Source organism: Tinamus guttatus, unplaced genomic scaffold, assembly GCF_059628265.1.
Source record: "Tinamus guttatus ecotype Peru unplaced genomic scaffold, ASM5962826v1 Tinamus_guttatus_pri_ptg000012l, whole genome shotgun sequence".
Taxonomy (NCBI): Eukaryota; Metazoa; Chordata; class Aves; order Tinamiformes; family Tinamidae; genus Tinamus; species Tinamus guttatus.
In genome coordinates this window covers 1803511-1947689 of record NW_028288546.1, presented here as the reverse complement: position 1 = coordinate 1947689, position 144179 = coordinate 1803511, and the positions used below count along the sequence as shown (strand labels likewise).

At 39.6% G+C, this 144179-nt stretch overlaps 4 protein-coding genes across 6 annotated transcripts; 2 read left to right on the top strand and 2 right to left on the bottom strand.

Moving 5' to 3' along the window:
• Positions 1 to 15774: 15774 nt before the first annotated feature.
• Positions 15775 to 47835, bottom strand: NUDCD1 (NudC domain containing 1). The gene is made up of 10 exons (XM_088523084.1): positions 47712 to 47835; positions 41477 to 41631; positions 34418 to 34603; positions 32539 to 32722; positions 30769 to 30954; positions 29556 to 29763; positions 24297 to 24441; positions 21101 to 21226; positions 16933 to 17092; positions 15775 to 16313 (listed from the first exon to the last, which is right to left on the bottom strand). Exons 1-10 carry the CDS (start codon positions 47830 to 47832, stop codon positions 16021 to 16023), a joined length of 1764 nt encoding a protein of 587 aa, XP_088379210.1. The 5' UTR covers positions 47833 to 47835; the 3' UTR covers positions 15775 to 16020.
• Positions 47836 to 48385: 550 nt separating this feature from the next.
• On the top strand, positions 48386 to 51973 carry ENY2 (ENY2 transcription and export complex 2 subunit). Its single transcript, XM_010225884.2, has 4 exons — positions 48386 to 48517; positions 49174 to 49244; positions 50887 to 50961; positions 51861 to 51973. Exons 1-4 carry the CDS (start codon positions 48450 to 48452, stop codon positions 51935 to 51937), a joined length of 291 nt encoding a protein of 96 aa, XP_010224186.1. The 5' UTR covers positions 48386 to 48449; the 3' UTR covers positions 51938 to 51973.
• A 9640-nt stretch (positions 51974 to 61613) lies between these two features.
• Positions 61614 to 79627, top strand: EBAG9 (estrogen receptor binding site associated antigen 9). 3 transcript variants are annotated; one of them, XM_088523004.1, is made up of 7 exons: positions 61614 to 61661; positions 67487 to 67584; positions 70523 to 70601; positions 70727 to 70885; positions 72821 to 72928; positions 73867 to 73958; positions 79089 to 79627. In XM_088523004.1, the coding sequence occupies exons 2-7, from the start codon at positions 67502 to 67504 to the stop codon at positions 79207 to 79209; spliced, it is 642 nt and encodes a 213-aa protein (XP_088379130.1). In that variant the 5' UTR covers positions 61614 to 61661; positions 67487 to 67501; the 3' UTR covers positions 79210 to 79627. The 3 variants fall into 3 exon arrangements, with proteins under 3 accessions (XP_088379130.1, XP_088379138.1, XP_010224185.1); XM_010225883.2 differs by lacking the exon at positions 61614 to 61661 and adding an exon at positions 66429 to 66601; XM_088523012.1 differs by lacking the exons at positions 61614 to 61661; positions 72821 to 72928 and adding an exon at positions 66426 to 66601.
• A 4955-nt stretch (positions 79628 to 84582) lies between these two features.
• SYBU (syntabulin) lies at positions 84583 to 120760 on the bottom strand. The gene is made up of 7 exons (XM_088523189.1): positions 120619 to 120760; positions 120235 to 120424; positions 107148 to 107345; positions 89820 to 89922; positions 87252 to 87455; positions 86067 to 86216; positions 84583 to 85868 (listed from the first exon to the last, which is right to left on the bottom strand). Exons 1-7 carry the CDS (start codon positions 120643 to 120645, stop codon positions 84749 to 84751), a joined length of 1992 nt encoding a protein of 663 aa, XP_088379315.1. The 5' UTR covers positions 120646 to 120760; the 3' UTR covers positions 84583 to 84748.
• Positions 120761 to 144179: the final 23419 nt, after the last annotated feature.

Below are 144179 nucleotides of genomic sequence, written 5' to 3'. Positions count from 1 at the left end.
GATATCCTTGTTAAACAGAGAGAGTAAGACACTTACACAGGTGGCAGAATTCCTGCAGATGTTATTGGGATTTTTTCCCTTGGTAACGCTGCTTGTATTTGACTGGAGTCAAAGCAACAGACTTGAGGAGTTTATGAATAGATATGAAAGTAGTAGAATTTATAACCATGAATGAAATTTTAATCAAAAATGCAGTTACAAGGATCCTTCCATAGAAAACTTCTGATTTCTGATTAAGAGCCTCTACAGGGAGATGGTGCTTTATGAAGAAGGAAAAACAGACAAATGTCTATCTTTACTAAAGGGTAAAAGAAAGTGCTAGAAGAGGGAGATCAAGTAGGATAAGCTAAGATCTGCAGACTAAACAAGATCAAAATGTATTTTGTTGAAAATCAATCATGAAAAACAGAAAAGGTTACATCTATATCTAAAAATAAGACAAAATTAACGGCTTTTGACATTGCCTGGAATGCTGTTGTCATCAGTCAGCCAAAGAATTATGTTCCAGAAGCAATCGCTACAATATAATGCACAATTCATTGGAAAACATCCTCCTTAGTTAGTAATTTTCAGTGTCATGGTGACATTAGGAATGCTTCAGCTAAAACAGTGTATCTAATTTTGGACACTGGCTTCAAGAAAGACGGAGGCAAACTAGGAACCTGAAGTCAATAATCAGCAATGATAGAACCTTATAAAACAGGAACCTGCAATGGAATGTTGAAGGACTTGGATTTTGTTTAGAGAAAAAGAAAAAAAAAAAAGAAGATTGAGAGATGACAAGATAATTGCCTTTCAGTCTCAAAGTGTTCAGAACACGAAGGAATCAGCTCCATTTGCATCAGAGATGCTCTTAGTGAGATACTGTGATTCTAAACTGACAAAACACTGGAACCAACCAGCAAAAAGGGAGTTAAATCTCCCTTGGAAAAGATTAACTGTTGCCTCTAAGGTAGATAGGCCTTAAGAAGGCCTTAAGAAAGGTAACAAGTGGTGCACATCAGTGACTTTTCTACCTATGGAAATATCAGTACTGTGTTGCTGGCTGCAGCAGGACTTTGGGACCATCCAGCTTTACTGTCTCACATTCTGATCAATGGAGCTTGGTCCTGAGGTCTACCAACATCCTTTTTCAGAGTGAAACTGATGTCCACAACAAGTACCCAAAAGCTGTGGCTCGAGTTTTGGGTAAGTTCTCCATGTCAGCTGAGGAGGCTGAGCCCCACCATGGGCTCAGGCTGGGCTCTCTGCTTATTCTGAAAGAGGAGTTGCAAGTGTCAAGGCCTCTGATGGCAAAATTTGTCCTTGAGATTTGCCCTTGCTGTGGCTTAGGGATATCCTGTATGCATGGCAGCCCCTTCTGCCTCGAAGGTTCCCTTACAAGGGACCCTTGCTCATATCCAGCAGATTTCCCACACAAGTAGCCAAAAGCCACACCAGCGGCCCATGAGCAGAGACATGGTCTCTGCCTGAAGCAGGGGTGGCTGTGGCCACCAAATGTAGTCATGCCCATGGTGAGAATGAGGATCACTGCTATTATAGGTATTATTCCTGCTGATGTATCCACTACTTGAGTAACCTTTGCTTCAAAGCCATCTTGTTTCTACTGATAACAATCCAAGCCTTCAAGGAGAGCAAAACAGTATTTTCCTGTTAAAAGCCACTCTATTCTACTACGGATGTGTAAGAAGTACTTTAGCTAAGTGTATTCTCATTAAAAAAAAGTAAAGAATTGTATCACTAACAGCACTAACATTGAATTGAATAGCACTCTGATGATGTTGCTGCTAGATTTCCTCACAGCTCAGAGTAAAAGCACAACAGTGAAATGAGGTTAGCGTTTCAAGCCCTTGTACAAGTCTAGTCTGTCACACTGGGGAGATATTGCTGGAAAATCTCCTGTCCTCTCCAGGCGTGTTAAAGCAGCTTTGTGATTTACAATTGGCCTGTGATTCTTATGCACTTCAGACTAAAGAAATAGACTCACACTCACCAGCCAGGAAGCAGAAGCATGGAAAAGGGAATCACTAGGAAAGATGAGATATAAAGCGGTTAGGCACAAATCTAACATCAAAGTCCTTAGGGGAAAGAAGACAAAACTCAGAACTCAAGTGACAGAAAACAGTCATGAGCAGTAGGGAAGAAAAATGAAGAGAAACAGGCAATTGGGTCAGGACTAGAAAAGCAGGAGGTCTAATTAATTTCAGACCTAGATAAGTAGCTAGATTTTTAGCCATGGTTATTTAGAGAGTAGTTGGTGAGGTCTACTTGTCATCACTGTTGGAAGTGAGCCTCAACAAAACTGCTGCTTCATCAATGAATCAAGGAGAGCTCTCTCAATGAACGGAGAGTGTCTGGGCACTTCAGTGTGCTTTTCATTTCCAGGTTATTAATCCAAGCAATGGCACTCTAATTCTTAGCTCTTATATAGTCTGTAAAATACTGTGGCATTCAAATGTCCCAGTATATATAAAGTGATAGAATACCCCTTAATCCAGTAGTGCTGCATGTGTATAACAGTGCTTCTGCTAATGTGAACTATTCCTCGTTTTGTGCTTACAGAGCTATAAAATATTTATATATCTTTCCATGTCTGCATTCACTCCGGGAATGATGCCAAAATAAGGGTCTAAGTGGTGTCCTTTCAACAGGGTTAGTTCCCATACCACTTCCTAGCTTAAACTGTGCCTCAGGTCATCTTGTGAAATGTTCGAATTCCAGAATTTTCACATTACATGACACTATTCAGAACCAGTTATAGCTGATCTACATCATCACCCTTCTTCAAGTTCTTCTCCGTACAAATCCATGTTGTTCAACAGCCTGTTGTCCGTTATATCTGCTGTCTCTGTGATTCAGTCACACTGATGCACACACTGCACCCCTTTTAAGGATTCAGTCAATGATGCACACTCTTGCCACAGATTGCTCCACAGGTATTATGGATAATGAAATCTTGTTTCCTAGAAATTTCCTTTGGGAACTTATTGATACCAGTGTCAAGGAAAAGTAGCTCTGACTGATGCCTTTCCCTCAGCTGTGGCATTTCAGCTTCCCAGATGTCTATTTTAATGACAATTATAGAAAGCTTATTTTTTTGGAGACCTCTATGTCTCCATTGAACAGGGTTAGAAATTAATCAACAAAGAAAGCTGGGCCAAAAGTAAACCTGATTTTCATTCAGTTGGAATATATCTTTTTAAATTTAGCTGAGAGCACAATCAAGCATTGAGTGTTGTCTACTTTTTTTAAAAAGAATTTGTCCCATAGAATTCAATAAGCAGCAATTGCGAATGGTGCTCAAAAGCCATGTTAGATCAGGAGATCAAAGATTTTTGCCAGGCCAAACAAATGGTCACTGTGCATAACTCTAGGTATAGCCTTTGTGTCACCGAGGACACTATTAAAAAACGTCTTTTTTATTTTTTTTGAGAAAGAAAAGAAAAAAGAGGAGTGGGAATAAACAGGCTGCTGAGATCCCTCTTCTCTGTTGTAACAAGAGAAAAGCAGTCAACATGAGTCTTTTCAAGAGCCAGAGGAAGAAGGCTAATGGGTTTTCTTCCTACCAATGTGATATTTTTTGGACATAAAAGATCTTATCTCACTAAACTCTTTATTTTGTAGTTCTTTTCAGGTCTAGATTGATCTTTCTTTCCTTCTCCCCTTGGTCTTTCTAGTACCCTGCATAGGTGCAAATCTCTCTAGGCAGATAAAACTATTCAAATCAATAGTGAGGAGAAAACAAGCTCTTGGAAGCTGGTTCACTGCCAGTAAACCTACATGAAAAAAAACAGAAGTTATGTTTCAGTTTTTACTTTTGTTAATATTTTGTCATGCTTTGACAGCAGAAAAGGACAATTCTCTTCTATCTGAGAATTTTTCCTCTAAACAAACTCACCGCTGCCAGTCTCTGGTGATGATGACAAGGGGAAGGATGGTGGGGACAAGGCTTCTCCGGCTCCACAGCAGACATCAGCAATCTGGTTGAATCTGTGCTCAAAGCCCAGAGCTTTCCACTGGGAAAGTGTTTCCAGCTTTAAAATTAAATGCAAATAAATAAAATAAAATAAAATAAAATAAAATAAAATAAAATAAAATAAAATAGCACTATTGAGCTGAAACAACTCACACAAATGCTAGATGAGAAGTTTCAGGGATTTCTACCACACCAACACCCTTTCTTTCCAACTCCTTAGCCAGAAGAGCAATCTCGAAGAAACACCTCACTCTAAACCCTGGGAAAAGACCAGATGATATGGAGGGTCTACAGGCCACATTCATGGCCTAAATCTAGTCCATCTGCTGTCACAATAGAGTTAGAAATTCTCCATAAGAACAAGTGCATCACTAACAAATGCCTAATATTGCAAATCCAATGCTTTTTTCAATGTAATTGAGAAAGCAGCTCCCTGATTTACTTTTCATGGCATTTGCCAAACTGCACTCCTGCTCCTTTCATCTGTGGGTGCTGCGATGAACTCCAGAGCTCTCAGGACATTGGGTAATGATGCTGGCCCATAGCCAGGTCCTCAGTTCTGCTTCTGTCTCCTGTTTATCCTAGAAGGACCAAATCCAAGTGCAAAGGAGTGATTGAATTCTTTCCAGGAAGGAGAATTCTTAGCAGCTGCAAAGTACCATAATCTGGTACAAAGCATGTGCTCGGGTGTCCCTTCCAGCACAGACAGGGAGCAGCAAATCAGACCTCTGTTTAACTGCTGCCTCACTAGCACTTAAGCACTGCTCATCCAGGTCAATGCTGGAGCAGGTTCATAGAGCAAACTGGCCTTCTCCCATCGGATTCCCCCTGGTTGGGCTAATCCTGCATCAGTGGTGTTTGAGCTCAAGAGAAGATGCAGCCCTTTATGCTTTAGCCTGAGGGATGCAGCTGAACAGCTCCTTTCCTACCTTCTCTCTACCTGTGCCATCAGTGAAAATGTGTCATTTTCACCTCCACATATCTGTTTTTAAAGCCAAGGAAAACCCACAAAAGAAAAACATCTGTTAAGTAAGATATTTATTTCTTCTTTGACCACCAAGAGTGATATATAAATGGCTCTACATAAATGAAAGCAAATAAATCCAAAAATTACATCCAAACAAATAAAAAGTTTAAACCGATAACTGGTGAAACTAGAATGCAATGTAAAGCATCCTATATGCTAACCCTCGGTGCGTGCTAGCTCAGTGATTTCTGTTTTCATGCAGAGCTGTGAGTACACGGAGCACTTCACCGAGGGCAGTCAGTGTCTCAATGCATGGGTCCCAATCACCCGATGACTTGAGGGGCTGATCTTGCCAATATTTATTCATGGGCATGCAAGTGAAAAACAAAAGCCCTAATGGCAAAGAGAGACACAACCAGCATAGAGACCCCGAACGGTGTCTAGGCCCAGGGTGTTGATGCTCCTTGTCACACCATTGCCGGGAATGGCTCCCTCCCACCGTGTCTCTGACAATCTTTACAGCTCGCCTTGGAGATCACTGAGTTGTTGAGATCCTGGGTTTTAGGGGCAGCAAGGCAGTTCACAAAATGAAGCTGGATAGTTTCAGCTGGCCACCTGCACTTCCATGGCCAGAAATCTTAAAGTTCAGGTCTTCACAATAACCACAACTGTATCCTTGCTCCCATATATATTTTTACTAACTAACCAGATATCCTTTGATTTTGGGGGCACCACATCTTGATTGTACTCTTTTTCCTGATTTATTACACTCAGGGGTTTTCTGGGGAAAACTAAATTTCAATATATAGTAAAACCCGGACACAATTATGCATGCAATGTCAGACACTGTAAAACTGATGGAACAAAAATGAGTAAGCCTTAGAAAAGCCTCAAGGATTTCTGCGTCAAAGAATAATGTTTCAGCAACAGTACTGAAAAGAAAACAAATAGCTAATATATGATTGGACTCGATGATCTTGAAGCTCTTTTCCAACCATAATGATTCTGTGATTCTAACTATGACGAGACTCACGGAGAAAGAAAAGGAAAGAAAATGGGAGCTACGAAAGAGAAGATAATTCTTAAATGGACCGATTTGTGAAGGATCCCTGTGGGAAGAGCCCAGGCAGGATGCAGTGACTCCAGCACCACCTCGACAGGGCGCTGCCGACCGCGGTCGCTGAGCAGACGTCACCAGACACCCCGTGCATCCACCCTGCAGAGGTGCCCGGGTGCCAAGGGACACTCAGGACTGCTGGGGCCATATGTGACAGCTGAACAGCTCTAACAGCCAGCAGCTCCTAAAGCACGCCAGGCAAAGCCATAGGCACCTGCTGCTGACATGGGAATGTCCATGGATGGGGGATATCACACGCACAGCCACAGTGTTGTCATTGCGTTTGTTTTCACCAAAGAGTCAGACTTCATTCCTATTTCAAAGCTTTATTTTGTTCCTGACGCTGCAAGGAATGCTAGTCCCAAATGGCCTGCAGTTTGACCCACATCTGCAGCCTTTTACACCTCCACTCTGCACGTTAGGAGAACAGTCACGTCAGCAGCTAGCACTGGCTCTGCTCAGTTTCTTCCCTATGGGCAAAAGTTTAGCCACAGTTCTTAGAGTGAAAACAGTTGGTCCCGGAAAGTAAAAGGATGAGTCAGAAAAAAAAAAAAATCTCTAGTGAAAGTAAGGTAAAGATTCTCAAAATTTTGATATTCTGGTGCATGACTGGAAAACAAACATGGACCAGCCTTTGAAGCAGCAGCGAAGGGTGAAGAACATCCCCAGGCCTCAAGCGCAGAGCTTCCGGGCTCCCATGATTTTGCAGAGAACGGAGGTCAAAAAATAGACAGTTGAGGAACATGTGAACATAGCGTTTATTTCTTTCTTCATATCTTTTTGTAACTATAATCTAAATCAACTATAAACTCTGAACTATGCAATTAATGCAGTTAAAAATCTTTTACCAGCATATAGAGTTTTCTCTACAGAGGAGTGAAGCAAATATGTGACCATGGTTCTCGCTTTCCAGGGGGGCATACGCTATTCCCTGTTGGAAAAGAAACCCCTGGATGTAAAGACCGGACATGCTGCCCTAACTGGATTACTCCCCTTTACGTTCCTGATTGAGAGGAGGTTTGCAGAGGGGACAGCAGCTTTTAACTCGCCCTGCTTCGCTCTGCTTTTGGGGTAGGTTCGATCCCACACCGGCTGCCGTCCTGCACCCACAGGCAGCCGCAGCCTCCATACGTTCAGCCATACATTCGGCCATACGTTCAGCCATACATTCTGCCATACGATCAGCTGCACCAGCCCAGGGCCCCCACTTTACACGTGAACAGGATTTTACTGCTTGGGCTACTACACACACTGCATGCTGCCAGCTCTTTTCTAATTTTCCCTAACTAAAATCTGATTTTATTTCCTTATATCTTTGGCCCTATCACTCACATGTGACTAGAATGTATTTTTAATTTTCCATATTAATTCTAAATCAGTAATGTGACACAATGATAGTGCTTTCCATTTGCGCTTCTTTTCTCTCTAGGGAAGCGCAGCATTAAAGAGGTCGGTACAGGCAGGTCAGGTTTGGCCAAGGTTTGGGCACCCAGACAAGCAGCGCGCTGCCATGCAGCTGGTCGCTCCCGTTTCATTACTGAGATAACTCAAAACATCCCCTTACAGTTCCCATGCTGCTGCTGTACCATAACATCAGCTTTTCTTCCCAGGAAAACGCAAGCCCCAACAGCAAAGAAACCTCCTCCCTCCTGGGACCTTTGGAAAGGCAACCGCCCACTGGGTTTCAAGGGAAAAAAGCCACCACACAGTGCTCCAGATAGGAGGAGAATTGAGTTTTCTACCCAGTTTCTCTGGCTTGCCAAGAAAAACAAACAGTTTTTAAGGAAAAGGCCCAGTCCCAGCTAAAGGAAAGAGAAGATCCTGTGCTGCTCTGGGCAGGTGTCCCCAAGAGAGCTCCAGACACCTCTGCTCAGCACTCGCTACTGCACGCAGCTTCACTGCATTTCTGTTTTCATAAGAGAACCTTATTTCCTCCAGAAAGGAAAGAGAAGGAAAGAATGAAACACATATAAAAATGTTTCCCTCTTTTAGGAAAGCAGGAAACATATATCCTGTATTTCATGAGTCTGAGGGATGGCTCTTAAAGGAATCCTTGAATGGCCCTGTTTAAGTAATTAGTTAATGCTGAGGAAGAATTAGAAAAAAAGATGTTAATAAAATATTTTAGAGTCTCAGAAAAAGAACTGCAAACATCAGAAAACAGATACTGCATCTAACAGGCAGCAGACATATATTAATAAAGCTCCCTTTAATCTTCTTTGGTTCTGAATTTTAGGAGAAGTCAACACAGACTTTTTTTTTTGTAGAATCCTTTTTAAGGGCTTATTCTTTGTTTTGTTTTGTTTTTTATGCAGTATGCTGGCTTGATTTCTGTCTTTCAAATGTTTATTGACTCAGCTAGTTTCCTGAAACACCAGCATATGGACATCTGAGCTCCAGCAGGCTCATATACATCAATCCTTACAGTTATTAATTTCCATAAGCAGCACAGCCATTTGTAACCACTGCCATATGGCTTGTTTTTCTCCTTCTCTTTTACACACATTCCCATACATATAAACACAAATGATAATTAACTTATTTTAAATAATCTGCAGAGAGAGCATTAAGGTGCACCAGTTTCATACATATGCAGATATTTTATTTTTAGTGCACAAAACTAAGATAGCTGAAAACAGAGAGAAAAAGTACTGTAAAAAAAAAGAAGGTGAAACCACAATTAAACAGCTTTTGAGTTTTTAGGCAGTTTGGCTTAATGTGAAAAGGCAGAAGATTTTTCTTGGCCTTTTTTAAAATTTTTTTTTCTTTTCCTTTTTTTAATCCCCACCGTCACGCTGGACCCAGAGGACCGTGGCACTGCTGAGAACAGCCAATACTTTCTAAAGCAGCTTCTTATCTATGATAGCTGTGGCTTTTTTAGACAGCAGGGAGCTGCTGGAGCTGTGACAGGGAACAAACAGCACAAAGGGAATAACGGGGATCAGCCCGGCAGCTGCACTGATGACTCCCTTTCACTTGCCGGATAGGCACTTTAATGTCATTTTGCTTTTGCTGTAAAACGAAGCTTTCTGCTGCCAGGTGCTCTGTTATCAAGCAATAGCTCCGTAAGTACAGGAACTACTTTTCTAGACAACTGGACATTGACATAATGCTAACGACTTTATTTTTAGAGGAAATACAATCCCTGCCTGCCCATGCAGTATGGATTGGTACCTACACGTCTACATTGTCTCTGTGTCCTGCTGCAAACTGCAGTCACGCACACTAACGGCCCACCTGGTGGGGTTGTATCCAAAGCCTCATCACCCCACATGAGTAAAATCAAGAATCAAGGAGTAGAAAAGGTACGAAGTGATTCATTAAATGTGTCTGTGGTGAAGAACACTTCTCAGCGAGGACTGCAACCATTCCAGCCATTAATACAGCGTTGCTGCTGCTGGTAACAGGCCGTAAACTTTGCACCGAGTTTGCAAGGCCTCAGGACTTGCGTGGCTTCCTCTATATGAACATCTCTTGACCTGTCTGCAGCTTTCTAGCTGGCTTAGCTGTGACAGCAGGTTAATTGACTTGCTGTCTACAGCTACTTTCTCTGACTTTTATTGTGTAGCACAACCATAGTTTATATTGTATAGAGTGCAGTAACAGGCAGTTATTCTATGCAGGAGGTTTTTTATAACTAACATGACAATGACCCATAGAAAAACCAAGGCCTCAGGTCATCCAGGCTACGAAAAGCAGAGACAGAGGGTTCAAAGTAGAGGAGCAAAAACCTGGGATGGCAAAAGATGGAGCTTGGCCCTGGAGACCCCATGGCTATAAACGACTCACGTATGGCCAGCTCAGGAAAAGCAGACCTGGACTTGGACAGAGAGAACAGAGAGATACTACCCAACATATAGTCCAGGTACAACGGGAAGTTGAATGCAATGTGGAGTTATGGGCCAGTGAAGAAAGGAGTAAAAGGTTGTTAGCAAAAATATAAAAATGATGCCGAGTGGATCCTAAGCAAGGAAGAAGTCATGAGCGTGACCATCATACTCCTCCTGGTGAAGAACTCAGATGTTCTCGACTTGCCGTGACGCCACCTGCCACCCACACCAAAATGAAACCATCAACCTCAAGACCCAGGGAAGCAGGGGAAGGGTGAACAAAACTCCAGGAAAAGGGGTAGGAACTAAGGGTGTCTATAACAGATCTACACTAATACAGAAATCTTGACAGTCTAATTCAAAAACAATTATACTAACAGTGAATTCTTAGCTTTATGTTGTATATAAGATGTGCTTCCTCTTTGCCCATAAACAAGATTAGGAGCAAAACAAGAGCTCAGATAGGACACGGGTATTCCTACAACGCTGGGAATTTATCTCCAGGAGGCAGCAGAAATCCCAGGGCATCCCCCGCAGCTGCAGCAAGCCCAAACCATGGCCAGCAAAGACCCTGTTTGCGCTGGTGCCCTCGTGCTTTCCATCCAGCTCGCAACCACCAACACCCAGACCTGAAAGCAGCCGTCTGATCTGCAATTTATAGCCCCTGTACACTTTATTTCACCTAAGCAAGTCCTTACTCTTGCTAAAATTGGACATTGCAAGAAAATGCCTTCAGAACATCAGTTTTTATCTCTGTTTAGGTGGTCATCAGCTTTTGATCAGATCAAGAGCTCTTCATGACAAGATAAGAGCTCCCAGCTCTTTATGACTAGATCCATCCATCTTGCACCTCATGCCCATGTTATAGATAGACCACATGCAAGTTTAATTCAATTATTTAGAAAATTCCAATAAGCAGTTCAACCCCAAATTACCATAAGGTACTCTATATTTATTAGGAAGGACACATAGGACAGAGGAAGAGAATGAACAGAAAAATCATCAAAGACCAATCAGCAGCAATTTCAGTGATAAAGTGACCGTATCTGTAATTTAATGGTTCTTTTGCTTTTCCTATTCAAACCCACTTGTTTTGATAAAAACTAATGCTTATTGCTCCTGCATCATCTCTTTCAACTGAAGGCATCTGTGCAATATTTGGCCTCTGAGCTGTTTAATTTTTGGTGCATACAGTAATAAGAAACCACATATTTAATCCTCAGCAGAAGAAAAACTCCACAGGCCTCACAACTGATGTGCTCAGACTGGCAGTTTATCATGACTGATGCTGCAATGCATTTATGCCAGTCGCTTGCAGATATTTACATTTCAATGTATTACAACAACAAAAATAAGGGGAAAACAGCCGACAACAGGAAAACATGATAGAAAACCGGGAAAGTAATAATAATAATACACATTCCAAGGGGCCTTCTAGCTAATAATTAGGATCTCTTCACATTAATTGTGAAAATGTAAGTTATTTTATCAAGTCCAGCTCCACATTTAACATACGGAACATTTAACATACATACTTTAGGTCAAATAGCCAGTTTCCCTACATATATATCAATTCATAAACAGGCTACAAATTTTTGTAAAAACTTTCAGTTAACAAATACGCTTTGCCAACAGTAATATTAAAAGAAGATTCTTTCTGGAATTCACTGCATCTTTCCACAGTATATCAAGGCAACATATGTATGCATGTATATAGATTAAAAAAAAACAAAACATAACACACACACACACACAAAGCTCACCTAACCAGAATTCAAGCAGGGCACTAAGAAAAACTAGCAGATACTTGTATATTCATCATAGCACAAAAAGAACAAAAGAAACGGATTATACAGAATATTATGCTAAGAGCAATAAATTTGCAAAAATCATTGTATTTGCAGGTCTAAATCTGAAGCTGTAAATAACAGCTATCATCCTATTCTGAATGCCCCCCAGCTATGGCAACATGGTAAAAGTCTGTTAAAATAAACCAAGATTTCAGAAGCAGCTTAATCCTTTATATTTAAAAGGAAAGACTTCAGCAGATAGTTCTCAAAGTAAGTAGCACTAAACTTTGCATATGAAATTACTGAAGAAGAGTTGGTTAATATTTGATTCTTTCATGTCAAAGACCCCATCTGTATAAGCCCTCTCTTGACCCTGTTGATCTTTATCCATCGCATATATTCAGATACATTACATAGAGGGAAAACAAAAACACCAAATCTCACCAGATTTCCAGAAAGCTGTTACAAGTGATGTGTAAACTAAACTAAACTATAGAAGCCTTTCATAAAAGCCCAAGTGTGGTTGCTATCATTTGAAGAAGCTCATACTTTGGTACTGGTTTTATCATTTCATGGACTGCCAGGGTAAGACTACACTCCTTTTGACAGGAGGGGAACCAACCTACAAATCTCTCTTATTTCAATTTAGGGATGCATGTCTGCCCACCAAGACCAGTACTGCTACCATAACAAAAATGGGGGAAGAGGGAAGGCTGCGGATAGAAAAGCACATGAAAAACCTGCATCACAGATTCAGTTACCACAGAACTGATCACGCACATTTTCTACTCCCACCAAATGAGAAGAATTTTGAATTAAGAATCAGAATTTAAGATTACTGCCACCATGATTACAACAACTTGATTCATATACAAGTTGTGATATGCAATTTTGGGATAGTAATCAGCAGTAATTCAAGTAAAGGATTGTTATTATAGAGCAGTGCGTGATTGGCTGTAGTTTTGAAATCTAATACTGTATTTGCATAACGAGAATGTAAAATAAAAACTGACAGAAGGCAAAGAATTGGTGAAGTTAGCACAGCAGTGTTCATTACTAAAATAAAGCAGAGCAAACTGATAGTGAGCAAGCTGCACCCATTAGCACTGCTGGCACCTCCAGTGTCTGCTGCTTCACTAGCGAGGAGCTACTTTTTGACACAGAACAGAGACCAGCACTGACTATTTCTCCTTCTACCTCTCCACAAAGAGGTTGATGGAAGGGGGGCAAAAGGAAATATGTTTTTCTCTGCTTCTTCCATCAAAAAGTGTCTGCAAAGATCATTTGGGCTTTACATGCAACAAGGATGGGATCAGAGGATGCACTGTGCACACCAAGACAAGGATACACCTGATCACACATCAACCTCCTCCAGTAATTACACTTCAAACTTGTGTGTTGGCAGATATGGAACATGAGAGAAAAATGAGTGTTATTAAGGAACAAGGAGTGCAATAGTGCAACCCTTGCTGTTAGACACCACACTGCAGTGCAGGCACCTATGAGAACTTCATCCTAACACCAAGAACTCCATAAAATATCAAGTCATATTTTCAGGCACTCCTTGTTTCTACTTTTACTTCAATAGCACAAGAAAGATGGAATCTTGAAATGAACAGAAATCCTTTAAAGTATTTATAAAAATCTTTATTAATGAAATTTAACATTTTTTTCCATTCCTTTGGAACTTGTAGAAGAATACATGATACATTCCAAATAGGCAGTCAGCCAGGGAAAACATTGAAAAAGAATGATTGAAATAAATAATGTAAATGTATAATAGTCAAATAGTTCCTTGGAAAATCTGTAAATGAATCTCAGTTGATTGGTGCCTCTCAGGAAGTACTGTGGCTTAACATGTAAGATTTCAAAAAGCAGCATCCTAGAAAAGTCAGCCTATCATTTTCAGAAAACCACTCCTTTTAAATACTCACATAATAATCCATACTCTTTGTATGAATCTGCATTAAAATGCTAGAAAAATAAGCCTTAAAATTCCGTGAACACAGAAATGGAAATGCTGATGACAGTAAGTGCCTCGCAGTGGCTTGCAGCACAATGGCATGCACGGACCTCAGGGCAACAAGTCTTAAATACAGCACTCAATTCACAGAGAAAGGAAAAATAAAACAGATCCTGACCTAACCTTGGTGGATGCCAGCACCATTGCCCATTGATGAGCAACTTCTTCTGCATGTTGGGTTGCACCTGTGAGCAAACAGGGACTCCTCCAAACTCAGGCATTTTTTTCTTCACTGTGGACTGTAACACAGGTGCCAAAGAGCTGACCATTTTATGTGACTTTGTTTCATCTGTTCCACAAGATTAAGCTGTTTCCAGGTATCTATTACACAGCAAGCAGGATTTGACAAATAACAGCTGAAATTCCCATCTATCCTGAAGCCTCTGACAGATACAAGGTGACAAAAGCGTGTTTCCCTGTGAATCTCTCATTCCCTCTTCCTTCCTCCATTTCCCAAAACCTATTACTTGTTCTTCACTCTGCGTTCCCAATGGATTAATTTCAGGTAATGAAATAATATTCATATGAAACTCAATGCACTTCATGCTGCAAAGTAATTAACTGCATAAAATCTTTCTAATGATCTGCTGCATGAATTCTACAACCTCGTTTGACCTTTTTTTTTCCAATAATGAATATTTAGAAGCAATGCACTCACGGAACAGTAACACTTTGCTTGAGTCTTTTCAAAAAGCTCAACTTCAAGACAGTCTTTTTAAAAAGATAAAATAAGGAGGAAGGTTTAGGGCTCAAGTCAGTTTTAACTTATATGGGTGAGAATAAGGAAAATATCAGTACTATGCTGAATGCTATCAGTACTATGCTACTATGCTGTACCATTAGAATGTCAGGAAGAGGAAAAATCAAACTACTTGAAGAGCTTTTTTTTGTTTTTGCTGACAAGCTGCCTCCCTTGCAAATCTCAGTATCCTGTTCAGTCATTGCACTGATACAGGTCTGCAGAACTTACAGAAGAGCCAAAGCAGTCACAACTATAAAGCTGACAGTTCACAAAAATGAACCTATCTTCTCCTCTCCACAGATTTTCACCGAGGTCTGAAGTCTTGAAAAAAGATGCTACTGCTAAGTCACTCATTGCATTTGTGTCTGTTTCAGTGCCCTGGTACTACAAATCACAGCAGCATTCCAGTAGCCTGCAATATATTGGTTAAGAGTTTCTTTGCTATGGAGTTGTAAAAAAATAAACTTAAAAAAAAACATGCTGCAACTGTCACAACTGACCCTTTTTGGTTTAATTGTATCGCTATTGTCACTTTAAAACAGGAAATAATCTCCAAATACAACTTTTAAAGCAGTTAAGTACGCCTGTTTGTTAGCAAAAGCTTCAGAGCATCCTCATGGTCAGCACACTCTTCCTTTGCAAGAGAGCAAGTTTGAACTTTTGATTTGAAATTGCAAGAGCAATTTGAACTCTCTTCCTAAGCACTAACACATGTGTGGGGGTATCTAAGGCAGAGGCAGCACTTGAGGAGTTCAGATCTCAGGTTTAGATACAGGTGTGTTTTCCATTAGCCATTTTCAAGTTGCAAATTAGTCATGTACAACCTATGATGAAAGTGAAAACTGAGATTATAACTAGACCTTGCCCTGTACTGCACAATGTATAACCACCAGTTATACATTGATTCTTACTTCTGCTTTAAGAAAGAGTTAGGAAAAGCTATAACAGTGTCTCTTAAAATAAAAAGAGATTTCACTGCAAGTATGAGTAAGTCATAGAACAATAAAAAAAATCAAAAATCTGAATATAAAATGTAATTATTCCACTTGAATCCAATACCTGCACAAAAAATATATTATTCCATTCAATATCTTTGAATACTGAAACAGTCCATCATCTCTGACCAACTGTATTTGAATTTGGAAATTTTTCTTTATGATGCACTTTGCACATTATATGCTTCTAATTCAATTTATTTCCTTATCTGAATACTTCCTTCAGAGGAAAGCAGTGGCAATTGGAGAAATGAATTCTCAAAATTCAGAAGTGTGACAAGTACAATTATTTGGAAAAGAACAATGCAAAAAAGAGCATAAACTTATTTGCCTATGCAGGATCAGCCTCTAAAAATAGTTTTAGGAAAGCTGATAGCAAAGAGAATTTTTCTGGTCTCTGAAGAACTCCAAAGGCTTAATTCAGTGCTAACAAAGTTGAAGAGCTTTCTAGAGAAAAAAAATGATTCCCCTGTAAAACGTTCCACTTCCTTTTAAGTTTCATCATGAACTTCTCAGATAATTTACCTACTTAGTTCTTCTCCCCCTGTGAACACAAACTACAACAGAACATACTAAATAATTAATTTTCAGTGTTTACCTTTATTAAAAACAGGGTTTTTGTTGTGAGAACAAACAATCTCTCATTTGTAGCCTGAAAGCCTAGGATAGGATCGCTGGCTTCCAGGGTGGCCACCAGCTGCTTGGCGACCTGCCCCACTTGCCTCCCCTCCTTCCTGTTGTAGAGGACCGTGGGCAGCGGCGCCGGCTGCCGGTAGATGAAGACCCGACGCAGACACTCGCACAGGGCGGCGTAGGAATGATTCGGGGCACAAGCCATGAACTTCTTGTCTTGCTTTGATGCTTGGACGTAGCCTGCAGAGCACAAGAAGATACACAGGAAAAGAGAGAAACAATATAGCGTTTTAAGTACCTTGTCTAACCGCTATGTCAAAATGAAGCTTAGGTTCAAAATAACAATTTGTTAAAAAAAAGAAATATATGTTAAAGAAATATGAATGTGAAAGGATGGGGTCTTGAAGACCTTAATTTAATCTCAACATGAGGACCAGTGGACACCTAGACCTGTCATCAGTGAACTGCAAGTGTTTTATTGATTATTTCTGTGCAAATATTTAGCTATTAGTTGTGCTCTTAAAAAAAAAAAAAAAAAAAAAAAAAAAAAAACTTCAAGTAGCTTAATCTCAGAAATTTTCCTTTTTCTTTTTTAAGAAAATAATAATAAAATACTTTCCAGGACTGGGCCTGCATCCTGTATGTTTTCTCAGAAGGCTTATCTTCCTCTCCAGGCATAAGCATTCTCTATCTCTCAAGTTGTAATATTTGTAAAAATTAAGCTAGCACTTTCTTATCAAAATTATAGTACCCTTCAACCCAAAATTAATTAAATTGAGTATCAACAGAAGCCATGCTGAAAGTACGTGAGCAGTACAGTCTCAGGCAGAGAACTGTGATGCAGAAATTCATTTCGTACCTAAAGCATTAAAAGTTGCAATGTGCTCCCACATGTTCTCTGGCTGGTCAGAGCGGGGCTGCCAGAGAAGAGCATCAACGTCGTGTCTCAGGCAGAAGCAGGGCATTTCTTTGGGATCCACAACAACTGAGAAAAGATATTGGTTGCTTCCAAGATTAATCTAAAAACAAAACACAGAAATGGAAAATACTGATTCAAAGCACATAGATTCTATCATGTCATCAGAACTGGATGTTCTTGGTCCAGTTGCTTAATATTTGTTAGCTGATAAAAATATCAGAATACATTAGGCCATATCACATTGATCAACAGCTAAGTACAACTTCTCCACGTGGACTTCGAACATGGACTTTTATAGACTAATAAGTCTCAAATAATTGTCACAGCTCTCTTTTATATGCTGTCACTGTACAACTGTAAAAGGATGGGCTTTGCTCTTGAAGACCTTAATTTAATCTCAACATGAGGTCTAGCAGACAAAGTTACTGAGGCCCAGGGATTTATTTACTTGAGCTTATGCAGTCTGTGGCAGAGCAAAGAAAATTATTTCAGATGATCAAGTCTAATGCCTCAACTCCAAACAGCCTCATTACTAGTGTTTCCTGTGCTGCTGTTCAAGAGGCAGAGACGCTCTTCACTCGCAGCAGTGGCTATGAAAGCTGAGATGCAATCCTCCCATTAGGCCAGCTGCAATCAAGAAATGAGCAGTAGGAATTTTCAAGCAAATAAGAAGTAAAGACACCCTAGCAAAGGTGCTGTGAAGGGCTCCATGAATAAGGTGCCTTACAGAAGATAAGCCAGGAAGCAGGACGAAGCCACTGTACTGTCACAGTGTTCAGAGCAAAACACAGAGTACCAGTGGAAAGTCCCAGTCTCAAACTCCACAACACTTGCCAAGGGTGGAAAATCGCCAAGAGAGGGGACACTGATGGAGGCAAATGGGGCAGGCATCTCCGAGGAGCACGTGCAGAGGCACAGGGAGGGTGAAGCAACGTCAGGAAGGGAATAAGTTTGTACTTCTCTTACATGACATCCTGCCTTACTGTGATTTTCACAATAGGACTAGATGCTGGAAATGAGTCCTAAGAAAAGGATCAAAAGTCAGAATGACCTACTGAGTCCGGAGGCAGCAAAAAAGAAAATGTGAAAAAAAGCCAGAGGATGGAGACTGCACAGCCTTGCTAAGCAACCCACTCCACGCTACAATCACGGTATGAAAATCTTCTTATATTCAGCGTGAACCTCTCGTTTCAACTTATTCCCACCTCCTCTTGTCCTTTCACTATGTGTGAACAGGAAGGCTGAATCTTTTTAACGATCTCTTTGCAGGTACTGTAAAGTTTTTAGGTTATAGGATACATTTTATCTTTTGATAAATCTTAGCTATCAAATGGTATCCGCAAGGCAGAAGACTTTCTTGATGAAGCTTGTCCCCTGACAAGGGCCAATACTGCACCCGGTACTCTTCAACTTGTTCATCAATGACTTGGATGAAGGCACAGAGTGCACCCTCAGCAATTTTGCAGATGACACCAAACTGGGAGGAGTGGCCGACACTCCTGAGGGCTGTGCTGCCATTCAGAGAGACCTGGACAGGATGGAGAGGGAGGAACCTCATGAGGTTCAGCAGAGACAAGTGCAGAGTCCTTTACCTGGGGAGGAATAACTCCAGGCACCAGTACAGATTAGGGGTGGACCTGCTGGAAAGTAGCTCGGCGGAGAGGGACTTGGGAGTCCTGGTTGACAAGAGGTTAACCATGAGCCAGCAACGTGACCTCGTGGCCAAGAAAGCCAATGGGAGCCTGGCTGCATGAGGAGGAGCATTGCCAATAGATCAAGGGAGCTGACCCTGCCCCTCTACTCAGCTCTGGTGAGGCTGCACCTGGAGTAATGGGGAGCCCAGCACTGGAGTACTGGTGAAGTACTGGGGAGCCCAGAACAAGAGGGACGCGGAGCTTCTAGAGAGGGTCCAGCGTAGAGCAACAAATATGATTAAGGGACTGGAGCATTTGTCATACGAGAAAAGACTAGGCGAGTTGGGCATGTTTAGTCTGGAAAAAAAGAAGGCTGAGAGGAGATTTGATTGACATGTTCGAGGACCTGAGGGGTGACTGTAGGGAGAATGGGGCCAGGCTCTTCTCTGTGGTGGCCAATGACAGGATGAGGGGTAACAGGTACAAGTTGAAGCACAGGCAGTTCCACCTCCACATGAGGAAGAACTTCTTTCCTGTGAGGGTGACAGAGCCCTGGAACAGGCTGCTCAGAGAGGTTGTGGAGTCTCCTTCTCTGGAGATCTTCCAAACCCACCTGGATGCCACCCTGTGCCACGTGCTCTGGGTGTCCCTGCTGGAGCAGGCGGGTTGGACTAGATGATCTCTAGAGGTCCCTTCCAACCTCAACCATTCTGTGATTCTTACTAGCTTTTAAAATTATTCTCTATTCTTTAGCAGTATGTGCATATTCCTATCTTTTTCAATCAAAGTCAATTTATTCCTTTCTTTTCCTAAGTTAGAGATGGCTCTTTGTTGAATTAAAACAAAAACTGTTCTACTTCCATGATGATATGGCCATAGAACATCTCCAAAGTTAGTAACAAAAGACCTTGTCTCATAAATAACAAAGATGCTCCTGCAAGACACTTCACTGAAGCAACATAAAATGTCTGTTTCTGAAACTTGTATTCTGTATCTGTTTGAACATTGATAGACAGAGTAGGTACAAACAGCTATGTGCTAAATATGCAGCCAGTTCATTCTGATCTTGTGTGAGCTCAGACTTGATGGTAAACAACCACTCTGGGATGACAAAGAATTAGGAATGAATGATCCCTAACATTCTTCTAAGTGCATCTTAAGTCCACTGAAAAATGAAGATATCCACTTCTGAACTGCTACACTGAAAATTATAACAGGTATTTTTCCTTCTAGTTATATTTGGTCTTTTTACATTTAAAAGACGGGCTCCAACAAATAACTCATAAAAACTGAGATAAAAAGCAGTTACATTTGACTAGGACTGATTAAATGCTAAAGGCCAACAATTTTATGTCTTCCAAACTCATGCACATTTTCAATGACTAGAAATAAGATTACTTTTACAATAAACAGAAAATGAAATCAAAATAGAAATTCCTCCAGTGAAGAAAAATGCATTGAAGATGACACTACAAATTATTTCATTCTAACGAAATAACCCTTAGAATCTATCCAAGTTAAGACTACGGTCTAGAATTTTCCAGTAAAACTCTTAATAAGATATGTATAACGTGAGATAAAAAAGGATTCTTTTGAAAAAATATTTAAAGTCTAAAATAGTCAAAATATTTTGAGATGAGAAGTTTTCCCACTTTACCAAATGAGTTTAAAATCATCAACTGAATCTCTTCAATTGTGGAAATAAATTTTGAGATTTCACTTCATCTTAGTTTAGCACTTCTGGTGAATCCTTTCTCACTCTGCTCTAGTTCAGAATCATGTTCAGTTCAACTTCTCTTTCAGATAAAGCGTTTCTTTTGTCATAACAGACCCTTCTGCTCTGCAGAGCAGAGCAAAGGGGAAGGATCACCCTCCTTGAGCAACTCGCAGTGCTCTGCCTGGTGCAGCCCAGGATCACTGTGGGCTCACGCTGGCCTTCCTGTCCACCAGGACACGCAGGTCTTTCTGTGCCAAGATGCTCTGCAGCCCACCAGCCCCCTCCACGTATTGGTGCAAGGGGCAACTCCCCTCCGAGGGCCGCATTTGCAGTTCCCTTTGCGGAACTTCAGGACATCCCTCTTTGCATGTTTCTCCAGTCTGTCAAAATCCCTCCCAACAACAGCACAACCACCTGCTGTCTTCGGCACTTCTCCCAGTTTCGGGTCATCTGCAGGTGGACTCCATCTGCTCCAAACAGTTGCCAGTCCTTCAAGAGGGCTGCACAGTCATAGAAACCAAAAGCCTGTTGTCAACACCAGCTGTGAAGCCAATTGCTGACAACAGGATCCATTCAGTCTTTCCTGGACTCCTATGATCTTGACCACAATTTATGCCGTTATGGCACTTTTTATATTATATGAAAAATATACATGATTTCAAAAATTCGGACATATTTTTGTTCTGATAAAATAATTCCACTTTCATAACTGAAAAAAATATTTTAGCATACTTTTGTAATGTGTTGTAGAACTTACTACATGAGTAATTTTCAAGGTATCACCATCAAATCTGCACAAACTTGCGCTGTCTTCAAGAAAAGCATCACATTCCTCTAATTCTTGTGCATTACAAGGTGGCTTTTCTTTGTCTGGATTTGAATTCTGAAAGAAAAAGACAATGAAATACACTGAAAATCCAAACTATTCAAAATATACATATCAATCCTTTTTTGTAACAGAAAAAAAATTAACAGAACAAGAATGACAGTGTAGTCAACAGCACATTCTTCTATATATACAGATAAAAATTACTATGCACTTATCTCAAATGAATACAACCATTTCTTTTGTGAAGGACAGCATGGGTGCTAAGTACAATAAAACCCATTTCAGTTAATGCAAGGAACAGGAGCCAGTAGAATGTGAGCAACAGATTCCCTTTTATGAGTAGAAAGCGCAGATAATCCTCAAAGCCTACAGAGGTCAAGTAAATTTATATAAAAATAAGTTTCTTTATAGATTGCCGTGGGAAATACCAGGAAAAAAAAAATGGAGTCATTCACTGTATAGGTAGCTCTAAACATATTCCTCCTTTTATCTTTAAAAGGGATCTGGAGATCTTCAAGGCCTGCTTGGACGCAGTCCTGTGCCACGTGCTCTAGGTGACCCTGCATGTGCAGGGGGGTTTGACTAGATGACCTTTAGGGGTCCCTTCCAACCTTAAAGATTTTATGGTTCTATGATTTTACTGACAATCACTTAAAATTAATAATGTTTGCATAGTTCCCAATGCTCTCAAAACAAGGAAAAAAGTTTTGTTTCTGTCCACAAACTAAAGGAAACACAAGACAAAACTTTAACACACTAGGACAATTTAAGTTCAAAAAAAGAATTAAATCGTTAAAATGCCTATATATGACAATGAAAAAACAGCAAAAATTAAGTGATGTGCTCAAGGCTAATGCACAGAACTTGAAACAAGCTGCTTCTCTTTTGGGAGGCTAGATTTTGGGGTTCCTCTCTTCCCTATAAAGCATTCTTGATGGCCTCTGGTTTACTGGGAGGAGAACCACCACTGCCACCACACATGCACAGAGTTCCATATTAACCATCACACAAATAAAATCAAACTTTTCTGAGAGATTTTGCTAAAAATAAAAATATGCAGACTCCATAAGTCAAATTACTGCATGAAATCCAACATACTCATATTTGGGTTAAAATGAGTTAATACATATTAGAAAAGAATTTTGGTTACAGCACTTTAATTTGTTTCTATTATACTTCAAGATGAGCTATTTTATGTATCATAAAAATCCCTACATTTACAAAATATTTTTGTAATTACGTGAAAATTATTTCCAAGACAGTGACATTGATCTAGTTGGAAACACTAAAACTACAGCTAGCTTATGTTTTTTTTTTTTTCATTTCTCTCATTTCAAAAAAAAAAAAAAGCTTCTCAAACGCTGAATCACTTGTTTGTAAATATACGGATTAAAAAATACTCTCATTTAAAATTTTTAGGTTTATTTATACTGTTGATGGGGATATCCCAATACTGACCTATAAACAAACATAAACCTTCCACCATCCACGGTTCTATTATACACATGTAGATAACTATTTTACTACTTTGGAATTTTAACACTTACTTAAACGAACAGTTGCCAAGATGTTGGTTAATTTAGATGCTTATTATTGCACCCAAACTTATGGAAGGGGAGAAGAGGAGAAATCAGTACTCGAGTCGCAAAAGTAACTCAGAAAGGCAATTTGAAGTTATTAATGAAACTGTTCTGCAATACCTGGCCTACGGATTGGGGCTGAGAAGAAATCAATTTAATCAGTAGGCAGAATTTATTTCAACGGCACTTCTTTCACTCTCATTCAAAAGTGTAATAATCCAAAGCTAATAAATCAGGATCCATGGGGAATCACACTTCACAAGGTTTTAGATGAGATACACTTTCTAATTAAACTAAGAGGGGAAGTATCAAACAAGCAGCAGTTAAAATGGAATATTGTTTGTTTTAAACAAAACCCCTCAGGAAAATCAAAATGTCAAAGTTCACGAATCATGATTATGGTTTCTTAAACTTTCTCTAGGAAAAAAACAAACAAAAAAACCACAACAGCAACAAAATGTTGGATCAAGGCTAACAGCCACGGTTCATCCTGTGCAAAAATATTTCAGTTTGTAAGTATTAAAATAGACTGAAAAAATAGTAAGCACTCATAGGGACTTGTAACTCTTACTTCCTGTTACTGCTGAACCTGTGGTAGGTGCAATTACTGCTACAATATCATATATAGGATTTATGTCCACAGTTTATTAAAATTCAAGATTCAGGAGAAAGCCAAGAGAATCATAGGATTGGAAACTGTATTAAATAATGAGAGACTGAGGAATTCAGTCTATGTTTCGTAACAAAAAGAAGATCAAGAGTGAATCCTAGTGGTTGCTTCTGTATTTGTAAGTAGGGAGCAAAAATATAAATAACATCATAGAAAAACAAACACACAAAAAGATTTTTTACTTGGAGACAAGAGAGGTAAGAAACAGAATCAACAAATCACTTCATGGAGTAGCCAATTGCAGACTTTTGAAGAAATGCTGCGGACTACTCCCAGTAACATATTTATTTTAGAAGATCATTTATTTTTGTTTTAAAAGAAAACATCCAGTCAACACCATTAGGACTTATAGACCTTCAATAGATGACATTTTCACAAGAGCCTGTTTTGACCTAGGAGGCTATTTACCAGATTTCAGAACTGAATCTGTACCTTTGTTAGCAATTTGACAGTCAAGTATTTAGGTTGATGGGATTTAGGTAATTCTTTTGTTCGCTTTTTTTATTCTTTCTGGTGCACTTTCTTGCCAAAAGATAATCACAAAAAAAAAAAATGCTTCAAAATTATTTAAATCAACTCTTTGAAAACTGCCACATGTTAAGTGATGGGAATGAGCTTTGATTTCAACATTTAATGAGGCTTTCACTGAGACACATTATCATCTAAGCTCAATTCAGTTGCTCAGGAAGATTTATTACAGTTCAAAGTTTATTCACAACTCTCTAGTGATATTGTTGTCATTAATTTCAGGTAAAAGGAATGTAGTGTTAGTATTCCAAATAGCACACAAACCTAAGAGCTATGTCATGTCAAAGAAGGGGGTGTTGAAATGTGATCGTTGTCTTTTCTTTATGTTCTAATTTTGACTTCTTACCATTACTTCAGAGGTAAGATGCATCAGGCTTTCAGCGATTGCAGAGCGTTGGGCAGGATCCATAATCAATTCTCCTCTTGTGTCACCAACTATTAGTTCAGGCCACCGGGGTCCCTCACTTTTCTTAATTAGAGAAATTTCCAAGCTAAAATGCAAACAAGAAAAGTAAATTAAAATCTTGCATCATCTTTCCAAAGGACAGTCAAAAGCTCTAGAGGTAGATTTGAACACTTCTCTCCAACCTGAATTAATTATGAAAACCACATAACAGAAGCTACTATGATTTTATTTACAAAATAAACTGTTGTAAAGGAAAATATTTCAAATAACATCAGATCAAGTACAAGTGATTTCTAAAAGTCTACATAACAAAAATGTATTTACATAAGAGTACTCATTGTTTTCAACTTAAATCACCTTTCATCTGAAGTAGTTAATAAGATACGTTAATTACTGTAAAAGATCAGCAATTAAGAAATGTATACAAAGACACATTCAGTTTCACTAATAGTTTATTTGAAAACTATTAAGTACTTAACGATATGGCTACTTAAATGAATATTTCTGTAAAATATGAATATTTTTGTCCTAGATATTGTAAACATCTCAAAAATACTACAATACAATTTGGTTAGCTACATTGTGCACCGAAAGCCGTATTTCAAAAGAAGTTTAATTTCTGTAACCTGTAAAAAAAAAAAAAAAAAAAAAAAAAAAAACGAATTTAAAAAATAAAACACGTATAAAAAAACGTGGGGGGAAAGAGAATTGTAGCCTGATGCACCAATACATTAATCCCTGGTAGTAACTGCATTAGAACTACATATGTGTAGAATATACGTAATGAGAGGTAAATCAAATGCACTTTTAGCAAGGTCTGTAGTGTCAATCTTCTAGCTGACAGAATAGAAAAACCTTCTAATTTACTAAATACTGTGTCAAAGCAAAAACTATTTAATGAATTCTCAGTTTTATCTATAAACTAGTTAAATTGGCATTAGAAGTGGCATTATTTTTTAAAATATATTTGCAGTATGTTTTAGATTTTTGCTCAACAGAATTTAAGTCATACTGCAGTACTAACATTAAGAATTGCAACTTTTATTTACCTAATTATACATTTAAGTGTGTAACTAGATGTGTAATTAAATGCACCTATTATATAAGGATCATACCTTTTTCATTAAAAAAGAAACTTGAGATTCATGCTAAATTATCCACTTGGTAATTAGCCTCAAACCACCAAGTTACTTGTCAGAGGGGTAGTTAACACTCAACAACTGAAAAGTAGTATTTTAATGTACTAGTATAAGCTGCATTTACAGTTATTCCGCAGAAGAATACTTCTATTTCCATAGAAACTACTCCTTAGTTGCGTGATATGTTGAAACCATACATGGGAAATTAATCTTTAAGCAACCAATTAACCAAACCTGCCTGTTTCGATAAATAGTGGCCCATTAATTCACACTAGGAGAGATCAAAAGCAGTAAGTGTGCAGATATGGATAATACATTGGCACACTTAATTGCTTTTCTTAGAGAAGACTCAAGACAAATTCAGTTACGAATCACATTTGAGCAATGAAACTTTCAGCAGTTTTACATTTTGTCTAATTTCTTTGTAATTCCCCCACCAGCTTCTATCTTTCCCCCACCATGTTCTGTCTGAATTATTTTTGGTTCAAGACCCAGCTGATAGTTCTGCATCTACAGAAAGCGCAACACGATGTGCTTCCAGTCCCTAAATAAGGTTTCATGCCACAGAACTACACGTAACAGCAGATCACTCCAGGCACGTCTTATGTTGGTTGAAAATAGGTGTGTGGGGAAGAAAATATCAAGGCTTAGTTACATGGCACTGTCATGTTGTCTGCTTCATCAGAAAATGACAGCTCATAAAAATTAACAATGAGTGAAAACTGCATGTACCTGCCTCACAGCAGCATCTGGCTTCTTCATGAGTTACTGTTAGATAGCATTAAAAAGAGAGAGAAAAAAAAATGTGCTTTTCCTTAAATTCACCTAAGACATAAGCAACATTTTTTTCCTCCCTTCTTTCATCCTCTAGAATAGAATTACCCCTAAAAGGAAATTATTTGGCTTTTGTTTTACACCCTTCTGCCAGAATTCTACCCATTCCCCTTGGGCAGTTTACATCCTATTTTCTCATCATGATTGCCAATAATAACCCAACTTCTCCTAGTTTTAGCCACAAAAAGTAGAATAACATTCTGGAAAACTTAAAATGAAACAAGTAGAAAGTCATAGTTTCCGTGAATTTCTAGAAAGCCCCCAGCTTTTCAAGGTTGACTTTTCAATTTGTAGCCCAAATATGGCCTCTATTAAAAAACAAACAAACAAACAAACACCCCAGAAAATTAATACTGTAACAAACAACAAAAAACAACTAGGTTCACTCTTATTAAACTATGAACAATCTGCATTATGGTCTACCTACCACTCCGAACCCCTCTTGTGATTACATATTAATTATAAAAGGTGGGATATTATCTAAAGCTACAATATATATCACCTTTATAGATGGCTATTATATATATGGTTATTATATATAATAAATTATTTTCAATTTTTTTACTGGTTATTATATAAATAACTTTCAAAAAAATAAATATTTGGGTGGCTGGATTCATATATTTTACAGGAAAACACTTGAAGACTGCGGAAAATTCTATCTCACAGTAATATTAAATACCTATCAATATTTGATCGCTGTGGACCAGTGCACAAATCCCAACTTAAAATTTTAAAAACTCTGTACGAGACTTACACATTCCAGGGCTAAATAAACGAGGCACAAACTTGCATGTTAGTGTTGTATAAAAATATATGAACCTTCCAAAGTTTGTGAGGTTTGCTGAGGCACAAACACAAAGCTCCTGAACATGAAACATGTAGTTTCTGTTTTCTGGACTTTCAACACCCATTGCTGCCTCCACAACAAAATAAAACAAAACCACTAGTCTAACTGACTAGGGAAGCTGCAAAAATTCTAAAGTATTCTTACAAAATAATACAGGTATGGGGTGGGGGGGAGGGAAAGAAAGGTGAATAAGATTCAGTGTGGAATAACTACTTGTTCTTCATCGCATGCACAGGGTCTTTTATTCTCCAGGACTCAGGCCCTCCCTTGAGCCACTTAAGATGCTGCTTCAGCTCTGACCAAGCAGCAAAAAGGCAAGTGCAGCTGAGAGAGAGGAGAAACTTCCAAACCATCTTTTAAACAGCAGAATCACAAGCAATGTGCTAAGCAGCATTACATGCAAGCAACTAGTTCTCTCAGTTTAGTCCTGTAAGACAGGGCTAAATGGGGCATATACCTGCAGGTGCCACCACTCCTTTTAACTGCACCAAAGAAACAAGTTACTGTAAGAGCTCTGGGCTTCCAGTCTCAGACAAATCTCAGAAAGGTACATTTCTAAATATTGAGGGTTTTCACGTTGCCTTCTAGCATGTACAGAAGCAAATGGGGACATAAAATAGTTATGTCACCTTCCACATATGTAACCTTTTTACTGGTGCAAGTGTATGTTTTATAAACAAATTGCCCATTTAAATGCCTAAGACAATGATTGCATTTAAGGTGTCTCAGTTTGGTGCTCTGAAGAACCCTCTAGATCCTCTGAGAATAATACAGAGAACCTACATAGAAATCCGCATTAAGATATCTAAAAGTAATTGATAAAACTCTGTAAGAAAATTAAGATTGTAGAATTAACCATTTTTTGAATAAAAAGTAAATCTGACTAAGGATTTAGGGAACTCTGAATTTATTTTTTTATTCTGAATTTATTTAACTCTAAACTTATTTATATTTTTACTATTATTGGGTGCATTAAGAAGAGCGTCTCCAGCGGGTCGAGGGAGGTGATCCTGCCCCTCTACTCAGTCCTGGTGAGGCCACATCTGGAGTATTGTGTCCAGTTCTGGGCTCCACAGTACAAGATGGATGTGGAGCTGCTGGAGAGAGTCCAGCGCAGGGCCACAAGGATGATCAGGGGCCTGGAACATCTGCCCTATGAGGAGAGACTGAGGGAGCTGAGCCTGTTCAGCCTGGAGAAGAGAAGGCTGAGGGGGGACCTGATCAGTGTCTATAAGTACCTCAAGGGAGGGAGTGAGGAGGATGGGGCCGGCCTCTTTTCACTGGTGGCCACTGACAGAACTAGAGGAAATGGCCACAAACTGAAGCACCAAAAGTTCCACAAGAACTTAAGGAAAAATTTCTTAACAGTGAGGGTGACAGAGCACTGGAACAGGCTGCCCAGAGAGGTTGTGGAGTCTCCTTACCTGGAGATCTTCCAAACCCGCTTGGATGCCACCCTGTGCCACGTGCTCTAGGTGACCCTGCGTGTGCAGGGGGGTTGGACTAGATGATCTCTAGAGGTCCCTTCCAGCCATAAGCATTCTATGATTCTATGGTATTTTCATTTTTGAAAGCAAAAAGAGTACAAAAAAAAACAGCAAAATTTCTCAAAAATGGTAGTAGTTGAGGTCTACAGCATGTTAAATTCAAACAGAATTATTTTCTATCATATACATGGATTAGAAAAACAAGAAATTTATGAATCAAACCAGACTAAAGAACTTCTCTGTTACAATAGTAGAAAACCAAAAGCTTCCATCTATGAAAAAAGCAAGTAAAAGAGAAAACATTTATTTAACACATAACATTTATTATATTTTGATATCTGGGTTTTTTCTGTCATTATTTGGAAAAAAAATATTCTTAAATGCTTCCAAATAGTTAATGTTTTCATTTTTATAACCTGGACTGAATTGATCACCAAAGTTTCATCAATATTTCATAAACTGTCTTCTATGAAAAGCATTTAGCAGCTTATCTATTCACTTTTGTACCATGACTGCCTAGAAGTGAACAGACAAGATTCTGCTTACAGAGGAGTAGGTGGTGAGAATGTGTGCGCAGAGGCTGATCTCCAGTAGCTCATACCACCAAGTATTATTTAGAAAGGCAATGGAAAACTTTAAAATTCCACATTAACTCTGGCTGCCAATAAATGTAGGCAACACACATACACATGAAATCAGTAATGAGAAGATTAACATTAAAAACTGCAATATTAGGACATATTAATAAGAACTGTTTCAGAGCTCAGCAACAGAGGTCTAGCACTCAATGAGTCCATTCCCAGAGCAGCCTACAGCCAAGCAATCCAGTCATCTTCTACTTTCATCCTCAATTCTTATTGGTACTCAGAGTGAAAACCACATACAACACCTTTTGTTCTCTCCAATTATCCACGTGCAGCTTTCATGGTCCACAGATGAATAGAGTTTTCCTTCCATCAAAGCAGGCTGGTCTTTCAGTGTAACACATATATTATCAGGGGAAAAATGTACTTTTATGTCATCCTTAACGATATCTTCAGGAATGGGAACCGTTATTGTCAAGTCATCTTCAGTCTGTTGCCAGTAATAGAGAGGGTCTACAGTTGGAAACATACAGAAATCAGAAAAAGTAGATTACACATCCTATCCTGGGAGATATGGGCAAGTCGGTGAAGAATGGAAATTAACTCTGAACAATTAGCATAAAAGTTATCCAGACTGTGCAATGGAGAAACAACTTTTTTGCAAATAAATTAATTGTCCATACAAGGGACACTAATTTTCACACACAAGCATGCAGAGTTACACAATATACATTAAATAGCACTTTAAAACTGTGACATTATGAAATTGGTAACAAACATACTTAAACATACTGAAGTGTTAATGATTCTTGAGAGCTCTTGGAGAATTACAAAGATTTGGCATGTTCCAAACTGCCAATCTGAAAATTTGGAAATACTTTACAGTATCTGTTGCTTACAACATACGCTACATGTGCATTCCACAGGCACAGATGGACTCCACACCTTCCTGTACAGTCTTTCCTGCCAGGATTATGGCTATATCCTGTTTACCCTCTCACATTTCATAACGGAGGACAGTAAGAACAAAATGACCACAATGGCATTTTACTTCCTCTATTAAATACTCAGAGGAGGAGGACTGCACACTTAAACAACCCAGAGGAGAAGAAAAAATGGAAAAAAAAACACTCGGTAATAACCAGATGTTTTAAGTCCTACTTTTAGCTTCTGCATGGTATGCTAAAATTAGAATTAAACTAGACTAACCAGAAAAAGAAAATTGGCAGTAGGATAGACAATGCTATTTGATTCCTATGCAGATTTTACTGTTAACTTTTCCTGCTGCAATACCACATAAAAAGACTCCTGTATATACATTTAATCACACTTATAAAAGATACCTAAAAAACTTGACAGCCAAATGTCATAAGATGACTTCAAATTCAAGTTTTAGGAAGATGAAGAACTTAAGCTAGATGTCAAAGTTTAGGTAGCAGGGCTATCCTGCTAAACTGATGAGCTACTTATTTTGTTGAAACAGAGTAGTCTGTCATAATCTACCAGATAAAGCTTTACCTTTCTTTTCATTTGTTACTTTTTCATCAGCATTTTCTTCTATTTTTTCTTCCTCATCTTGCATAAATTTGAACGGTTTGTAGGAGAGAATCATTAAACCATCTCCACTTGGTTCAATCGCTGCATAATGAGGGAGTGATTTTCCTTGTAAAACTCTCCTTTTGAAGATCTCGTATCTACGATCACCTATAAAATGAAGAGACCAAAAACATCTCTCAAAAACAGTATTTTTCTAGTGGAGAAAAGTGATTATACAAACTCATTACGCTTAAAAACACTTAAAAAAATGCTATCCGTTAAATCACAGTAATGTGGGTCAAAATTTTTTTTTTGTTTTGTTTGTTTGTTTTTTTGCTACAGTGTCTTAAACACACAAATCCTAAAATTCATCTAAGGTAACTCTATCCTTTTTCTTACAATGCCTTTTTCATGCACAGCTAGTCCAGCAAGTCATCAAGTTGTTTACAGTCTCTACAAAAAATGCTTCCAAACACTTTCTAAATGTCAGTAAAAACCTGAGAAGCCCTGAAATGACTTGGCCTGACACCACAATGGAAAATGCTCACCACCTTCAGCTGTTCTGAACCACTGCCCTCAAGGTCCCTGCCATTCCCCACTGTGCTCCTAAATACACAGACATTACTTATGTTTTAAGTCATTAGGGTGACTGATTCTTCTCTTTTCATACAGGCTAACTGTACTCAAAGTTCTCAGCAATCAACCAACTTGTGAATGATAACAGATTATACAAAAAAATTTTTTTTTTTAGTAAATAGCTATAAATTTGTTAAAATTCTCACAGATAAGAGAAATTAACTCCAGGAATTATTTATGGTCTTTTACCCATATGTTTAATCTATTCAGTTAAGGAAATTGCTGTCTTTGTAATTACAGTCTTACTTGGGAAAAAAATGTATTAGCAGAGACATTAGATGAAACCAGATTATGGTGGTGGGAAAAAAAAATCATTCTATTTGCAAAGTACAATATGCAAGGTTGTGTCAGTATTCTCTCTAAGCTCTGGTCCTAAAATCTAGATGTCAGTATAGCCAATTTACTTTTTCTTATAATATAACCCTTATATAACCAGATATAACCATTAATATTCAGAAGTTTCTCCAGCTTAAGGCCATCCATATGTGGATTTCTCACTCTTTTACAAGTTCTTCCATTACCCCAGGTTTCTAAAGCAGATTGAGAAGATACTCCTCAATCTCCCATCTAGATGGAATATATAGGAGGTCAACGAACATTTTGATAATAACGTTCAACATGCAACCAGCTACTTTAATAAGCAGTTACAGATCTTGTTTCTATCAGTAAACAAAGCAGACTTTCTAGAATATAATGAGACTACATGACAAGTCTTCCCTAAAATGGTAAACTAATTTGACAAGTCCTTAAATCTTGCTCCAAAACAGGCTCTTACACTCCTTACAATAGCTCCAATATTTAAAGTAAATGTGAGCGGTCATACTGAACAGCTATAAGCTGCCCTTTGACAGACCTTACTGGGATAATATATTAACTACCATTTGTAACGGTAAATTAAAATTGACGTAAAATAATGGAGTGCCTTCATAATATTTTTACTTTAGGGAAATCAAGAACATCTATTACTTTCTATACTATAGTTGTTTTATTTCTTGCCTATGTAAATAACTGAGTTATGATTTTGGGGGTCAGAAACTGAGAAATGAACAACTCTTAAGACCAAGAAGGAAAACATGATAGAAGTTTATTCAAATTACCCACCAATAAAACACTTACCCTCTTTGCTTGACTCTGTAATTGTAACCCATTCCAAGACAATATGATATCCACTTCCTTTTGTGTCCATTTCATCTTTTTCTACTCTAAGCAACAGTACAGCGACTGAATGTTTATCTGATTTTACAAATGAAACACTGTGTACTATAGTAAATGGATTGCCTAGTTCTTCATTATACACAATCTGAAAGACAGAAAAAAAATGGTCAAAATGAGAAGATTTTGCTATTTTTCTATTCCTCAGAAAGCAACAAGAGACTTGACTGAACATCAAAGCATTATAAGTTTGCTTTTTAAAAAACGCCCCTGCCAATAGGCATCAATGAACATCATCCACTTCCAATTCCTCCTTCTTTGGCTGTCAAGACATTGTTCTGAAATGATTTTATTACTCTTTTTATTACAAAATCATCAGAAGGGCCCACTACACAAAGAATAAGGATGCACAAAAATATCAGCATTATGACAATTTAGCTCCTCAGCACGTAGAGGTGCAACTGATGAGCAGACCAGGATCTGTAAAGACAGCACATTAACTGAGGAAAGGGGTTTGGCATTCAAGATAAAAACATAAGAAGGGCCTGTGTGCAATTCCTAGGTATCCCACCAGCTTGAAAGTCTCTGTAGATCTTGACACATTAACTGATTCAGTCAATACCTTTAAAAGTGATTCGTTTTTTCTTTTCTAAAAAGTCTGATGAAAAAGAATACAAACAAAACTCAATTATTAACTGAAAGAGTATGATATTTGTGTTTAGCAGGTGCTATATGAGGTTTTGAATTTTTTTAAATGTATAGTGACTTGACTGACAATTCGGATGTCATTTATTTGACTTCTTACGGAAGAGTATTCTCACGCAGAACAGAACAAAAACCAGCTGCTATTTACAACTAAGCACCGAATCCAACTAAAGAACAGGACTGGTTCCTTAAAAACTGAACTTTCAAAAGAGGCAATGGAAGAGCTACTCCATCTTGCTGAGGTCGTCCCTATCAGGACAGAAATTTGAGATCCTGCCACTACTGAAAGCTTAGGATCACTCACGAAACTTGGTAAAAATTGCACACCAAATATGGGGACATACCCCAGCTTCCTTCTTCACAACACAGAGGCATAAGCACAGAATAAAAGATTCATAATACCATAGGCAAACAAGCATAACCTAAGTACATTTACTGCATCCAAGTAGGACAACCAATATCGTTGTCGGCATTAATAAAACTGCTTTGGTATGCAAGCAAAAAGGACAAAAATTGCTCTTTGTGCAGACTCTTTATAGGAATTATGGAAAATATTTCATCATGACAGTCATAAAAAAACTCACTTTATTTACAACCAGCAGTTTGAAGATATTAAGCATTAGCAACTTTCCAAAACTAAGTGCATAGTACGAACGCTTACCACAGTTAAGCCCTGGAAACACTATTGTTTACATTATACTTGTTTAGTATAGGTCTACATACATAACCCATAGGATTATTAGCTTATACTGGAAAGCTGAATTGATAAACAATAAGCAGTGGCGAGGGGGAAAATCCTAAAGAGACCCAGAAGAACAGGTAAAGGTTATTAAAAAAAAAAAAAGTTCTTCTGCTGAACACTTAGCCACCTATTTAGAAATATGCTCACTTTTGTTAAGACAGATTCTTTTTCAATCAAAAGGCTTTTCCTTTTCAAACATGTGAATTTTGCATATTTTGCACATAAAGAGATTATTACTCCACTGGATGATTCATGTTTGGATACAATCCCAAATCCATGGTGCTGCGTTATGAATTAAAGCTTAACTTTTCACAGTATTATATATCTGCATCTTCCAAAAAAAATGCAAGAGTAAAAATTGAGATGTATAGTTAAAAATGTTATCGTGAGACTTACCTCCCACTTTTCAGATGCACTGTTCCCACGTTTGCCTGATTTAATTAAATACAGTCGTCCTGTTCCATCAGAAAGTGCAACCCAAGTGGAAGAGGAGAAATATATTGAAGCACAAAGGCGATTATCACAAGCTGCCAAGTCTGTTGGTAGTCTGAAAACTTCTCTTGGTTTTTGTAGAGCAGTATCCTGCAAGTAAGGAGTCACCTATTAAGCTCTTACTAAGTATCACCAATATTAATTTTCTGCAAGTATTAGAAATTGAAGAGTAACAGATCTCAGCAGCAGTTCACGGGTTTCTTTGGCCAGCTGAGGATATCTGCACTATGGGATGACACTGTACATGCAAGCTCTATGGGCACTCCCAGAGCAACACCGAACCACCCAATTTCCCCAACTTCAAGCAATTCCAAACAAACAAGGGTAATACTAAAAAAGACTTCTTGTGTTATTAAGATGTAGTCAGTTCTGCATCCAAAAGATAAAAGCAGTTCTTTTGTTTTTGCCACAGGATACTAAATCATGTATGAGACCCTGCTAAACTCTACATCCCCCAAAACAGTTTCCTCTCCTGGTCTCTTTATGTTACTATTGTTCTCAGAAAACTTTTAACAGAAATAATAGCATGCATATGCTAAAACCAAAAGGCAACCTCAGACAGAAATATATTAGCACTACATATTTCTTCACAATGGAGCTGAGGGTCCCATTAAAAACTAATGTTTTACTTCTCTAAGCACATTTCCAGGAGGTTGATCTAGACTTATCTTAGCATCTTCGCAAATTAAAAAGCTGCTTAGCAAAATGGAAAATTTTCATTACTAAAATTCACTCCCCCCCAAAAAAACAGATTTAAATAGACATAAATCTTTAAAAATGGAAAAAGGGAATTTGAAAGAAAAGCCATTAGAAGGGCAGACATTCTGAAGACATTTTCAATGATGTAAAAAACAGAGGAACAAACAGTAGCATATTTTTGTACTGAAAATCTGTGAAGGAAAACAAGTATTTACCTACACAACATATAAAATATACCCTTCTATTACAGCAAGGATGAACAAGAGACTAAGAAATAGTAGTGCAAAAAGTATCATATGACATCTGTGTCTCACCACAGGCCCTGAAAGTCAGCTACCAACTATCACAATATGTTCAAGACACCTGATGATCCTCATCTTCGCTCAAACATTATGAGAGCATACAGCGGAAGAAAAAAAAAAATAGAGATAGATACATAGATACCTACTTCTAGTCCAAATAGAAACACACTTATTTTCATCTGCAAAAACTCACTGGAAAATATAAAGCATCATCCTTAAAATAGTTCTTGACGTGTGCAGTGTGTGTTTATAAAAGCAAAATAATGTACATGCACATGCAAGCATTTGTTGAGAACACTGTTTGAAGGGACTTCATACTTTCCAGATGTTATTAATATCAGATGTGCATTCAGAATGTGCTCAAAGGTAAGCAAGATAGACTGAATTTGGGTAAGTACCATTTTAATAACCAACAACAAAAAAAGACCAGATGATAACCAGCCTGCTTGCCTTTTGGGACTACTCGAATTCGCAGTACAGATGACTGTGTACTATGCAAGGCACAGGGACAATTACAAAACCTGCAAAGGAAGAGATGCAAAATAGACTTTTAATTTTCCAAAGCATTCAGGGCTACTCTGCACTTTCTGTTATAGCATTATGTTCCTTGAACTAATCCGCTAAAGTAACACTTTCAGAAAAGGAAAATGGAAGAATTAAAACAAAACAAACAAAAACAAAATAGCAACAATAACAAATATCACATCACACTCAGATGCAAAGTATTTTGGTTTCCTAATCTTTTATTTTAGTTTTAGGTTATTCTGAAATGCACCAGTATTACACTGAAATGCAGGCACTTCGATAAGAATGCTCGGCTGTAACTAGCAGGTTGCATGACTACTTTGGGGGGGAAAAAAAAAGTCTGTTCTAAAGTCAATCTATCCTAACATGAAAAGAAGAAATACCAGCTACGCAACAGCAATTCACAGGGCTTTGCAACATTATAGAAGAAAGCCAACAGAAAGGAGGTCAAGTGAATCTTAAGGGTAAGCTTCAAGTAGCTTTGGATGCAGGTTTTTTTTATTGCGAACTATTGGCCATTTAATCTTGCAAAGCCCACATCCGCTTCATCAATACCAAACAGAAGTGCCAGGACCCAGGATGTCTTCTGACGAAAATGAAAAATAACCTTCACAACAAAAAGCCTCTCTCTAAAAGGGAGAGAATAAAATGCTTCTATTCACAAACCTTTACTGTTCACAAATTTAACTTTAAGCATATTAGAATAGTCTTTTACTCTCTTGAAACCCAAGAATAGAATGGATGGACTGACTTGAAGTTAGAACAAAACTTTTGTTAAAACGTTTCTATGTCATATGTGATTTTTTTACTTAATGACCTGAAATTACTGTTTCTCTATATACCATTTAAGTAACAGGGGATAACAGTAATTCCCTATCTCAGAAGACTGAGGGGATGTTGAGATATTGGGATGATATATTGCGGCTAGTAAGAAAAGGCTACACTAGCTATAGTAAGTAACAGAAACCAGGTTTATTCACAGGAATTAGATTTTAATGATTGCAAAATAGTTAAAAACAAACACAAGCAACAAAACTACACCAATCTGTTCCTTGTCATACCACTTATTCAACTCCTTTTAATTCACTCTAAGATTTGCTCCACTGCTCTTCATCCCCAGTCTGCCCGTTCCCTCCATCCCTGGCCTTTAATGCCAGCCCTGCCCTTCTCAGCGCTCTTTGAACCTTTATTTTGCCCCCTCCCAACCTCTGTGGTTCTGCCTGTGCCCTTTAGACTTACTGCGGGTGCCTTCACTATTGTAACAATCCTCATTTCAGCAGTGAGTTGCTTTACTTGCTTAAAACACTAACCCCAAATTCTAGCCTGTTAGCAGCCGGCATTCAAAATGTGTCCAGAAATTTTGGACCAAATGGTTGGGGATAAGAGTAGTTGTGTAGGAACAAGAGAGGAAATACAGAATACAAACTTAATTTCCCTCTGCTCTTCCTGCCAACCCTCTCCAGGCCTATCAAAAGTAAGACTATCTGACCTTAAATAGCTAAATTTAAGCTTAGATTATTTGGTATGTCTACACGATTTAAAATTTTTTAATCCCATTTAGAAATTATATTGTTCTGCAGTGATAGCTTGTCATATTGTACAAATGAGTCATGTTTGATAACAAAATAAGAATTAATTTTCCAGGGAAAGGATAGACTGAGCAAAAAAGATAATGTAACAAAAAAGGGTAAGAAAATAAGAGCCAGGAATTATATTGTTATTAGAATTATTTCCACAAAATAACCATAGCAAATAATTTTAATAAAATATCTAGACAGTAGATGTATCTAACTGAACAAAAACAATCCATATCCAACGTTCTGAATAATAGAGTAAAGTATTTGCAAGTCTGTCTGAAACACAAGTCTTGAAGGTGGGTTTTTTCCTCCATTTGAACTGCGTCCTTTTACTGACTCATTCTGAACAGAACTCCCAATTTGTTTCTTCTATAGCTAATATCTATTTTGAAATAAAATTAACTAGAAATTATGGAAACAGAGTTCCAGAGCATCTTACTTGAATTTAGAACAATGAGAATGGAGATGTCATTAAGGATTTTAATTAAGCGCAACGACAGTCACAGTTGCCACAATTTCCCAGTTCCATTGCTTGAATGTAAAAAGACACACTCTTGGTACAAGTTGTTAGTGGTACAGAAATAAACTCCAAAAATAACTGCTGGAGGAGAGAACATCTTAATTTTTTTCTTCAGCTAAAGTCATGAGTTAGACTCATGAGTTAGTATTATTCTTTGCTATTTATTTACTTGTCTATCTCTACACTGCCTGCCAGCTCTTTAAAATAAAGTACCAACACTAGCTTATTGAATGAAAGAGATTTGATAGCTGTAGCAGAAGAGTGAAGTTTTCACATATGGCATTTTTAGCTGAATCAGGGTAACAATTTTCCCAACTTAGAATAAGCACCATTTGAATCCATCAACTTAGAAAAACTGCTCATGATAATCACTTCTTGTCTTTCTTTCTTTATGTTTGATTTTGAGCAAGTGGAAAGGTCTTATCTATAGTCTTTGCATTCACAGACTGCATCTTTTCTAGCACCTAAGTCATAGCATAAATTTGCTATTTAGAGATAGCCATAACAAACATCAGAATTCACAAAAACAACTTTTATAATATGCATTTGACTAATACACAGCCAAGCACATTTGTAATGAGAGATCTTGTTGATGTTTCTGAATACACATTCCTCCTTATACATACGTAAATGCTCCCTTTACAGAACAGCACTGATTTGTATATTAGGACACAAGATGGAGACAATTTATTTGTCTGATAGAATAAAAAACTGTGATGGGATGTTAACAAAGTGCCACCTTCTTAAAAATGTCCAAGAGGCCAGCTGTAACATGCAACAGCTACATGCAAGAATAATATATGCATACATGAAAATGCAAAATTATGCCTTTTGCAAAAGCCTTCCTATTTTATGCTGCAAGGACAAAACTTCCAGGCTTCAGTGCAGACTTTAGTTCTTCCTAATAAAGGAAAAATCACAAGACCACAGAATAGCCGGAGTTCAAAGACACCTACGGAGAACATCTATTCCACCCTACCGTTCAATGAGGGTCACCTACAGCCAGTTGCCCAGGACCACATCCAGCTGTGCTTTGAGTAGCTCTAACGCTAGAAACAGATGGACACTCCACGGTCTCTCTGGGCAACCTGATCAAAGTGCTCAGTCACCACCACAGGGCTCTCTCGTGTCCAGATCGATTTTCCTGGGTTACAGTTTGTGTCCCCTGCCTCTCATGCTCGCTAGACACCACGGAGAAGACTTTGGCTCTGTTCTCTCAACACTCTCCCGTCAGGTTCACACACATTGATATGTTCCTCCTCCAGGCCTTCTCCTCCCCAGGGTCCACAGTCCCACTTTTCTCAGCCCTCTCCTCATATGAGAGATGATCCAACCCCTTAATCCTGCTCAGGGCCCTTTGCCAAATTCCCTCCAGGCTCACTTGTATTGGGGAGAGCAGCATGGGATGCAGCATGAGAGGTGGTCTCAGCAGAGCCAGTCTTCTCAGGGAAGACTCAAATGCAGCCATTCAGGGCCCCTGCCCTTTTTGAGCCCTCTGTCACCAGTCCCATGCCCCATACAGCAGCAGGCTCACATTCCCCTAGCTTTCCTCTTGCTGCTTACATACTTGTAGGAGCCTTTCTTGCTGCCCTTCACATACCCTTGCGACTTTTAACTCCAGGTGGACTTTAGTCTTCCTAACCCCAAACCTGCATGATCTGTCAGCATGTCTATATTCTTCTTGGGCCATGGTCCCTCCTTCCACCTCTGATACACTTCCTTTTTATGTTTGACTTCACTCAGGAGCTTCTTGCTCATCCATGCAGGCCTCTTGCTGCCTTTGCTTATCTCCTGCTTAACGGGATGGACTCCTAGAATAACGTAATTGTGGCAAGCTACAGTCCAGAGGGCTTTTCCTGACAAGTTCCTTCCCTTAAAATGTTCCTGATGAGAATTCAAGCATTGCTGGAGACATGGGAAGAAGCCCTAGGAAGACTTTTCTAGCTCAGCAAGTGAATGTCAGTGGCCTAAACTGTACGTATTATGAAAAGACAAGACACTGTCCTGTGGCTCCAGTTCTTAGCTTTTCATACTCTGGAAACCTAGATCTCCAGATACCCTAGAACTACCATTTCAGGATTTCTCTTAGATTAGTCCTGACCTGCTCATATTCTGTCCAGAATCTTACCCAGAGCGAGCCACATACTCTCAAAAGTCACACATTTCTCAGTGTTTTCCTTTGTTCCACAGGATTGCAGTCAAATTCCTTGGTAGCATGACAATATATACTTATATTTCTAATCCCAAAAATTCAACTGACTTGTCATACAAAATTGTTTTATGTAAAACAGCAGGCCTAAATCATTTGCTGACAGAGTAAACCTTATTATGAGAAAGGAGTATCTACATTTTATTACCTTTCTCACCACAAAACATCAATCAAATAACTGTTATGAATGAAGAATCACTATTTAGAGTGGCTAACAACTGGATATAATTTTTTTTTTTGTATTTTCCTTACCTTCTAGAAAGATTAACATTTTAAAAAGCTACGCTTAATGACTCAAAAGAATTGACTCAATCAAAGTCACCATGAAAACAGAGAAATCCTAGCGTTTAGTGAGGAAGTATAATTAATATCCAACAGGACACAAACTGCAAGTGTCAGAGATACAATCTTACTCCAAATTATACAATCAAAGTTACAAAGACATGATAGCTGCAAAAGCACAAGTAACACAGCCCACTATCGTTTAATGACCAAGCCTTGCAACTGGATGCATCAGAGGAATAGTATCCAGACAGTTGTATCCTTTTTCATACAGAATAGGTTTGTAGTGGAAATTAGTGCATCGACTAATGAAAACACCCCAAAAGAAATGGAAAATATGATTATTTAAAAACATCGTATTTGGTCTAGTTTAGTTCCACTCTATTTCAACTGGTCCAAGGCCAGTAGCATCTTTTTGGCTCCATTGAGTGATGTGCAAATTCAGTTACTAGTCTATACAAGCATTCGGCAATAATTGTAATATCAACAGCTGATTTCTCCCCTTATATCTACAGTGACTAGATTTTCAAATTAACACACAGACATCAAATAATATAGAGGAGAAATACGTGGCAACCAGAAGCGTCTATTACTTCCTTCAGCTTGCCACCATATGTCCACCATCCTCAGAATGGAGTAAGACTTGATACCACACTATTAATGAAAAAAATGCCCAACACCCTCCACTTAAAATCTCTTCATCCTTCATGATGAACCACATCTTACTGGTTTTCCTATCTTTCTAGTAACACCTTTCTCAGTTTCTGCATCTGGATCCTTTCTGTCATTTTTTCTACCTTATCTATCTTTTTAATTTCAGTAATTTTTTAAAAGGCATCTTACTCTTACCAGAGTCACCGACACATTCATAACCCTTCCATATTGGTCAATGTAGTAGACATTATCCTGGTACCAGGAATCCAGGTGAAGATAATTAAACATGCCAAAGGCACGCATGTGGTCAAGGGTATATTGATCATCACGAAGTGCGACTTCTGCAACAGCTATGGGGTGAAAAAAGAAAGAGAGAGATGTTATTTTAACAGCTAGGAAATATATTTAAAATTAATTCTTCCATCCTTAGGCCACGAGCCTGATTTGTTTGAAGAAAATATTATATATGAAGTTTAAAATGTCAGTATAAACTTGGGAATAGCTCACATACATTCAAGGCACTGCAATCACTCAGTATGATCATGTAGAAACCATTACCACTTACAACAGCCTACACTATCTCTTTCCAACAGGCACTGAAGTTTCTCTAATTTGTCGACGACCGGCACAAGGCAAAAAAAAAAAAAAAAAAAAAACACAAACCCAAAATAACCACACCACCACCACATACAAGTAGCTATCATGCAAAATTCACCTAATCTATTTGTGAAGAGAAAAAAATCCCAGTAGGTACATGGCATTGTAGGGGGAAAAAAAAAAAATCTGCTCTCTGATAACTTGTATAAACAGTCTAAAGAAATATCCCCCCTAACTATAAGCATTTCAGTCTTCAATTCTGAACTAAGCAATCATCATTAAGCCTGGCCAAAAAAAAAACCAAACAAACAAACAAAAAAAAAACAGTGCAAAGCAGAATTAGTACTGGGCAAACTCTTCTCGGTGGTGGACAGTGACAGAACAAGGGGTAACAGGTAAAAGTTGAAACACAAGAAGTTTCATCTCCACATGAGGAAGAACTTCTTTCCTGTGAGGGTGACAGAGCCCTGGAACAGGCTGCCCAGAGAGGAGTCTCCTTCTCTGGAGATCTTCCAAACCTGCCTGGATGCCACCCTGTGCCACGTGCTCTGGATGCCCCTGCTGGAGCAGGGGGGTTGGACTAGATGATCTCTAGAGGTCCCTTCCAACCTCAACCATTCTGTGATTCTGTGGTTACTGAAGAAATATGTCCCCAGCACCCTCACTAAGGTTGAAGAAATCTTGAGAAATGTCGAAGATGCCCTCAAAAATTTTGGCCTATGCTTTCTCTAACTATAACAAGGCTATAAAGAAGAGCTGTTCACTTAATATTGGTACCTTCTTCAGTAATGGATGAGTACTAGTTAAAATCATCCCTTGAGCTTTTCCCAACTAGAAAACTTCCCTTCAGTTGGCCATAATCACAGCTAACGTTATCTCTGTATGATTGTTTTCCTTTAAAAGGTGGTTTTGAAAGGTAACTTCCCTGAAAGGAACTACCAGCTAAACCTGTCTCCTCCCTCCTCATCCTCATCCATATGGTGATCTAGCAGCTATAGCCTCAGCATCTCAACAAATTTCTTTCTATTCTTTTTTTGCTCCGAAACACAGCAAAACTATTTCCAGCATTTCCCTCTGCTCCATCTACTCCCATGATATCAATAATTCACAACTCAAGCAGTTCTCATCTCAGATTTTAAGGAGATTATGAAGAAAAGTGTAAGAAATCTGTTTAAAAAAGGGTATTTCATTCTACTCTCAGTAGAACACTGATGACTACAAAATATAATTCATTTTCCAGTGCAAATATAATAATACAAAATATAATTAATTTTCCAGGCGGATGGTGACTGTGTGATTGCTGATGTTATGATACCCAGCCGGCTCAAAATCGACCCCATTAGAGGTAGCACCTATTAACTTAAGAGTGGCTACAGGAAGCTAAGCAAGATAATACTGCCTCGTTAATAAAAAATCCAGCCATATTATACTGCTGTTTTACACAGGCCTTGTAGAAGCAATTAGTCTCCCAATCATTGTTGACATTTGCAAACCAACAGCATTCCTTCCACTCAGCTCAAATCATTATTCATATTCACCACATAAGAGTTTTCAGCTTCTCTGCAATTAATAAATCACTGTTCCTCAAGCCATGGCACTTCAAAAAAGTTAGAATATGGAAGAACAAGGTCTAAGAATAAAACATACCTATCATAACCAGAAAGATGGTACCCATTCAATTTTTTAACTTAATTAGAATATTTCACAGTGAGTTACACATATGAAGCACATAAAGCACTTTCAGCATAAAAAGGCTAAAATTGTCTTATTTCACAGTTTCTTCTCCCACCCTCCTCAGCCATTTTGCCACTGGCAGATATTTAACTAATATATATAAAAATATCAAAAATAGTCTAAACTAGAGGCTTCCTAAAGCAGAATACATAACTTTTCAAGAAAATTTTGGGAATAATATACTATTGATGAGCTGATTATAGGGTGATAAACTTCACAAAAGCTGAAAAAAATACATTTTGTCTTGTCTTTTTCAGCTTGTAGCCCTGACAAGCCCCAAATAATAACAACTCGGCCACCACAAAAAAATCAAAACCCTGAAAATACCTTCCACAGTTCTTCACAAAGAGAAGTCAAGAAACTATACAATTTGTAGGTGATTTTAATCAGAAATCAAGCAAATGTCTACTGTACCCTCATGTAATGTTTGCAAATGTAATCAATCAATTGCAGGCATCTTATACCATAATGCACCCTGTGGGTCAGGCTAAAACTAGCCACTGGAGAAAATGTTCCATCCTTGATTAACTGAAACTAATTCTATGATTAAGTGAAATATGTACGTAAATGCAGTCTATCATATATGATGTGCTCAGTTTATAGGAAATTCTATATTAAGAGAGTATAGAATGAGTTGAGACACTCAACTAAGAATTTAAAAAAGCATAAATAGAAAAGAATATACAAAAAGAAAGGAAAAGAGAAATATTAAAGAGAAATATTTAAACCATATTATCACCATGACCGTATATACCTACATATGTATATAAAAATATGTGTGCATGAATTATATATACATATACACACATATACATTTTTTTTTAAAAAAAGTGATTGGATAAAGGACAGAGGCTAATTTACTACCTCCAATTCATTGGGTTCAAATAGCTATTCAGAAGAATGAAATTCTTTCCCTTTAAAGTTTCTGATAAAAAAAAAAAAAAACTGAATAAGCCAAACTCAAGAACATTAGCCTGCCACATCAACAAAGACAACAAATACAATAATGTATAATTTAAAATACTATTAAATTGTTAAAGGTAAACAAAAAAAATCCACTCCAACTTTACTTAAAACCAAAAAATCATTAAAAAATAAATACATGACAATAGACAGAAGCAGTAAGATATCCCTAACCTAATCGTATTTTTTTCTATTTATTACTCCGTAGTGCAAGAAAACCCACCCTCTTATGAATAGACAATAGGAGCATGGGAGTTAATCTCTCATCTGTCATCAAATACTATAAAACTTAAAAATAAAGACTTAAAAATACTAGAAAATATGCAATTATATCAATGTGTTTTTTTGGGGCATTTAATGCCTGTATGTTATACTTTGTCTTGCAGTGCCACCCAGTGGAAGGGATTTAGTATTTCATATACACTTATCTACTGCCAGAAGAGTTGACATTAATTCATTTTACAGTGTCAGTTGTCAACATGCAGAGACTCCTTCAATCTGGCATAAGTTATTCTTCTTACAATATTAAGGGCCTTATTGTTGGTGATGACTTAAAAAATAAGAAGCTTATTTATGCTAATTCGGTAAAGATGTTAATACTTTAATTTTACTCTTTGGTTTTCACCTGACATAGTTTACTGAAAACAAGCATCAGCTAGTAGATACCACAGAATGAAGCAGGCTTGCTGGATCAAGTTACCTACACAGATGTGAAATGTAAACAGGATCTACCACACACACTAGATTAAAGACAAACTGAGCAACATCCAAAAAGTAGCTTGTGAAACACAGTACCAGTACAGTAAAAACACAACTTATAATCTTTTACCACCTGCAAGAACCATTTTAACTGACAACAGCTACAAGAAAAGTTACCCCTTCTTTTTTTTTTTTCTCCTCTTTATCAATAAATTAAAATGTGAGATCATGTGCCAGAGATCTAAATACAGATTTACAATCTATGGCTGTAAACATCCAACATAATGATTTCCCTAGCGTTTCACAAGCATTATTTTAAGAAATTTTCCTGTATGCCTTCTTCGGTTTTATAGGCTATTGCAAAAAGAATTTTTTATTAAAGTTTGAAACAGATCAGTGTTTTGGAATCCAAAAGACATTTTTCTTTATTTTCTAGGGCATTACTAATTGGCAACACTTTCATTGAATTTCTAGAGGAATCTTATGCATCTTATGTTCTAAGCAGAACTGATTGAAACTAGGACTATCATTAATATTAACATTTTTTCCCCAAAGAACGTAAACAAAAATATATAATATGATCAAAGGAACCTCTCACTACATGCCTGTTGCAAAGGATTTTTGAGTGAACATCTGGTTCACTTCTCGGATGTTATTAGTTCTAAAAGCTATAGGTGCATCGTGGCATTTCGACAAGGGTTCTGTCAAACAAACAACATGAAGAGGGAAGGAGTCCAGAACTAAATGTATAATAGTGCAGACTCTTCACTGCCTAAATAAATAAATAAATACTAACATAAAAGATGAGAAAAGACAGAAGACACAGTTTAGATGGTCCAGGGCAGAATGGGTAATGAGAAAGAAAGAAATTAAGGAAGGACATGCTAATCACAGGAGCTGAAACAGATCATATAATACAAGGATTCATCATTCTTCATCACTGCCACACATCTAAGAAATCCACTAGAAATGTCCAGCTCCTACTGCAGGTCCAAAGAGAAATTAAATACAATTTTAAAAAGAGATTTCAGTTTCTTTCTATGTCTAACCACATCAAATTCATGGAAACCACAGTTTAAACAGCTAAAGGCAGAGATGAACACTAAGTTTTATACAACGGTAAGAATCCAGTTTACCGGGGTCGCAAGAATATGACAATACAAGTTGTCCTGCAACATCAAATACTACTGTCCATCTACTCAAATACCAGAAGTTTTATTCCACAACAATTGGAATTGGCAGAACTCCAGATATCAGGTTATTTCAGACAAATGCACTCAAAGCAGATTCCTTGGGGGAAGGGGGGGGGAATCAAAAAAAAAAATCAACAATTATTTAGCATTAATCTTCCATCTTATTAACATTTTTTTTGAGAATGTGTGAGCAAAATCACAGATTATTTGCTCTGATACCTTATCCTTCGACCTTCTCTTCAGCTATTACATATTATTCACTACTACTTTAAGGAAGCAAAATCAAGACCTACACCCAAAGCAAAATCTTAATTTAATAAGCCCCAAGTAGTGAATCCTTGGGCACATTTCTGAAGCTTTAAATCTGATCATAAATGTGCTGAAAACTTGTCCTTCTCTATAGTATTCTTTTTTCCAATGCCATAATTTGAAAAAGCCTAAGCCTACCAGCCACAGTTTCTAGGGTTCAATACATTTTCCCAGCCAAAATATAAGCAAAGATATAGAATGGCAGCTTAAATCTAACTTTAATGTAAACCACAGTTCACATCCAAGTCCCACCTTACTGCCCGCAACTCACCAGAGCAAACAAACTTTTCTGTCCTTCTATTAAGATAACATACTCAACGCTAACATTAAAAATGCCTAAAAGATTATTCAAAAGAATAGTTTGTAACTCTGTAAATATTTACGGCAGGCAAAGGCCAGCCCACAGAAGCTGTCCCACAGGAGAGTTACAGCTTTAAAAGTGAGCTTTACAGTTCACTTTACAGCACACAAAAATTTAACGAGTCAGCAGAACGAGGATGCTGAGAAATTTCAGCTGTGTAAATACCACTTTGTATTAATGCTCCTCTTGAAGAGCCGAGAAGCTTGACCTGGAAGGCTGGTAGCCAGCAAGAAAAGCAGAGCATGGAATGAGCAGCAGTCAGAAGCATTACCTCTGAACCAAAATCATAACAAAAAAAGAAAAAATGGCAAATTTGCTAGAGTTTATAGGACAGATTAGCTTCACGTGTGTTTTGCTAATTCGCCCTGCTCACTTCAAGCCTCTTCCAAAGACCCTCTCCCCCAGGGGACTCAGCTGGCCCCCGGGCTCTCCCTCTCGCGCACGAGCCAACACGGGATCCCTCACGCCGGTCTCCTCCCCCACCCGGAAACTGATCCCGTTTCGGCGGGACAGGCCCCGGGCAACCGCGATGTTTCTCCCGCGGCCCCATCCCCGGCCCTGGGCCGCCGCTCACCCGCGTCGAGCGCCAGCTGGTAGCAGGCGAGCGGCTCCAGGGATAGCTTGTAGCCCTCGAACCTGGCGTCCAGGAGGAGGCGCTTCGCCCTCAGCGAGCAGTGCGCGGCGCCGCCCGCCATCGCGGCAGCCCCGGGGCCCTGGCGGGACACGGCGGCTCCCTCAGCGCCGCGCGTGGGCAGCGGCCGCAGGGCACCATGGGAGCGCCGCGGGGCGTGCCGGGAGCTGTAGTTCAGGCACGGGCAGACACTAGCGGGGCCCAGGCGCGCGGCATGCCGGGAGCTGTAGTGCAGGCGCAGTAGCTGCCCAGTCCCTGCGGGGCATGCTGGGAGTTGTAGTTGCGGCGCTGCATCCACTTGCAGCGCCGCGGCGGAGGGGGAGGCGCTGATGGGGCGGGGGTGGCGGCGGAGGGGGAGGCGCTGATGGGGCGGGGGTGGCGGCGGAGGGGGAGGCGCTGATGGGGCGGGGGTGGCGGCGGAGGGGGAGGCGCTGATGGGGCGGGGGTGGCGGCGGCTTCCGCTGGCGGCGAGAGGGCGGCGGCGGCGTGAGTGCGGCGGCCCGAGCTGCAGCCATCGCCGCCGGCCCCGCTCGTCGCGCGGCCGAGGGCCTCAGGGAGCCGGGCCTTCGGGGGGGGGGGGGGGGACGGGCCATTATCTCTTTTCAGTTCCGAGTGTTGCCGACGTTGTTGTTGAAACTTGCTCCTGCTTCCTATAGATCCGTGGAAACCTAGGCTTGCAAAATGAATAAAGATGCCCAGATGAGAGCGACCATTAACCAGAAGCTGATAGAAACTGGAGAGCGAGAGCGGTGAGTGGGTGCCCCGCGCGCTGCCGCGCGGAGCGGCGCCGGGGAGGCAGGCCCAGCCCCGCGCGCGTGCCCGCCCCGCCGGGTTGTGTGTCTGCCCCGACACGCTGCTCGCTGCTGCTCTGGAATGTGTGCTCTCCTGTTTGCCGTCTGAAGGGACATAAAATGTAACGAGGCAGGCGGATCTACAGCTAAAGATGTGTGCAGCACCGAGCCCTTCTTCGGTGGGGGCAGCTTTATTTTGAAGACCTAATTTCAACTGAGATATTCTAGCCGTGGAAGCTGGTACACCCATGTGTTTGACACCAGGCATGACCTGGGGAGTTGAAGTGGTTATATCCTTCCATCTCACCCTTTTTTTTTTTTTTCCCCTTCTGTGGCTGTAACACAAAAACTGCTTGAAAAAGTACTGTGGGTCAGCACCAGAGCTAAGACGTCCTTCTGGTCCAGCATGGTAAAATTAACCAAAATGTTTAGGGTCCGTTTGGGATAGGACTCACCTGCTGTTCAGCCATTTCAGCTGCTGTTCTTGTCAGTCATCCGCGAGCTGTAGTTGTAGGCTTAATTCTGTACTGGTGCATATTTTAGTTAAGAATGTTTGTGTCTGCAGACAAGAACCACCCCTTCCCCCCCACATTTTTTTCTTTTTCTTTCAACAGCCTTAAAGAGTTGCTGAGAGCCAAGTTAATTGAATGTGGCTGGAAGGATCAGTTGAAGGCACATTGCAAAGGTAATGGTAGCCCACTAACGTCCTTTGTAATCAACTAAGTTTCTAGCCAAATGTCACAGATGAAAGCCTCAGCTTAAGGGTCAATGTTAACAAGACTTAGGCAAGAAATTGAGAGAAAACGCTGTGGTAAGCAACTTACAAACATAGAACTGCATCATTTGCACTTGGGAGTGAGAAAGAAAAATGCCTTTGTATTCCTCCTTTTGAATAGATTTCATGAAAATAAGATAATTTTCTAGATGGGAAAAAACAACCTGTGGTCTTTTATGTTGAACTAACTGTTTGCCATTACTGCAATGGATAGATCTGTAAATGGCATGAAACTGTTATTTTATTGACAGCACCTTCCTTAAAGCAAACAACAAATCTTTCAGTTTTTGTCTTTATTTTGATCAGATCTGTGGTGCCTGATATCTTAACATTCAAATAATATTTTATAGTTAATTGGTAAAGTTTTAATTAATAAAGTATTTCATTTTGTAGACCTAAGAGTGTTAAGTCATTATCACAGAAGGATATGCAAAGAAGGTGAATTGATTAATTCTTGCGGTTGTCTGCTTGATGGGATTTTGGATAGTCAAACATGTAGGGATTATGCGTTGTATGGATAGCGAAATAAATGTCTGGCTTTACTACAGTTTTGAATCAGTTATGCTAAAACTATTTGAAATTGCACCATCTAAACTGGTATGTTGAATTGCAACTGCTGAGAAAGTAAATATCAAATTAGTTGTTCCTGTTCAGGGTGTGATAACCTGCAACAGAAGGGACAGTTATTTCCTTTGGTACTTCCACTTAGGTTATCCTGTAATTGTGGATTAGAACCAGGAAAAGCCAGTGTTCAAACACCACATGTGATGGCAGTTGGTAAAACAGATTCTGGTGTCTTAGGGGCTAGGATTCTTCGGATCTTTTGCCTATTGATATATGCATAGTGTAGTTAAAACATTCTCACTTAGAGAACGTGTTTTAGAACTATGGTGTTGAATTCAAGATTCTTTTCAATGTTGACATCTACATTATCAGTAGTCTTCAAGTTTTATAAGTAGAGAATTTCTTTAAAGAAACCAAATGTATTATCACATAATCACCCAGTGTTTGTCATAACTTTTATGCTTTGTGATAGGATTTTTAACTGTCTGAATTTTTTCTTTTTTTCTTTGCTGAAATATGGATAGAGATTAACTAATTTAAACCAATTAGGAAGATAGGACACTGCAAAGAGTTGTAAATACTTTTCTGTATTTTAAATTGAAATCTTTTATACACAACATTAGGAAAAACAAATGCAATTGGATCAATTTATTTGGAGATGTGAGCAGACCAACTTGCAAACTAATACAGCACTTTTAGTAATACATGAGTAATATTCAGATAAACTTTATAACATTAGATTTTTAAAATCTGAGCTAGTTGAGATGCATCAGTATGGAAAGGATCACATTCTTAGACGTGTAGTATGAATTACAGACTAAATCTGTTGTAATATAAAGTAGATACTGGGTTAACGAGGTAACTTTAGATTACAGACTAGTCTCCCCTGACCTGTCCCTGCAGGCTTCGTATCTTAATCATTGGCACTGGTTTTGTCTTATACTGAATGTATTAAAAGTCATCAAATGTCTGTCTTGGTATTCTTTAGATGTGATTAAAGAAAAAGGATTAGAGCATGTTACTGTGGATGATTTGGTGGCAGAAATCACCCCCAAAGGCAGAGGTAAGGAAACACAATGGAAAAGTGACTGTGTGCATTAGCAAGTAAGCACAACCTACCTATGTTTCAAGGCTTGTTTCAAAGCAGCACTGTGAAATAGCTTATGTTTATGTGAAACATAAAGTGTTAGTAGCTTGGCATTAACCGGAAACAAAATATTTATATTTGCATGGTGTAACAGCTGTTCTGTTTGTACTGACCTTGTGTCACATGAGCCCATCTTATTTATAAATAACTTCATAGAGCCAGGAAATTCTCTGCCACTGAAGTGGCGTTGCTCTATGTATGTAGTGGAGAGTGTGTGTCGTGGTTTGGGTTTTTTGTTTGTTTTTGTTTTTTTCCAACTGTTTCTTAGGCAAAATCCTGAACTACATAATAGGTAGTAGGAAAAGCAAAGAACAGAACATGCACACACACGGAATTCTTTATATACACGGTTCTACTTAGACTGTTAAAGAAGTTTTGCTCCTGGTGGGAGAAACATTGTTAACTCTTAAAAAGAGACCTTGGAAATAACTCGCTGAAGATTCTTACTCTGAGGTCATGGCCGGGAAGTTTTTGCTTTTAAATTTGTAAAGAAAAAGATACCCATGATAATCAAACTATTTTCTAATGATTTGTTTCCTGCTAAATAAGCATGTTTCCTAAGTGCTTAAGTTTCTTGTTTATAGCCAAATAAAAGCTTGCCTTTATTCAGAACTTCTTATTTAAGAGGTTAACTTTAAATTAATTTGATTCTATTGCTATGTGCTTATATTAAAAAAAAAATCAAGTAGCTTTGGTTACCTCGGGTATTAGCAGAATTGCAAGAACAATTTTAAATTTAAGTAGCTGTTGCAAAAAGTTGATTTTGACTGTCTTTGCTATTTCATTTTTACTTTCTTTCTTTTTTGTTTTTTCAGCCTTGGTACCAGACAGCGTAAAGAAAGAACTCTTACAAAGAATAAGAACCTTCCTTGCCCAGCATGCCAGTCTTTAACTTCGACATTGTCTTGGATACATTTTTGGTTTTTTTTCTGTATTGCGTCAGTCATGGCAGAATTGCAGGATTGGAATGCACTTCCCATACTGAATGGTTGAAGGTTTCTTTTTGGTGTTTGCTTGTTTGTTTTATGATGAATTGAAATTCCATTGCACTGCATCAGACTCCTCTTCCCTGTTGCTTCATGAGCGCGGTGTAATATAACACCTGTGGGTTTTTTTTTTTCAGTTTTCAATAAACCATGATTTTTGTATAATTTTTCTTAACCCGTCTGATGTGTGCTTATTTAGGTTTTCCAAAGACTTCAATAAATCTATGTGTTAAATAGAAATGCAGGGGAGGGTGGAAGACTGGAAGATGGGATGGGATGTGCCACTGGGCATATCCCATTTAATCTCGCAAACGGCAAGACAACAGCATGGGGAATTTAAAGACTACGTCTGGTATTTCTGTCAGTATTTTATTGCTGGAAAGTAAGTAGTTTAATTTCTCAGATTTGCCTTTTAAAAAAAATTATTTAGTAAGTCATAGGAGAGTGGTTTCATTAAACAAATAAATGCAGTCCATCCTTCATTAGTAATACTCTCTCCTCCTTGTCCTCTTGAGTTAAAGGGAATCACTGTTTTGATCCGTAACAGCTATTTTTTGGCTTTTCCCATATTACCAAAACTTTATAGGACACATGGGCCCTTTTTAAAATAAATGCTATTCCATAACATGGCAGCATCGGTTTTAGATTCATAAATTTGAAATTCTCATGGCTGAAGATGTAAAATCAGCTGAGTCTATAAATAGCTGCAAGAATAAGTTTGAGTCAATTCATTTTTCACAGTAGCTGAATCACACAATAGTATCTAATGACTCCTTCAGCTTCTGCATCTCTTTCGCTTAGTAATGTGAGACTCTTAAAACTTAACAAAAACATCCTTCCTCCAACCTCCTTTGTTTTTATCCCTTATTCATCAAGTGTATAATGGTCTTCATTAGAAAAAAATGCTAAAAATGGCACTTTTAGATAAAGTAGAGCAATTTATTCTTCACTAGCTGCTTAGAAGCACAGGTCTATTCAATGGCCTTTTTTTCTCCTGTTATTTCATGCCCACTCTCACACAAGAAATGCACTAGATGGCAACGCTCTCCTTAATGTAAGGAAGCACAGTGCAGCTGTCACCTTCCTAGAGTCTCAGGCTGGAATTCGTGATGCTGTGTCATCTGCCTCTTCCCAATTCAGTCAGTCTTCTAAAAAATTAATAAGCCTTATGCAGAGCTAAGATAGTTTAGATGCTGAGTGTTTACTGCAAAGTCTGACAGCTGGGGCAGCAGCGGAGCAAAGCAAAGTCTCTACTGGCAATTTTAAGGGCTGAGAGCTCTGCCATTAAATAATGGTGAATGTTGGAAAGAAGAAAAGCGTTTTTGCCATGTAAAGGTCCAGGTAGTTGTTTAAAAAATAAAGTTCCATTTGCAACCAGTATGCTAACTCTGTATGTGAATTGCATGAACGTGTATAAATGTGTATTTTTGTTATATATATCACGAGTGGAAGACAACTGGAGACTGATGTAAATTACATGAGCTGTAGGTGTATGATTTCTTTAGATTGTAGACATATAGATAGTTTAGTAGCTAGTTCAGTTTGCTTGTTCTGTAGACATGCCTATAGCAAATAGATTGTGTTTGTATATTGACATTGAAATAATGGGTCACATAGGAGCTGGAGTAAATTGCTCTGTCTCTGTATGCTCACTAGCCCAAATTCTACGTGACAGTAAATTGAATAGTTCTACTGACGTCACCGAAAGGCCAACAGGGAAAAGTTAGCTTGTCCTCTCCTCTAGTCTGGCCCTCAGGGCTCTGAAGCACAGTCTGGAAAACAGAAGCACATAATTAATTGAAAATATTTAGATTTTAATTTGGTTGGTAATTATTTCCATGTGAATACTTCTCCATGTTGACATGGTCCAATTAAAAGAGGATACAAAGCAGTAACATCACCAAGGGATTGTACTCACATTTCAAACTTACACTAGTCTGCCTTCTGTAGAACCCTAAGTATTTCAATTGATTCTACATTTGTCCTGCATTTCTGTATTATTTTCCTTCATCTTCATTCATGTTTTACTGACATATTTTTTTAGCCTAAAATTTTATCATTTTGAGAACAGGTACAGGCATGTCTGAAATCTGTTTGAATTTAGTTAAGAATGCATCAGTGCTATTAAAAATTTCTTGTTGATTCTCAGTTCTTTCTAAAGGATCTTTCGGGGTGACAGCTCTGTGCCACATACCTTATTTCCTTACCTGGTTTGTAAGGATTGTGGCACCTGGATAGGTTTGTTCTATTTTATTTTTTCACTGAATTTTCACTGAGTCAAAGGAGAATATCCAATGTAAAAGCAACGAAAAACTGCATGTTCTCTTTAATTTAATAAATACTTGCAATTCAAATCAGAAGTGTGTTCTACTTGGCCTATTTTTTCAGCTCTTTTTCAACATTTCAGTTTCTATGGTCAAAGAGACAAAATGTTTTGACTGGAGCCCAAAAGGGGAGGGAAAGTAACTTCCTTTCCTCACAACTTTTACTTCACTGCTTCAATGTAATTAATAGGTTCATCTTGCTTCAGCCTATTTCACATTTACCTTTGCGCTTTCTATTTGACAAATATTATTCTTAAACTATTCTTTACATTTACCTTGTAACAACTTGTAATTCACTAGTTTATCATTAAAAAAGAAAGAAAGAAAGAAAAAAAGGCCCTCTATAAAATCCTTGTTGATTCGTGTTGGCGTTACTAGGAAAGAGCCTATCCATTATTTCAGCTATTGATCTGGAGGTAAATACCAGGTTGTTTTTGATAAAATCTGAGGTTGGCACACTCCCTGGTGAATACAGGCAAGGGCAGAGCAACCTGTCCTCTTCCGTCACCTGGCTCCATATTCACTAATTCAGCTCAGTGCACAGTGAAAGCAACACTAATTTCCAGGAAGACAGTGACACTGAAAATCACAGCGAAACGCTCATCATCTGCTTCTTTATGACCTTTGTATATACTTGAGCAGTCATGAGTGTTAACACTTACCTTATCTTTCTTTACTCTATTGATAAGACTGACCCTCATGATGTGCAATTTGTGTTTTTTGAAAGGAAGTAGAAAAAATGGAGTGGTTACAGAAAGGAGAAACAAAATATTCAGAGCTAGCATTGCTCATTAGGCTCTTTACATTTCCTGGCACTAGACTACTGGGGGGAAAAAAAAAAAGAAAGAAAACTGAGAGAAAATATAGTTGATGTACCGCAAAGTCCACAAAGAGAAAATATTAAACAAACAGCACTATAACAGAAAATATATAAAGCAGTAGAAGAAAAAAAAATGACCTGTTTCTATTTTTAAAAATAGAGTAAAAGCACAGCTGCATAGTAACTAGAACAAACTACGAAGAAACATGGGGCTCCCTCATTTTCCAATGCTTTCGTGAATACTGGTGCCTTTATGGAAGAGCTGCTTTAGCCCAGAGTTACTCAAACTTTCTGGAATTTCAATATTTGCCTTTCTGGGTCCCTGTAGCTGGCAGAAGGAGCACAGCTTCTTTCAACTGAGAAATCCAAACCAGTTTAATTCCTAAAAAATTAAGGTACAAAGCAATTCACTGGCTTCAATTTTTATCAAACTGGCTTCAGTTTTTATTACTCCCTTGATTTAACAAAGATTGGCAGCATCTAAGATGTTGTTTTCTAACACTTTCCAGCATCAATCCTTCAATGAATCCCAGGGACTGCACTCCCTATGAAGGGAAAAACTGCTTTCACTAACCATAAGCAGGATTTATTAATCTCAGTGCAGGCGTGATTGGGTGGGATATAATGCCGCAGGAGGCTACGAAGGAAATATCAGTAGTAGTTCAGCTTTACAAAATCTTTTAGTTGTTTGGATTTAGAAACGCTCCCATCTAACTCACCTGTTGATTAACTTTTTCATGAGCATTTTATTCTGAGATAAGTTTCTGCCCAAATCCTGTATCAGATTGCTAATATTTGAGTAGTTCAGATTACATTTTGAAATACCTGTTGACTTTTTTTTTTTTTTTTTTTTGCAAGAGGGTGTCTCATTAGATAGAGAATGGGTGGAAGAAGACTGTTCTCTTTCCCTCTGTTGAATAAAGATCAGGAAGAAAATAACCTATGCCTAGTTTTTATCTACTAAATGGGAGGGTCATGATTTTTTTTCTGCTAAATTCTCTTCCTGACTTCTTGAAAGGAGGTGATCAGATATGACAAAAGGAATGTTTTTTTTTCCCAGTATTTTCATGAAGAAAAGTCCCTATTACCATAAACTGCAACTGTTTTGCATTATAGTAAATCTATTTCAGTGCAAAGTATAAAATCACCTCTTCCTTACTATTGTAGTAAAATATATTTGGTTTCATGTTTTAAAAAAGGAAAAGAAACTGAAAAATTTCAGGTAAAGTCAAAATCAGGATTTTAATTTTTGCACATCCTAGGGAAGGAGGTGATGGCATTAATGATTACCAGTGATTCTACCCAGTGAAAGATTTAGATTTTAGGAGGGTTGGACTAGATCGTCTCTAGAGGTCCCTTCCAACCTTAAGGATTCTGTGATTCTGTGATCTCACCAGTAGGTGGACATTTTTTTCTAACAAATGGTGAGGTATAAAGAAACAAAGAACAGCTTCGTGATTCTCACCCCACTTCCCTAAAATAGAGGGAGAATTTTTTCCTTTCCTTCCCAAATGCTTTCCCCAAAAAGATTTCTTTACCTTATATTTTCATTATATGCAATTGTCTCTTCTATTTATCTTAATGCAAATCACTCAATTATACAGACATGTATGCATGCACATACGCAAACAAAACTGGGCTGCTACCTATTTCTTTAAAGCAACGTTCTAAAAATACAAATATTTAGAGAACTTTAACTCAAATGCAAACATCATGGCTAGGATCCATCTTTATTAATTTAGTAAGAGTGCACGAAAGTCTCACTTCCTAACAAGAAACATATGGAAGGCTGCATATGTAAGTCACAGAAAATTATTTATGACTAAATACTACATGAGGGAAAGAAGTGAGGTAGTAAGGAAGTGATAAATCGGCTGTACAAAGAATAGGTTCCATTAACTTTTCCTTAATTTGTAGCTACAGAATAGGTAGGGGAATGGTGAAGGAGACAAAGCCTGAGTGAGAGCGCCAAGAGCACCCATGTGGATGCCAGCAATCTGGCAATCTGTATGGGTCCAAGCATGCTGAGCCCCAACAAGGGCAGCATGGTCCTGGTGGACGTATAGAAGGCCAGGAATGACAAGGTATGATGAAGTCTGCACCTCACTCCCCCTTGAGCTGAGACTAAGGCTGCCTTGTTTTAACCATGAGTCAGCAATGTGCCCTCGTGGCCAAGAAGGCCAGTGGGATCCTGGCTGCATCAGGAGGAGCGTTGCCAGACGGTCACGGGAGGGTATCCTGCCCCTCTGCTCAGCTCTGGTGAGGCCGCACCTGGAGTATTGGGGGCAGTTCTGGGCTGCCCAGTGCAAGAGGGATGTGGAGCTTCTAGAGAGGGTCCAGCATAGAGCAACAAAGATGATTAAGGGACTGCAGCACCTATCTTATGAGGAAAGACTAAGCGAGCTGGGCCTGTTTAGCCTGGAGAAGACTGAGAGGAGATTTGATCAACATGTATAAATACCTGAGGGAAGAATGTAGGGAGGATGGGGCCAAACTCTTCTCAGTGGTGGCCAGTGACAGAACGAGGCGTAATGGGTACAAATTGAAACACAGGAAGTTCCATCTCCACATGAGGAAGAACTTCTTTCCTTTGAGGGTGACAGAGCCCTGGAACAGGCTGCCCAGAGAGGTTGTGGAGTCTCCTTCTCTGGAGACCTTCCAAACTCACCTGGATGCCACCCTGTGCCATGTGCTCTGCTGGAGCAGGGAGGTTGAACTAGATGATCTGTAGAGGTCCCTTCCAACCTCGACCATTCTGTGATTCCATAATTCTATGATCTCAGCTCTGAGCTAAAGAGCTGCATCTGTGGGTACAGAAACATCCATCCATGAGGAGCACTCAAGGCTGCTCAGGACATTTGCAGCCCCTCACGCTGAACTCAAAGGCTTTGTGTGTGCAGGCCATGCTTCTGGTGGAGCTCATCATCCAGCATGGCATAGCTGTGTTTGGGGAGGACTTAATCTTGCTTTTTTTTTCCATTGGCTGAGACGTTCCTGGAGCATACCGATGGCTCCACAGGTCTGAGGATGCCTGGAGGACTGTGCTGGGCTGCGGCTGCTTGTTCACTTTGTTTAACTGGAGAGTGGAAGGCAACTGAGGAAATGCAGAAAGGTGCAGAGGGTTCAGTACAGCAGGGCAGTGTTTTTCTCCTGGAACTCCTTCCAGCAGCTCAGGACAACCCTCACAAAAAAACCCTCCTTCCCGAGGGTCAACGCCTGTGGAAGAGCACTCTTGTGGGATGTGCATGCTGGCTGGGACTTGCGTTTCCATAAGCTCTGCTCAAGTATATAGCTGTGTTGCTACATGTGTAGCTTCTGCTGCTGCTTATGCAGGGAAGAGGGATGAGATGATCTCCAATGGCCTCTTCCAAACTTATTCTTTGCGTGATTCTGTGACCCAGAGGTTGGACCTTGGTAGCTTCCTGGTCCCACAGAGAAATTCCCCTTGTATCTTCCCAAGGCCCCTCAAAGCTACCTGATGGGCTCTGTCTCCCACAGACCAGGCAGGTGCTGCTCAACAGGTTTCTGCTGGCAAAAGCCTCGAGCCTGCAGCTGAAGGCAGCACCCAAACCTTTGAGATGGAGCAGCCCAACAGGGCAAGTGCTCCTGTGAGCAACACATACCCATCCTGCGTCTCTGCCCCTGCACTTACTCACATGGAGAATCACCTCCATACGCTGGGCAGGAGCTTCTTGGAGCCTAGCCTGTCCTCCCAGAACAACTTGGATGGCCAAAGATGGCACCCAGAGGTCACCACAAAGAAGGACCATTTTTCCACCCCAGAGAAACAACTAAGGTCGGACAAGAAGGCAGTGGAGAAAACGGCTTCCCAACTTGTCTTCAAGATGGTCAGATCACACTTGCCACCTAAATTAGTCTCCTGCTGTTCACTGGAGAGCTCCTTGGGAGGTCTGAGGTCTGCTCCCCTTCTCCCCAGCCTGCTCCTCATGCCTTGCACTGTCTCTGCCTTGTTTCGTATTTCCAGATGTCACTGAGGAGGGAGGGAGGAAAGTGCTGGAGGAAAAAACAGTGCTGGAGGAACAAACAGGCCCAGCTCTCTCAGGCTTTTGAATTGATAGATTTTTGCTAAGTTTTTTCTGTGGCTGACCCTGTAAAACTCTGATCTGACCAGAATCAAATAATCAAGGTTAAAAGGTTTTCCACAAATGTGAAGTATGAGTCATGCCACATTGCAACAATAGCATAAATGAGAAAATGTACACTTGATAAAAAGTTAGCTATTTGTAGCTTTAATGAGTGACTGAACAGTGAGAGCACTCATTACGTAAATGAAGTATATGAGAAGAAAAATTAGTATGGAAAGAGGGATTGCATTCTTTTTTATAAAAGGAATTAAGTTATTAAATGTCTTACATGACAGAATGTGAGTTATCAGGGATAGCATCCATCCAGAGTTTGTGGAAATATCATCTATTAAGTGATGGAAATCACTTAAGATGCATAAAGTGACACTAGCAATCTTGCAAAGTATTAGGTAATGTGACAGGTATTTTTAATCTCTTATATCTCTCTGATAAAAGTATAAATTTAAATAAAAGTATTCCATAAGAATCTTTGTAGTTTACTACAGATATATTATATTCAGTGTGACAAAAATACGATTTAAAAAGATCTTTTTGGGGGGAAAACAACCTGATCCAAAGGAATTCTTTTCATTAAAGAGCTAAAGGTTAATGACATTTTCAAACAGAGAAATACTCATCCTTGAAAAGATATCTTCTAGCACTGAAGTTATGTTGATACTATTCCTGAATTTGAAGTTGCATAGTTATGTTTTTATGCAGATAGCTATTCTTTATTATCCGTCTGTCAGTTTCCTGTTTTTCTTTTCTCATTAACGCAACAATCTCATACAAGTCTGTTGTGCATTCAGGAGCAGAGCGCGGGTGGGCCAATCTGGTAGTTTTTACATTAAGCGGAGGTGTTTATACACAATTTTAAAATGTTTCATTCTCATGAGGCTGATTCTCTATTGAGAATATAGACTGTAACCCTCAAAACCTCAATGTGTTCTCTAAGGAAACGCCACTGTCCTCCTGCCCCAAGCCACTCCTGGGTGAGCACCCCTCTCATCACCGCCGGTGACTCTCCTAGCAAACCTTCCTCCCTCCACACACACGGGCTGGAAGAGCAGACACTGCATGTTTGGGAGGACCTCCCTTACCATGGAGCTACCCAGCATACAGCTGGGGAGCACTACAGGGGAGCACTAGAGCTGGCTAAGTTGGGCAGAAAGCCCATATAATTTAAAGTGATGTGGAATCAGAGAGGACTGAGATGGTGTTGGCTAGCGATAGAACAAGGGGTACTGGGTATTAATTTAAACCCTGGAAGTTCCATCTCCATATGAGGAAGAACTTCTTTCCTGTGAGGGTGACAGAGCCCTGGAACAGGCTGCCCAGAGAGGCTGTGGAGTCTCCTTCCCTGGAGATCTTCAAACCCGCCTGGATGCCACCCTGTGCCACGTGCTCTGGGTGTCCCTGCTGGAGCAGGGAGGTTGGAGCAGGGAGACATGATCTCTAGAGGTCCCTTCCAACCTCAACCGTTCTGTGATCCTGTGAGAAAGGTTTTTGCTATGTTAGCTGCCAGAAGTGAAATGCAGGTCTCTTTCCCTGGCAGGACAGGAGTCCCTAGTGAGAGCTACTTGCAGCGAGTACAGGCAGCTGGGAGGTTGAGTCTGGATCTGCAAGGGACTTCGTGCATTTTAGAAGCGAGGCAGGAGTCCTGGTGAGACGTAGGCAGTTTCCACTTACCAGGTCCTCTGAGCTTATCTAACAGTGTAATGCAGTTGGGAAGCATTCGTGGAGCTCAGAGAAATCCTGTGCTAGGCTACTTGGCACCTTCCTGTGCCAGAACCAGGGAATGAACACGTTACACAGGGCAGAGGCGCCTACGCGCACATAAGCGGCTTTTGGAGAACCCACTTGAGCTAGCGGAGACACTGGCCAGGCCTCCTGCCAGCTGAGGAAATACCCTCTCACAGAACACCGCAGCAATTTGCTTTTCAGTAACTTCTACATTTATAGCATATGAGTACGCCTACAACCACAGATTACATAGGGCTTATTTATCCCAGCTCCCTGTACGGATGACCCGGCTCGCATTCCTCTGGCCACCGAGGCCGCCTTTGGACACGGCGCGCCCTTGAAGGCGCAGATTTCGGTCCGGGAAGACGGAGCCAGAGGCGGGAGCCAGGACAGAGCCACTGGGGGACAGGGACGGGACCGTCCGCCCGGCAGCCGTTGCCCAACGGCCCGTCCTGCCCCGCGGCGGTTGGCGGCGCGGCGGGAAGCAGCGTGGCCGGAAGGGGCGGCCCCGTCTCCCAGGTGACAGGAGCCGAGATGGCGGCGCGGGAGGCCGCGGCGCGCGCCGAGCTTTGAATGAGGGGCGCCCGGCGCGGACGGCGGCGGCGGCAGCGGCCGCCTCGGGCCCCGCGCGCCGCGGGGGGCGCTCCCCGCGCGGCAGGTGAGCGCCGGGGCCCGGCGGCCGCTCCCGCCTCCGTGCGCGCGCGGGGCGGAGCGGGGGCCTCCCCGGCAGAGCGCGTGGGGCCCGGGAGGCCGCCCGGTGCGTGGGGGCCGCGGGGACTCGTGTTTTGTGGGGCGTGGGGCCGCGCGGCTGCCCGCGCTGGCAGCTTTCCGCGCCCGTTCGGGGCGGGCGGCGGAACCGCCGCGGAGCTCGCGCGCGGGCCCTGAAGGGCTCCAGAATCGCTGCCAGCTCGTGCGAAACTTCAGCGCTCGCGCCTGGTTTCTGTTCTGTGTCCGTGATGACGCCTGGGCCGTGCTTGGAGTGCGGGATGATGAAGCACTCTCGTGTGGCCGGGAATTCACGGTGCAAGTGCTTCAGTTACATGTCTGGTGAAAAATACCCTGGCGGGCTGCTGGGTGCTGCTGTCCTTCCGAGTACGTGAGAAATCGCGAAGTGTCCCGGGCAGGTTTCCATAGGCCATGTCTCACAGTGTGTCCTGGCTGGAAGCACTGAGTGGTTGGTGCTTGCAAAGGCAGCTGATATTACAGGATGACTTTATGGTAGTAACAACGAGAGTGGGTTAATTTATTGTCCTTGGATTTCCATGTAGATACTGATAACTTAATTCCAGGGTGACTAATAAAGAGTGGAGCAGAACTGGGGTCTCCTGAGCTCAAGCTCTGTGGCCTGAGAAGTTCCCCAGGGTTATGAAGCAGGTTATGTGAATGGGTGCGTTATGTTAAAGACTTCATGACAGTGTGGACTAAGTTATAGTTATAACTCTACACTAAGTTATAGCGTAGAGTGGTAGGACTGCGTGATTCCATTGCTTCCTTCTCTGCTGACTTTTCAGAAGGCAGTAGCACATACAGGCAGTGGATTATCAGAGTTACTGTGCCCAGCCCATGGGTATAAATATTCTGGTTTAATTAATGGTTCCTTGAAGAGCAGAGCTTATTCTGATTCAGAGCAGAAAGGAATTCCAGTCATTGAGGTGGGAGATGTTTAGTTTATTGGTGAGGAAAAGACGAGATGAGATGGTATTACCATAGTGGTCTTATGGCTCGAGGAGGAGAGCATTTAAACAAACAAACAAACAAACAAAAACTCCGTAGATAGTAAACTGAGTATTGAGTATCTAGGAATAATTTAGGAATGGAGAGACAAAGGCACATTTCCCTGGATTTTGCTCTTTTCTGCAGCCCCTAATAATCTCAAAATCCATTCTTAGATTTATTTGTTCTGGATGCCTTAAATCATTTCCATAAAACCGAAGAACAATTGTGTCTCCCACCTATCCCATCACTTCTCATTAAGGATGCCTGCACCAAAAGCTGGAACACTAGTGTTGAAAGTATGGTGGGTTTTGCTAACATCATGCAAACCACCTATCTGTGGATAGATGGAGGAAGCACCTCCTGTTCTTCCTTTCATTATCCACTCTTCTTTCTAGCCATATAGTGCTGCGGCTGCGAGATTGCCACACTGTTGTTTAAGCTTCCCATTTATCAAACTCAATGATAAACACATTGAGATGGTATTTTTTAACTCTCCAGTGCTGCCAATATTAAGCTTATATAGTGAGTTAATAATAATAATAAATTAACTTGAAGAGGAGAAAGGACTATTCTGGACTTTTTCTGAAATGCAGGAGTTGCAGATTGTGTCTTTCAATACTTGACTGAATGCTGCTCCTGCATCATATTTCTCCCCCTCTTCTTTTTTAGTATAAAAAAGTCTTTGTACATCTTGATGTACACATGACTTGACTTGCAGGAGTGTCTGTGTACCTGAAAATAAATAGTTTTCATGTCCATCCATTGATCTTGGTAAGTTTGTGTCTTCTTGCAAACCTATTCGGTTATCTTCAGACTGATTAACAATTTTGGTACTACAAAGTAACTTCCTATTTGATTTTTTATTCTGTCTAAATATTGTTTTATTGGTATTTGTTGTGTGCAATTAGATTTTAAAAAACGAACGAGGAAGTGGTTCTCTGAGCAGCAATGTCCTGATTGTGCGGGGTCCTGCTGGTGGCCCCCTCGCCACTTCCCTTGCATGTGCAGCACAAACCCCTTGTCCACTAGTGTGGATCAAGTCCCTGCTGCCAGGAGCTCCAAAGCTGCCAGTGCTTCAAGCTGTCAAAATGTCTAAATGTTTCAGTACATCTCATAACTCTCCCTCCCTTTACTGTGTTTCCTCTATTGATCTCTAAAATGTTTTCAGGACTAAGTTGCCTTTTCTTCTGTCTTATTTGTAATGCATTTAACATCTCGCTGCTATTGTGCTTTCATCCTGCCTGTGTTCATCTTCAGTGTAAACAGCTGCTGTGACTTTCTACCAGTTGAAGGCAGTATGAACCATGTCATCCTGACTAAGTTGAAGTCCTGTTAAATTTGAGTATCCTATGTCAACTAGTACAATATAGGAAATGAATTAGGACATGAATTCCAACTAAAAATAAATAAATAAAATTTGTTGTACTGAAGCTTAAAAATTCTAGTTGATAGTGAGTTGGGTAAATGTTATACATTAGAAGAACTACTTTGGTCTAAATAATGGGAGAAGCAAAGCTCTGTCTAGCCTCACTCCTGTAGTTCTAGCTTCTTATGAAATGGAGTATCAGGGAAGGACTTATGGGAGGAAAATAACCTTGTGGTCCTCACGTTTAGTATTACTCTGTTCAGTTTTACCTAATCATGAGATAGGCTACATGACTGTGTCCTTCCTTTCTAGCTGATGGAGAAAGGCTGACAGCTTGAGAAGAACAATAATGGTTTCACTTAACAAGTCTGGTGTCATGGTGTGAGGTGAATCAAGTTTGCCCTAAGATCAGAAATTAGATTCCTTTAACATTTGCACCTATGCATAATTTCGGAAGAGTTAAAACAGTAATGCCAGCATTTCCTGTGCCTGTTCAGACAGAGACATGAATTCTTCATTTGTCCTAATCTCAATCCAAGGAGTTGTTTCAAAATTCTTCTTACATAGTTTCTAGCATATTGCTAAAATTAGTGCTTTACTGCTTCATATCTTGATTGGCAGTGTAAAAGCTAGATATGCTGCTGCAAGTACTTTTAAAAGTGGAGTGATATTGCTGATATTACCATGGCTGGGTGATGGCTTCTTGTTTCCAAAGCTCTGGTTGTGTATCCTACAATTCCTCGTTACAAGGCTTAATGTAATAGGGAAGACTAAAATCAAACAAACTCAAAGGGGAAGGCAAAACAGTATCTGCTGCCATGAAGGTCTTGGCTTTGCTATACCTCAAGTGAAAGTGACTCATGCAAATGTGCTGTGGAATTGTGTCTGTCTCAGCACAGCTCTGAAATAGCCATATCAGACATGGGAAGTGCAGGGCAGGAAGGAATCCTCCGCATGTTGTGGGGAAGGGAATGAAGGCAGTTATTGACCCTTGGTAAGGGAATGACACGTAGGACAATATAACTACATATGGGGAAAAAAACATTGACTTCTGGTGGCCGACCTCTGTCAGCAGTGAACAGACTGAACAGGGTCAGTAGGCTGGACTTTTCGTATGGATTCTTCTTTTTCTTGTTTAATTTTATATTGAAAATTCAATACAGCAGGCACTCAACATCAAGAAAAAATATATTAGCTAGAGGTGAATTGAAGAAGTGTCTTTTGTATATAAATGACACACTTTACTGTTGTTTAGTTTTAGTTCTGCACCAGGCTAATAGACTTCCCAGTCCTGCAGGTTTGGGCTTAATTTTGAAGATACTTTAGCAGTGTTTGCTCCCTAAACCAATCTTTCAATCAATAGTTCTTCCTGAGCCCTCCCTTTATAAATGATCAGCCTGGACTGTCAGGTTGGCAGCTGGCTTGGCTAAACTGGAAATATTGCTTCACTCTTTAAGCTGTTGAGCACATTTCCCCCATCTCTCCATCCCTTTCTCCAGCAACAAAAGGGTGGTAGCAGAAGGTTTTGTTAAACAGGATGAGGCAAGACTCTGAACAGCTTTCCTTTCAGAAAAGATAGACCTTTATTCTGATTTCCATGGGTCACCTGTTCTTCATACCAGGAATGCCATCTGGATGGCTTCTAGCTATGCCTTTTTTTTTTTTTTTTTTTTTTAAAGTAACGATTTCTTTGTCACTTTGATGTTACTTTGAGATAAACCCTATCTTCAGAAAAGATAACTTTCACTCTAATTGTTCTTTGCTATTTTTCCTCGGTGTCTAAATCCTTCAGATTTTTGACTGATGTGTTCTTCTGTTGCCCAGATAGCACTGAAATTGCATATTTCAGAGGATAAAGAAAGTTAACTACTGAATGTACTTGGTGGTGTCTGCTGCTCTTAATTCCTTGGGGGAAATTTGGCTGCTTCCTGTTTCATTTAGATGCAAAACCGATTTGATGTCAACTCCTGTATGAAAGTCTGTTTTGTGGTTTCTTGAGAAATGAGATTAAGGCAAAGGCAGTATTTGAAGCTGGGGTGGAAGGTGGCCTATGAGGCCTTTCTCCTCAGCTGCAGCTCGGTAGTGTGGTCTGTGTCCTGGTGGCTACTTACTGACTTAAGCCTTTTATTTTGCTGTGGAAAGGCCTGTTTGCTTGATGGTGTCCCCATTGAATTTTCCATGGCAGAAATTTCTTATCTGTAATATAGTAATACAGTGCCATGTTACTACAACATGTAATACTAGTTATGTTGTCAGACAAATGAGCATCAATGACTAAAAAGAAACAAAGCTCTCTGAAGCTCACAAATCCCCTTGTGTACCTTTTAATAAAATCCTCAGGGCAGTGTTGGAGCAGCCTACCTGTTGATCCACCTTCCTGACTCTTCCTAACCTAAAGCCTGGAGTATAAAAAGTGGCTTAAATACCACAGCATATTTGAAATCAAGCTGTCCTTCCGTGGAATACTCATGGCCTGAGGAAAATGCCACAGGGCTGTCTTCTCTTCTCACCAGGAGGTATGTTAAACTCGCAGCAGAAAACGTTGTTACAAGTCTAGATGTGTATGTAAGCTGCTAGTTTAGCCTAACTTCTTCCTTTTCCCTCTCAAATACTCACCTGTAGAAGAGATGAAAGGCTCTCAGAACTGCAGCATCTTATTTTGACTTAGTGTATGCATATTTGAGGGGATCTGTTGGAGTAATGTGATGTGCTGAACGTAAGTTCTCTAGATGATCAAATTGATGCTGAAAAAGAGCAGCCAGCATAAGTGACTTCACCCAAAGATCAAGTTTTGCTTGGCTCCGTTTGCTGCCTCTATCCGGTGTGGCACAGCAATACTGACATAGGGGATTAACTTGTGCTGCGGCATGCACAGGATCAACAGAATCTTTCTTTCTTGATGATTTTTTTCAGTGATGCCAATCTCTAAAATAAGCAAGATGTGTTCTCATCACACATTTCCTATTAAGGTCATTGGAAACTTTAAACAGCCAATTCTAGGTTTTGACTTGATAGTGGTGTCCTAAAAATGTACAATTGGTATATGCAAGGCTTGCAAATGTGAGCTTCTCACTGGTTGTAAGCCTACTCTCCTTGCAGTTGTTCACGTCTAAAAAGGATCAGCTGTACAGAGAACTGATTGCCAACAGTTCCCCTTTAAAAGTGTCTTTAACCATGGCTTTATCTTTGGTTTTGTGCTGTTTCTTTAACATACACTAGGTGCTTTGATAACTTACATCAGTGAAATGCCCTGATAAATAATCAGGGCGACTCTCCGTTCCAGGTACCTCTCCTCCTTTCTTGCACGGAGTGCTCCTTGCTCATGGGCAAGTAAGGAAACTGGCCTTGGTAGCAATGTAAAGATGTAGCGTGCTCAACATTTAACTTCTTTTCTTTTGCAGGAAGGGATTCTCACCATGGCCATAACACAGTTTCGGCTCTTTAAAATCTGTACTTGCCTGGCAGCGGTGCTTTCTTTCATTAAAAAGCTAATATGCAGGTAAACATGTTTTATATGATTAGGTAACCTTTTTTTTTTTTTTTTCTAACTGCAGGTCTTTTGTTGTTCTTTCCTTCTTACTACATGTGCCCACCTGTTTTCATAGTTGTGTTTTCAGCTAGTTACCAAGCATTCGAGGCAAATAAAACTAAATCAAATTCATTCTTGAGTCTGCATATTCTCTTGAATCTCAAAAGACTGTTATAAGTATCAGTGTATTTTGTGGAATGTCAGTTTTCGTGAGGAATGCTTTATAAATAGCTATGACAGGGTTTAAATTCACCCTTTCAAACTGTCCTGTGACAAACATGAAGACAAGCTTTTCTCTAAATTTTTAAAAGTATTTGACAAATAAATAAACAAATATATTATTCTGCTCTGTCATCAATGATTAACCTTTAACTCTTAAGTATAACTGACTCTCATCCTACTTTCTCAAAAAACAGTTGCCTACAACATGGTTCTTATTTTTTGATTTGTGAACTTATGAAAATGACAGTGTAGTTTGTAATAGCTTTCAAAAAAAGCCCTCAAGAATCATGCCTACAAACATAGTAGTAGTAGTGTTCAGCAGTAACTGAGCTAGACCTCAGTACTGTGCTGACATCTGGACTCCTGTTTACTTCTCGTTAGCCAAAAGAGATGTTGTTTTACATAATCAACGGTTGGGAAAAAGGCATTCTGTGTATGAAGACTGCTGGTTTCCCACTGAGGTTAAGGGATATCCAAAACATGACACAAAATAGCATCTGAACCATTTATCTTCTCTTCATCTTGACTTCTTCCAAGAATAAGAAGCTTTCAGCTGACTAATAAATTCAATGTGGATCTATTTAACTTTTAAAAGGCTACATTTTAATGACGCATACGGCTGTATAGATGTAAGCCTTAGTTTTGTGAGTCAAATTCCAAATTAAATTAAGCATACTTGCTGCTTAACTTCTAAAAGAAGTCAAAACACTGATTATAATTTCTAAAACTTGTGGTCCTCTAATCTCTCAAAGTGTTAAGACAGCTTTTTAAGTAGGTAATTGTTTAGTAGGTGCACAGACACTATTTTCTTACTAAACTTTGGAAAGAACTAAATTATTGAAATAGTTGAGGAATTGATTGGGAGTAAAAAAGTAGGAGAACTGTTCTTTGAACAATGATTAGTGAGAGATTTCAAATTTTCATCCATCCTTCAACAAGCTAATCAGTGGATCAGACTCTCAGTCCATTAACCACAGGTATTTCTCCTGTTTTGTGTCAGCTTCAAAGCATAGTTTAGCAAATTTTGATTTCTTGTAACATAACACTGCATTTCCGTATGTCTGATAAAGCAGCAAATGTGATTAGTATTCAATGGAAATGAGCAAATGCTTATTCAGATTATATTGTTTAAATTCACAACTAATTTAAACTAGTATCTGTAAAGATTTGGCTGCTCATTAGTAAAGGTAAAGAAAACCAGGAGGTCTTGAGGGATTTGGCCTTTAGAGCAAGAATCAATATGTCATGTTAAATAAAATTCACATAAGCTATTTAGCGTAGACCATTTTTTTCCTTCAAGATTAGAAAGCTAATGTAAACTGTTCATATATATGTATGTGCACATATATGAAAATATATATAAAGTACTGAAATAGTGGTTTAGAGCAGTATTAGAAAAAAGTGTGTATATAAACTTACATATATATATATATATATATAAGTTTAAAGGACAAGGTTTTTAAGCTTGGAATTTTTTTTAGGGAATCAACTAAAATCTAGTCAGATTAAGTTAATTTTTTTTCTTTATCCCTAAACTGAGCTTTTTTTTTTCTTTTTTAATGGAATATTTTATCAATTGAAGTTAATGACATAAAACTTGAAAATAAAACCTGACCTCAGACACCTGATCTCTAAGGAAGACATCTGTTGCTGTTCAAGTAGGAAAAAGTGCTATCTAATTACTCACCTGTGTGCAGCAGAGGTACCATTACAAACAATTGAATGGTTCTGAATAGACAGTAGAATGTTATATACTAGTAAAATAATGAATACACACTCTAAGCTGTTTCCTTGATGTGTTTTTGTCAGTAGTAATAAGTAAATCTTGCTTTTCCAAACTGAATAAGGCCACTTTTCTGCCTGCCATGCTATAGGACGCTCTGCTTCCTGGAGAAAACATGGGAGTGTTAGGGTGAATTTCATTCCCTTGTGTCATAGGGATTTAAAATACAGCAAATGTCAACTAAATATATTTTCATTATCATTGTAATATATCACAGTATATTTCACATATATGTATATATCGCAGCAATATCACAGTGTCTTAATTATAATGTATGAGTGTTTGTCTTCAGTTAAAACTGTTTGATACAATTGCTGAAATACCTTCATTAAAACAGTATTCTTTAAGTAAGTAGAAGCATGTATTGAATAGAAGCTGCATGTTTGTATAGCTTTTTTTTTTTGTATAATCTCTATTTAGACTTCTAAGAATAAAGGACTTTAGAGAAACTTCAAATCAAGAAGCTCAGAATATGACTTGTGAAACACAACTTAACACCTAAGACCAGTAGAAGTGTTTCCCAAAAAGCTTCCAGGGGAACTGCTTATCCTTGAACAAATATAGATCTGTAGTGCTTGTTTCTTAAGCACGGTGATCAAAAATTGAACCTGACTATAAACAAACAGTCTGCATTCAACTGTCAAACAAAGTAAGGCTCCGTAGGAAATATGAAAAGTAAATCACACTTCAAAATTCTTATGAACGTTTCCTTAAACTCTTACTGCTGATGAAATTCCTTTGTTTAGCAAGGCTCTTATAAGCAGTAGCTAATGCTAAGGTAGTTTAAACACTTAATGATTTAGTCATGACTGCTTTCAGTAGTTCTGTGCTCAGACTGCCTCTCTTTTTTAATGTAGTGCTCATGTTTTCAGAGCTTGGAGGAATCCTACGTTTTTCTTTCAGGTCTGGCAGAGGGCGAAAGTTAAGTGGAGACCAAATAACCTTGCCAACCACAGTGGATTATTCATCTGTTCCCAAACAGGTAATTGCTTAAGCTGTAGGATAACTATTAGAGTGATTATACCAATCCTGTTGTCTCAGAAATATATAATAATACAAGATTTTATTTGCAAATACTAATAACTTGTATTGTTCACTTATATTTAGCCAGAAGTAGAAGACTGGTCTTCATGGGATGAAGATGCACCTACGAGTGTGAAAATTGAGGGTGGGAATGGTAATGTGGCTGCTCAACAAAATGCTTTGGAACAAATGGAACCTGATTATTTCAAAGACATGACACCAACTATAAGAAAAACTCAAAAAGTAGGTATTGAGCTTACAACCAATGTTTTCTTTGCTTTAAAATAAGTTGTAAGTAAATCATAAAATAGATTCTTTGGGCAAATTCAACTGCCCTCCTGAAATGAGATTAGATATTGATGTCCAAGTGAATAGTCCAGTTGCAAATCCTGACTCTTGGAAATCTTTCTTGGAAATCTTGGAGATCTTGGAAATGTGTGCTGCTAGTTCACACGTAAGTCTTTGCTCTTAATGTTCCTGGAAACTTAAAAGGCACTTCATAGTCTGAATCTTCTGGAAATATAGCACAGAACTTGAAGGACCCTCCTGGGTTTCTGTTTTTTGGAATTTTTCAATTCCCAGAACAGAACCTCTGAAAGAAGATACTTGTGCACGTGCCTTTCCGCTGTTTGAAGGATCCATTCCAGCTCCTGCGCTTACCTGTGTTTGAGGTAGCTGTGCTGCTGTTTAAGAAAGGAGAATTTTGATGTTTCACCAAGTTACATTGGGAGGGTGGCATTAGGGAGTTGGTGTTTCAAAATAGCTAGGTCTTCAAGGATCAAAAAAAAAGCGCACAATCTCCACGATAGTGTTAATACTACAAAAATATTATTTAAACATGTGTTAGTTACAAGTTTATCTTCTGTGTGGTTTTCAATCATTTGGAAAACATTTTTCACCATGAAGGCAGCCAGGCACTGGAACAGGTTGGCTAGAGAGGTCACAGTCTCCATCTTTGGAAGTTTTCAGGACCCACCTGCATAAAGCCTGGAGTAACCTGGTCTCACCTCAAAGCTGACCCCACTTTGAGTGGCTGCTTGGACTAGAGAGATTCTGTGGTCCTATGAAGTGGAGATTATGCTGGAGTCAGTGTTTTGTAGATTCAGGATGTGCAGGATTCTGTGAACTGAATTACAAAATCTGGAATGGAGGAGTGGGGAAGAGGTAGACTTCTCTTTTGTATTTTATGACATGACACGAAACAGTTTGAGCCTCAGATACAGAACCAAAACCCAAGAAGGGTCCATTCTTAAATTCTGTGGTTTTGATTAAGTTTAAGCACACAAATCACAGGATTGCCTGCAGACATATTAAAGATCATACCTTACAGCTCCATCCCGTTACCACTTTTAAATTGGAATTTGTGGTTGTAGTTTCGCAGTGGGTGTTCTCAAGGTCTGAGGTGAAATCTGCTTGTGCTATTGCTTATGTTTGTAATGTCCAGATGAATGTCCAGTGAGAACTGTGGATCTACCTCTTTTGGAAGCAGCCAGGAAGGAGACTAATCAAAGCAAATGAGTACACTCATATTTCGAGCTTAAGACAGAAAAGGGATGCATGATCTTAGCAACCATGTTAAACTTGCTAAATATCCTTTCAGGAGAGGCATTAGTGCTTATTTTTCAGCTCAACCAGTACAGAAGCCATTGATGCACTAGTGAGTTACCTTTTGTCTATTGAAACTGAGGTTGTCTGCAGAGCAGCCCTGCTGTGTACCCGAGATAGCTCTTGTTCCAGAGCAGTTTAGCTGCTTGAGCAATGCTATCCCCACGAGGAGTAACTTACCCTTAAATATCATGGAGATCAGACTTCTGCTGGAGAATGTGTCACTGGAAAATTAAACCAGTGCTGGGAGCAGTGGCTGTTGGATCTTTAATTCTTTCTGCCCTTGCTCTGCCTTGATGCAATCACAGACCTCCGTGTCACCTGAGGCAAAGCTGGCTTGGGGGCAGGGGGATGAAGGCAAAGGGTGTCTTTGGTATTTTGCATTCAGCTACTTCAGCTACTTATGAATTGATTTAGCTGTGTAGCTTTGGGCTCCTGAGCAGATTCGAGACATAGTGCAGAGTTTGCATAGAACCCTTCATAGGTATCTGATCACCAAGGAGTGTGTGCAGTGCTCTAACACAGTTTTCCTCTTTTTTTTTTTTTCTTTTTTTCTTTTTTGAATATTTTCAGATAGTTATTAAAAAACGAGAGCCTTTAAATTTTGGGATCCCAGAGGGAAACACAGGATTCTCTAGCAGATTAGCAGCTACACAAGATATTCCTTTTATTCACCAGTCTGTAAGTATGCTCTAAATACTGACTTTTCATTTGACAGGTAAATTACTGCTCCTTAGGAGAAAGAAGGTGGTCTAAGGAGAGTAGGCGAATAGCTGAAATATTGTAAATGTTTTTAAAATTGAGTATTTTGTTCAAACCAAAAATGTAGCTGCTCCTAACTAATTTATTCTACTGATAAATTTATCAGATTAGGGGATAGAATGGTAGGAAGCCTGAACACCTGTGTATTTGCACATCTCCTAAAATGATGGACTGTAAGCTTTTGGGACTTTGCATAGTAAGTTCTCAATATGAGTAGAAGCTTGTGGGTTTTTTTGTTTGTTTATTTTTAATACGGCCTTCAACCTACCTTTCCATCTTCATTGTATGCTCTTTCCTTAAAAATATATCCAAGGTTTTGAACTTACTGCCTCTGAACAAAGTGCCATAAAATATTTTTTAACATTGTGACACATTAATGCGATGCACAGAAGGGTCTGAGCACAAAACAGTGCAGGATAAAACAGCCTTAGGATAAGAGCTAGAATTATTTTCATAGTGAAAATGATTTTGAAAAGGACTTCTGAATAAAGACAGCACTCAAACAGTTTCGGTAGGGCAAACCAGTGAATGTACATGTTGGTTTGTCCATTAAGCTTCTAGAAATCTCTTAAGATGAGCAAATAATTTATCTGCTCAATTTACTGCCCCTTTCCTAAAAATGTATTTCAGTATTTTCATCCATCCTTCTCTAGCAGTGAAGAATCCAAAAAGGTATACCAACAACAAGCTGAAAAAAGTCATTACTGGAACATGAGAAAACTGTCATTGTGCTATCACCTAGCACTGTCATGTGTCAAAGGTTTCTGGAAATCTTAAGCCCCAGATTTAAAAACAAAAGTGCTTTTATCTCAGATATCCTGCCTGTGATTATAGAGCTTTTATTTGTCTTGTTTCAGCCTGAATTAGGAGACCTGGATACCTGGCAAGAAAATACTAATGCTTGGGAAGAAGAGGAAGATGCTGCCTGGCAGGCAGAAGAAGTTCTTAGGTAAATGAAAATAGGGTAACACAGTATTGCTTTGCTCCAGGCTAAACAATTCTTAAGATAAATTACTTTTATGTATCTTGTCTCTATATAGACAAAGCAGTATAACTGCTGCAGTTGCAGAATACATTTTTTATCTAATCCAGTTGATTAAGTATCACAAATAGTGGAGAAAATCTGAGAATTACTAGAACTGGGAATGTTAAATTTAAAAATTTCACTATGTAAAAATATATTTCAACTCCATTAAGCAAAATACTTCTGAATGTCCTTAAAGATCATAACCTGATGTTATCAACTAAAAAATGTTTGAGATTAGAAGAAGGGATAAGAAAATATATTTTTGGAGTCCTTTGGAAATGCTGTGCTTCTTAGCTCGCCTAAAATGCTTGTATACAAAATGAATGATTTGTAGAAAATCAGTATGATACCTCATTTGTTCTTGTATCCCGTTCTTCTCAGTTAAGTTTCATTTCAAGGTTATCAAATCAGAATTGCTTGCTACATGATCAGAGAATCTGTATCAGATGGCTCCAACGTCATTAATCTGCTTCCACTTCAGCCTTAAAATCATTAATCTGTGGTCTGTGTGACAATTGTGAAATAATTACAGAATTTTCTTTTTTTTTTTTTTTTTTGAAGAAAAAGTATTTTGCAGAAAGGATTCTGATCTATTTATTGTAGCATTTTATGTGAAATTTACTTTCTTAAAAAGAGTAAGAGGAAAGGGATGTTGCAGGTGAGCTTCCGTTGAATTAATATTGATAAACTCTACTAATTCTGCTGCTGCCAAGCTTGCCTGGCAGCAACTTGTGAAAATGGAGCTGCAGATAAGTACTTCTGTGAACTGAATCTGATACTTTCAGCTGCACAGTCTAGTCAGCATCTTGTTTTTTCTCTCCCACTAATGAAACTGTTTCAGGTTCTGTCTTGCACTAATGTATCACAGAGGTACAAATCATGTGGTATGTCTGAATGACATCCCTTTGGGGTCATCTTGTTCTGAGGATGGTGTTTTTTTCTGTGAGCAATATCGACAGGCGCAGGTGAGATTATTTTTGAAGCTCAGTACACTGAGCTTTCACTTTTCCTTCTGGTGCATCAGTAACACCTCCCTCCCCTCTTTTTGAATTGAAAAATGAACTACAACTACTTTGCTGACTATGGATTCCACACTAATTTGCTAAAACAGTACTATATTACATTAGAAGGGCTTAATTGTTTTAAGAATGAAAATAACAAGAACTTAACCTTTCCCAGGCATGGACTTGTCATATAAAAAGTAGCTACTAAAAGCTGGTATGGACATGTGCCAACTTATATATGGAGTATAAAGTTTAATAATGTGGATTTTTGAGTTGGTGAAGGGTGTGTTGGTTTGCAAGTGTTAGGCTCATGCTCTGCAATACTGAGAGATGTTCAGATTTAGGCTTCCGGAGATCTCTCATGCAGTAGAAGCAATGAAGTTTCATCCAGACTTTGTTTTCAGAAATATCAGTTTATTAGGCTAAACTTTTTTTTTTTTTTTTTTAAACTATTGTATCTGCACCTCAAGTGGTTAATTCTGAGAGTTACTGGTGGAGAGGGACAATTCTCTACTTGTTGCAGTAGGAATATGTGCATATACATATGTGTATATATCTATACACACACACACACACACACACATACACATATATATATATATATGCAGATATATGCGCCCCTACAGGTATGTACTTGTTTATGCATATACTCATATTACAAGTAAACAGAGCAAGAGCAGGATCAGGACCGTAGCCACGTGTATGACAGACCTCTTGGGCCAGCTATGAATGGCTGCTTTGGTACAACTGGCCACTGTGGGTTGTATCCCAGCTGTGAAATCAAAGCGTTGTTTAATTTATGACATGTCACTCGGATTACTACATTTTTCTGTAACTGAAAATGCAGTCAGGCTTTTAGCAAGAGCAATAGGAAGCATCTTCTGGGTTTAGGAGCTCTCTTGGAGTAGAGACCTTGATGTATTTGATTTCTGATGCTTAACATGTAAGAGTTCATGTTACTTGGTAGGCCTGGCTCCATCTTCAACAGATTGTATTCATTAGGGAATCTCAAGTCTGTTCCTAACGCTAAAAGACAAACTTCTTGGCCTATGAAATGCTCTGAAGCTCTTAGACTCATAGTTGTTGCACACAGTTTGCCTAGACCTCCAGAGAAGGCTAATAGGAAGATTATTCCAGCAGTGCTCATCAAAAATGGAGTGAGTGTTTTTAACATAAAAATAAGGATCTCCATTAGTTAGGTATGTCTAGATACCTATTGGTGCCCAGCTAATATTCAAAATTGTCTTAGATTTGAATCCTCTGTAGAGGACTGGAGTGGTGATCATGCTACTATGGGCTGTGACTTCTTAAATAGCAGAAGGTCTATGTATATATTACTTGAAGCATGTATAGCAGGCCCTGGCCTTCCTGGAAACCCAAGCGCAGGTAAATGCTGGAAAAGACCAGAATGGAGGAGGCTGCTGCTGCCCGAGAGGTCTGTGCTGTCTGCTTTGCTTTGGAGCACTGGAATTCCTTCTAGTTGGTGGGAGATCAGTGTGGGGCAGTAATTTGACTTTTCGTTTTCTCTAGAATTAATTCAAGTTAGATTCTCTAATACTAGTGAAGAGTTTTTCAGCAGGAACAATAGTTAAGCTAATTGCTGCTTGGTTTAGTAAGCAGCTATGTGTAAAATAAGTTGTGTGTGTAAATTTTTAAGTTTTTTGGTTTTGTTTTGCTTTTTTGCCATTTTCCTGTTTAAGAGAAATAGCAAATTACAGGAAATCATACATCAGTTGTTCAGAATTATACGGTAATTCAAAACACATGGGATTAAGAATATCTTTCTGCTGACTTTGGGTTATAATTTTATACAGTTTGTACTTTAGTATTCTGCCTCTACTAACCAGTGGGAAATTTATTTTTTTTGGAGTGTAGCTCACGTTCTGAATGCAAAGCAAGATTAATATCAGTGGGTGAATGTCTTTTTCGGCCACAAGCAACTTACATCATTCAACTCTTTTTGAGAGTCAATTCTCCTTGCTCTGGAACCCCCAGGAGTGAGCCACATATGGACATAGTTCATTATAGAAAGTTTACTGAGAAACAAAAACTTTCTGAGCCTGAAAGATAGTGATTTTATGTTGAGAACAGGAAGCCAGTGGAAATCAGTGTCTTGGTTAATGATCAGCTAAGCAAGAAGCGAAGTAAACTATTAGGAAAAAGGTATTTATTTATGTAAACTCCTTAAAAGCATTTTTACCTGTTACACTAAATGAATATTTACACTAAATATTTACCAGTATCTGAGATGTGATAGAGGGAGGGCCCCCTTCTGATCTGCAGGTTCCTGGAGTCCAACAGTGTTGCTGAGCCAGCAGAGGGCATGAAAACCCCTTGCAGGAATCTCCACCGTGCAGACGATGCCCTGTGGTATGCAGCTTGTGCAAGAAAGCTTGTGGCTTCTCTCCCTCCACAAAAACAAATGAAGAGTTGGTTTTTTGGGGTTGGTTTGTTTGATTAATGGAACTTCACTGTCTCTACATGCCTGATTGCGTGTTGCCTTGTCACCTCTTCTACTGTGGCAATTTGGATGTGGACAGGGTGTAAGAAAACCTGCTGTGAAGTGGCAGGTCTCTGGCTGTGCCCGCTGCACTGCCAGCCGTGCCGTGTGCCGTGGGGATGGCTGGTTTTGTGGCGTGCAGAATAGCAGGTCATGTCTTGGGAAGTGTCTATAAACTGCAGTGGGAATAGGAATTAGGTGCTCGCATACCTGCAGATTTAGCTCTTGGTGCAAATGAACCTCCATAAAAGCAGAGCAACAATATAGTATAAGAAAAATTATAGTGCTACAAGTGAACTAGTGGAAGCCATAAAGCTATTAAATAAGCATAATCTCTTCTCCCTCCACTGCTTTCTTATTGTGTAGTTTTTATACCTCTAATATTTCTGGGTTTCTTAGGCCCAGATTGGCAGTGTTTGGGAGTCTACAAAGAGGGTTGTCTTAAGGGATGATGACTTCTAATTCTGTGTGTGTATCACACATTTGAGTGGAAATACACTCCTAATTTAGATTGGTATGTTAACTGCCTTGTGCATTACTTTAGCTTTTTATTCTTCTTCAATCTGTGTTAAATGTCACCTTTTCAAATTACTCAAGCTTCAGTTTTATATTTGAGCCATCTCGCATGTGCAGCCTTGCAGGTTCTTCATCTATCTAATGAATCCAGATCAAGACTGGCCTCTTTGCACTATTTTCCTGATGCTTAGGAAACAGAGGAGAGAGCTGCAGTCGGTCACTTGATGCAGTTACTGCCCCTGTGCTGTGCAGTGATGAGCTCTACCTGCAGAGGGGGAAATAAAGTGAGCTCATTCCAGCTCTCTACGTCTCTGTTGCAACTGAAAGCTATTTCTGCAGCCAGATCCCTTGAGCTGGCAGGTAGTGATGTCTGTGGTTTGATAGCAGTGATAAGAAATAATGCATAAAGCATACACAGCTGAAGATTTTTCTTTAGCTTTTATTTCCTAAAGGGTATTTTTGTATATCTGTCCTGAGCGGTAGAGTACATTATTACAGATCCTGGACAAGGGAAAGGGAATATTAGAAGTTAGTACAGCATCTGATAATGAGGAAGGTGTAGCACTTGAATTACAAAGAGGATAGTCATTTATCCCTCCTCTTGAGGCAAAAGCGAGAGAAAATTCAGTGTTCTAAGTAAGTTGATTTGTGTTGGTATAAATTTGAAGAGATAAGTGTGATTTTGTGTTTGTTTTGCTTGTTTTGGTTTTGTTTTGCTTTTACAGCTAAATGGATTTTTCTGAATAGCTCTAAGCCTTATAACTGTCCTTCACTCGTAATGACTCATTTATTCTGAATTATCCAGAATGGAGTGGCTTTTAGATGGTGAAATATTTGAAGAAATATTACTTAGATTAATCTGAGCAAAGGACAAATATTCTATCACAATAACAACTATTCTGAGTGTAACTGCAGAAGACTTTGAGGCTCTGTTTGTGATAGCAATAATAGCCTTTGGTAGAAATTTAAGATATAACTATACCCACAGCTGGACTCCTGTTTTTAGCAATTCATTTTGTCCTCTAATTGCAGGCAGCAGAAGATGGCAGAAAGGGAAAAGAGAGCAGCAGAACAACAACGAAAGAAAATGGAGAAAGAGGCACAAAGGCTAATGAAAAAAGAACAAAACAAAATTGGTGTTAAGCTTTCCTAACAGAAATCAGGCATCAATGGCAGTGCCAGTGAAAAAGAATTCCAGCTCTACACAAATGCATTATTGGTATTGATTTAAGTATTTCTAGGACTTGGACGCACTGCTTGGTTTTAATGCATTCTTCAGGTCATCTTGGAAGCCAGAATTCTCCTAAAATACCTTGAACTAGTGGACAGATCTTTAATGGGGCGGGGGGGGACCACATGCAAAATCATGCCTTGATGGAATGGTGTTTCCTGCAATAGCTCTATTCCGGCATCCTTCTCTGCAAGGAAAGTGATTGAACAAGAATGTTGATTGAGAGACGCTCTTAATGAACAGCTCAAGCTTAGGAAAAGGAGTGTAAATATTCAGTGGCGGGGAATCTACTGTATTGTCTGTGCTTACCCGAAATATGTAATTAAAGAGTTTTAAAGAACCTTTGCTTCGTGCTTGATATAAGAATGTTTGGTTTTGCCTTTCTTACTTAAGTATTTTTAAATACTCCGGTGTTCTCTGTGGACAATTGTACTGGCCTGTGCAGAAGAAAATTGCTTCTTGTGGATGACCTGCAACTCTGCAAATCTGCTGGTCCTCGAGCATCCCGCAGTAGCGGACACTGAGCAAGTTTCTTGTGAAGGAAAATGTGCACGGGGTGAGGGGAGCCTGGGAGCCCTTATGTCCAGCCCAGAGCTTCAGGGAGCAACGTGTACAGCTGCTACCACACAGCTGTGATTTTTCTGTCAAGATGTGACTAGGGGTTTACTGGGTGAAACACAGATGGAGCAGCAAATTCTGTCTCTGAGACGTCTTTCCTGGACATAAGAGTGAACAGTAAAGTTATAAAATAAATCAAATTCTAAAATCAAAAAAGGGGGATCATATCAATATGTACAAACACCTGAGGGGAGAATGTAAAGAGGATGGGGCCAAACACTTTTTGGTGGTGGCCAGTGACAGGACAAGAGGTAATGGGGTGCAAGTTGAAACACAGGAAGTTCCATCTCATGTGAGGAGGAACTTCTTTCCTGTGAGGGTGACAGAGCCCTGGAACAGGCTGCCCAGAGAGGCTGTGGAGTCTCCTTCCCTGGAGATCTTCAAACCCCTCCTGGATGCCACCCTGTGCCACGTGCTCTGGGTGTCCCTGCTGGAGCAGTGGTTGGACTAGATCATCTCTAGAGGTCCCTTCCAACCTCAACCATTCTGTGATGCTGTATAAAGAAGGGAAGGACTAAATGTGCTCTCTCAGACTTGCCAGCTGTTCTTGGAGCACGTTGGAGGCTGGGTCACTAGCTCATGTGTCCCTAGAAAACTAGAAATTTGAACCAAGCCCTAAGAAAGTTGTGATGCAGGTTTTATTTAGAAGTTTGAGAAAGCAAGGCTTTACTGGCCCCAGTGATGGAAATTCACAAAATGCTAAGTCTGCTTGTCCTGTTGCTGCAGAGCTGAGGTGACGCTCCTGTGGCATTGAATGAAGCCCTTTTAGCCCTGGGAAAAACTTAGGTGTGTGTCAGCTTTCCTGAGCACATGTTTTAGAAAGCAATGAAGGAAAAACTAGCTTCAGAAAAAAATGCCTACAAAGGTGCGTGTTTTCTGCACAGATTTGTTCCAGTTGTACGAGTGGGTGGATAGCTAGCAGCTGTGAATAGCTGTATGGCAAACCTGCTCCTAGCAAACACCTTCGAAGGATTTTAATGGTCTAAAGAGAGATAGGTAGAAAGTCAGAGCGAGATTTTTTAAATGCCTGTTTCTTTTTAGCCATACTGATGAGGTGTGGAGGTACAAGTTCCAGTTGTTTCAATATTGTCTTGCTTGAATAGAGCAAGAAAACATGCAGAAATCTATATGGCCTATTTATGATAAAATTTATTGGGAGGTATAGCTCATTTTTAAAAAATAGTGGTGCTTATTCATGCTGGGAGAGTACAAAGTAGGTACTAATAAATAGTCTCTATCTATTGAGAAATAACCAGTCCCTGGCTAGCAAGTGAAACGTTTGAAGCCCGGGCCCCGAGCGCGTCTCTCCTCCTCGCCGCCTCGCGGTGGCTGCCGTTGGCGGCTCCGTGTCCGCCCTGCGTTGCCATGGCTGGCCCGGCCCGGCCCAGCAGGCCGCCCTGCCGCGCGCAGGCCCCGCTCTGCCCTTCCCGCCAAACACCCCCGTTCTCCAGCTCCAGCCTCGCGGCCGAGCACGGCTGCCTTGGAGGCTGCTCCCGTCTCGCCTGCCCTGCTCCTGTATGTCCTCCCTAACAACGATTAAAATGATCTGCTGTTCTTGCAAACCTAGGTGTTTGTATCTGCTTTCTCTTATTTGTAGCTGCCCCTTCTAGCTGTTTTTTACTCTCAGCAGGTGTCGAAGCGTTTTTGCTAAACCTTTACATAGCTGCCCCTCTGACAATATCATTTTTCCTCACTTTGCGTTCAGTGAGGAGTCTTGCCCAGTGTTTGGTGCTGCTATTTTCATTCTTCCCTGTTGCCGTAGCCTCCTCCTTTCCTCTCCCTGCACCTCGCCTACTTGCCGTTTCTTTTTTTTCTTTACTGGAATCTGGTCTTGATTCCTTTCAGTGTTATTGTTTGATGGTGCAGGACTGACCTGCTGCGATGACTGGAATTCTTCCCTCCACCATGCTGCCAATGTTTGTATTTGGATTGTCCTGCGCTCGGTTTATCCCTCTGAAGGGTTCTGAAGCGAGACGTGTATTTGTTCTGCTCACACAGGGTGCTGCATAAAGAAATCATGGCCTTCATTCTAGTGTATTTCCAGAGCTTGGGGCCTGGGAGATGTAAGGATTAGGTCATTTTGGGGAAAGGGGGGGAAGATGAGAAGATTTTTGTGAATGTGGGCATAGGTAAGAGTACAGGTGAATCTTCTGCAGTGAATGAAGGGGGCAGTCCCTATGTTAACAAGCTGGGTGCTTCAGGTTAGGTACTTCAGGCCCCTTCTTACGAAGGAAGTCCTGGGCCATCCACATCCTTGCAATATGAAGGAGGAAAGGGGAAGGCTTGGAAATGATCTGAATTTTGAGATCAGAGCAAGGATTTTTTATTGGTCTTGTGACAGGGACGCTGTAACATCATTAGAATCGATATCATCTGAGCATAGTTAAGTACTTTTTGAGAGATGAGTGAACAGACAGTTTTTAGGGGCAAGAAGAAACATTGATGTTATTCTAGTACTAATGTGATGCTCGAGGCATGAGGCACTCACACTGCTAAATGGAGCCTGCTGGAATCATGGTTTGAAGTGACTTCGACCCACTGAACTTTTAAAATGTCAGTGTAAGGAGCTTTGTGAGGCTTTGTTCTCTGCTCACTACAAAAGAAATCCATACAGTTGCAACTGACTGTCTCTCTTAAAACTGAAGATTTTTTTTCTGTTTTACCAACACTCAAAATGTCGATCACTTAAACAGTGGAGGTAAAAGATACTTTCAAAATTGTAGTAAAGATGGTAGCAGGCTAAGAAATTGTTCTCTTAGCCTTGAACGGATGTATTTTGAAGCAGGAATAAGACTTTTTCCACGTTTTTCAGTCCTGAAGGAGGAGATCACCAGAGTTATGTTATTGCAAAGTAAATGTAAAATAAAAAATAAGAAAAAAAAATCTTGAAAGCAATGGTGACCTTTGGATATCTGCACATTGCAATCGTGGAATAAGGCAAACTAGCCAGCAGGGACCAAGTAAGGTGGTAAGGCGGAGGGGGAAGAATGTTCTCCTGGATGTCTTCATGGAACACAAAATACATCAGAGTTTGATTTCCTTACTATGGTCCTTCAGGAACACTCTTAGATCTTTGTTGCAAGCACAAGTACTTCAGAACATGGGAGTGTAAAAGATCACTGACACTCTCCTCTCGTGTGTATCTCACCCTCTTGAGCACTGTAAATCGTCCCACCGTGCTGGCCGCTCATTCCTGCCCCCTTGTTTTACTACTGGCTCCCTCCTTGTCCCCACTGCAGAGCCGTGTGTGAACATGGAGAGGGATGTGGTGCTTGTTGGGTTGCAGGGGCAGACCAAGCTCACCTCCCGGTGAGGTTCAAATGCCTAGAGGTGTTGGTGAAAGCCTGTGTGGGGCCAGGCTAGCTGGGTTATTACCTGTGTCATGTTGCCCTCCTCTGATCTATGCACAGATCTTGGGTAGTGGATGGGGAGAACTTGTGCTTTAAGGCCAAGGTACATCTCAGAGCGCATCCCGAGCCTGTGTGACTCAGCTTGGCTGAGAAGACTTTGTGGATTTTTCTCAAAGTCCGGGAAGACTGATCTCCTGGGAGTGCTGAAATACAAACTGACAGGTCCTCGGAAGGTTGTGCTGTCTTAAGCATTAGGGTGCTTGAACCTGCTCCCGTATGACGTGGGTATCACAGAAGGCCTGCAGCTCTGCAGACAGCACAGAGCCTTCCTCTCTCGCGCAGGGCTTCCCCTTGGAAGCCATAATTAGGTTTTCTCCACCCAATTCTGTTCTCAGGGTACTGCCAGATCCTTACGTGCCCATACAGATCCTCCTCCCACTCTGTGTGTGCCCATGTGGTATCCCCACCATGACACTGCGTGTTCTTACTATTGCTTTGGCTGAAAAAAGAAACAACACTCGCACATTTTTAACATGCTTATTGTATTTTTAATAATAAAGATATTTTAGAATAAAGCAATTAAATAACCAATAAGTTAATAGACAATACATTTATAAAGAGTATTTCACAGGGCTCAAATGACTATCAGGTTCCAATACATTTAAGACCTTAAAACAACACTAATATTCAAAGTGTATCCACGTCCACATTTATCATTGTAACAAGATTCAAGACTCCCAACAACTTACAATTTTGGTTACAGTCCGCTTAAATGCACAAGACCAGTGGAATGCTCGAGCAAATGTGTAATTTAAAAGAGCACTACACAAGACGGGCATAAACTATGTGTTGGAAGCTGCCTTGGAAATATGGATTTTCTAAATCGAATTGACAATTCAGACTACAAATGGAAAGCGCTAGCATGCTTTCAAGAGTACACATGTGGTACACTTAGTGGAAACAAGTCTCCATGTCCCTTAACGCTGTAGTTTCACAAATGTTTTTGGTTACTGCTGCCTAAGGAAAATTCCCACCCTCTCTGGCATTTGTCCCTGTTTGCGTCCCTGAGCCAGCAGCAAGTCTTTGTGCACTTGCTCAGTGAAACAGCCAGGGAAACAGACTGACCTTTAAAACTAACTGAGCAAACACGCACGGGGGAGTGCTTGGCGTGATCCTCCTTCCTTTTCCTGGTTGTTTCTCACTGTGCAGATGTGGTGGAACACGGAAGACACCGGCACAGGGGAGGGCCAGGCAGGACTGTTTCTGTAGGCAGCAGTAGCGGCTGGTGCCAGTGAAAACATCTTGTGGAACTACAGCGTTGAACCTCTCTGTTGTGAAACAAGGAACATGTTTTGAACCAAGTTATAGTGCAAATCAAATAGTCACGAGCAAAATGATGGACTCTTACATAAAATACTATATCTTTTTATCATCTATCTAAACCCCTCTTTCCCTCTTCCCCAGCCAATTGACGCCCAGTAACAGAGTGGAATTTAGGTTTTCTTTTTGAAGGGCACACGACGCAAAGAGTGCAAGGCCACCAAGCAGCAGCCACGAAGCAACGCTCCGATATTATAAATGGGATCTATTCCTCCTCTCTGAGTATTGAATGCCCACATGATAGTTGGTACAACAGGGGTTGCTATAGCCAGAAGATCTACAAGGAGACTGCTACTCCAGTATCTCTTCGCAATTGCTGTCTGAGAGAAAGTATTGACATGCCCAAAAGCCTGCCCATGAGGCTCTATAAAATCAAGTTCTTTCATGACGCGGTTTTCGTTAACTTCGTAATCCACTTCGCTGCATGGAGGCTCCATAGGAGACAAAAGAATGGCAGAGTTTGGATCACTTGGAGTTAGGTCTATTACTACACCAGAATCGCTGAGGCTTTCAGAAGGGAATTCATCCAATTCCTTCAGCAGGAAAGGTGGATTTACAGGAGTGACCTCTTGGAACCTGAGGATGTTTCGAATGAGCTGCTTCACATCTAGGTTATATGGCACCACATCTGTCTGGATGGCCTGTTCCACCACCATCATGTCGTTGCTGCTTTCTTCCCTTCCCAGGGAGGAAAGAGATTTTTCATCAGGAACACTTTCAAGCACTTCTTGACTCCCAGCAGAACTGAAGAGAACTTGATCACCCAAGTCAGAAGTTGTGGTAGTCGAACCCTCTTCATATGAATCAGTCTCGTTAGTCTTGTCTTCGCTCAGAAGCAGCCCACTATCTTCCACCCCCTGCAGTGCTTCCTGCTCTTCTGCAATGGGGCTCTCTGCCATTTTGGAATCCAACTCTACGGACTTCTCCGGTGAGTCGCACATGTAGTCCAGGCCCTGCTCATCCCGCAGAGAGCCGCTCTGCGCCATCTCCATGCTATGAAGCAAGGATTCCAGCTTCTTGTTTTGAATGTTTATGTCTACGAAATATTTCTGGATGCCTTTGTCTTTCTCAGCCAAGCTGTCTTTCATGGTTTCAATAACCTGCTTGAGTTGTTTAATTTCCTTTTTTGCTTCCTTTAAGGCCAGCTGTGCCTCCACACGATGACACTCTTCTTCAATCCAGTCTTCTCTCATGCGTCCCAGCTGAGCCTTGAGCTCTTGTATTTCTGTTTCCCTGTAGCAAAATAAAAAATTTGTAACTCTTCTGATGGTGGGTCAATTAAAGAGCCAGAGACTGACCATTTTTAAAATTCTTTAATTAAAACCTTTGTGAGGTCAAAAAATGAGGAATGTATTCTGGACTCCCCCCTCAAATCCTTCTGAATAAATCTAACCTCATCTTTATAACTCCGATGTCTGAAATGAAATGTACCTTTCTTTAAGTTTGCTCTCAGATTCTTTCAGCTTTGTTTTCAGATGTCGCACCGTAACTTCCTTCTGCTGCAGAGGAGTCAAATACTGCTCTGGACTTGGTGCCTTAACGCCATGGTTCTCACCACAAGACATGTATCTCCCTGATCGCCTGCGAAGAAATAAAGCAAACAAATAAAAACACCACATAACATCACTCATACCGTTCTTCAGTCTCGGCAGAAAAAAGATATCATATCAACTGATACGAAGCTGATTCTACACTTGACTCATTCTGAGCTTCTTTCAGCATCAGCAAAAGTCACTCAGTCTGGCAAATCGAAGTACTTGAGGAAACTGCTGATTTGTGGCTCAAGTTAAAAAAAATCAGTTTCTTGTACTTGGTTTCAGTGCAAATACATCAAATGAGATATTTGACTTTAAAATACCTAAATATCCCTGCATCTAAAATGTTCCTCAGCAGACAGCAAGGGCTCTTGCAAGGGCACTTGGCTGTACATGTTGCTGATTAAGTTATTTTAAGAATTCAGTTTAGCTCCACCTGTGAACTATGAAGTCAGGCACAGGGAAAGCAGTTTCACCCTGTCTATCTTCAGGTGTATATCTGGCATGCCTGACAGCAAGCTGCCTGAGGGACAAAGCAAAGGACAGAAACAGCAGCAGGATGGAAGCCATGCTCAATTCGGTGGCAATTCAGTACCTGTAATATGCAAGACATCCTATGGCATGTATCTGTTTTATTTTCTGTACATGAAATTGCATTCTTTAGGTAGGTGTGTAAATCTAAGTTGCATTTTTGCATGAGTATATAACATGTTCTGTACCACTACACTCAAAACACCCAAATGGAGCCTTTTATATGAAAGAGCCAGTACAGCCACATGAGAACCGATGGTATGAAACCACATAAAAGACCTTGGAGGCCTTGGAGTGAAAACCAGCTCCAGGAGTCCTTTGATTAAGAGGAGCGCTGAGTTTTACAGCGCTGAAACAATCAAGCTCTCACATTGGGAGAAAAATGTGGGATTCGGCAATTTGCTGACTGCCCAACCACCAGTATGCAGAGTCACGGCTGTGCTGAGGAGCAACACGACTTGCTCACCAAGCCAGACAGCTGATTCCACGTTTGAGGGTGGAGAAGGGAAATCAGTGCACTGGATACTGGGAGGGTGACATTAACACTTGCCTCATGACTGGACTGTTGCCATTTCCTTTGTAGGAGCCCGAGTTACTGCTACTAGTTGAAGAAAACCCATAATCCTGGGAGTCGTTACCAGGATTCAGCTGACTTCTGTAGAGCGCTAACAAAAGCTCCTTTTCACGGGAGATAGGAGGTGTGCTTCCAGACTTGCTGGATGAAGATCCGTTGTTCCGACCGTAAGAGCCACGACTGGAGAGGGAAACAAAACAGCTCAAACATATTAGAATAATCCTTGTCACACAACCCGTTCTGTGATTTATTTTAGACACAGCTTTGTCTATGGCTGTCTCAAACAGATAAATAGCAGTGAGTGGCTGGGAAGAAAGAAGGTCTTGATGTCATCAGCCATTGCACAGCCTTTCACTGACTGTGAGGGTCCTAGTTTGAATTATGTGATCGAGGGAAACCTCTGGCACTTTCACATTTCCCTGTTTACAGCACAGTTCACAGTGATTCCATCAGCTCCTCCGTGTTCTCTGATCCGACTCCTTTAAGTAATTAGAGGACTGCAATCTTGACTCGTTCCCAAAGAATCACATTTCAGCACTTCCCTGCCAGGCCTGCCAAGAGATGCCTGTCCTTGGAGCGTGGTGGGGCCTTGCTGGAAGGGCTCTCACAGCCTCAGCAAGCAGCCCGAGGGATCACAGTGTGCACTGGAAACAGATTTTGTTTGAGCCACTGTTCTTTTGTGCCTTTGGCATCCTGGGTGCTTCAGCTGTCATTGTTAGCTATTCATTCGCTTAGATGTACTGTGAACCCTACTGAGAGAAGGCTGAAATGCTATTAAAAGAGACAAAGAAAAGTACAGTTCTTTTTTTTCTTCCACTTTCTCCCATACATATCTACCTTTCTTTTCCCAGTACTTATTAAATAATCTGACTGTTGATTGTGTGTGTTTGAAAGCAATTCATATCTGAACTATTCAACGACTGCCCAAGAACTGGGGCACTCTGAAAACAGCTTTTAGAGGTGCCTTTTTGTTTTGTTCAGTTGATTTGCTTTCCTACTGTGCTGACTGTAGAGACTTTCAATCTCTCTCACAGAATTTGTTGTTCTAAACTGTAATGAAGGAAAAAGGGCAGGTTTCAAAAATATGGAAAAAGGCAAACCCAGCCAATGAAGGAGAAGGATGGAACATAAAAAAAATAAATACCACAGAATTATGAAGCGAAATTGCATCTTAAAATTGTTGAACTGCTTTCCTCCCTTCTCTGGAAATGGAACAATTTATAAGGAACAGATGCTTGAGTGGCTGTGCTGCAGACCTTCATCCCAGTGCTGTGGCTTGGGGGATTTTACAATTATTTTACAATTGAGTGCAGGACTGTGGTTTGTGACAGCACTGAAATGTTTCATAGCAAGTTAAATCAAACAGTTAAAATGAATCTATTAGGAAGGAGACATCTCTTTTCATTCTGTACAGTACAGCATCATTTTTTGTGTAAGGAAGAATCTGCACATAAGGTATTAACAGCAATGCATTTGGAGAAGCATTATTACAGAGGACATCTAGCCAATTAAGTAGGGCAGTATGGTCTAATTTAAAGCTATATTTAAACACACAGCAACACACGCAATTACATACTCTCTTACTGAAAAAGTAAAGGTCATTTTAGGACTTCCTATTAAATTTGGTGCTGCTTTTCCTCAACCAATACTCTACTAGCAAGATTTACTCTAGGGAGAGCTTGACTGCTGTTTATTTTTCCTGACACAGACAGGAAACTCTTCGTTCCGCATCATTCTCCCGTCCCCGCACACGCGGCGCTCGTGGAGACGCCTGCGTGCCCAGAGCACCCGGCCATCCCGCCGTCCCCCCCGGCCAGCCCCGCTCTCACGCCTGCACAAAGGGCAGGACACAAATCCTGCAGCCCGAGCCCCTTCCACCCACTCAAAACCTGCAGTCAGCAGGGCCTGCGTGGGCAGAGCGCAGTGCGCGCTGCTCCAGCCAAACGCCCCAGGCTCAGAAGCAGTTCACATGTGATACGGAGAAAACCCACAGAAATCTATATGCAATGTTCATTTAGATGACTAGTATTTTCTTCTTTTAATTTGTGTGTAGTCTACCAGCCTTTACTTATATAAATCTTGGACAATTGCTACAGAAATGAGCATAAAAGGCAAAATTGTCAGCTTATTCCTATGAAAAATAAGGTCATGACCTACATGCCAAGGTGCTTCTGAGCTGACAATTTATCACAGAAAAATACAAAATAGTATGAAGCACTGCTGTTAACATATATCCAGCTGTTTCCCCTCTATTTCCACCAGTGCCTTTTTTAATATACTTGGTTGAATCGCTCATTATGAGTAAATAAAAAGGTGCCAGTGAGCTGATCTTATGGCACACTGCCAATTTTTGTTCTCCAAATACCACATTTTTGTTCTCATATCGCAATTCTGACTGATCTAAGTACTTCCAGAGCGCACACCGTCATTGAAATTGTTTTAAAACTCCCAGTAGCGATACTACATATATTAGCTGCATGGCATTAAGTAGTAGTCTCTCTCTGTAGTACTTGAGAAATACAGAGCAAAAATTTCTTTGCTTACTTGCGAGAAAAAGAAGATCTCTTGCTTCCAGCAGCAGACATATGGATTTCAGGAGCTGAAATACTGCCTGTGCTGCTTGAAGAGCTAAAATCAGCTTCACTCCCTAGAAAGGAAAAGGAAAGAGTAAAACACGATGGAAATTATAACTCAAAGACTGTTTCCAAAATAAGAGTGAATCACAAGCATCCTTCCTTTGTCTGTTTTGTGTGAATTTTAAAAGTTGCATGAATTTTCAAGTGTCCCTGGGGACAAGCACTGGAAACATTCCAGGTCTTCAACAATTCCTCAAAATTGGGAATTTACCAAGAGTAGCCAAAAAAAAAAAAGACACAAAACTTGTTCTACAGAAACCATTTTAAAAGTAGGCTAAAAACATTTGTCATGACAACGTGTTTACTTTCTCACAATTATCAATATATGAATGAGGTTGCAGGGTTGCAGATGGGGATCCTGCCAAGTGCCCAGTGATTAAGCACATACAGTTGTAACTGTATCTCTCTCTCTTCCTTTAAAGCACCAGGAAAGCCTGTGCTATTTAGATTTTCATGTGGCACAGAAGCATAACAAGACAGTTCTAATAGATTTTAAATAATCCAATAATAATGTGCGGCTCTCAAGTGCTTCTTGGTTGTTAAACCACACTATCTGATTACTGACTTTCTATGGATTACCATTTTATTTTCCAAGCTCTGTTATATACGTTAAAAATATATTTCCTTTGTTGAAGCCAGGAGGTAAATTTTCTAAGAGAATCCTATCATCTGGAAAAAAAATAGTTGTTAGCTTTTCTTATTCTCATTTTGTCACACAAATGGCAAATGTTATGTGTATCCACATCTAATGCCCGAGAGTCACAGTGACAGATTGTAATTTTATTTTAGGAATGGAAATAACTTTCTGACTGCTTTAATAACAGCTGGTCAGCAGGAAGAAATATCATCGTTTACCCAGCATCTTTCAGACATTTCAATGCACCTTGCAGCCATGGACTACCCTAGCATCATCCAAATCACATCCAGAAGTTGGGGAAGGGATTTGCCCACTGACATGCGTGGCACCCAACCCTGTGAGCTCCCTGCTCCCTGCAGAGAGCTCTTTTCTTTTTTTCCTTTTTTCCCTATTTTTGTCTATTTATTCTTTATCTATTTTCCTTCCCTTTTTCTTTTTTTTTTCTTTTTTTCCTGTAAGCCACTTTTCCACGAGGGGGAGATGCAGCTACAGCTACTGCAATTTCCACCGTGACAAATAAAACCTCTAAGTTCAGAAACAGTTAAACCGTTAGCACAGCTGACTGGCCCATCTTAGGCTCCTCAATGCTCTGGACTGCAAAAAAAGGCACTGTTAGAGGATGCTTTCACAGACACAACCTTAAACTGGAGGAATCATTTAGCAAAATATGTTAGTCCCTTATGGTCACAGTACTCTCAGAACACACATGTTCTCATTTAGCCCAGCAGAGTTTCCTAATTTCACAAAGTCCAAGTGCCAAAATATGCACTACTCATTACTCCAGCCTGTACATTCAATCTCAAATACCAACTGACAAGAATTATTCTGTCTTTTTTCCTTGACAAGGAAAGCACTGCCCTTCCTGTTATTTCTTCTTGTTTGTTTGAATGCTGTAGGATCAAGCTGGTTTTGTGTGTGATTTCTTTTTCCAGTTCCAAGTCTATGAGACATAAATCAGATCACTTTTGTTTACTCATCACAGGCACAGAAGGAAAGAAGTTTAAGAAACTCAGGAACAAACCCAGACTCAGCCTATTCTCAATTATTAACTGGGCTCCCTTGTGATGACAGGACAGAATATTAGCAAACCTAACCTCAAAATGTACTGCCTAGTTCTTGAAAATGGTATCTTCTGGATCCAGGCTTATTCTTTCCAATCGCTTCCATACCTGGTATAATATCCCTCAACTCTCAGCTCTGTGGTGACCTGTGTTGCTACAGCCCTAACCAAATAGGAACCACATGCAATGATAGAGGGGGAGAGGGCAGGGGGGAGCAACAAACCCACTTGGTTTCACAGAATATTTGTATCATGCCTGCAAACGCAGATGGCAGCGATCCTCTCCTTGGGGAAACAAAATGACCGCGGGCCATGATGTCCAAAGCCGCAACAGAGTTTTCCTGAAGAACAAAACACTCTCATCTAGGCATTAAATCCATGCAGAATGCTGCTCAGCATCATGGTAATCCCAAATCCAGTTTAACACATAGATTTCATACCTCCAGTGTTCGCGCCTCGAACACATTCCCTCCCTTGCAAGATGCCAACAGCTTCTCAAAGCCAAACGCTGGCTCCGACACAGGGAACACGAGCCCGAGCTGAGGCTCCTCTATGATTACTTAATCAGAGTAGACCACGCCATAATCAGATAGTGTTATTGAAAGCATTTCAAGAAAGCAAGGCTTAATAATAGCCTCTCCCTGACCTGTTTGCCTTGGAACATAGTGCTGGGAAGGGCTGCCAAGCTAGGTACTGCAGATAAGATTTAGCAGAGCCTGCAAATGCAACCACCTCCACTTCTGAGGTTTCTGAAAGCCTCAAATACATTTGGAACAGGAGCTGCTTCTTTGAGGCAAGAATTAACCTCTCTGGCCCCAATTCCGGTAACAGTTATGCACATCCTTTATTCGTGCCTAAAATTAGGCACTGTGTATTTATAGGATCTTCCAGATTTTTTTTGTAAATGAAAGAGGTCACAGTTAGTAGTATTCCCAAGTGTGATAGCTAATGTTCAAGCCAGCTCACACATAAAAACACTTGACAGTAATGTTACTAGGAAATTTTAAAAACACTTTCTCCCCTTTGGTAAGCATCTCTATGTAAAATAATGCATTCACCCCTGTATTGTATAAACTGTAATGCATACTCATGCATGTGAAAAAGTTCCAAATGATTAGACTAAAATGCATAAAAAAGAGGAAAAATAAGTTCAAGCAATATTTGTAGCAGGAACATTTGACAGCTGATCTGCTGATCTCTGGTACTATTTTTTCTAAGCAGCACCTCCTGGAAATACTGAAGCTTTTGACTTAATGTTGTTCCTGACAGAATATTTCTGTACACAACACGCAATCTGAACCATTCTTCACAGGCACTCATACACGTAAGGAAAAGGAGCTGAAAAGAAGTGTTGAGCTTGCTTTAGCATTTCAGGCTTTTTCTTCAAAAAACACCCTTAAAAATGACCTGTTCCAAGAGCAATGCCTTCTGCCGGGAAAAGTACTTGCTTATCAGTGTGATGAGAGGTCTTAGACATTACTTATTTGACTTATTATTACTCTACTTAAGACTTACCTTAGACTTACTGTTACATTTTATGTGAAACTGTAGATTCAAACAGAGATCATCCTGGGAGCAAGGAACAGGACGCAGGAGCGTCCCCTGCGTGGGGACGTTCTCATCACTGGGCTACAGAGGCTCCTGACGCTCTCCTTCTGCCCCTGCCTCCTGCTCTCCACTGCTATTAAGTCTGGAGTACTGGGATGCGCTGGGGATTCCCACTGGGTTTCTGCAGCTCGGGACCTCGTACGGAAGTGTGGGTTGTGGAGGGCTCTCAGCTCAAACCTCTCCATGGAGTAAATGTCCTAACGGCCCAGCCGCATCCACGTTCAGGCTGATGTGAATCCTGCCCTTCCCTCGTAATCCAGGCCTCCCTCACCATTTGCTATCTGCTTTAAGCAAAAGCAACTCAGCTCATCTATTAGCCACATTTCAGCTGACTGCAGGGTCCAGTAAGAGCTGCTGGCTTGGGCAGTCGGCTAATGTGCACTCAGAAAGGTGCAAAAATTTCAGTCTGCGTCTCCGTAAATTATTCCAGCCTGCTGGGTGAGTAGATTTCCAGCTCCGTGTGAGGTTTCAAACCCAAGCTGCAACACGGATTCTAGTTCCCTGCATTTGGATCTGCTCTTGATGCACAAACCATCTCTTTAATTCACATTGCTGGTTGTGTGATCTAAACTGATTTGCAATTTTGATTTTTGATCATCTTGTTGGCTTACTTCTCTTTGGAAGAAGGTTTACTACCAATTAATGTAATCAAATTCTTATCAAACAGCTTTCTGATCTCAACCAATAGTCTCAACAGTAGTCTAAAATACATTAATGCAAATTAGGATCTCAAAATGAATACAGAATGTGACTTGTGGATGTTATAAAACCACAGGCAGTTAAACTCTTCCCTAAACACACTAATCTCTACACGCTAATTACCAACATTGGCTGGGAGTCGTAATGTCTGTTCTGCATATCACTATGATCTAGGGCTGTTTTCTTTAATCGTGGTTTTAACTCATGGATTTGCAGAGAAGCTGCAAGAAGATTTTGGAACAGACAAAGAGCATTTCATGTTTTTCATTTCATGTTTTTTTTTTTTTTTTGATTTAGATATTTCAAGGCGGTTTGTCTTAAAGATATAAACCTGACCTGGCTGATTTTTGTACTTCACTGAAAAGAGTCTGGGGAAACTATTGTCCCGCTCAAACACAGATGCTCTTTAGATCAGAGATGGAGGGATGCCACTTTGCTGCATCAGCTAGCACCATATTTATTCCTTCACTACAAATGTTGAGACTGGATATTTGAACAAGATACTGACAGTGATATAATACTCAACTTGCATTTGACATTTTTATAAAATGTCTGTGTAAATGCACCTATACAAAGATGTCTTTTATGAGTAAATGTAATATGTCACTCCAGGAGAAATTTTAATATATCTGGCATGGAGCTATTTGATCTATTCCAAGGGAAATGAATAGGCTGGTCAGGAGTATTTTTAGGAAATGTCATCTTTGGCAGGGATGACTTAGCAGTACCCAGAAAGGGAGTGAACTTCATCACTGCCTGGGAAAACATCCCAACCCTTCTGTCGCTTTTGGGACAGATTTTTAGCATTGGCCTTTCAGAGGCCATTCCAACCCATCCTCAAAATCTGGTTCCAATAAGCAAGGAAGAGAGAAGCTGCCTGGCTTATAGCAGTTAACTGTACAGGCAAGCATCCACAGTATACATGCAAATCCACAAAATCATATGCTAAACCAGATTCAGTTGAAAGCTTTTGCACAATCACCCTTAATATGAGACATACGGTTTTCACCATAATGTAAATAAAACATTTTAAATCAGCTTGACATGATTTCAATAGTAAAGAGGAAAACAATGGAAAGAGAAACATATCTGGGAGGCAACTAACTAAACAACTCAGCAGTTCCAGGGACAGAAAGTTATATTTGTCATGACCTAATCAAATATTTACTATAATGCTCACAGTGAAACGATTACAGGAACTAATTGTGTTCAAGTGCTATTTACTAAAAAGAACCGCAAAACTGTCACCTGGATACTGATTGGTTGTCTAAGTTCTATTTTTTTTATGAATAAAGTCATTTTTATATGAATAAAGTCAAGGTAGTTCAGAGTGTAGTTCACATTATGACTGCTGTCCTTCGCAACTTTTTTTTTTTTTTTCCCTAACAGCACTTATCATTAAATAGCACTAATTACAGACATGAAGAGTGTGCTTTTCAGCTTATTAATCCTTGAGGGTTTGTGGTCACATTACATCTTTTTGCCAACTTTAGGAAACAATCGCAGCCTGCTCACTTCCTGGATTTCAAAACCTAATAGCTTGCTATTACTTACACAATTACAGAAGTGAGGACTAAGAGATCTGTAATGACTCAATGTGTAGCAAATGCAAGGCTCATAATATGAAAGAATACGAAATCAGAATTTTTCGTTTCCTTTATATAATGGTATATATAAAAGGGGCTACCATAAAGTAGCTTTACTGTTTTGTTACTTGCTGGTCCAACAAGCAGTATCTTAAAGCATCAGGATACGAATGCATAAACACTGCCAAATTCCTAGACCAAAACGGGGTAATTTCAAAGAACGACGCACTTTTCGAAATGCTGCAGAGCATCTCCCCGTCACATCAGCGGGGACACCGGAGAGGGCCGGGGTGTCCCCTGGGCGCCCACGTCCTCCGTCCCGCCGCCCAGGAAGGCGCCCAGGCCGCAGGAGCTGCCCCCTTGCTCGGAGCAGCTCCCTGTGAGGAGGCCCCACTCACCCGACGATGCGCCGGCGCTGGCGCGCACGTCGCCTCCGTCGCCGCGGTTCCACCGGCCGCCGGCCGCCACCGACGCGCTCCGTCCGCCGGCCACCACCGAGGCGCTGGGCAGACGAGCGGGCTTGGGGAAACTAAGCTCTTCAGCCCACAGCGGTGGACACTCACCTGGGAAAGGGGCAGCAACATCTATCTGCTTGCTCTTCCAGCTGCTACGGTTGCTTTTAATTATTTTATTCTTATTACAGTTATTTATCGCAACAAGGATGGAGGATGTTATTTCTCCTCTCTCCCAAGCTCCTCCTCAGCTCTTAACAGTAATTTAGGGGGAGAACTGGAATGGCACTTACTGGCCCAAAACACCTTCACCAATTTAGCTGATGGCTTTGTAACAGAGTGATATCAAATAACTGAGATTTGCATGACTGAAACAAAGGCATGCCCGTAACTTTCCATGCCTGCATGTAAATACAGATATAAAAACACAAAGAATTTATCGACATGTCCACTCAGTATTGCTTTGTTAAAAGTAAGCACTCTGAGGGAAACTAATATTCTTATGTGAATCATCTAGTCATTAAAAAAAAGTTTGCCAAACCTTAAAACTATTAGGAATTGAAGCCAAACTTGTCTGGAAAATGGAAAAAGAAGATTTTTTAACTTGTTCTTTGAAATGATGCTTTCATCTTGGAAACTGTCAATTTTTTCTTTCTCTTTTTGTGTGCTAAAACATCAAAAAACTCTTAAACATAATTTCTAATTCTATTTTGAATTTTGTTTTGATTCAGTCTGAAACAAAGCTTTTCTTTATTGTTTAGATTTGGCAACAAAACCCCAAATCAGTCATTTGAAGAGCTCTACTTTGAACATTGTAAGATGTCAGACAAAAAAGAAATATTGGATGTAAAGAAAAATAAAAGAAATAACCTATCAAGTCTTGAGTAAATATTGCTCAGAAAACAGTTTAAGTCCCAGGATTCTCATTAAAAAGGCATTAATAACCTGGAAGAATTCCAAAAAAGGTCAACAACAATGATAACAGGATTACAGGGCCATATTTATGAAGGGAGATTAAGGCAATGCAATTTGTGTATTCCAAGATAAAAGAAATATTGGCAGCACTTCTGTTTATCACGAGGAAGAGGAATACAGCTGGAAAATTGTGCAGACAACAATGCAACATCAACCCAGGAATCTTGCTGTGATGCCTATTATTTCATGGATAACAGCTTGAAATAAAAACTGAAGGTTGGTGGGAGTTGGGCACAGTAAAACTTAGCTGGAGCACATGCAGAATAACTTTAATGTAACTGGGGAATCAGAAAGCTATTTTAAACATTGACATAAATAATAGAGACTGCAATTTAAAGGCAGAGCACAAAAAAAAAACAAAAAAACCACAACTCCTAAGGGAAGATTCCTAATGGCCTCTTATGCATGCACAGTATTTCTTTTCTGAAGCAGGCTGAAAGCCACAGAAAACAGCCAGGAGGAAAAGAAAATTCACTGGAGTAAATACACAAATTGCATAGCATGTTCTAGCTCACATAGCTGTCAGAGCAAGTTCTGAGTGTGTGCAGTGTGTATGGCAATTATTTTATTTTATTTTATTGTATTTTATTTTATTTTATTTTATTTTATTTTATTTTATTTTATTTTATTTTATTTTATTTTAATTTTTGACAAGGGGCCTCATATTCCATTCCAGATTGACAGAGGGTAGAAAATCTGCTTAAATATATATGATCTTTTTCTCTCACTAGCAGAGTATGCTAGCGTGAGAGTCTCCCATTAAAGCAGTGTCCTATTTTACCTAAATCTAGAGTGATATGGGGATAATTAATGGACCAGAGAAAGGGGTTATGGTGTATATACTGGGATCTCAGCTTCAAATCCCTGACAAAGCAGTTACTTAATTACACAAAGTAGAACAGTTTCCATGGGACATGGCTCTGGGTATGCAGAACATGGTGTCTGGGGCACTCTGGACTCATGCGCGCCACGTCCATCACCCAACGGATGCAGAAACAACTTCTTCCTCCTCTCCCTTACTGAACTAGTTAACACGGGTTGTTTTCTCTTTTTTTTTTTTCTTTTTGTGAGAAAGAACATGGTTACTGAGCTCCGGACTGTCACTGTAGGCAGTTTGTCCCCCTAGCCCAGCCCTCTGCAGTTACTTACGTTTGACAGGTGGGGTTTAGGCCTCTGCCCTTCACTTGCCACTTTGTTCAGGAAAAAAATGTGGATTTTCTTTTGTGGCTTGTTGGCTTCTTTAATAGATTCGTGTTTTTCACTGTAATGTGTGGGCACCTGGTGTGCCCTGAGGATCTTCTGAGCAATGAGATGCATGTTTTGAGAGTCTACCTACCAACCACTAAACTGCTTTTGCATCTATTGAGCAGCATCTGAAAGAGTTTTTTTTTTTTTCCTAAGGTGATCAACCCTAAAATTTGTGGTGTAGAGCTACAAAGAAAAAAAAATGTTTGGAGGTGTTTTTGTTTGTTTGTTTTTCAGGCCAATTCAACAGGAACTTGCTGATGCATATTCAAAAGTACAGAACACTGAAATCAGAACACTCTATGTAACTGCTACTTCGTCTGTTTGCATTTGAAATAAGTACTTGGCTATCTGACTGTCATCCATAGCCAGAGAAGGAAATCGATTTAAATTCAAAGTCTGCATCTAATGTATATATGAAATCCAAACTAAACAATAGTGACTAAGATTGTTTTAAAAAGGTTTAAAGACTTTAAAGTCTTTTGTGCAAAATATTTATCTTTTTTCACTTCAGCACAATTTATTTGGGTTAGCTCCTAAAAATACCTCAGCATTGCAGTGCTGAATGCTTGGGTGTCCTGCTGAATAATGAAATTCTCAGTGCAAAATGTAATATTAAGCACCTGCAGCCGTGGTCCCCCAAAAAGGGACAAACAGCAAATCTTAAGCTTTTCAGGGAGGAAAAGGCATCTAATCTAATTAGACCTACTGACCTAAATAAAGATAGGCATCGACTTCCAAATGTGATTTAAATCACAAGTGTCATTCTGCAACCAAATACCTAAGACTTTGTTTTCTGTTTAAAAAGCATTAAAAAAAAAAAAAAAAAACAGGCTGAGTTTGGCTCCAGTCTGGGAGACCTCTGATAGGATATGTGGGATATCTCACTAACTGAAGACGTCTCTAATGTAGGCACCCATATCTGGGTCAACATTTAATCAATGGAGTTTTAATCAGTTATAATTGAGGAGTGCAGTTCATCTTCTCGTAAAGTAAATGTTTATGGTTCGTCAGAAAAACTGCACAGTAGATTCACTCATTAATTACCTCTACCACCTTTGAACCAAAACAGGATCTTAGCCAAACTGCTCAGGCAGAGACAACTACAACCACACAACAGGTGTGAAAATCAGGCCAGAGGAATCACAGCCCATCACTGCTCTGCCTGGGTTGGCTAAGGACCACGAGCATCCACTTCCCTCACCTCTGGGCGAGCCCCATAAGCACCAGGAGAGCAACAAGACTCTTATGTGAAAGCTGTCCTGTTGTTGGTGAGAAACTCCAGCTATGGGGCCAGAGAAAGGCAGTCAGGACCCAGCTGCAGCCCAGACTGAAAAATGACCTAAGGAGAGTTGCGATTCAAACCTCACCTGTTCCCGAATCACTCATTTTCAGTGAGGTACTCAAGACAGATGAGCACCACCAGGATCTGTTGGCTGATCGATGAGCTCCACCAAGGCCTGCTGGCAGAGCAATGAGCACCACCAGGATCTGCTGGCAGAGCAATGAGCTCCACCAAGGTCTGCTGGCAGAGCGACGAGCACCACCAGGATCTGTTGGCAGAGCAATGAGCACCACCAGGATCTGCTGGCAGAGCAATGAGCTCCACCAAGGCCTGCTGGCAGAGCGACGAGCACCACCAGGATCTGCTGGCAGAGCGGCGAGCACCACCAGGATCTGCTGGCAGAGCAATGAGCTCCACCAAGGCCTGCTGGCAGAGCGACGAGCACCACCAGGATCTGCTGGCAGAGCGACGAGCACCACCAGGATCTGCTGGCTCCGTTGGGTCTGTTGACCCAACTGAGCAGGACTCGTTCCAGGATTGCCGTAGTGATCGCGGACATTCCGAGAGCAGAAGCCAACAGGAAAGGTCATCTCCATGGGCTGCCATGGGGATCTGCTGAGGTCTAAAGCAACAACTGTGGCACGTGTAAAGCTCTTGCTCGGTGCTAGGGTGTAGGATCTGAGAAGAGCACAGGCTGGTACCAGAGCACTGTATCTTCTCTTTTGAAGGGAGATATGTGTATTTTAATCTCCCTGTGAAGTATACGCTCGTGCTGCTGTATCCATGGAGACAGAGTCTTTAACAACTCCCTGTGCTAGCAGGTCAAGTAAGCAAATCCACACAGCTCCATAGCAACTGACGTGAAATTAAAACGGAGCCCATCAGTAAAATATGCAGGAGGGCTCGCTGCATACAGATATATTATCTGAAAACACTTTTATTTAAAAAAAAAAAATCACCAGCAGCTATTTTGAGTAGGCTCAGAAAGAAGAGCTACGAAAAGGGAGAAAAGCAAAAGTAAACAAGAGAAAGGTCAAAGACTGCCCCGGCTGTGTTTATTACATTCTGTGATAGGAAAGATCTCAAACATTATTGTCCCCTCCCAAAATTATAAAGTCCACATACAAAAGCACAGAGTTCTACAGGAAATAAATTCTGCACATCATCAGATTTGAATGTTCAGGTGGATATAATGTCTGCCTAGGGTCTGCTATCAGATATGGAACAGAAGTGAAACAAGGCAGGTACTTACATCCAAGGTAGAGGACACATATTCTCAAGCACTGCCTTCCTTATTGCCAAGAGGATGCTCTGCAAAGCAGATGGAAAACCTTCCAGAAGGACAAGCAATTGACCACTCTTGTCTCTCTTCCAAATACTGTGTTGCTTAAAAAAAATCTAGTGCTTGAGTTAAGGCCTTCCTTATCAAGTTTAAGTTAATTGCAGAACCTGGGATTAGCTCTTCCTGTTTGCAATTGCAAACTCTTCAGTATTATTCAGAGAATTTATGTTTAACACTTAAAAACAAATACAACCACATCAAAAGATTATTTATTATTAAATAAAATACTTGAAGGAGCAACAAAAAACGATTCTTCCTTACGGTCACAGACAAAATGTTCCACCATTTCTTAACAATTTACTTCACTTGAGCTATCTTTAAAGTAGTTACGTTACATTGAATTAGACTTATCTCCTAATTTTAGTTTTCATATACATTTGATACTAGCCACATATTTAATTATTTGAATACTTCCAGGAATTAAGGCACCCATCTTCTCATCTTCCCTGCACACGTAAAGTTATGACTGACTGCAGGAAGGGAGCCAGGTTTATTTGAATAAACTCTGCACTCTTGTCTTAATTATTCCTCCCTCAAAAAAAGGTACACTTTTGCAATACGGGTTATAAAGGACTTATTTATATGTGACAGCACAAAGAGAGATATATTATCCTGAGTTTTTGCCATTGGCCTCACTTTTGTACAAAGTTACTTTTAAAATGAAACATGCAAATTTATTTTTGGGATCAGTCAAGACCAATTGTTGCCACCAAACATACATCTTTCTTTGTTATCATTTTCTTTTTAAAACAACCAAGCAGGGTGTCTTTGCCTTAGAATATAGTTCCATATACAGCAGCATTTTAAAAGGCATTTCAACGCAAGAGGTAGAAGTACAACTTCCAGTTATAAAGAACAATGACTCCCTTTGCATGACATGGGCTCTATTGAAGTCTGCACATTCTGCACCTTTGTTCCCGAACAACAGGAATAACAGTTCCACAGTTTGCAGAAATTCAGTGCAGGGAACAAACAAAAGCTATGTGAACATGACACACAACATTGTTGTACAAATGCATCCATAAAACATGTCCATCTAGTATTTTTATCAGTCTCTCCCAAGATAAAGAAAATCCTGTCATTGCATCTATCTGCAATCAGAAAAGTGAAGTTCTTCAAAGTAAACTATTTCCAATACTACCTCTAGGCCAATCCTCTCCCAGATCTTATACATAAACTGATGTGTTTTTAAGTGAAGCACATAGATATGTGTGTGAGACAGATAATATTATTCCCACATTATCTTACTGAACGGAGGGGCTGGGATGACAAAGGATCTGCAAAGTTATAAAGCCAGGTCTCAGTAATATAAGCTAAATCAGCAAATACGCATTTTGTTTTTAAAACAACGAAATAAAGTGCCTTTAGAATAAAGATATGTGGAACACAGATATATGCAAGCAATATGTATAATCTCATCTGATTATTTTACACTAATATATTAACTGGTTACTACTCCTGCCCTGCATAAGATGAGTCCAAGAACAAGTTCCTGGCCACTCAATATCCTGGGAATCTAATGCCCATGTGCCAGACCAAAAGAAAAAGCAATCAGCAGGAAGAACACCACAGTTTAGCAGATAGATTTGCATTTCCTGTCTAATCTGCTTGTTTTATCTACTTCTAACTATATTATTCTCAAATGCCCTGGGAAATCACCATCCTTGTCTCCTTTTTGTTAACTTTGCTCAGCTCTAAAGCTAATTAAAAAAGCATCTCTGTCTTCTCAGTGTTCACAATCAATTTAAGGCCAATTAAGGTCTTAAAATTACAGGTTGCTCTAGCTGTCACTTCTAAAAACCCTAACAGTGCTAACACTTTCAAGGATTAATCTGCTCAGACTGGACAGGATTTACTCACTTATGACTTGAGAAGTAGATCAGGAGGAAGTGAAAAAGACCATAATGGCAGCATGTGCTGAGTACAACTTTATTTACTATGGCTGTAAATTAAATGATATTTTAATGGTTGTTAAGACAACTTTTATTTATTCTTTCATTCCTATGAACTCAGATATGAAAGTATACAGCTGTTAAACCCAGAGAAGGAAGATCACAAAACAAGATCATTGCAGCTACTGAGCAACAGATGGGAGCAATGCAGAACGCAGAGGAATAAAGGCCGAGGCAGCAACGGGAGGTGGTCTGTGTGATTAAAGCTCTGAGACTCGCCTATCAACTTGAACAGAACGAAGCTTTAATGTCTTCATCTTAAATGACTACTGCTCCTGAAATTTAATCCATTGCAGTTCAACAGTTTAATCCAAAGTGTTACTATTTTAGCCAGATTCAGTAATAGATGGTCAAATGTTTTATTAGTAGTGAAAGAGAAGAATTTTTCTGCATAGTCTGCTGCTACCTGGAGTGGTTATTACTGAGCGGAGCTGTGAACGATGAACAGACAGACTGTAAAAAACTAGAGTTGACCTTAACTGCTGCTTGTCTAGGATTCCATTAATGCAGTGGTGTTTAATCTTTACTCGGTAGCCTCTTAAGTGGCCAAGAGCAGTTATGTTGGTAGGTCTGGGACAGTCTCAATGTCTCAAGTCTTAGTGATTTCACGTGAAACTCTAGTCATTGAGCGGACTCTGAGAGATAGCCCCTACACTCAGATGGTTCAGGAAGCTGGACTACGGCTGCCCACGACCAAGGAAAGTGAAGAGCAGAGCTCCTGCCAGATATGCTGAACACAGCTGATCAGGTGCCATTCTAGAATTACAGACATTTAAGACCACACGGAGCTTTGCGTTGCTTTAAGCCTACAAGCCTTTTAAAACTTACTGACACAACTCACGCCTGAGATTCGTCTCCTTACCCATGTTTCTCTGTGAGCTTATCATGAATTTCCCGCTTACTCTGAACCCTTTTATGAAAGTCAAAAATGAGAGGAGAAAGACTGTCAAAGAAAGCAAAGTAGTTCTCACTACCCTTACTAATATTTGGACATCAGCAGCAGGAATTCAGGAATACAGCAATAAGGTGAATTCATAGAAGAGCTCAGGTTGCTATCTATACATTTACAGAAACTACTGGTCTTGGTGCAGCACCTTGAGATAACTATAGCACTAGTATCAATCAAGCATTCTAAATTCCTTTCTGCCATTCCCTGCAAAAAAAAAATCTGTTGCTTTTAATACTGCAAAAATGAATCACATCCAAAAGAGGGATCCTTTCTAAAATACTGAAATTAAAAGGTTTAAAATTTCTTTCTGGAGTGGATGTTATATTTATTTCATAATGTACTTTTCCTCTTCATCCTCACCAGAGAAAGCAGTGACAGATTTTAAACCAATTCATTTTGAAATTTATTTTGAAATTCATCTATAATATTGCTATGATGCATATTTAATGCAGAATAGAAATATAACCAATTATCAGAAATGAATAACATTTAAAACTTTCAGAGATTTAGCAAGATACAGAAAAAATGCATTATAGAATTAAGTACGGTTCACTATGCAGACATCATAAATTAAAAAAGATACTGCAAATCTAGTGTGTTGCTACTCTGAGAGCTGAATATGATTTAGATACATATAATGATGTCTTAGCTGTTACAGAAAAGAAAGCTCTGCTATATTTGATATTGTTAAGCATGGAAAAGAAAGATGAAGTGATATTGCTTAGAGCAGCAAAAAACATTGGTGCTTGGGAACAGCTTTAAAAAGTGCCAAGGGTTCATTCTGAGTGCTATCCCACTCTGACATTTCCTGAGTTATCTAAATATTTGTGTGCGTGTGACTTACGATACTTGGCATGTTCCAAGGAAACAATGCTGGAAACAGATAAATTTTCAGTGAAATGGCAGGGCAGTCTGAAGGTGCAGCCTGATTTATGCACCTGCCTGCAGAACTGTAGCACAGGTCAGACTCTGCAAGACTGAGTGGCCCCCTGCATGTTTGTCTTTGATATTTGACTCCTGCTATGCAGTCATTATCACCAGACCTTTCTAGATAAATACTATGCCAAGATTGTATTCATAAATCAGGAAAAAAAATGGTAGAGAAAAAGATACAATGCACAGACATTTGGGGCACAAATCCTGTAGGTATTCAGGTAGGTAGAAGCAGCCCACTGCCCTTCTGTTGCTTCCCTGTTACTCCTTCCATGCTTTGCTAAAATACAGTGACATCTCTTTGCACAAGGACCAGATCTTTCTGAGTGGGTCAGCTGTGAGATGACTTTCGCATTCATCCACAAAAAGGACATAAAGAATGTAATGGATCCAACAAGAAACAAGAAAGGAAGAGAATGACATTGATTCCTGTGGACCAAGGCAGGAAAATGAAGCTGGCTATTGCCTGGCTTCCTTTCCATTCTGAGAATGCCCTTCTTCCATTCTGAGAAAGCCCGTCTCACACTGACTAGAATGTGATTTTTGAAGTCTTTACCCTAGAAAAAGCATGAGGTAATTAGTGGGAGGAACTATGAAGTACTTTGAGGTGACTATATATCAGACTTATTATCAATCAAAACTATTTCCTCTTCTGAGTTTTGATAGATCCCATGAATGATATGCTTGAATTCCAGAAATAATTTTCCAATCTTAGAGTTTAACCAATAAATAGGTACAAACAGATACAAAATGGTCAAACTACAAGAATAAGGCAATATTAAAAGGAAACAACACAGAGAGCTTCAAAATTAGAGATGACAAATTAGAGCTTCAAAACAAATGGGTGAGAACGTCAGTATGTCAAGCTATCCAAAGAATTTCATAAAGCCAAACTGCCTTTGACTTAGCTGAACTAAGCTGATTTTTTCCCCTATCTGAAGTATATTAAAATTCCACTCAGAAGGCCTTTGTTGCCCCCTTTTAGCCTTTAGCCAACTCATACCTTACTGATTCATCTGCTCTTTTTTTTATATTTAGCTGAAACTACTTGGAAAGTTCCAAATAATTTAAGAAAAGAGACACAAGTATACATAAGTGAAATTGTTACAGAAACTACTATCTACAAGAAGCACCATTTAAAAAATACAGTTCCTTTCAAAACACAGTTCTTTAAGTCAGTTCAGACACTTAGGTAAGTTGACTTCTGACTACCAAGGCCGATGGCTATTAACTGAATTTTATAGCTTGATCACTAGACATAAGTAATAACTGAAAGCAATGGAGTTACTTAATGAGGGAAGTGTATAACTCTTTTCCAAGAGTACAGCACCATTTAGCAGATAAACTCTCAAAAGCTTATTCACATTTTCTTGGGTTACAACTACATTCACATATGAATTGTTTGTGAAAGTCATGCTTGCACAGCCAACTGCCATATACTGCATCCACCTCATTCCACTTGCATTAGATTTCTTGATTTAAGTGCAACAGAAAACAAGACTTATTCTGCAGAGTAATGGGGCACCAGAAAACCAGAGCTATTCTGGGTACTTTCAAATGAGCTGAAGAGCTTTTCAGGGTTAGTGATAATTTAGATTCAGTTGGCCCTTTCAATGACAAAGGCAATGATACATTTTTGTGCCAGTTTCTTTATTGTTCCTTATTCCACAAAGATGGTGACGGAAAGTCTGAGCCGGCTTCGAATCAAAATAGTAAAATTGTTTCTGGAGATGAAGTGGCCCTACAAACAGCACAGCCATGAAGTACCTGAGCTAACACACCATGTTGACTCTGCATAGTGCCAAAACATGGTCTGGAACCATGATTACTAAAAAAATAGCCCAAGTATCCTTTGTAAAGCCCATTTGTAATCCAGAGTTGACTGTACAAGAATCACAAAAATATTTTTATTTGCCCACTAAAGTTACACTGACTTACAAAACCCCAGGCTATTCAGTCTCGGATGTGTGACAAGAAAATGCTGACAAAACTGGTGGTCCGAGGTGTGACATACTCTTGATTCAGATGATGCACTATGCTGTAGAACTCCCACATTTACACTGGCTTTTATTTTACTTTGGTTTGACATTGGATATCCCCAGAACCGTCACAGCTTGGTAGAATAAAATGTAGGCAGAATCTAACCATAAACCTAACACCATTAAAAGGCTAATTCTTTGTTTTGATATTAAAGAGTCATATTTATTTGCCCAGTGAAATACCTGTGAAACGACCACGGAACAGCAGAAAATCCCATTCAATTGTTATTTCACATCACCATCTAGCCTCATAAAAGAAAGTGAAGATGTCATTTAATTATATTTCCATGAAAAAAAATAATACTTACACTGTTTTCAAACGTTGGAGGTGTTTCCATAGAAAGAACCCAATTGTGTACTACTAAGGCTAGTTGTGTCAACAGTAGCACAGCACAATGTATTTAAATATCTATAGCCATATTACCCTGTTAAAAAGCATAATCAAAGAAATGAAAGGAGCTATGAAGCACTTACCAGGCTTTACAAGGCTTGTCTTTGTGTCCTTCTTATATCGAGCCACTTGCAGGTTTCCTTCACTCATTGCCCCTGAATGAAATTTCTTTCTGGCAAAGTCTCCATCACTGCCACTGCAAAAACTAATTGGACTGTTTCCAGCATCAGAAGGAGTCTTAACTGGAGATACTGACTGGCTGCTGGGACAACCAGTGTCATCTGAAAAGGAAAGGGAAAGCACCAGCATTTCTAATCAGCAAATACACAAAGTCGACAGAGTAATAATTAAAAAAGAAGCATCCGTGCTTAAAACTGAGAGCTACAACCCTTTACAACCACAAAGATCTATCTGGTCTATAAAACCTCGACTTGGAAGCTCGATGGGGCCCTCGCTTACATTAGTTTCCCCCACTTTTGTGAAAAAGTGCCAGTTATCTTAAAGCTGACTAAAACAGTAAATGCTTGTTTCAGTAATTCTGACGCAAAATCCGAGGTTACGTAATGAAAACCAAGATCCAAGATAAACTTTGGACTTAGCAAGGTAAGGGAATATTGTGGCATGAACATTAAGAAATCACATAAGAACAAGCTGCATTGCTGTGTGCAAACTGGGCAAAAAGCAAGCATGGGCCACATACTTGCCTTCAGGGTATGGCCAGGGTATGCAATTTACACTCTACATGCATAAAGTGATCATTTTGATTTAACTGAAAATGATAAAGGTTTCTTAAAAATGTTTTTCTTTCAAAGAAACTGTGATCAGAGAGCTCTTTCAGTCACAAGTGGATGTGTATAACGAGTTCTAAAAAGGGCATATTAGGTACTGTTTTTGTTTAAAGTGGAATTATTTTGAGGAAATATCACTGCTACATGATATCAGCCTTCATCTCTTAGAATAAACCAGAATTTCTGAACTCCAGGAATATAAACACTCAAACTCCTAGCAAAGAAATACAAAACAAATAAACAGTGTTAAGATAAAATCCACGTACCCATAAACCTTAATCTAAGTCCCTCCAGAGTAATCATATCTTCTGTAATAGTCATGGCGGTTTTAAAGATACATAACAAAAGCAAACAGGCTACCCTGCCTGGGAAGCCGTCAATATTTACTCTCCTGGTGAAATAAAACTGTTTGTTTACTCTTTCCCAGGGCACAGCGGGAGCCGCTCTCTGAACTACACAATTGTACCCTGCTCCCTGCATCTTTACAAGGCACGAGGCTCCAACACCTGCACCCAAACCCAATAATTTGCAGGACCATATTTCACTTACCACATCCCATTCATAATTCAGTCTGGTCTTGCAAAGAGCTTTGTGGACAAGCTGAGGCCCGTGCACGACTGCAGTTTTACGGGCCAAAAGGACACTTCAAACCAGCCCTCCCTTCTGCTACTAACTCTTGTTCCCTCAGCACAACTAAACAACCTCACACTTGCATGAGAAACAGGTTTTCTCTGCTTACCCTGACAACCAAGTGCTCACAGGTCTCCACCTATTTGGTCGTACAACTGCATTCTGCTTCTCATTTCTCCACATTCTTCCTCTAATTCTCATCAAATAATCTAAAAGTGGTGATTATCCAATGCAGATTATACACCTAGGTGTGTAAGAGTCTGAGGTGTTTCTGCTGAGGCTTGTGCAAACCTCCAGAAGTGAGGTCAAGCCAAGAGGGCAGCCAAACCTACTCTAGAACTGCCTCCAGGGCACAAAAACAAATAACTGTGTGGAGCAACTAATCCACTTAATCATATTGGATTCTTTCAGTTTAATTAAGCCTACAAGGATCTCCTCTTCACATGTTGCTGCTGTTCTGCAGCCCAGAATTAGTTCCTCGAAAAATAGTGGGGAATGAAGACTGCTACTAGCGCTCTCAGTCCATCCCCACATTCACTCTGGCTAAGGCAGCCTTGTTCCCCACAGGATCATAGTTTATTCTTCAGCTTTCCCATTCGCATCAACATCCCAGGATAGCAGAAAGCAGAGGAGAGGAAAGGAGGCAGTTTCTTCCCCCATCAGTGCCCATTTCTCTTTGCTAAGGACTCAGCAGTGTCTTTTAAAGGCTGAATGAGCATTACGAGGCTGTGGATCTTCAGCACTGCTGAATGAGGTTTTGAATTATAAATAACTGCCTTAGCTACGGCTCTTTAGAAGCGCACAAACATCCATAAGCAACTATGCTTAGAAAAAAAGTGCATGCTCATGGAGTTCATTGCTTTGTATAATCTTTCAACTTAAGACATTTCCCTATGTGGTATTACTTTGAAAACTTTTTCTCAAAGAAAGAAACAGACAAGAAACCATCTACTTAATCTCTCCAACAATAAAGTCACTCCAATAGCTGGACAGGTTCTGTTGATCTTGCAGATGCGTTTTATATGGGAGACTTTATGTACAAAGTGACAGGGATGCTGGATGGAAGAGCCCTGAGAGCTGATGAAATCTTGTTAAAAAGGTTCAGTTGGAATGAAAATTGAAACTACAGGTCTAAGAATTAGGATAGTAAAAACAAATACATGAAACTAAATGAGATAAGAAAACAGAGTAGGCAAACAAAGTATTCAAAAATAATTGTTTTAATCATGAAGTAGTTAACATTGCCTCTGATAACACACCCATGCCATTGTATGATCAGATGATGTCATATATATATATACACGTATACTATATATATGTATATATTCTCACTGTATCCTTAAGAACTGCAGCTTACATTGCAACGGGGCATTTATTAATAGACTGAACGTGCCATCAAGAACGGTAGGTCTGCTCTGCCTGTATCATTTGTGACCTTCAGACATGCCAATAACCAGCAAAGCATTTTCACTCCAGCTGAAGCAAATAAATGATATTATTGTACTCCTCTTTGATCATTTGTTACTTTTAATATAATGCAAACCTTCTCCTACCTGACATTAAACAGAAATATGAACAAAACTACGATTTTTCTAGATGTAGGGCATGCTGTCAAAGAAACATTTTACCGTGCATGTAAATACTAGCTTTTTGCAGCGCCTTTTGACGAATCAAAATACTTGCTATCACAGAAGGCAAGAGCTGCAGATGGAAAGACACAGCTTATCACCAAGGGCAAGAAAACCTCTGCTGTAAACTAGAGGAAGACACCTCTCAATCAACTTGCAGCTCTCCCCTTTGTTACAAGAAAAAATAACAGTACAGACCAAGGCACCACCCAACTGCTCAATGAAGGTCAAACTGCAAACTAAAATTTTAATACTGTAGCTGAACTCCCTGCAGAACAGCAGTGTATAAAGCCCTCATGCAGTGATTTTTCCTCTAGAAGGGGTGACTAAGCCTCACTGCACATTCCACACATGGGCTTAGATAACCAGGCAGAAAAAGGGATTGATCTTAAGCTGCTCACATACAGCACTTCTTTCACATGAGAAGGAATGAGTTTAGTATGACATATATATACACATACATATGCCACATATACATAAATGCATGTGTGTATACACACAGACTTTTCCAAAACCCGGTTATCAGTTCTGAAGGAAAAAGGTGAAAGCCTCAAACTGCCTAGAAATAGATCAAGAATATGAATCTACTTCCGAAGTGGGTAACGGGGATGAGAAGCAGTTAAGCCCAAAATGGACTTTGCTTTCTGCTGAGCACATGATGCCAGGGCAGTTTTCAGTCTTGTAATTCAGCTGCCGTCAGGATGCCAGGCCAAGACTTCTCAGGGATTTTGTGCACATACCTGACTCACTTCCACAGCCATTAGGGAGATAGCAGAGAGAAAGCTGGCAAAATTTGCTAGGAAAGTCAATACTGATCTTCCTGTATGATTTACTTGACAAATGGGGGTAAAACATGTAAATAGCATACAACTTCCACTGCTTAGCTTGGTGTTTTCGTTCTCACTGGCCTTCTAAGATCTCTCTGGAACCGAGTTTTCACTTTGAGTATCAGCTGGATTTCATCACTGAAACCCCATGTCTCACCCCTCTCCCGATCAGATATACTTGCCAAGTTTCAAAGCCAAGTATGGGGAAATGCCTCATCAAACAAACAGGATTGGATAGGAAAGCTGCTCAGAACACTGCGACATTTCTATTCACAGGCGATCTTCCAAATATTGCAGTCAAGGAATAAACAGTTTCACAGGTAGTAAGACTCCAACATATAATCCATAGACTTAAAAATATATATTCTTTATATCTATATACATTTGCTATAATTCATAGACTTAATGGCTATACGTGGTAACATGATATTTTCTGAGCTTCCCTACACAGAGACTTCAAAATTTTCACTATTCTTCAGACTCTTCTTCAGAAAAACACTGCCTTTTTCCCTTAAAGACTTCAAATAATACTAGATATGCACCCTCCTTCCTTAATCCATCCAAATAATTATGGTAGCTCTGTGCAGCCTTCATTTCTACTTTCACTCCTAGCTGCCAGACTTAGTTATGCACTTTTATGAGTTTGAACTGTCCATCCTCTAAATTACCCCTTCCCTGTTGTCACATTTTTGTCTTCCCTGATCAGTGTTTAACCTATACATAATTGTACTTCCTCTATGAAATGTGGATTTCAGAATTAAACACAGAATTCTAGCAGAGTGCAGTGTACTAAGGCAAAAATAATGTCTGTAATTTTATGTGGGACTCCCCTTTGTTTACATCCTAGGATCTTGACTAAGAGATGACTCTAGTCGTGACTCTGTGCGGGTGCGACACCGAAGTGTATTTCAGAACAAACTCCCATTTTGTTGATCTACCCACCATTTTTGAGCTCATAAATGTTGCTTTGATCTTCTTTTCACCAATGTTCTTCTAAGACAAGAGCATTTTATGTGTTAATGAAAATTGCTGACTGACATCAAAGGGAATGTCCCACCTAAATTCTGTGGGTAACTGGGAGAAAAAAAGACTCCTCAGGGAGATGATTCAGAGGCAAAGCCTATTCTAGGCTTCTCCAGGGAAGCCAAGTCATCCCAATACTCTGAATCACTGTCTGGAAGATCTCGCTGTTTTCATTGACTGCACAAGGCACCTCGAGCAACTACATCCAGATTTTCTTTTTATCAATACGGGGGAAGGATTCATCCCTAAGATGAAAAACATCATTAACTGGAGAATTGCAATGTCATTCTGCAACAACTGGATAACCCCAAGAAGCAAAGCAAAAGGGATGGGATGAAGCATAAAGTGAAAAGTCAAGATAAAAAGGCAGAATTGGAGTCTGTTCATGTTCACAACACGAATCTCTAAATAGGCAGGAATTTAGCTCCTGTCCAATTAAAGCACTTAAGGAATAGACTTCTGCAAGCAACCATATCTACCCAGTGACCACTTAGGGAGAAGAGATTAAGATAAGAAGTGTGACTACTCTCCTCTGTTTTTATTTGTACTAAAACACCTACTTTTATTGCAGCTATTCCAATAGCTGATTTTAGCTACTCCAGTCCAGCTGACTCCAGTCATTTGCTATTAGCCATTTCTTTTGCAAACCAGCAAAGATTTCAGAATATTATTTAGACTGTTAACAAATAATTTTACTGTAAATGGAGTCCTAAAAAATCCACTAGTTTTTGGTCCTTCTCATAAATCTTAACTTTATTTTGAAGATGCATTTTAAGATCTGCCAGGAGTTGGTATTTAAATAAAATTACTGAGGATATTCTGTGGCTTTAAGGCCAAGATCTTGTGGGAAAACGAGCATACTACACCAGAGCAGAAAAGCAACCAGAGCTATAGTCTTGTCAAAAAAAGAAAAGATGTTCATTTGACAAGCCCTACTTTTATGAAATCCTGCTCAGCAAATTAATTCCACATTTAATCTCCAGGTCTCTGCAGACAGAACTTGAATTAACTATGCTCCATTTTGTCCGAGGCAGCCCAGCAGCATTTCAGCTCCTTTCAGTAACTTAGAGACGTTGTGTAATCTGTGTCCTTGGAGGTTTTCAAGTTCTGGATAGACAAAGCTATGGCTGACGTAATGTAGCGCTGACAACAGCGCTGCCCCCCAAAAGGGGTTGTGCTAAGAAGTCATCTCCAGAGGCCCCTTTCAACAAGATTCCTAAGATTCTACTTTTCTTCTACATTTTGCACGTCTTCAAAGTTTGCTCTGACACTTGTGAACCATTTTGTTCTTCCTGGGTCAATCTTTCAAGCTGGAACTACTGATTTGAATGGTCCAAACACAAAAAATAACGGTCAGCAAAACCAAGCCTGGACATTTACAACTTCTTTTGAAATTGTAGTTCGTTTGAATTTCTTTTGATTGTTGTAGATTCCTGCTATTAGTACACAGGCAATTTTTAAAAACTATTCTTGGTGGCCCTTTTGTGCTTGCAATCATCACATCTAGGAGCTGATCAGTCACCAAGTAAAATTCAGGGAGAAACTCTACACTCACACACATTGCAGCACAACCAGGAACAGGATCAGGCCTCGTAAAAGGAGGAGGAAGGTGAAAGAAGATGGATTTATTCTCTTCTAAAGCTTGGGCTTCTTTTACTGAGCTGCATTTCCCACAAATATGCCCTTAAAGTTATCAAGTTTTGACATCTGTCTGTACAATAGCTAAGCCACACTGAAGCTGTGAGTTTTAACAGCTTGGCAGCAAATTTTGCCTTTGCAAATCTTCCATCATTCTAGCTGAACATTTCACTAATAAGCAGCATGGACGTGAGTTCTGGGAAAACATCTGAAAAAGAAAGGCTTCATAATTGTGTTTTACTGGCTCTGCCATTACATTTTCAGCACAGCTGATGGTATTAGTATAACAGAGCAAAAGCAGCAAAGCTTACTACTAATAAAAATACCAATGAAAACCAGTACTGTTACTAAGGACACACAATGATCAGGAATAGCACAGCTCCTAGGGCTTTTCATGTCATGTCACAGCAAACATTTGAATCTGTTTCTGACGATAAAGGACTGAAAAACTGCTTGAAAATTTTGAAGAAAAGTTCTAACTAAATGGGAGAGTTTTCAGATTTGGGAGTGAAAAGTCTGAGAAGAAAAGACAAATAAAGGTCTTGGCTGTCTGGTGTTTTTTTAAGCATATTTTTGAATACATCAAGAGTAAATAATACTAACCATTTCATATCAAATTATGTGAAACATATATACACATACAGATGTGTGGACATGTTTTAATTCCATAATGCAGCAAAGGAGGAAACCATAAGTTTCTTTAAATTTACCATTTTTTGAAAATAAAAACCTTAAATGGGTCACAAAGAAATTTGTAGTTATTTCTCAAATAATATAAAATGTTACACTGTTTTTTTTCCTTATACAGCTCTGCTGTAATTCTGCCTTAGTGATTTACAGTGTATGACTGTGACCTTCACAGCTTCAACATCCTCAACAGTGGGACCTGTTTTTTCCTAATGTTACTTGGAAACCATCAATCTCTACTGTTCTTTTATCCATATTCTGCATAATTTCTTTTCTTTGTTCTTTCCCAATTCTTTCAATCCCCTGACTAAGAATCACCATAGGATCTGCTTGTTATATTGGTTAGTATATAAGGTCAAACCACTGTTCCAAAATTTCAAGGATATAAATTAACGCTACAAATATAGAGTTAAAACATGTCAAGTCAAATGTCTTTTAAAATATCAAGGCTGTCTTTTATATGACAAAATCAAAGACTTCTGATTAGATGAAAGCTCATTTCCACCACAAGTTGCCATGTTTTCTTCAGTAGGCGTGACAGTATTTAACTTAACAAAAAAATGAGAAGTGCCTTAAAACAAAAGTATTTGAACTACCTATTGGTGGCAAAGAAAATAGAGCAAATATCTTAGAATTTCATTATTGTCATAATCAGACATAACCAGACGTGACAAACAGGGCACTAGAAAGGGTGAGGTACTAACTGTTCTCAGGACGGAATCTAAAAGTTGCCAGAGTCAACAGAAACTCTTCTACTGACTTCAGTAGGCTCTGGATCAGGCTTTAAAGATCCACAGTGCAGACGTATGCACAAAAAAGTGACAACAAACATTCAAAAGATCAAATATTTCGGTTTGCAGATGCTGTTGTGCGAGACGCTTGGTATGAAGGAGTAAATAGTGCAATTGAAACAGGAAAAGGACAAAAGTTGAGGAAGGCCTTGCTTTTTAATACTTACACAGATTTCCAATTTCTGTGTTTAAAACACAGCCCTGCTGTGCAGAAGAAGAACTGGTGGCTAACAATACAAGAATTATTGCATGTTAAGTAGGCCCAGCAGAAGATTCTCCAAGGAAACAGCAGTGAGAAAAGGAAGCACCAGAGCACTGGCCTTACACAAAAGGCATGCAGGCATTTTTAAAAGTGGATTTTGTTTCAGTGCATTTTGGAAAGTATCAGAGTGTTTGTCAACCTGCCTTGCAGAGTGCAGCACTGGGATCCTGCAAACAAATTCAGAGCTGGAGAAGAGCTATGCTTACGAAATTACTGTTTGAAACAATGGCAAAAAGAACTCGAAAAGTGAAGCCTAAAAGGCTGCAGGAAAGAGAACATAACATTTCAGGGATTTCTGTGATTCAGTAACTCACAGGAAAGACAACAACAAATCACTAAGGCAGTATCTGAATAAAATATTTCTTCTTATGAAAAGCAACCAGAATGGCAGAGCTCAAATTTGCCATATGTATATATTTACAAATAATCAGGGTAATTACTTCTAGAGATTTATATTGATTCTCTGCATTCAATCTGTTGCTGGGCTCAAATGCAGCAGCCTCACTTTCCTCTGTCATTTTCTATGCAGAAACACAGATAAACATTTTCCTCTGTGGTTTTCTATGCAGAAACACAGTCAAGTGCAAACACGCTGGCAGTGTCGCCCCAAGGCTGGCTGCTTTGCGATACCGCCCGCTTCAGCATTCCGGGTAGGAATTACTTGCCAGAGCGACAGAAGGCCCAACATTTTGTCCAGAGCTGCAGGGCACCTGTGCAGATTCCCCTCTCTGATCTGTGCTTAGCAACACAGGTAGGGCAATCACACTGACTGCAACAGGCCTGCGTGGAGCTGCATGCCTTTTGACAGAGGCACTTTGAACTCGACCTCAGCATCCATCAACAGCTGGAGGGCAATTTCTGAGTCCAGGTGGACTGTGTGCATGGATAAGCGAGCAGGATGCAGCATGAGAGATCCTCCTCGCTGCAGGGTTTACACTGCACGAGTTACAGCATGGGAACATCATCAGAACAGGTTCACATGTTCTGTGAATGCACACAAAGGATGAGGGAGGTTTTAAAATTTTAGGAGGTTATGAAGTAAAACACTGAACCTGGATCTTGAAATATGAGAGCAAAAGTAACAAAAACAAAAACAAAAAGATGGAAAAGGAGCTTGATTTTGAACTTGAAGTCTATTTTTGAAAACTCTGGCACAGTGAGTCATAATCATCCATACGCGGAGATACTTCTACTGTATCTGTAGTACTACTGTAGTACTATGTAGTCGAGTTAAAAAAAAAATCTGCTGCAGAGCCTGAGAAAAGAGGAACATTTTGCTATTGGAAGGAAAAAGCTCCTCTAGCTCACAAACCTGTTTGCTGAACTGATTATTAAATGTGCCAGTGATCCTTTTAAAGCTACCATCTCAGTTCGGCCTTATCTCCAGAAATTCAGAAGGGGAGAAGAAGAGGTGGAACACTGTTAAGAAGGTTACACCTAAGAACCCTTCTTCATAAGAAGAAATTTAAAAGCTGAAATCAGAAAATTATAAAGCCTGAAATGATTCTCTTTTAATATTGAAAGCTAAACAGTTTTTAACATTAAAACCTATTGAATGTAGCACCTCTAGAACAAACACTGCTTTCAAGTATGACAGTTTGCCTGGTATCAAAAGGATGTGTATGTAAAAATCAAGGATAACCCAGCCTTCCTCAAAAGGCAAATACTGTAGATGAAATTACCAAAGGGAGCCTCATTCTTTCTCAGAGCAGCTAGAGCAGCTGTTCAGACATTGACCTGTAATTGAATTATTTGTTTGTGATGTTTAAAAACATAATTCCCTCCTGACTGACAAGGTTAATGTGTCAAGTGGCTTCAAAGTCAAATGCAACTTATGAAGAAAATATGTATGGCATGGGGAACTACTCAGTAGCACTGAAGCCAGCTGAAGTTGCTGGAAGACGTTTTCCCATAGTAACTTGACATATGAGTTCCATGGCTGGCGTCCAAACCAAAGGAGGGCAGAGGTTGAGGAAAGAGAAACGCTCCAATATCAGATGACAAACAGTACGCCAGATGTGCTAAGAATTCAAAGAAGACTATTTAAAGAAGGATTATGCACAGCAAACACTGATGAAAAGATTCAACTTGCTACTCAATATTCAGAAAGCACCCATGTTCATTTGGCATAAACAACGTGTATTAAAAACATATTTCATCAAGGATACCACAGATAAACAGATTCACATTTTTCATATGGACTTAAAAAGCAAAACTGACACAAGTCAACTGTAAAAATATTGATTAACACAATCATATGGGTCTCTGATAGAGTATCATACGAGACAACAGAGAAGCTGATCACACTAGAACTTCTCTTCAATGTGACACTAGGAAGAAAAAAATAAGCAGATTCTTCCTAATGTTTAGCAGTAATTTTTTTTTGCTGCTGTCATCATTTTTACAGAATTATTATTGTCTTCAAGTTCTTGATCCATTTATTTTCCTGTCCTTTGCCCACCTGGAACAACATTAACGTTACCTAGAAACATTAGTGCTGTCATTTAAGGAGAAAAGCGCTCAAAACTTTTAGTATGCATCAAGACCAATATAAGCACGCAAGGAAAAGGAGCCAGCTCAAAGTTCCAGGGAATCAAATAGGAGATACATATTTAGAACAGACTGAGGAAGAAAAATCAATTCTATGTGTGGAGGAAAGGAATCCACCTATCAAACCTGCTTGGTGTCAATAGCTACTTGGCATAGACAGCAACTTTTCAAGAGAAGGATCAAGAAGAAAGGAAATATTCCAGGTGCTGGTTCACACTATCTGCAGATAGTGCTGATTGCCAAGACCATTTTGGAGTGTGATGCCCAATACGGAGGTTTATCCACACGCTCACGAGCTCTTCACACCACCATCACACCACCATTCATCAGAGTATTCACTGGTTCACCTCTCCCAAATTTATTGCTTGCTAACTTCAAGCACACTTGCTGCACATGCTTTTCAATAAAGATGTGAGTGCCTACCCAGGCACATAGAGCTCAGCAGGGGGAGAAAGGCTGGAGGGCCGAGACCCCTCCGTCCACCTCTCCACACAGCTTTTCCCAGAAAAAGGCACCAACAGACATATGCTGCTGCTCAGGCATTTCAGTCTACATTAGAAATACCATGGCAAAGAACTGTCATAAATGAAAGATGGAGACATCAGAGAATAAGAAAACAATTGTTATTATACCAGTATCACAATAAAAAGAAAAAAAAAAGCTAGTAACAGCAGAAATATTGAGAACCATACTTGAGGCTTGGCTGATCCTTATCTCAGTAAGTTTTGAAGACTACATGAATCAAACTGGGTACTGCACAACTGTGTGGGTGGTTCAGGTAGCAAGGGAATAGGCACAAAGCTGTCAGCACACGAAAAACAACAAAAGAACAGATTAACCACAGCAGCTTTAGGATGACTGTTTTTCAGAGTAAAACATAAGGAGGCAAGTTGTGCTCAGCAGAAAGGTATGAGAACTGCACTACACTCACAGACACCTCCTGCTGCTCTAGAACTGCCAGACCAGGAGACCAGGTACCCCCAGCGTCAACACGGCTGCTGCTAGCACTCAAGAAGGGCCCTATATAGTGCAGCAGGACAGCAAGGAGCACTATGATACATTGCGCTGAACAGAGCTGAAGAACACAATGCAAAACTAAAAGGTATCAAACACAAACAAACAAAAAAGAACAAAAAAAAAAGGGAACCTTGGTAATCAGGATAAAAAACTTGTGAACACAGGAAAAAAAAGAGAATTTGAAGGAAAAAAAGGGAGCCATTTTGGAGAGATCATAGTAAGTTCGTTCTAGAAATATATTTCTAGAAAGCATGAAAAGATTTTAATTGTTTCTTTTGAGGAAACAGGCAAACTCGGGTTAAAATGGTCAGATGGAGGGATTCAAAAGAAGGGCAGGACACTTCAGTACTCTTCCAACCTAAGTTGTTATTCTAGTTCTAGCCATTGTTCATTAAACAATAAATAACAAAATGGATCATTCCACTGCACCTGAACGGTAAAATCCACCCAAGCTAAGAAAGAAATACTAGAATCAGGGAGGACTATAATGTTCCTCATCTAGCAAAACTCACCATTCTTGTCCATAACATTAAATATACTACCAGCCACTATAGTAAAGAAAAAAAAAAGAAGTTAAAGAGAGTATTTCTGGCCATATTCAGGAAAAGCTTTGGTAATTTAAACACTTCATGAATAAAGAAAGGAAGTCCAGGTGCTTGCTCTGCCATAACTATTACAAAAATATTTGTTATAGTGTAGATTTTTAATTAAATGAAGGGTATCACACTCGCTCTCTACAATGCCAACTATTAGAACCAAATTTTTAATCACCAAAGTATTTTTTAGATTACCAAATCCATGCAGTGCCCAAGGGGGAGGTGACCTGACCCTCCAAGTACTTATTCTGGTGTGTAACTTTATGCATGACGAAGAGTCCTGCTGAACTGAAGGACCTGGCTGGGTCACAGCTGGATGAGGGACCCAACCCGGGCTAGACTCTAAAGAGGGCAAACGCACAGTGTCAAACACTTGGTTTCTCCTTGACAGAAAGGGAGATACTCTAAAAAGGGTAAATATATGTGCTTTGCAGCTGTAAAGTGCTGATGCATTACGGAAACAGCTCCCTTCCGTGGCACTCTCCGTAGGGGAGGCATCAACGCTCAGTTCATGCCTAGGGAAGCACATCCTGGGAGCGCACTGAACCCTGCTCAGATAACGCAGACCGACTGCAGCGCATCAGCGGTGAAAACTTCCCCTGCGGCCGCTGCGCCAACGCGCGGGGCTCGGGCGCGACTCCACGACGCGGCGCGGCCGCCGCGGGTGACCCGCACCTGTTGCTCCCCACGCGCTCCCGCGGGCTGCGCGCGGCGTTTCGCGCGGCGGCGGTACCTGAGCAGAAGCTGTTGCTGCTGGCGGTCCTGGCGGAGCCCCCCGAGGAGGCGGTCGGCGGGAACTCGCGGCTCTCCTCCTCCGAGAAGGGCGACTCGGAGGCGGGCGACACCTTGTGCTGCTGCGGCCGCAGGACGAGGCGGGGGATGCGGCTGCGGGTCGCCTCCTTCTCCGGCGCCGCTCTCGGCTCCTTCGCGAGAAGCGCAGCGCGTCAGGGCCGCGCCGCGGGGCGGGGAGGAGGCGGCGGGAGATGGCGGCGGCCCCGCCGCGCTCCTCCTGCCCCCCGCGCCACACGGCGGGAAGCGGAGGAGGACCCAGGCGTGCCGGCCCCCCCTCCCCGCCCGCACCCGGGCCGCCCCGCAGCCCCCGCGGCCGCCTCCTCACCTTGGTGCTGTCCCGCAGCGGCCCCATGGCGCCTCAGTCGCCGCGCGGCCCCGGGCAGGCACCTGGCATGGGAGAGAGGCGGCGCTGAGGCGGCACCGGCCCCGCGGCTGCTGCCACTGCGGCGCCCGCCGCGCTGCGCTGCGGCCCGGCCCCGCTCCCCGCTCCCCGCCCCGGCACGTGGTGCCGCCGCCGCCGCCCGTGCGCCCGCCCGGGGCCTCCCGCGCCGCTCCGGCCGCCGCGCGTGTCCCTGCGCCTGCCCCTGTCCCTGCTCGCGCCTGTCCCTGCGCCTGCTCCGCTCCTGCCCCTGTCCCTGCCCCGTCCCTATCCCTGCCCCGTCCCTGTCCCTGCTCCGCGCCTGCCCCTGTCCCTGCCCCTGTCCCTGTCCCTGCTCCTGTCCCTGCCCCTGTCCCGCTCCTGCCTTTGCTTGCCCCAAACGTCCCCCTTCCCAGCTGGGAGTTTCCCCTTACTTGCGGAGCATAAATATTAAATCACGTCTTAAAAATAATTGAGGGCAAATGCATTTGTTTTTGATGCAATGCATATATCAGCATAAACAGGAAAGGTGATGCATTCGTTTGGTCCTCTAACAGGAAAGAGGATGCTGGCGAGGAATTGTCACACTGGTCGCTGCATATGAAAAAACTTATAATGACTAATTTATTAATCTAGTGTTGGTATTAGATCCATTTCTTATGTACAGCTCCAGGCTAAGTTCTGCCAAAAAAAGAGAGACCATCTTCCTCTCAGCTTCAAGACATACATAAATCAAAGAGGTAATATAAAAATGGTTAAAATTCTTGAATTAAAAATGCTGCCTGATTATAACGAAGACACCGAGTCCTAGAATACATCTGCCTGAGGCACAGAAGGAAAAAGAAGTATCCTGGACTTTCCCCTCCTGCTCTGAGACTGTTTCCATGGAAAAAGGCAAACTGCAGATCCCATACGCAAGGCGCACAGCTCTGCTGTGCCGTTGAGCAGCAAGCAGGCTGTCCGGGAATGCCAGCTTCTCCGGCAGTGCCACGCGAGCCGTGGAAATTTCCCATGCGCTCGTATGAAGCAGTTGCAGCAGGAGAAGCGCTGGGAGAAGCTGTGCGGCAGCACGGCCATTGCCATAGTAACTCTGCAAAAGGGCTGAGAATGATTCAGTTGTCGGCGCCTGCTGCATCTTGGCCCATTTTGCAGCTCAAATTTTTACCTTGCTAAGAAACAAGATGTGAAAAGTCGTCAGGCTGACTCAAGATTCATAAGGAGATGACATTCCCTTTTATCTCCTGTCATATTTTTCCATAGAGATTTCTAGGCTTATGTTTTCTGCTTTCTAGGCTTATATAAAATCATTAAAAATCATTAACTCTCAAACAAAGATTTTTTTTTCCTAATAGTGCATGTATATCAAATAAATCATCAAGGAATTAAGTCATTTTTACCTTATTAAAATACTTCTACTGTGCACTGATCATCAGTGTTGGGAGGAACGCATTCTTACAATGATCATATGATAGCATGCTTATTCTCCTCAATATTTTTACAAGCTGTAGCTGCATTGCATTTAAAACTCACTTTCACAATCAACATGTAACTGACTAAAACTGTATTCACTGTGGAAAGAAAAAAAACGGCTGTAGGTTTTCTCAGAAAACCAAACCTCAGAAGACCTACAGAACACAGAATCTTTTTATGTTTGCTCTTGCTCCCCAGTAAAAAGTAACAGCTATGCAGGAAGTTGCAGTGGTCTGCAATTCAGCAGAAGCGCCTGAACTCCAAAACTTGCCAGGAAAAGCTGGGCTCCAAGCCAGGCTTTTTGGTTGGGCCTTATGCTTTCCTGAAAGGAGAGCAAGGTAGATGAAAAGGTTTTGCATTTTCTGCTTTGCTGCTAGTCCTGGCATTCAGATGGAGTCTTCTTCAAGTAAAAGGTTGCAAGGGAAGGAGACAGAGTATATTATAAAACAGATTGTAAAGCACATTTTCCTTCCCCCTGTTGCCTGTGTTGCAGCCCTGCTGCAGCTCTCTGTACCTTTTAAGTGGAAGGGAGAATGTGCTTCTAATTCGGCAGTGTTTTATTAGCTCCCAATTGTCTGTGACCTTTAGTATGAAGCCAAGGGCCTTGCTGCATGGCTGCTTCTGCATAAGAACTCCTAAGAGGAAACTTCACCTGATGTTTCTACAAAGCTCTCCATAAAAACTGCTTTTGTAAGATTATCTGTTTCATCAGATGGTATGTTGATTCTAGGCAGTGAATGTTGCTTTTCAGTTTGCCTCCTTACTGTGTAGTATATATTTACCCTTGAGCTTTCAAAATAAGAGCAGCAGAGAAGTCAACTCAGTCTCAGTCTCCTAAGTGAGTACCCAAGAGGTTTTCATGCTGCCATTAGAAACCAGGTCTCAGATGACAGCATGTCTGTGGTACAGCCTTGTATGCTGTTTTTTTCTGATCCTGACAATTTTCATTCATTCCTGTACAGTGGTTCAGTTTTAGCAAGAAAGCTTCCACTCCTAGCTCATTTTACTCTTTACCCGTCCCTCACATAATGAACAAAGCAGGATTTCTAGGGCATCAGAATTTCGGAGGTCTCAGTGTCCCCCAGATAGTGAAAGGAACCTTTATTTATTTATTTATTTATTTGTGCTGTAAAAATAAGGCTAAACAATCATTCCTGCCTTCATGCATTTATAGGATCATCTTAGTAGCCCTTTGCTATGCTTGTTCAAAAGCTCCATGTGGAGCCCAGCACCGGGCACAGCGCTCCAGATGTGGCCTCACCAGGGCTGAGTTGAGGGGAGCCCAGGATACCACTGGTCTTCTATTGGCTATTTTCAAAGATATCTTATACTGCTTTAGGACTGTAAGCCAGATTTTGTTCTTGATTCACATCTCTGTCTGAGTTCAAAAGAGATGCTGAATGTGGCATACAAGAGAACTGGGCCCTGTAATCCTGGCATCACACAATTTAATTCATGCAGGCAGATAGCTGATGGTGCTTCTCTCTCTGTTTTCTATAGTATCTCTATAACTTCTCTATTTCGCCAGCTGAGGCCTATGATGCTTTGACATTTTTTGTCTTCTTGAAAATGATCCTGAAATTAGGTTTGCAGAGCTTGAGAGTGGGTAGGTAGTGGGAAGAGTGCATAACACTGGGGGAAAAATGTAGGAAACACTGCAGACTGTGTATATTAAAAATAATTGAGCCTGATGCTCTTATTCAAGCATTTACTTTCTAACTAATCTACTAATATGTGGGTGAGAAAAACAGTGAAAAACATTGCCAGATATACAGGGTTGTTCATTTTTAATCATGTGTATTAGTAGGTTAGTAGAGAATAGGATAGATAGAGATAGTGAATAAATTATAACTTGGAGAATTAGGAGATTACAAATAAACCTATATTTAAAAAGTTAGAAATATTATTTTTTTTTGAATAAAGAATACAGATGGAAAATCAGTATTAAGCAGTCAGGTAAATACAAAATATAACATGAGAAAAGAAGAAGCTGGGCAAAATATTCAGTGAATAACATTTTTATATAAATATTTAATATTTATGAATACTGTTTTTACCTTTTCTATTTTGATGGGCAAAGAATGAACACCCTTTCTGCTTTAGGAATAAGCGATGAAATGGAATTAAAATCCGAATGTTTGTCTTTTCTGACTGGCCTTACTTCAAACCAGTTCAAATTCCCCGAGGTGAGTAACATCCTCTAGTTTGATTATCAGATGTGTTGACTCCGTTTTTCGTTCACTTAGGTTGGAGAGATTTCACTTCTTCTCAAATACTAAAAAGAGGATCCAAGAGAACACCAGCCACAGCTAATCATTTTCATATCAATAGTTTATACTTTATGGTCTTTGGAGAATTACCTGAAGAATTCTTTGATTTTCTTGAAGAAATATTGGAAATTCAGAGAAAGATAAGAAAACCACAAATATTACTACAATTTATAGTAGAAGGCAAAAGGAAAGGATAGTTTCATGTCAATCCTGGGCAAAATAATAGAATAAGCAATGTGGGACTCTGATAAAGCAAATCAGAAGTTAAAATATGATTAATAGCCAGTGGAATATTTTTATAGGGAGTATGTCTTGTCAGCAAAACTCATTATATAGAGCAAAGAGTAAGAGTTTACAGACAGATGCAAAGAAAAACATCTGGGACAAAAATGAGGACTCTGCCAACAGGATAGGAAACTGTTCTGGAAAGCAAGTATGAGAAAAATACTTTAGAGCCATGACGGTTATATATCATAATGTGAATTCTTAAGCCATATATGTGCTTAAAAGGAAATAATGCCTAAGAAGCGGAATATTTAGCTGAAACAAGGGAGCAATCTCATGTGTACATAGCATTAAGTAAGACAGGCTGGAACAGTGTGCTCAGTTCTAGCAGGGAAGAGTTCAATACCGATGTTATTTTTCTGAAAGATATTTATTTCATCCAGTTTCTGATAAATTTGCATTGGACAGATCTGTGGTGCGTTACTCAGTGAAAACCAGAAAGCAAAGTGAATCACTGCAGGCTTGCAAATGTTTGTGCAGCCACCTGTAGAGCTTCCTGGGAAGGACTTGAGTCAAATGCCTGGCTTGAGGCATCTGAAGACACCGCATGAAGTTATGAGATCTGCAGGGACAGAGTCATTGCAAGCAGGCACATCCACATCTGCATCCACACTGAGGAAGGAGCTACAGATAAGGAGGAGCCATGCTTAGTGACTGCTTTTGCCGCGTTCCTGAGCTCTGCCAAAACTCATGACTAAGCTCTGTACCCAAACAGCTTGGGAAATACAGGAAATTTGGGCTGAAGTGTAATTTCTTTTCTTAAAATGCTGTATTATATTACAAAATCCCTTTGAAACAACAACAAAACTGCTGGACTATCTTACCATAACAGGTTTTCTCATCATTTTTGTTTTGTAAATGTTGAAGTGTTGAAGTGCCACATAAATAACTATGTATTTCATATTCCAGCTGTACCTGAAATCCAGTAGAAAGAAATCTATTGTTGCTAAAGAGATCCGATCTATCTAGTTCAAGATATGAATTAGACACTTTATACAATGAAGCATTGTTGTCTATTGCTTTATAACAGGACATTTTGATAATCTCTGTGGAGGTATTACTTGACTCAGTATCAACGTTTAGGAACAGCCTGTTTATGACTCCTGAAATTCAACCAGCTGAACCGAGTAGCAGTAGTTTACCATCATATGGCTTTTCTGTATAATATTGACTTTTAAACAGATTTGCAGTAGAGCTTGGGATGGAACTGTGGTGAAATATTGATTAAGATCATGGTGTGCATGTATTTTTGCAAGATAAATCCTGATATAATTAATAATTCATTTTCTGGGAAGGTTTAATAAGTGCAATATTGGTGAAATATGAAATAGCAGGGAAGACAGATTGTGCTAAGATGGTCACATACAGATCTTCTATCTATCTTTGAAAGTTTACTTTCTTTGGAGCAAACATCATTTCATCTATCTCTCCTCAGTGGGTTTGAGTCAATCATTCTTCAAACTGGAAGATATGGGTATAGTGGATCTGACAGACATTTTTCATATTTAAGTCAGAATGAAAGAGAAAATAAGCAGAAGTTGCATTTAGTAATAGGTTATTAGTTGTATTTAGTATTTTATCAATTCTGAATGCTGACTCTCCTGAGGTTACAAAGAACATTAATTAAGTATCTTACCTCAGTTTCCTCAGTACCTTATGTATCTTTATACAGCAGATAGAGCATTTGCAGTATTGAGTGGATAGCAAAAAAACATTTGACTGGGAATCTGGACTGAAGCACAACTTGGAGAGGAATCACTGACATTTTCAATTCTAACTGGAGACAGGTGTCTCTTGATGAATCCCTATTTGTGAAAGGAGTATTATGACCCCAACTTGGGTTTCTGAGAGTGTTTGCTCATTTTATCTTCAATGCCTGATTGGGTTTCTCCATTTTAATAAGCAGAAGATTTATTTCAGGGCTACTTTTATTCTATCCTTTTCCTGTGGATAAAGAGTCTGATTTCAAATGCTCTTCTGTATGGCAAAGACAAAGGATGCAGTTATACCTGTATATCAAACATTTCCCAGGATATGAAGCATACTCTTGTAGAGGTCTTTAGGTGAGCTTGAAACTGGTTGATGACATTTAATACAGTTAAAAGCATAAGCTCTCACTGACCTGGAATCTAATACGATTCTTGTGAGCTCTCAGATTTGAATCAAAGTAAAGCTTTGCCAATTACTACATGCCTCTGGCAAAATGTAATGATTGGAGCTAGGACAAATTTCATCAATTTATGGAAACATTCCCATGGGAGCAAATGGAAAAATGAGAGGCCATCATGGCAGAGAGATAGATGAGACCTAGAACTTCCTCACAGGCTCCTTTATATGAGCCTGGAAGTGCCATATGTGCTATAGTCAAATTAGACATGATAAAGTAGGTAATGATGAGAACTAAGTCCCTGGTGGGGGTAGACAGGAAGGTAATGGAGAAAAGGATATGTATGATGCAGATGCAATACAAGATACTTCTGGCCAAGGTAATATGATTTCTTGTGGTTGGTGTATGAGGAACAAATCCATCTGAATTGACACTGAAACAAAAACAATATAAATGGTATACAATGACCTCAGTATTTGTTCAGCTTATGGAAGAGCTAAGACTGCATAACCAGAGCATTCTAATCTGAGTTCAGGAAACAGAACTGAATTTGAACCGTATTTTACAAATAACAATAAACAATGGTCAATAATGAGACCTTTTTTTTTACCTTGATTGTGTCCTTTTAAATGACAAAAATATGAACAGCAAACCCTCTGTCCCCAAAGTAGGCGTTAAAAAGTAGGAATCTTATACATAGTTTGCTATCTTAATTACCATATTAACTCCTTTATTAATCCTTATGAGATTACTTTTGTAAAAAATTAAGGATACGCACGTGTTTGTTCAGTGCTGACGTCCTATGTTGAACAAACAGAAGTTTATGCATGGATATCCATGTATAACATAGTTCTTGAAAATAGAATTTATGTCAGTAGAACCAAGAGGAACAAGAAACTTGTTTATTTAATCAACTGATAATATAATGTTTGTATTTTGACTCTGCCCTTCTAAGCCTGCTTTCACTTTTACCAGGCTGCTGTAGTTTCAATAAATGTAAGCCAATGATCATATTATAGTTACTCCCATCTACCTGACCTTTTTTTTTTGTCTTGTTTTTATTAATGATAAACATTAACGTTAGACACTTATCCCACAGTGGCCTCCACACAGGGTTTTGCAGTGCAAGTCTGGAGTTTGAGTGACTGACTGTGGACAGCACCAAGGCCTTTTTGTCTGCTTTTCAGTGCCCAGTACAATGTGGTCTTGAGCAGGGCCTTGGAGTGTTAGTTACTCTGCTGAAAACAAGAGGTCATAATGGAAGTTGGTGATAAAGCTCAAATGCTTTCAACATTGGAAAGGTCTTTTTAATGCCAGTTTGGCTATAAATTTTCCGAGTAATCAGCGTGATGTAATCCTTGATAGCTTTAAAATACTTTCCTCTAATGCAAAACAAAGGTTTGGGAGAAATGTGCCTGTGGTTATTAGTAACCTGACAGGTACATTTCTACTTTATAACATCCTCAGTGTGGATGAGTTATGTTGCTACTATACTCACTATATTCCTTTCAGTAACTGTGCTATCTAGGACACTTTAAATGCAATTTTCCCCTTTTTATCTAGGCATCTACTTTGAGACGACGAGAGTACTATGTTTCTCATGCCTGTCAGTAAATAGCAGTGACTCTGCTTTGATACAAAGGTTTATGAAGTTTTGAGAACACTGAGTAAATATGCAAAAGGCAGAACTACAGTGCTCCATTTCCAGGAATAGATGTGTATTTATAGATTCTCTGCTAGAGAATCTCACTGTTCTTTGGAAAAAGCCAACAACGGAAAGTAAGATTTTTAATATTCATTTTGCATTTGATTTCATCATTTTTTTTCTATTATAAGTTTTTAATTTTACTTGCATTGACCATAAAAGCAGGCAAGATAAACAACAGAAAAATATTTGCTACTGATGTTGACTTGGCAACTATGTTAAATAAATTATTGATTTGTATTCTGCTTATTTAGTTAAGAAGCCAAGTATAAGTAAGTATAAGATGTGAATTTAGATCGTGCATAACTGTGAAAAACTATGTCAGCTTCACTTTTGCCTTTTTGCTGATGCTCTGCAACGTTTCGGAGCAGTTGTGTTTCTCTCTGGGGAAGGCCCTGCTGATGGCAGAGCTCCTGCTGAGATATGCTTTGGCTCAAGCCATGTTGTTCCAGAGCCTGATGGAGGCACCCAGCCAGCATTGCCTGGCCACACGTCTGACACCCAGCCCCTTTGCTCAATTTACCTGCTAGTTGCACCAGAGACCAACTGGGATTGAAGTGTGGAGGAAGCAGGGATACACGAGGACAGAGTCCTCTTGAATTTCCCCCTGAAAGTCCTATAAGAAAGGAAGTAGTAGTTTTGCTTTCCTTCATAAAATAAGCAGCCTTGTTAATCTGGAACAAACTGAGAAAGGAGGGATCTGTGCAAGTGTAGGGCTCAGGGAGGAAGTTTGTCAGAATTAATTTTATGTCCTGTTGCTTGTATGAACCTCAGCAGTGATAGGAATGCTGCTCTCCGGGCGTGCGGTGCTGCTGGGGACAGCAAGCTCACAGCTCTGCCTACTGCAGGTAAACCGGGTGGCCTTGGAGCTCCAGCTCCATGGCAAGAAAGATTGAAGGATCAGACCCCAGTTATTTCTGAAATATGACCCAGTCCTGCCATCCTTATGCATCCATAATAAGCAGCATAGCTGGAAGCTTAGATTTTGTCCTTCAGATCCTACCTGGAATAAAGACTAAGCTTCTAAAATTATCTACCAGGGAGTTCTATTACATTAATGATATATTTATTATACTAAGATTAAATTAAATAGTTATCAGTTACCTATTGATATGAATATTAGAAATTTCAGAAATATCATTAGTAAAAACTGTTACCCAAAAATGTGTATGTTTTCTACATTTGTTGTCCTGATTTTCTTACAGTTTGCTATAGTTATCTAGACCTAATATGATCCTTGGCTCTTCCAAATGAATTAAAAGGTTATGTGAGAATGAATGAAGATTCAGCCCCTTAGATTTAAATGGTGATCATTTTTCCCTTCTAAAAGCACATTAAATGATTTAAGTGGTAAATGACGGTTTGCTTTTTATTATTCCATATGCCCCTCAATTTCTAGTTACTTTCCTGGATATATTTATTACACTTTTTTGTGAGTTACCTTGAAAGACTATGGTTATTGCTTAGTGGGGATTTGAATCTGAGTTTATAGCAGTCAAAAGCACACACAAAACCTATTGCAATCATAAGCTTTCAATCTTCATGGAATGCAAATTCAACCCACGTCCAAACAAAATCCCGTAAACAAGCAAGCTATATGCTAGAAGGTTTACCATTAAGTTAATTCACAGTTACGTACTGGCAACTCTGCAGGGCTAGGCCCCAGTCTAACATTAAAATACTTCACTACTGGAAGATAACTTTAAAAAAACATCTGCATAAACAATGCTCAAATAACACCCTGCATTATTTTTTATGGTATCGGTAGAGTTAAAAGAAACATACTTCTAGCCTAGACCCAAGAGAGAACTTGTGACAAAATGAAATATAGCCTGCTGAAACCTACTGTAAGCAAATACCACAAGCTGTGCCAGGATATTATATTAGTCTCACTATAAAAGTAACACCAAATACAAAGAAAGGACTTACATATTTCCATCACAATTGTTTTTAAGTGGTACATCCAGTAAGAAGACCAGTAATTATCTGGTCAAAAAATCATTAAGCTGTAATTTGTTCTTTCAAATATTCTACATAGAAGCTTCAGGGATTTTTTTTTTTAAATAAAGAAAAATGAGTCTGAATAGCAAATCTGTTTACTAATGCTACTTATTTAGTTACTAATGCAACTCCTCTGATCCTATATGGATACAAATTCATTTTTTATTTTTTTAAAAAATATGGTGTAATGCATCTATTATTTGCAAAACAGCAGTGTAAATGGGATTAATATTTACTTCATGCCTAGTACATCATAATATTTATAATCACATAAATGTATTTCTATGGATACCTCCAAAGTGGCAAAGTTATATGCACTTATAACATCATGTTATGGGTATGTGTCCCTGTTTTAAAAACAACAGCTTCAGATGGTCTCTTGCCAAAAGACAATAAGTTTTGTACAGTTGTCCAAGAAAAAAATAGGCTGACAACAGATCTAGCATCAAATACTCCTGGCTCAGGGCCCTTGGTGCAGTTTTTCATCAGATCTCAAGCCCTTTTTCAGACACTGTTTCTGTAACCTGACCTCAACCTCATGAGAGAAACTCCCTTATCCACTACAGCAAATAAAACTGGAAATGACTAGACAATGCAGAGCATGATAATGATTAGGGAATTTATCTTTTTATTTTGTAGGGAACCCACTACTAATAATTTTGTTTTCAGAGCAGGGTTGGAATTTTTCTTTAACGGCAGTCATCACAAATGTTTAATTTAACAATATTTTAACAACAATAGACTTATTTCTTTTTATATTATCCAAAATTTTGTCTATTTTTTTTTATTTGTAGCCCTGAGTTTCATATATTGGGATATATCCTCATTTTTACCTTTACCTCACTAAAACCATTTTTCAGTTTGTTTTATCAACAAAAATGTCCATACACCGCACTATCCACACACAGTCTAATCTCACCAAAAGTTACTAACATTGGCTGACTGTCTGCATCACCTAAGAAATCATCCATGATCCATCCAGGATTCCTTCTTTGTCTTCTTCACAGAGCTGTGGCATGGGGTAAATCAACAGCATGTATCTGAAAAAACAGTTCCCACTTCAGAACTGGATCAAGTACTGCTATTATTGGTAAATTATGATTGGTAAAAACTTCAGTGGAGCATGTAGTTCTATATTATCAGTAATAGATTACTATTTCTTACTGATGCTGTTCTCAAGTTGTAAGAGAGAGCTGTAAAGATCTCTGCTCTGTTTTTTTGCTTCAATTTCTTTCTAAAGTTAGTTTGTTACAGTTCTTTCCATGACCTCAACTAACTTTTAAAATCACACTAGCTTTTATGGGTGCTTTGGCATGGACTGTGAAATGACCTAAGCATTTTAATAACTTCACTGAAATAAACATTTTTAACAGTGCTTCTATCTGCCAGCCCACAGCAAGGTGTAAGAAGTCATGGAGAAGTGTGCTTCATGCTCTCTTTATGACCATTTATTTCTGCTTTTACTGAAGCCTTCATAATCTTTTTCCCAGCTCCTTGTCGGTAGCCACTACTCAGCTCCCAATAGGGCTGGAAAAAAAAAAACAACAATATGAAATCATACTTGGAATTTTTCCCACACACGAAGTGCTTTTAGATTAAAGAGCCTGACCTCATTTGATATCTGAAATTATAACTATGTTAAGGAAACCTGAATCCTTCCTCTTGTATGCAACAAAGAAATTAAAAGATACTTTATCCTATAGAACAATCACGAAGTTTGTGTGGAATGCAATTAAGCCTGTCTAGTATTGGGATGCTTTTTATCATCCTCCTGGAGGTTCAGGTTCCTCCTGAAAATCATTCTGTCTTTGTATAAATTCTAAATGCATTTGGAATATTTTAGATGTCATAGATGACATCTTAAACCTATTGCTTCTAATAGTGATGTTAGAGAAAAGCGAAAGAATACTTGATCCTGTGGCCATCTCTGCTTGCATCCACAAACTACATGTAAGGACACAGACGTGCAGGTGTCTGGATACACTCATGCTTCCCATCTCCTTACTTAAATCAGTTTCTTCTAAACCTCACTGTGTTTCTTTGAGTTTTCTCATTTACTGAATAGAAAGTAATGCTAAATCTACCTCCTGTCTGATAGAACAGCAACTCCTCTGTCTTTTCTTACAAATGGTTTAACAATTAGCAACATGTGGCTATAAAAAAATTACTACAAGCAGAAAACCTTTTTGTTTGCTTTTGAAGAATTACCCTGGGAAGGGAATTAAGACAAGTTCTTTCCCCTTAGATTTACAAATCATAAGTATTTCCTAATTATAAGTAATTAGAATTATTAAATGACTTTTTTTTTTTTAAATGGTGTCTGTCAACAATACAGAATTATAGCAGGAAGGGAGATCACCCAGCTCATTCCCTGAATTCATCTATACCTGTATTGGGTCTGGCAGAGGCATGTCAAACTTGCTGTTAGAAGTCTCCAGTGATGGTTACCATAATCTCCTCAACTAAATTATTCTTCCATCCTTAATTATATTTCTCCACAGGATTTTTTCCCTGTTTAGTGTAAACTCGCTGGGCTAATGTGTTAAATTAATTTGTTCTCATCTTATCCACTGCTGACCTTAAAGAGCAAAGAGTCCTTTTCTCCTTTGTAGCAGTCTTTTATGCACTTGAATATTGCCCTCTACTTTTCTCTTATGTGTATCATACTCTATGGGATCAAAATTTTTATTTTGTCCAAACTTTCGAATACCGGCTCTTCTTTGTAGTGCCATTGCTGCATTTCTAGAGGTCCTCTGGAATCCCTTCAGTTGGTCCAGCCCAGTGTGGCATCCAAATCTGGACACAGTGCTCTAGTGGAGCCCTTGCAAACTGAAAAATTATTTCACAGGTTAGTGTCTGTACAAATCAAATTTCACCCTTCTTCTTTTTTTTTATTATTATTATTTTTTTTCGAATCCGGATCAGTAATCCTGATCCTTCACTACAGAACTGCTTCCTAACAACTTCTTTATAATCCCGTACAGTTCAGTATTCCTTCAGTAATTTTCACTTATCCTTTTCTGAAAAGCATCCTATTATACCAAATAATATATTTTTGTTAGGATGATTTTGAATTCTAACATTCAACACACTTAAAGTTCCATTCTACTTGGAGTTGTCTCCACATTTAATTATATATTCCTTATTTCATCATCCAGGCTATTAATGAAACTACCTACCAGAACTAGGACAGATCCCCGAGGACCCTACCGAAATATAGGCTGCCATTTTTACAGTGAGCCACTGATATTTTTTTTCCTTATATGATTTTGTAAACAGTTTTTCACCCAGGTAGTGTTTTCATCTCTGTCATGGATCCCTAGTTTGCTTTCACAATGCAATGTCAGTACAGGGTCAAAAGGAGAACTGAAGTCAAAACGTGTGACTTCAGCTATCTCCCTTACTCACAAGGGCTGTCATCCTGTCACTAAGGAATTTTTATTGGCTGAACATAATTTATTTTTGATTAATCAATGCTAGCTGGTGGTCATCTCTTTCCTTTGGATGCTTCCAGATAGATTGTGAGAAAATGATTGCAAATGATTCTCGGCTCTTCAGCCCAGCTGCTCTTCAGGTTGCAGTAGGGACTGTGGCTGCCAGGGAGTATAAGAGTAGAGATGCGACTGGTCGGTGTCAGCTAACCTTTGAACCAGGGACTGTTCCTTGGCATGTTTAATTCACTACTGCAGATGTAACTTTGGCCTGATTAACCTGTTGCTTCCCATTATAAATCTAAGATCTTTCAGTTGTCACCAGTTGTGATCACACAATCAGTAACTGATTTTTTTATGAAATGAAACTTAGCAACATTTTTTGTTCCTATTCACTGAGTGGTAGTAGTTTTTTTCTTTTTTTTTTTTCTCCTACTATTAAATTATTCCTAGTGTCCCTTGTTAGTTGCATCACGTTTTTCTTCACTTTTGTAAAGGGAGTAAGATTTTCTTGCAGTTAAAATCTTTTCAAGTTTTCCTTTTCTGAAGTGTTGCCAGAATTGTCTTTTTTCACAAAACAGGTGACAATGTAAAATATATATTCATGTTGCTCCATTTTTAACAGATTACCTCTGATAAACTTGTTTTAGAGCATGGGCATCACGTAGATGAGAACAAATACCATGAACCTATATGTATATTTTATGTGTATACATGATCATTGTTTATCTCTAGAAATAAAACTTGTTTGTGTATGTGTTTGATAACAAATTAACCAAAATCAATTGTAATGAAATTGTTTACTTGATTTTTACCATTTAGAAGAAATAAAATGGCTTTGGCATTTATCTATAAAATATATTGAAATATTTGAAAATACAAAGTAATTCATAATTGTGTTCTCTACTGCACAGCATTATAAATTATATTCTTTAATATGACATCAGCTAAACAGACACTGCTGTAGGGCTAATAGTGATGATCCTTTCCCTTATCAAGAAAAATATACTGTCTTGCGATGGAACGGCTTCTAGTGGTTCTATTCTGATCCAGTGTGAGAAATGCAGTAACAACATGAAAATTGAATAAGTTTTTTGAATTTAAGGTATAAAGGCATGAGTTAAAGTGGCATATTAAAAGCGGACTATCAAAGTTTAACTGAAGTGAGAGCAATAATGTACTATGAAACTCTGTTTTCAAGTTAGTATTTATTATCATGCATACTCTTAAAGGAAAAGCTAAGAAAGGCCACGTTGGATCAGGCTAAAGGCCTATGTGACAGTGAATGCATGAGCAAGAATATAAGGCAAGATAATTATGTAGTGATACTTTTGCCTTTGACAATTTGTAGCTCAAGAATTTCTGTAGTAGGGTGATGTTGCTGTTCTACTGGCCTGACTGGATTCTTGTTCCATGAGTTTGTCCTTTTTTTTTTTTTTTTTTCTTATTCACTCTTTTTACTCGCAAAATCTGCCATGTTCTGCAGATTCCACAACTGAGTCACTTCTTTTGTTGATTTTTTTCCATTATATTTTGGCCCAATCACTCAGCACTTCTGCAATAGTGCCCAGACAACTCTCACCTTACACCGAATACCGTTGTATCATCAGCAAATTTGGTCCTCTCACCATTCACTGCTTGGATGGAAACTGCTCTGCATGGCCTGTGGCCAATTTGTTGCCTCATCAAAAAAAGACATAGTGCCATAGGCTACCACAAGTTTTAAAAGGAAAACAATGTGAAAAACATAACTATATGTTTATTCTATATTCAAAAGCTGTTATCTGTCTTTTGTACATAATCTTTAAACAGGAACTGGGTGAGGCAACTACATATCTCATGGTTGGTGTTAGAGAAACAGTGAATTCATCTTGACAAAATCCCAGACTTGGAGAGATTTAGTGTATCTTTGGCTGCACTTGGAGGACTTGAAAGGAACAGAGCTTCCTCTGAAGGAGCAAGGGAATGAAGTAGAGATGTGGAATAAAAGAAAAAGAGCAATTTTCACAGAATCACAGAATGGTTGAGGCTGGAAATATGGAGATCATCTAGTCCAATACCCTTGCTCAAGTACATACAGCAGATCACCAAGGACTATATCTAGTCAAGTTCTGAATATCTGTAATGGAGATATTCCACTCCATCTAATGGAGACTCCAAAGCCTTCCTGGACAACCTGTTCCAATATTTGGCCACCCTCCAAGTAAAAAAAGGTTTCTTATTTTTAAATGAGATTTCCTGTGCTTCAGTTTGTGCCTGTTGCCTCTTGCCCTGTCACTGGGCACCACTGAAAGGAATCTGTCCCTTTGAACTCCTCCTTCAGATATTTAAATGCATGCAGAAGATCCACACTCAGTCTTCTCTTTTCCAGGTTGAACAGCCCCAGATTTCTCAGCCTCTTCTCATATGATAGATGCTCCAATCTGTTAATCATGTTAGTGACTCTTTGCTGGACCTGCTGCAGCTGCTCCTTGTCTCTCTTGTACTGGGGAGCCCAACATTGACCACAGCATGCCAGATGTGGCCTCAGCAGTGCTGAGTAGAGGGGAAGGCAGTACATGTTTTGTGTACTGCCTTCTCCTCTACCTTTTCCCTTCGACCTTTTAGTGCTAAACATTTTAATGTTCTTTGGTTTGCGCTTGGAGTAACAAAAATAAACTTTTTTGCAGACTTTGTTCTCCAGCACCCTCTCCTGGCTGGCTAAAGAGTGACATTACAGTCTCATAGCTATTTTGGCAGAGGTAAGGATGATAGACACCACCTACATTTTGAACAAAGTGAGAATGAGAAGGATGAGAGAAAGTAAATGATTTTCATCCTTCCCACCAATCTTGAGCCTGTTTACAGGATATGATGGGAGTTAAATTTGGCATAAATTACTATTCATGCCTAGCTGATAAGGCTGCCCTTAGGAACCCAAAACCTACAATTATGTTTTCATGTGCTCAAAAGCAGATTCAAAACAGCTACCTGAAGAATTTTATAAAGCCACACTTTTGGAACTCCACAGAAGAGCTACACAGAAATCCATCTCCTGGCCCCTTCCTCAGCTGCAGAACCAAAGCCTCAAGACACTAACTACAGCATTTTCCTGGGAAGACAATCATAGAGATTTTCCAGGGGGAGTGCCCTTGATGTGGAAAAGGAAAATGCTCAGAGAAACTCCAACCCTTCTCAATGTCTGGAAGCGGGCAATGCCAAGCAGGGCTCCTGAGCACCATGTCATGTTTAAGTGGACAGATCCCTCAGGACGTCTGCTGCTAGTGGGGGCATCCTGTGCTTTTGACAACTTCATTCTGTGTGACCCCGACGGCAATTGCTTTAGACAAGGGTTTTTAAGTGCAATGAGAGCAAAAAGAAGGGAAACTCAGATGACCTCTAAATTGAGACATCGTCAAGGACTCATTTTTGAAATGCGAAGTGGGTAAAATGCAATCAAAGTTTTGTATTCTTATTTGACAATATTACTGTTATCTTGTTGTAGTACAGATCTAGTGACTTCTGTCGCAATTAGTCTACAGAGAATGCTGCAACTGAACTACAAAGGTTTGGATCCTTATATTCTTTAGTTGTTTGTGTGACTTATCAGATTTTAGTAGAATATTACATGCATATATGTATAGACAAATATAAAGAAAAGTCAAGGTGATGTAAAAAAAAAAATTAAGGAGCACTGAATTCCTCCTCCACTCAACGTAATTAATTCACGTAGTAATGTCTCCAGACACATTAATCTGAAATTAAATCACACCCTTTTTGCTGTATGAACAATGAGAAATAAAAGCATTTTTTCATAAGGTACATCTATTTCCAGTTAGAGAAGCTGTTTCTACATATTTAGGAATAAGACGCTTCTTGTAACTCATTTATCAGTTGACTTTAGATTGTGAGCTTCTTTTAAATAAATCACATTTTAGTAATCATGAAAGAAAAGGAATCCCTTAAAAAAATCAGGCTTTAGGGAGACAAATGCAATTGCCCAGAATACATTATCAGTAGGGCAGTCTCAAGTGACCAACGTGTCAGCAACAACCCCTTTAAAAAAAGTTGGGCAGAGGCTGTTGAATAGAAGTGCTCAGAGAACAGGAAAAATCCTGATCCTTGAAGAGATGCTCAATGTGCAGCTCTTCACAGCCTTTATCATTGGCCTTGAGCTGCCAGGCTAATCGTTTCTGGTGGGCAAGAGCGCTGTTCATTGATTTACAAGAATCTGAAATTTCCTGTGCATTCTGCTAGAAACTTTGTTATTCAGAGTAAATGGAATAATTAAATATACATGGGGAAAAATATTTTTAGCATCAATTAATTTGATAATCTACAGCACTGCAAAATTTCCTCCAGTAGTAATGCTACTTTGCAAAAAACCTTCAGCACACAGATCTGGGGCAATTATTTTCCTTTTATCCAATACTGTTAAGAAAACTGCAGTGATATCATTTGAGTTAATGTAAAGCATTAAATATCAAGTTCTATATTTAAGGCTTTTAAAATAATACTCAGATATATCACACCTTCCTTCTAAATCCCACATCTGCATTCCAATCAATAAATTGCATTAATGCCTTTCAGAAACACTGCAGAAAGTAGGTCAGAAAAAAATGCACTGCTATTCTACATTTTACAGAATGTAGGAGTATAATGGTAGCTTTTAAACTATCTGTTTTTAAATAAATTTACTAAATTATCACTGGGTAACCCTTTCACCATGGGACTGCTGTGGCTCATGTGACTTACATTATTTAGGCTCTATGTCAGTTTCATGAATGTTGTCGTCACTTCAGTTCTTAATGAGATTTAATGATTCATCAACTTCCAAAATAGATTGTTCTACAAAAATGCACTAACTCTCTCATTTTTGTCACCTTACCAGCATGGTAAATTCTTGTAATCTTAAGGATAATTTGAAAGAATTTTAAAATAATTCATTATTCAGCTGTTCTCTTTCTAGGCAAACAAGAAGGAAGTACAAGCCATATAACCTTTGAGACACATCCAGAGGAGCTTAATCCTTTTTTGAGGAAAGCACAGAAGGCTGGTTTGGGTGCATATGTATGATGAATGGTGCTCTCCTAACAGTTAAATTAGTGGATTAGATGTGGACATGTGTGCAATTGTTATTCACTTAGTATTTACAATAATATGGGAGATCTTGATCTAAAATACTTGAGCATTTAGTTTAGGAAGAGATAAACAAAACAGCTAGTTCTAACAGAAGAACTAGTATTTGGCATCCATGTATTTGAGTGAAGGCTTTACTGTGTTCAATATTTAGTGTGAGGTACATGTGGCCTTTTGACTGTTGTGCTTACAAACAGGGAGAAGGGAAGACGGAACATGAAAAAAAGAGCTATGGATGTAAAAGTATGATGACTTCTGCCTCTGAGCTTGATGATTCACAAATCCGTTTAGGAATTGCAGTTTTAAATTCTCTTGCACACCTCCGTGCCTTACACTTCTACAGAGATGGCCATAGGTAATTGATTGTCTGTTTTGGAGACATAGTCAAAAATCTGTTTCCTCAGATCTTCAGCTACATGCTATCTCTCCCAAATATTCTGGAATTTTCAATGAGAAAGCATCCTCCACTCCTGTTGACCGGCACAGGAACAACCATCTGAGTTTTCATGGTGTGCAACTAGTTAATGTCTAAGACCTTGTGAGTTTTAAGGCCCACTATCTTGATGAGGCTCTGAAGACAAACTTATTAAACATCTCTTCCCCTTGTCCCGTCAAATATATCTGGTGGCTCAGGGATAACCATCTTGTCTATAACATGGCAACCAAATGCCTGCTTTGTGTCTGCTTTCCCACATCCAAAGAAAGGTTGCACTTGGTTGCTCTGGTATTTCTCAGCTGGAGCTCTCCCAAGCCCTTTTGGCATAGCCATTCAATCTGTCACAAAATGTTAATTTTGTTAAGTTTTAGATTAAGATTAAAACCTGAGGACCAAACTCCCTGAGTGGAGCTAAGAGCAGAGCTAAGACCTTGAGGAAATCAGTTCCGTTATCTGGAGGCATGACTTTCAACAGAGACACTGAGGAACATCTGATGTTAGTTCAGTCTGAGTCAATCTTTTTATGCCAGTTCTTTACTGATGCAATTTTATTGCATTCATTGAGACTATTCAAAATATTATTAGATGTGAATGAAACAAAATTCATCCCTTTTTCAGTTTTCCTAATCCTTGGCATACACAAATGACAAAATGGTATTTACTAATTGTGCAGTTGTGTATGTATTTAGAGGGTCTTAGAGAAAAACAATTACCATTAATTCTTTCATAAAAGCAATATCCTTAGCATCATAATTCCATGCGAAATAGTTAGCTCCAAAGCAAATAACCAACATTTATTATCTCAAAGCCTATTATCACCAGGTGAATTATAATTTAAACACCATATCTACAAATATGTTCTTCAATCAACATATATCAACATATAAACACATTGTTGTTAAACTCCTATTTTCCAAGAGAATGCATTATGTTAGTAGTATTCTTCCCTGACATCATGCATAGCAATTTATGTTCATGGCAAATTTCTCCTCTGTTCTCTTACACAGTTTATATGGCAAGTAAAATCCACTTATTTTTACAATAAAAAACACCTTTATTAAAGTCCCTTAAAATACGTCTACAGTAGGACATATTTTCCACATGCTTTGTATCATCAATCATTTTCTTTCGTTGAAGGGTAATAGTCTTTTCTTGTAGACAGATCTGAAACTGGTGAAGTTAAGAACAACTCCATTGACCTCAAGCTCTAACTGTTCTGTAAACGTCCTGAGGACTAACGCTAATGAATTCCCTATGGTTCTGCTGCAGGCACATTTTACACTGATTACCAAAAGTCTACATTGAGAAGGAATTTTATAAGATTGCAACAGGTGTGATGGACAGTTTAGTTTCACAGCCTGACCTCTCCTGCTTTCCCATGTACAGCAGAGGCTGAAATGTAGGGAATTGTGCCTCCTTACTGCCAAATCTGTGGGTACTGCCGCTAGTTCTACAAAATGAGTGTCATGTTCCTTCTTCACAGGTAAAAGAAGAAATACATTGTAACAGAGTTAAAAAAAGGTGGAAATATTTAAAATTATTAGGAGAAATTAAGGCAAATAAGTATACCAGGTCTGATGAAGAGTCTTTTTCTGCTTACACAGTAATTATTGATAAAACATTTTTTTCTTTAGTGAAAATCACATGAGTTTCAACAAATAAAGATGTGGTAAATCACTTTGTTTATAATCTCAAATCAGATAATATAAGCTAAAGAAAACCTTTTGTTAGGATTTTGAAGATCAAAGATATTATATGTGGTTTTTGCAACAAAACTGAAAACAAAGAATACAGTGTATATTTTGGCATATAGATTTCATAGATACTACATATATTAAGGTGTCCATTCTGTAAAACATACAAACCAAAAACTTGTTCACACACTTTTTTTTTTGTATGAATAACCCTCTTCATATGAACCAGAAAATTTCAGTAAACATGAAATTAAAATGTACTATAGTCTTATATCTATATAAGAGTAAAAACTGATATTCAGAGTCATGTATTCTCTTTTCTTATGCTGACTTCAGCAGGACTTACTGTGTGTTGAGCCAGATTTGAGTATTTTCAATGAATCACATGGCTTTGGGCACCCCAGGCTGAGGGGACTGGAAATCTAAATGAGATTTTTTTTTTGTATGAAGATAACACAGAAAAGGAAACACAGATGCATCCGAGTGCCAGCTTATGACAGTAGAAACTAGGGCATCTTTCCATAAATGGTGGCGCCTACACTTTATTCAAAATCATAAAAAAACTCATAAAATAACTGCTCTTCCTTTCTTTCCTGTGACATATTTTCCACTTAACATCAAGGAAAAAAAGTAATGGCAATGAGCAATTCAATATACATGTAAAACAGATTAAGTCAAAAAGAACTGCATATACTATGTGCTTCTGATCTCGACTGCACGCTAAACACTATGCAGACCTCAAAATCAAAAGCAAAATGTTTGGTGACTTTTTGTGAGCCCCCATCTCCACGGAAAAGCATATTGCCTTGCCAGTTACACCACCACATGGCAATTTTATCAATTAAGCACTCTTAATGTAGCTATTTAAACATTTTGACTCTTAAGGAACTATCACTTGGACACTAAATACTAAGTGTTAATAAATGTTAAATACGGAGGATTTTTTCTTAAAAGAAAAGGGTATTTTTTGCCTCAAATAAAATGATTGTCCATTTTAAAGCTCAGTAAACTTAAAAAAAAACACTAATAGTTATATGGTAGATCTTGCAGATGAAGTTATATCATATTGCAAAATTAAATAATAAGATCCTTAAAATTATATAAGGCACTGGGTTAGTAACTGCTACGCATTTATCAGACAATCCTCTAGTCATGTCGAATTTTACTGCAAATCTGGGCTCTTTATTACCCACACCCGAATGCTGTCTACGCTGATAGATTGTTAAAATTATTTAGCCTGAAAAGCTCTTTAAAAGGTTAAAAGACATTCAAAATGATAATTAAAGGATTATTGTCACAGTTAAAGATAAAGATTTCTGCACTGATGACTAAAATCGAACATGCTGATTTCTTGATTACTGTATTATTTTGAAGCTATGAACATAAAGGATTTCCAAAATTATTACCCTCCCACAAACAATATTTTCTTAATCTTTTTAGTACTGATTCCTGGAACAAATCCTATCGATTTGACTCGTTCAAGCAAGCAGAACTTGGGCCAACAATGCCAATACAATAAGAACAATAAACTCCTTCAGACCTGAAACAAAGAAGACTTGCCTTTTGAGAAGAAGGGATGAGATAACACAGCAATAGCTGTGTTCTTCTTAAGGAGCTCTGCCTTGGACCCGGGGATAAAGGATATCTTTCTTCCTGATCTGGACCTAAAGAATGAAACAGTTTAAATGCACTTTGCATGCAACTATCATGCTTTTTCCAAAATAAAGAACAGAAAGACATGCACTAAAATTCGTATGTTGCAGAACTGTCTCTTTGTTCTAGGCAGAATGCTAATGGAAAAACTGCTACTTCACACTGCTCTCTTTACTTTGTTGAACAATGATTTGATCTGACACAGAGCTTCTAGCCAAATTTCTTGTTAAAAAAATAAAATCCACTAAGCTGTACCCTGTCAGAGTGAATTCTGACAACTCCCCCCCGCTTCCTCCCCCCAAAAAAACAAACAGAAAACTCCCCCTTTCCCCTGCCCTAGAGATAAAGGCATGGATAAATGAAGATGAAGGATGTGAAAGGAATATGGTCATGGTAGCATTTGTTGCCCTTCCAACAAATCATCCTACAAAGTATAATCAAATAATGAAAATAATATTTGAATATTGAATAATTCTTCACATTTCTTAACATGCTCATGTCAGTGAAAGTGAACCTGTCTCTAAGACTAAACATTTGAATCAGGCATGACAGTACTGCTGTGAATACTCTACATTTTCTGAGAGGGAGATATATTGTTTATAATGAAAATGATGCTTAAGTAGGAGTAAGGAGATGAACTGAAGCCAATATATATACACACACACACATAATATATTTATATTAGAGTTAAGAACACTTCCCTTTAATGTAGCATGTGACAAGACTCGGGCAATTTGATTCTGTGCAGCACAAAATGATGGAATCTGTTTTGGATAGTGCCATCTGTCCCATGGCAAGTGTCACAGCTGGTATTGTGAAAAATCAATTTCTTTAATAAATCTAATCATATATTTTGAGAATAACTAAATGGTTTCTTAGACATCAAGTTCAACAGATTTTGACTCTTTCCCACACTTCACTAAACATTTATGAACTCTTTGTTAGAGAAGAGAAAATAATAGTGAAAAGTGAGTAAATCAAAGTACAAGAGGAGGTAATTTCTATCATAACCCCCAGGAGCACTCCTAAAAGATCCCCAGGGATTTTCAAGGCCCAGGAGAAAGGTTATCAACAGCATCTTCAACAGCATCTCTCTTTGGATTTCCATCTTGTTTTCTTTGCCTTGAGGAGTGCTTTTCTACACTGCTTATGAGTATGCCTGCTTTAATGCCTTTATGCTTCTTGTTCATGTCTTCTTCTCTGGCCACCTGTCAGCCACAGCACAGCTAGCTATGTCTCACCATAAGATAAATAAGCTTTCTTCTCAAAACTCTTAGGATCCCCATATAGAAGACCTATAGGGTCCTATCATGCCTTGTAGAAGTCACTGTTCTATTTAGTGCATCCTTGATTTGGAT

Coding starts and splice junctions, on each gene's coding strand:
- NUDCD1 (XM_088523084.1), bottom strand. CDS start 47,832: ATGGCGGGCGGCGCCGCGCACTGCTCGCTGAGGGCGAAGCGCCTCCTC. Junction 21,227..24,296: donor ATCTTACCTCTGAAGTAATG/GTAAGAAGTCAA, acceptor TTTTTCTTTCAG/AATTCAAATCCAGACAAAGA. Junction 17,093..21,100: donor CCTTGAAAATTACTCATGTA/GTAAGTTCTACA, acceptor TTTTGTTTTTAG/ATTAATCTTGGAAGCAACCA.
- ENY2 (XM_010225884.2), top strand. CDS start 48,450: ATGAATAAAGATGCCCAGATGAGAGCGACCATTAACCAGAAGCTGATA. Junction 49,245..50,886: donor GTTGAAGGCACATTGCAAAG/GTAATGGTAGCC, acceptor GGTATTCTTTAG/ATGTGATTAAAGAAAAAGGA. Junction 50,962..51,860: donor AATCACCCCCAAAGGCAGAG/GTAAGGAAACAC, acceptor TTGTTTTTTCAG/CCTTGGTACCAGACAGCGTA.
- EBAG9 (XM_088523004.1), top strand. CDS start 67,502: ATGGCCATAACACAGTTTCGGCTCTTTAAAATCTGTACTTGCCTGGCA. Junction 67,585..70,522: donor ATTAAAAAGCTAATATGCAG/GTAAACATGTTT, acceptor TTTTTCTTTCAG/GTCTGGCAGAGGGCGAAAGT. Junction 70,602..70,726: donor ATTCATCTGTTCCCAAACAG/GTAATTGCTTAA, acceptor ACTTATATTTAG/CCAGAAGTAGAAGACTGGTC.
- SYBU (XM_088523189.1), bottom strand. CDS start 120,645: ATGGGGCCGCTGCGGGACAGCACCAAG. Junction 89,923..107,147: donor GACAAGCCTTGTAAAGCCTG/GTAAGTGCTTCA, acceptor TTTCCTTTCTAG/GGAGTGAAGCTGATTTTAGC. Junction 87,456..89,819: donor AGATCTTCTTTTTCTCGCAA/GTAAGCAAAGAA, acceptor TTCCCTCTCCAG/TCGTGGCTCTTACGGTCGGA.